Source organism: Pelobates fuscus, chromosome 9 (genome assembly GCF_036172605.1).
Source record: "Pelobates fuscus isolate aPelFus1 chromosome 9, aPelFus1.pri, whole genome shotgun sequence".
NCBI lineage: Eukaryota > Metazoa > Chordata > Amphibia > Anura > Pelobatidae > Pelobates > Pelobates fuscus.
Genome location: NC_086325.1, coordinates 136339307 through 136483212, shown reverse-complemented (window position 1 = coordinate 136483212; position 143906 = coordinate 136339307). Strand labels below are relative to the sequence as shown.

The window sequence follows — 143906 nt, the reverse complement described above, 5'->3', positions numbered from 1 at the left end:
ACCTCCTCTATTCAGAGTCGTACAGAAAGACTGAACAACTATTCGTTCTACCTTCTGGAGGTAGAAAGGGGAAGCAGCATCTATATCCACGTTGAAATGTTGGATTTCACTAATAATCAAGAAGGCTTATATTTCAAATGGTCGTTCTCCTCCAATGAAGATAAGAACACATTCTACCAGAGCATTGCCTACTTCATGGGCTAACTGGGCAGAGGTTCCATACGATGATATTTGCAAGGCAGCCACCTGGTCTTCCCCGACGACGTTCATAAAGCACTACAAACTGGACGTGGCCCCTTCTTCCACAGCCTTTGGGAATGACTGTGTCATTATCCCACTGGTATTAAAATTACTTGGCTGCTTACATGTCTGTATAGTGTTTTAATCTCGGTTTTTTTATTCCCACCCTGAATTTCTGTAAGCTTGGGTATTACCCATGAGTGATGCTGCCTTCATTAGCCAGGAATAGAGAACATTTATGACAAACTTACCGTAATTTTCTTTTCCTGGTTATTTCTCATGACAGCATCAGGGTTCCTGCCAACTCTTTTTTCAGCTTTATAATGGGACTAAGGTGTAGGGGGAGGAGGGACTCTTTATACCTATCAGTCTAATTAATATAATGATTCCTGTCCTGTGAAAACTAAGGGAGGAGCTAGCCGTGAGTGATGCTGCCATGAGAAATGGCCAGGAAAAGAAAATTACGGTAAGTTTGTCATAAATTTTCTCTGTTAAGCTGATTGTATAGCAATGTGCTATATAACCGTTCGGTCATGGCGAAAAAAAATCAGTCCGTGTTCTATTTCATTGTGTCCACTTTTATAATAACAGTCACAGCATTTTTGTAATGTCACAGGTAAATACCCCACAAGTCTCAGCCTTTTCCAGTGTAGTCCTGACAACTCAAATCTTGTTTTATTTCTTCTGTTTTAGTTCCTACAATTACAGCTTTCGCCTCTAGTGGCCTCCCTAACCACTAGACAAACCTCAGTCTCTCTCATCTGCATAGCATGATAATCCAAATCTGTTATTAAAAGAAGCCATTCCTGAAAAAACAAACTTGCCTTTACATTGAGAAAAGTTGTGTTCTGAACCTGACAAGTCTTCTGCTCCTGGTTCTTACTAAAGAAAACCTGCTCTACTCTTACTTACCTTGAACCATCCTGACGTATTCCAACCCGATCTCCAATACGAACCTGGTTTATTTCTAAACTTTGTTTTTTTTTGTTTTTTGTGGGGCGGAGACCCCACAACGACAGCGCGGGAATTATGTCCCCCTCAAGGAGGGGTCCTTTCTAATTCGGGTCAGACCCCCCAAGAAAGGGCCCTATCAGTCTCCGCTTGAGCCCACTAAACTGTTGTCCCATGGTTCCCAAATTTTTTGAAATGTCGCTATTGTCCCTCTGACCCTCGCTGTCAAGTCGTCCATAATTCTACATTCTCTGATCCTAGATATTACCCCCGGGAATTCCGGGCCCTCTGGTGAGAGCCATGCGGTCGCTATTGCACGGCGTGTGCTCAGAGTTATCTTATGTACTAATTTCTATTCTCTCCTAGTCCATCCGTCCAGTGATCTAATTAACAGGTATATCCATGGGTCCATGCCCAGGGGCCTGTCAAACGTCTGTTTCAAGAGATCCTCCACGGACCTCAAGAAGCTACGTAACTTCGGGCAGTCCCACCACATGTGGATGTATGTTCCTCGGGCTCCACAACCGCCCCAAAAGTCATCAGTGTCCAATTTGTGCATTCTATATAGTTTTACTGGCGTGGTATACCACCTAAGCATAGTTTTCCATGCTTGCTCCTGGGGAGTGACACATATTGAAACTGTGGCATTCGCCTCCCATATCTCCTGCTAGTGACGTCGCGAACATAACATTTTCGGTTCGCGAACGGCGAACGCGAACTTCCTCAAACGTTCGCAAACAGGTGAACCGGGCAAACCACCATTGACTTCAATGGGCAGGCAAATTTTAAAACCCACAGGGACTCTTTCTGGCCACAATAGTGATGGAAAAGTTGTTTCAAGGGGACTAACACTTGGACTGTGGCATGCCGGAGGGGGATCCATGGCAAAACTCCCATGGAAAATTACACAGTTGATGCAGAGTCTGGTTTTAATCCATAAAGGGCATAAATCACCTAACATTCCTAAATCACAATGGATATGGATTGACACCTGACATAGGACATATTGACACCTTGACATATGGATTGACACCTGTCCTCAGAGACCCTGATACACACTGACACAGAGCAGAATAGGGACTGTTCCCCCTACATAGGGTCACTTGGCAGATATGGATTGACACCTGTCCTCAGGGACCCTGATACACACTGACACAGAGCAGAATAGGGACTGTTCCCCCTACATAGGGTCACTTGGCAGATATGGATTGACACCTGTCCTCAGGGACCCTGATACACACTGACACAGAGCAGAATAGGGACTGGTACCCCTACATAGGGTCACTTGGCAGATATGTATTGACACCTGTCCTCAGGGACCCTGATACACACTGACACAGAGCAGAATAGGGACTGGTACCCCTACATAGGGTCACTTGGCAGATATGTATTGACACCTGTCCTCAGGGACCCTGATACACACTGACACAGAGCAGAATAGGGACTGTTCCTCCTACATAGGGTCACTTGGCAGATATGGATTGACACCTGTCCTCAGGGACCCTGATACACACTGACACAGAGCAGAATAGGGACTGTTCCTCCTACATAGGGTCACTTGGCAGATATGGATTGACACCTGTCCTCAGGGACCCTGATACACACTGACACAGAGCAGAATAGGGACTGTTCCCCCTACATAGGGTCACTTGGCAGATATGGATTGACACCTGTCCTCAGGGACCCTGATACACACTGACACAGAGCAGAATAGGGACTGTTCCTCCTACATAGGGTCACTTGGCAGATATGGATTGACACCTGTCCTCTGGGACCCTGATACACACTGACACAGAGCAGAATAGGGACTGTTCCTCCTACATAGGGTAACTTGGCAGATATGGATTGACACCTGTCCTCAGAGACCCTGATACACACTGACAGAGAGCAGAATAGGGACTGTTCCCCCTGCATAGGGTCACTTGGCAGATATGGATTGACACCTGTCCTCAGGGACCCTGATACACACAGACACGGAGCAAAATAGGGACTGTTCCTCCTACACCATTTTTAGCCCAAGGCAGCTCATCTCATCAGGCCTTTTTTAGTCGAATGTATCGCCCACTGTCAGTCCCTTCGGGATCCATCCCTCATTCATCTTAATAAAGGTGAGGTAATCTAGACTTTTTTGACCTAGGCGACTTCTCTTCTCAGTGACAATACCTCCTGCTGCACTGAAGGTCCTTTCTGACAGGACACTTGAAGTGGGGCAGGCCAGAAGTTCTATCGCAAATTGGGATAGCTCAGGCCACAGGTCAAGCCTGCACACCCAGTAGTCAAGGGGTTCATCGCTCCTCAGAGTGTCGATATCTGCAGTTAAGGCGAGGTAGTCTGCAACCTGTCGGTCGAGTCGTTCTCTGAGGGTGGATCCCGAAGGGCTGTGGCGATGCGTAGGACTTAAAAAGCTCCGCATGTCCTCCATCCATCCATAAAGCGTCCTGTCCTTGCCGGCGTGGTCGTGGGAGGAGGAGGATTACTTTCACCTCTTCCCCTGTTAGATTCCCTTATATGCTGTGTAAAGCATACTTTTTAATTTATTTTGCAAATGCTGCATCCTTTCCGACTTGTTGTAATTTGGTAACATTTCAGCCACTTTCTGCTTATACCGGGGGTCTAGTTGCATGGACACCCAGTACAGGTCGTTCTCCTTTAGCCTTTTTATACGAGGGTCCCTCAACAGGCACGACAGCATGAAAGACCCCATTTGCACAAGGTTGGATGCCGAGCTACTCATTTCCCGTTCCTCCTCCTCAGTGATCTCAACGAAGGTATGTTCTTCCCCCCAGCCACGTACAACACCACGGGTACCAGATAGGTGACAACGAGCACCCTGGGATGCCTGTTGTGGTTGGTCTTCCTCCTCCTCATCAAAGCCACATTCCTCCTCTGACTCCTCTTCCTCACAATCCTCTTCCAGCGTTGCCGCAGGTCCAGCAAGCGATGCTGATAAGGCTGTTTCTGGTGGTGATGGTGACCACAACTCTTCCTCTTCACGCTCATCTATGGCCTGATCCAGCACTCTTCGCAGGACACGCTCCAGGAAGAAAACAAATGGTATGATGTCGCTAATGGTGCCTTCGGTGCGACTGACTAGGTTTGTCACCTCCTCAAAAGGACGCATGAGTTTACAGGCATTGCGCATGAGCGTCCAGTAACGTGGCAAAAAAATTCCCAGCTCCCCAGAGGCTGTCCTAGCACCCCGGTCATACAAATATTCATTAACTGCTTTTTCTTGTTGGAGCAGGCGGTCGAACATTAGGAGTGTTGAATTCCAACGTGTCAGGCTGTCGCAAATAAAGCGCCTCACTGGCATGTTGTTTCGCCGCTGGATATCTGCAAAGTGCGCCATGGCCGTGTAGGAACGCCTGAAATGGCCACACACTTTCCTGGCCTGCTTCAGGACGTCCTGTAAGCCTGTGTACTTATGCACAAAGCATTGTACGATCAGATTACACACGTGCCATGCACGGCACATGTGTCAACTTGCCCAACTTCAATGCCGCCAACAAATTTGTTCCGGTGTCACAAACCACTTTGCCGATATCCAGTTGCTGCGGAGTCAGCCACTTTTCCACCTGTGCGTTCAGGGTGGACAGGAGTGCTTGTCCGGTGTGACTCTCTGCTTTCAAGCAAGTCAAACCTAAGACGGCGTGACACTGCTGTATCCGGGATGTGGAATAGTACCTGGGGAGCTGGGGGGGGTGCCGTTGATGTGGAGCAAGATGCAGCAGCAGAAGAGGACTCAGCCGAGGAGGTTATGGAAGAGGATGGAGTAGGAGGAGTAGAGGAGGTGGCAGCAGGCCTGCCTGCAAGTCGTGGCGATGTCAGCAACTCCTCTGCAGAGCCACGCATTCCATGCTTGGCAGCCGTCAGCAGGTTTACCCAATGCGCAGTGTAGGTGATATACCTGCCCTGGCCATGCTTTGCAGACCAGGTATCAGTGGTCAGATGGACCCTTGCCCCAACACTGTGTGCCAGACATGCCATTACTTCCTTTTGCACAATCGAGTACAGGTTGGGGATTGCCTTTTGTGCAAAGAAATTTTGTCTGGGTACCTTCCACTGCGGTATCCCAATAGCCACAAATTTTTTGAATGCCTCAGACTCCACCAGCTTGTATGGTAAAAGCTGGCGGGCTAATAGTTCAGACAAGCCAGCTGTCAGACGCTGGGCAAGGGGGTGACTTTCTGACATTGGCTTCTTATGCTCAAACATGTCCTTGACAGACACCTGACTGTGGGCAGATGAGCGGGAACTGCTCAAGGCGAGAGACGGAGTGGCGGATGGGTGAGAGGGGGCAAGGAGTACAGCAGTGGTTGACGTGGCTGAAGATGCTGGACCAGGAGGAGGATGGCGGCTTTGAGTTTGTGTGCTGCTTGTACTCATGTGTTGATCCCATAGGCGTTTGTGATGTGCGATCATGTGCCTACGCAAAGCAGTTGTACCTAGGTGGGTGTTGGACTTCCCTTGACCCAGTTTCTTTTGGCACAGGTTGCAAATGGCATCGCTGTTGTCAGAGGCAGACACACAAAAAAAATGCCACACTGCTGAGCTCTGCAATGACGGCATTCTGGTGGTGGACACAGCATGCGTTGATTGGCGTGCTGTCGGGCTGACCCTGGGTGCCGATGCATGCTGTCTGACTGTGCCACTAGCTCCTTGCGACGACCTCCCCCTGCTTCCAACTCGTCTCCTCCTCCTCCTCTCTGTCTCCCCATCTGAACTTTTGCCCTGTTCTTCTTCTTGCCGAGTGGGCACCCACGTGACATCCATGGACACATCGTTATCATCAACCGCTTCACTTGTATCTGACAACTCAGCAAAGGAAGCAGCAGCGGGTACAACATCATCATCATCACACCGTACGTCCATGTGTGTAATGCTGCCTGCCTGAGACATATCCCTGTTATCTACATCCTCTGGCAATAATTTTTCACTGCTAATTAATCTATTACAGTGAAAAAAACATTTTTGTTTTTAAATGCAAGCTATTGTGACACTAGATATGAGTGGTGGCACTGGGCAAGTGGGCACAGTATCCACTGTGAGCCTGACACAGAAGCTGGCAGGCAGGCAACTGCAATTAGATAAAAAAAAAAAAAAAAAAGCAGACTAATGTTCTAGCCCTAAAAAGGGCTTTTTGGGGTGCTGTCCTTACAGCAGAGATCAGATGAGTCCTTCAGGACTGTAGTGGACACTGAATACACTAGCCTAGCTATACATTTCCATATCAAATGAGCAGCAGCTACACTTTCCCTCCTCTATCTAAGAATGCAGCTTCAGAATGAATCTAAAATGGATGCTGTACAGGAAGTGGGAGGGTCTGCTGCTGATTGGCTGGAATGTGTCTGCTGACTGTGAGGTACAGGGTCAAAGTTTAGTCAATGAAGACGAATAGGGGGCGGATCGAACCGCGCATGTGTTCGCCTGCCGTGGCGAACGCGAACACGCTATGTTCGCCGGGAACTATTCGCCAGCGAACAGTTCGGTGCATCACTATCTCCTGCCACTCAACTCCCTCCAAGACCTTCCCGAGGTCCGTCTCCCATTGATCTGTATATGTCAGTCTTCCCCATTCTCTATTTTCTGCACTAAGGTGAGCATATAAAAGCGTAATTATACCCTTGGGGGCTGCCCCATCCATGCAAAGCCTCTCTTAGAAGGTTAGCCTTCCCAAGGCTGCTGTTTTAATGTGTGGTCTTCTAGCGAAATCGCGAATCTGAACATATCTAAAAAAGTCCACAGGGGAAAGTGGTTGCCTTGTTGAAGTTCTGCAAATTGGACGACCTCTCCATTTTGATATAGCTGGTGGAGCCGTTGTAGTCCGGTTCTTTCTATATTACGAAATTCTCTGGGGGCCATGCCAGGCAGAAACTCTCTGTTTCTAAGGATTGGAGTCAAAGGGGAGGGGGACGATGTCAGCCCATATTTGGTATTACATGTGTCCCATATTCGGATCGAGTTGAGTCTGGCTGGACAAGTTATCCGTATTGCAGGTCTATGTTCCTTGGGAACCCACATCGTAAACTGGGGGACATCAACCCCCACCAGGGCCGGCGCGTCCATAAGGTGGCACAGGCGGCCGCCTTAGGGCGCACCGGCTCTGGGGGCGCAAGATTCCAGTGACCGGCAGGAGGGAAGCTCTCCCTCCTGCCAGGTCACCTCCTGGACCCCCGGCGGGCGGCAGTGTTCTAATGAGAGGCGGCGAGGGTGCTCTAACCTGTCTGCTCTGCTCCCTCGCGCCCGTTTGCTGATTCTGCGGGAGCCGGAATATGACATCATATTCCGGCTCCCGCGGCATCAGCAGACAGCCCGCGCCGCCTCTCATTAGAACACTGCCGCACGCCGCCCAGCAGCCCCACTGGACCCCAGGGACGGATCCACGCCAGCTCTCCAGGTAGGGAGGCTGGGTGGATATTATTAATAATTTGTTTGTGTCTGAAAGTGTATGTGTGAGTGTGTGTGTATGTGTTTGTCTGTGAGTGTGTGTCTGTGTATGTGTTTGTCTGTGAGTGTGTGTGTCTGTGTTTGTCTGTGAGTGTGTGTGTCTGTGTATGTGTGTGTATGTGTTTGTCTGTGAGTGTCTGTGTTTGTCTGTGAGTGTGTGTGTCTGTGTATGTGTTTGTCTGTGAGTGTGTGTGTGTGTCTGTGAGTGTCTGTGTTTGTCTGTGAGTGTGTGTGTCTGTGTTTGTCTGTGAGTGTGTGTGTCTGTGTATGTGTTTGTCTGTGAGTGTGTGTTTGTCTGTGAGTGTGTGTCTGTAAGTGTGTGTGTCTGTGTTTGTCTGTGAGTGTGTGTGTCTGTGTATGTGTGTGTATGTGTTTGTCTGTGAGTGTCTGTGTTTGTCTGTGAGTGTGTGTGTCTGTGTATGTGTTTGTCTGTGAGTGTGTGTGTGTGTCTGTGAGTGTCTGTGTTTGTCTGTGAGTGTGTTTGTCTGTGAGTGTGTGTGTCTGTGTATGTGTTTGTCTGTGAGTGTGTGTTTGTCTGTGAGTGTGTGTCTGTAAGTGTGTGTATGTTTATGCATTTGTGAGTGTGTGTGTCTGTGAATGATTGTATGAATGTGTGTGTCTGTCAGTGTATGAGTGTGTTTTGTCAGTGTGAGTGTGTCTATCAGTGTGTTTTTGTGAGTGTCTGTCAAATCAGTGAGAGTATGTTTGTGATTGAGTGTGTGTCTGTCAATAAATGAGTGTGTGTCAGATCAGTGAGTCTGTGTCTGTCAGTGATGTCTGTGTGTTTGTCATTGAGTGCGTGTGGCTGTTAGTGTGTATACACCACTGAGTGTAGCGTGGCGGAGCGGAGCGCAGTACAGGAGCTTCTGTTTCCTGTACCCGGCCAGACTGACAGGAAGTGCTCACTGAGAGAGCACTTCCTGTCAGTCCAGCCAGGTACAGAAAACTGAAGCTCCTGTAGAGGATCTGCTCCGCAACGCTACAAAACAGGTAGGAGGTACACCAGGAAGGGGAGTGTGACCGCTAAGAGGATGGGGGGTGCACCAAGGGTCAGAGAGGGGAGGGGAGAGAAACACCAAGGGACAGGGAAAAGAGGGGGGGGGGGAGAGGAACACTAAGGGACAGGGAAGAGAGGGGCTGGTTAGGAGGCACATAGGTGAAGATGTTAATTTTAGAGGGGGCGGAAAAATGCATCTTCGCCTATGTACCCAAAAATCCTTGCACCGGCCCTGACCCCCACCATCATAGACTCAATTTCCACCCACCTTCTCTCTTCTGGCGGGGAGTGCCACATGGCCACCTGCGTCAATTGTGCCGCGAGATAGTAGAAATATAGATTCGGGAGGCCCAACCCCCCTCTGCCTTTACGTCTATACAGTATCTGTTTGGAGATTCTATGCATCTTATTTTGCCAAATAAAATCCCTTATCGATCTTTGCAGAGGAATAAATTGAGTTTTTGTGACGCGGACGGGTAATGCCTGAAATAAGAATAGTATGCGTGGAAGGATGTTCATCTTCACAGAATTGATCCGACCTATCCAAGAGATAGGTTTATCCGTCCACTTGTCTAGGTCTCCTATCAACGCTCTAAGCATGGGGACGTAATTAGCAAGGTATATACGTCCGGGATCAGCCGTCAGATGAATCCCTAAGTACTTTAGGGAGTATGTTTCCATTTGGATTTGGTAGATCTCCCGAATCCAAGCTTTATCAGCCTCCGTGAGACAGACCGGAAGAGCACTGGACTTCTGGATGTTTGCCTTGTATCCTGATACCGTACCGTATTCTGTCATGACCTCCTGTAGTGCCGACATCGATTCCATCGGGTTCGTAACGGTCAGGAGGACATCGTCTGCGTAAGCCGATACTGTTAATTCTTTGTCACCCACCCTAACACCTCCAATGTTCGGATGCCAACGTATCGCTTGTAGCTAAGGCTCCAAAGCCAATACGAAGAGGAGGAGCTAAATAGGGCACCCCTGTCTGGTTCCATTGTATAGCTGAAAAGGGTTCAGTGGGGCTCCCGATATCTGCACCTGTGCCCGCAGATTATGGAACATCGCTCTCGTTATCGTTAAATATCCTTCCGGGAAGCCCATACTCCTCAGTACCGGGAAGAGAAATTGCCACCGGACCCTGTCGAAGGCCTTTTCAGCATCTATGGACACCACTAGTGTGGGTGTCCCAGTAGCCACTTGTTTCCAAATCAAATCTATATTCCTCCTGGTATTTCCAAACAATTGCCTGCCTTGGATAAAACCGACCTGATCTGGTCGGCCATCTTGGATCTTTTGTCTCTGCAGCGGTGTTCGGTCGTCGAGAGCCTGGAACTGAAAACGGCTACTCAATGATCCGAAAACCGCTGGACTTCCAGAGCGTTCGGGAGTCCCGCGTTCGGCACATTCTGTTCCCCCTAGCTGTTTGGTACTTTTAAACCGAACTCAATGTTTTAATGTGTTTTGTGCGGCGTTCGGTCAATTCAGCTGGGATCGGAGCGGTATTCCCACAAAGTATGCGCTTCGACCCCAGCTATCTACCGAACGTTCGGTCATCTTAAAATACCGAATATTGTGGAAAATATGTATTTTAAAGTAAATTGTCAGTTCTGCTGCACGAGGGGATAATCCACTTAATCGTCCATTTTAGTGGGAGTATCCCTCTCGTGCAGCAATGCCTGCTGGGAAAAGAGTAATGCATGTTGGGAGAAATCCCCTGGATTATCTGTAAGGAAACCCCTTGCATGGGGAACTGCTTAAATATGCCAGCCTGTGAATAAACTGAGTTAGTTGACTCCCAAACTGTGTTTCGGCCGGTTATTGGGAGGATGGGGAATATTGCCGTGCTTTCTGTTCTGACTGTGGATTTCCTGAGGATACCAACGGATATCGTGGACTAATGTACTGCATTCCGTTACAGTAGTGTTGACATTGCAATGCATGAGTGTGTTTGCATGTAGTGTTGAAGTTTGAATTCAGGGGTGTATTTTTTATTTGTATTTTTATATTTGTATGTAGTTTTGGCATTTGAATGCTGAAACGCCCTCTGTGATGCCGGGAGCCGGAATATGACATCATTCCAGCCCCAGAAACTAGAGTGCTCACTGGAGGAGCAGCTGCCCCACACTGGACCCCAGGGAGGTAGGGAGGCTGAATGTCTGAGTCTGTGTGTCAGTGAGTGATTGACTGTGTTTGACTGTCAGTGAGTGTCTGCCTCTGTGTGTGTGTGTGTGTGTGTGTCTGTCAGTGAGGGAGTGTAAGTATGTCAGTGTGTGTGTGTGTGTGTCTGTCTGTCTGTGAAAGTGTGAGTGTTTGACTGTGTGTGTGTGTCTGGCAGGGTGTGTCTGCCGGTCTGTCTGTCTGTCAATGAGTGAGTGTATGTCAGTAAGTGCCTGTCAGTGTCTGTGTGTCTGTCAGTGAGTTTGTGTGTGTCTGCCAGTGAATACGTGACATGAGGGGCCGGCAAAATGGATCTTTGCCTAGGGCGGCAGAAATCCTTGCACCGGCCCTGGACCCACGGTGCTGGTGGTGCGGCCCACACACTAAAGAGAACACAGAGCTGTCAATGTGTCCCTGTGTATGTTAGTATGTCTGTCTGTGTGTGTGTGTGTGTGTCAGTATATGTCTGTCAGTGTGTCTGACAATCAGGGCCGGTACAAGGATTGCTGCCGCCCTAGGCAAAGATCAATTTTGCTGCCCCTCATGTCACTCACACACACACACACACACAAACTCACTGACAGACACACACTCAATCAGTGACAGGCATTCACTGACATACATACATACACTCACTCACCGACAGACACACACACACAGGCAGACACTGCCAGACACACACACACACACACTGACAGACATGTACTGACTCACTGACTGACAGACATACACACACATACATACACTCACTGACATACATACACTAACACACTCATTGACAGACACACACTGACATACATACACTCACTGACAGACACACACACACAAGCAGACACACACTGACATACATACATACACACACAATGACAGTCAAACAGACATACAGACACTGACGCATACATACACTCACTGACAATAAAACACTCACACACTCATTGACAGACAGACAGACAGACACACACAGGCAAACACTGAGATACATACACTCACTCACAGACACACACTGACAGTCAAACATGGTCAATCACTCACTGACACACAGACTCAGACATCCAACCTCCCTACCTCCCTGGGGTCCATTGTGGGGCTAGCTCCTCACTCCTCCAGTGCGCAGTTTAGTATGCCGGGGCTGAAATTACATCATATTTTGGCTCCCGGCATCACAGAGGGCGCGCAAGGGAGGAGTGGGGAGCTGCAAGAAGAGCCTCCCTTGCCACCGCCTGCCTTCTCTCCCCTGGCATTTATCGGCAGAGCAGGCACCTGTCATCTGGGTAAGCAGGTGCCTGTTCTGCCATACTGAAGGACAAGCTTTAGGGGTGCCCTGTGGTGGCCAAATGGCCACCTCCTGGGCCCCTGTGACAGGGCTACCCTCGGCGCCCCCATTTTCGGGTGCATGGAGGAATCGCACCCAGGACATATCCCAGTGGGAGCCCCCCAGCAGGCCGGCGCCCTAGGTGAATGCCTAGTTTGCCTAATGTTTGCGCCAGCTCTGCTTGGGTCGCCCCATTTACCTCGGGTTAAAGATACCCCGTAAATAATTAGTAAGCATGCAACCAGGGCCGCCATCAGGGGGTGACAACCACCCGGGCCCCACGTGGAGCGGCAGAACTTCTGCCGGTGCATCGGCATACATGCACTGGGGCGCATCAGGTGGCCCAAGCATTTAGGGCCACCCTATGGGTCCAATTATATTCAGGGGCCCAGTCAGCGCTGTAATAGCGCGACCGGGCCCCTTTAAAAAAACTGCAGCCGTAACGCAATTCCTGCTGGGAGGAAGTGACGGCCGGTCACTTCCTCCCAGCTTACTCCGTGCGGTAAGGAGGAGAGACAGTCTGAAGGCAGAGAGGTGAGGCAGCCAACGCCCATCATCCCCAGCCACTCTCCTGCAATGCAAAGGTAAGGAAGCGGAGGGTGGCTGAAAAATTATGTATGTATGTATGTATGTATTCCTGTATGTATGCCAGTATGTGTATGCATGTATGCCTGTATGTATGTGTGTGTGTGTGTCAGTATGTGTGTATGTATGTATGCCAGTATGTGTCTGTCAGTATGTGTATATCAATATGTATGTATGTCTGTCAGTATGTGTGTCTGCATGTATACGTGTGTGTGTGTCAGTATGTGTGTATGTGAATATGTATGCCAGTATGTGTATGTATGAATTTATGTATGCCTGTATGTATGTATGCCAGTATGTGTATATATGTATGTGTGTGTCTTTGTATGTATGTATGTCTGCATTTATGTATGTATGCCAGTATGTCTGTCAGTATGTTTCTGTCAGTATGGATGTATATATCAGTGTGTATGTATGTATGTCTGCATGTATACGTGTGTGTGTGTGTTTCAGTATGTGTGTATGTAAGTATGTATGTATGTGTGTATATCTCAGTATTTGTATCTGTTAGTATGTGTGTGTCTGTTTGTGTCTGTGTGTGTATTCCTGTGGGCGGGCTTGGAGGCGGGAACCCGGGGGCCCAGACCTTGAACTGTGTTAGGGGCCCCAAAATTTCTGATGGCGGCCCTACATGCAACAATATTTCTACCAATATCACCAAGCCAATTTCCTATACCAAAAGTACAATTTAAACCTCATAATAACCCTAGGTATTTATTGTCTCATTCTATTCCGAACTTCACTTAGAACTTGAAAGTCATATTGTTGGTTTTGTCCCGTTCTTGTAAGTACAACATTAATCTCCTACTACCTTACATACTCCTACTTGGGCTGCCTATAGATAGTCAACAGTTATTTTATTTTGTTAAACAACCTGTCCTATTTGTTCATACTCCACAGGAGAAATCATTGGTATAGCTCCTCCGTTTGTTAATGATTTCTTACTTTTTTTTAATTAGACACTGATTTGACTGCGTGTTTACCCAAACAAAGATAAGGGAGGCACACATATCTAGGGTTTGTCATACCACACTCCAATCACAAGACATACTGTTAGTGAAACAAGACTTGCACACTGAGAAAAGACACATTTTAGACAGAAATTTCGTTTTAAAAGAGTTAGCAAAAAAGGAAACTTTGTGTGCGTAGGGAAAAAAAATGGTAAAGACTCTAAAAAAAAAGTCATAGAAGTTGCAAACAAAATGGTGGTCAGTTATTAATTCATGAACCACTCTCTCCTAGTAAACAGACCTCTATTTTCCTCACAGTCTTTCCTTTGATAGAAAAGGTTTTGTGTATTAGAAAAAAGTTTTCCCTAAAGTCTAGTTTACTGAAACATTATCAAAAGATCCTTGAGGCAAACATCCTGGCCTTCCTCGTTTAATATCCTATATAGTGAATAACAGCTCCAGTTAGTATGAATAGAAATTTCCTTCTGTATGAAGAATGCCTCACCTGGGACTTTACATAGGACACAATTATTATGTTATAGATCGCACAATTCAGATGTTTTTTTTAAATTAGTTCAGAGATTTTTATTCTTGTAATAAAGTTAAAAAGCACTTTATTTCTTAGAAGATGCAAGCTGATATAAAAGTAGGTAGAATGTTGATGTTTCATTATTGTGTGTCACTCATCATAGATGCATAGCATATCTTATTGCATATCACACCACACCATTTATAAATCTTGTTACATTCAAGAGTAGCTGTACTAGGAGGAAGAGGGGGAGTAAGCATGTGTTTGGTTAATTCTGTAAGGAGAGCACTACAACCTTGAAAACAGACGATAAGAGACATAAACTGGAATGTTTGCAATTATCTTCATTTCCCTCCTTTGATACCTATTAAGGTATCAGATAGTAGCATATCATGACCGGTGTATAGTCGCCATATGGGCAGTCGGAACCTAGGACAAAACCCCCACATACCTAACCCAATAATACGCTGACACTAGGGTATATGGGTAAAATTGTCCACAGCTTTTATTAACCATTATAACAATAAATATAATAAGTTTAACATTAGTAATAACAATCATAACAATATAATAATAATTTAACATAAATATGGGTCATTGCCCCCATACTCCGCCCTCGCATCCGCATCCTTCTTTTAATATAACGGGCAATGACCCCCAACATACTAACACATATATATATATAATAAACAATACACAAGATCCAGCGCACTCTCCTATCTACTAAACAGCAACTTCAATGTTGACAGATTTATTAGTTTTTAAAAGGTTTTGTTTAAAAACACCTTATCTAGGCAAAAAATAATGGGGATTTAGTTACATAATATGATCATACATTGCATAAGCCTGCCACAATATATATCTTTAACAATTTGCAACCTTACTCCAACATAACAATTTAAGTGCCAACCATAAATAACCACGGCAGGGGTATACCCGGATACCCCTACCTCACCAGGTTCTGAGCCACCTCCAGGACTCGAAACCTACCAACCACCAGTGACCACAATTTCCATGTTCGTGACGTTCCTCATGGGAGCCTATTTCCTCTTCCTCGGCTCCCTATCCCGCCGCTGTGACAACTAGATACCATTATTTATTTTTAAAAAAACAGGGAGGTTGGGTGGGACAAACTCGGCCAGGTAAGAAATTAAATGTGCTCTATCTAAAATGGCTGCCTACTAAAGTAGACCTACCCCTTTCTCCCACAGTCCCCCAGTCCTAGCCGGCTCCTCCCAACCCACCTCCTCACCCCTGTCAAGGCCCTTCTCCGCTAAGCTGTGCTTTGGCTCCTTGGGGCTACATTCTATGAAATAGTACTATACAGCACGTGAATAGATAGGTAAGGTTAAAGTCATTAGGATAATATAATTTTTTATATGAATGGGGTAGATGATATTGCATCTTATTATGGCAATACAACACACCATGACAATATAATTAAGAGAGCACAATCAGCGCACAGCCAAACACACAAAACTTATGCAGCACTAATTTTAGTTCCCGCTGCCACACAACACTCAATTCAATCATGGAAATTCACAACACACCTGTTTAATTGTTTTGGGTCATAACAACATCAAATTTATCAATCATAATAAAAAGCACAATAGAATATTCCATTCTCAAATGACTCATACTTGTATAAACTGGACAGAAGACTAAAGAAGTAGTAGTTACACTGCATGGATGTCAAGTAGATGTGGGTGAAGAAACCCCAAAGCCTTAACATAGCAATTCAAAACGATTACTTAAAGGACCACTCTAGGCACCCAGACCACTTCAGCTTAATGAAGTGGTCTGGGTGCCAGGTCCTTCTAGGGTTAACCCATTTTTTCATAAACATAGCAGTTTCAGAGAAACTGCTATGTTTGTGAATGGGTTAAGCCTTCCCCCTAATCCTCTAGTGGCTGTCTCATTGACAGCCGCTAGAGGCGCTTGCGTGATTCTCACTGTGAAAATCACAGTGAGAGCACGCAAGCGTCCATAGGAAAGCATTATGAATGCTTTCCTATGTGACCGGCTGAATGCGCGCGCAGCTCTTGCCGCGCGTGCGCATTCAGCCGACGGGGAGGAGAAGAGGAGGATCGGAGGAGGAGAGCTCTCCGCCCACCGCTGGAAAAAGGTAAGTTTTAACCCCTTACCCCTTTCCAGAGCCGGGCGGGAGGGGGTCCCTGAGGGTGGGGGCACCCTCAGGGCACTCTAGTGCCAGGAAAACGAGTATGTTTTCCTGGCACTAGAGTGGTCCTTTAACAATTTCAGCTAGAGCACATTAAATGCTAAAATTATTCATTAGCACTCTTACTTAATCCAGGGTAACATTGAAACCATCTTAACATTACAATAAAATCACAATGGAATTTTTTCTCTATTTTACAGTCACAAATAGGATAACTACAATCAACTTGTAACTATAAAATGCTTAATTATTTTTCTTTATTACATTTAGTTGCTTTATGCATTATTAATCAGTCACTAGCATGTTCTCAGAACAACGCAACCCCTAGCCACACCTCCCCCAAATTTAAATATCTCTCTTTGTCTATTTCAAATGCTTCAAGGCATGCACTCTGGGTTCAACCTAATTTTATAATCCAACACAATATAACATAACTATATTACTTAAAGGGACACTCCAGGCACCCAGACCACTTCTGCTCATTGGAGTGGTCTGAGTGCCAACTCCCACTACTCTTAACCCTGCAAGTGTAAGTATTGCAGTTTTTTTTATAAGACAACCAAAGGTAATAAACTTGGGGTATTTTGACTCTTTTCATGCAACCAATTTACTACCAATCAATGCCAAATTTAAAAAATATATAATATTTTTTACACATAGCAATTTAAGAATACATGTACTGAGAACATTAAGGGTAACTGCCAAAGAACATCCCAATATGTGTTCATCAACATCTCCTGAGTACAGTGATACCACCCATGTATAGGTGTGTCGAGTTCTTTGGGGGCTAAAAGATCTTATTTGGAGGGTGCGCATTCCCGTTTTCCAACTTTCACAGCTGGTCATCATGCACTCATGTCCTATCTGGGACATTTATGAAGTCGGTCAGTTTTAATTTACCCCCATCAAACCATATATTTTTGAAAAGTAGACACCCTAGGGTATTTCAAATGGTGGTATTTTAACACTTTCCATGCACTAATTCTAACACCAGTCTTTGTCAAATGTTTGGGTAGTCATTTTTTTGTGTTATTTTTCTCTCACGTTGTACTTTAGGCATGGATTCTCAATTCCTGTTATGTGTTATTGACAAAGAACACCCTAATATGTGTTCAGCAACATCTCCTGAGTACAACTGTACCAATGTGCAGGTTTTATGGGGTTTTGCAAACTTACAGGGGTCAAATGTAGGGCTTTTCCATGTTTGCACATTGAAATTTGCCTATGTTGCCTTTGAGACCGTATGGCAGCACAGGATAGAAAATTAACCCCATCATGGCATACCATTTGTAAAAGTAGACAACCCACGGTATTCAAAATGGGGTATGCCCAGTCTTGTTTAGTAGCCACTTAGTCACAAACTCTGGCCCAAATGAGCATTTATATTAGTTTTTGTTGTTTTTTTTACACATAAACTGGCATTTCACCAATGATATTATCAGTATAATACATTTTACTGCTCTAAAACACTCATATTTGTATAGAGTAATGTCTCACGAGTACAACAGTACCCCTCAAGTACATGTTTTATGGTGATTTGGAAAGTTACAGGGTCAAACATATGATTTGACAATTTCTGTTTTTGTAAATTGCTATTTGCCAGATTGGCTATGTTGCCTTTGAGATAGTATGGCAGCCCAGGAATGTGATTTAACCCCATCATGGCATACCATTTTCAAATGTGGACAACCCAGGGTATTCAAAATGGGGTATTACAGTCTTTTTAGTAGCCACTTAGTCACAAACACTGGCCAAAGTTAGCATTTTTATTTGTTTTTTGCATTTTTTTTTTTAACCAAAAACTGCACTTTTACTGGTGATATCATCGTTGTGATAAGATTTACTTTTTAAAACACTCATATTTGTGACCAGCGAACTCTCTCTCAATTTTTTTTTAAACAAAAACTGCACTTTTACTGGTGATATCATCGTTGTGATAAGATTTACTTTTTAAAACACTCATATTTGTGACCAGCGAACTCTCTCTCAAAGTTACAAGGTTAAATATAGGGATTGCCAATTAAATTCTCTGGACTGTCTGCCTGGGTTGTCAGGCAGGTCCCTCAAATTATAATTAATAAAATCAAATAATTATGTAGCTAATTATGTAGCTAATAGTTAAATATATGGAGAGCAAAAAAAATGGGTTGCAAGAGTATGCTGAGAACGGGCAGCAACTGAAATAGCCTGCCCTTCTGTGGGTCTCCGCTCAGATCTCAAGCTGTTTTTTGCTCATCTTGTGCCATTACAGAGAGAACATCTCTGAAACATATCAGACTGGTCCCACCCATACGGGCAGTCCAGATCCAAAATGCCAGCAAGTTCTCTCTGCACGTGAGATACAGCAACCTCAGACGATCGTTTCAGCCTTGTTAGTCATCATCAGTGAGGCATAGCTGATATCTCCCTAGGCACCGTGAGCAAGGGGTCCACGTCTGGATTATCCCTTTAAACTTGTGGAGAGCAAAAAAAATGGGTCGCAAGAGTATGCTGAGAACGGGCAGCAGCTGAAATAGCCTGCCCTTCGGTGGGTCCCCGCTCAGATCTCAAGCTGTTTTTTGCTCATCTTGTGCCATTACAGAGAGAACATCTCTGAAACATATCAGACTGGTCCCACCCATATGGGCAGTCCAGATCCGAAATGCCAGCAAGTTCTCTCTGCACGAGAGATAGCTTGTGCATCACCACCACCCATGGATGCTCTCCGTAAACGAGCAGGGGATATGCCACTTATGGGAGCCGATGAAACGGGCTACTGGGCCTAACACATGTGTTCATAACTATTTTTATTTTTTTTAATTTTTATTTTAAATCTTTATTTTCGGTTTTGGTGCAATAATTTTACAGACAGTCGTGCACGCAGGTGCACTAGTGAGGTCGAAGTTCTGTGTCGTTTGTGGTTTGCACCTTTTGGGTCGAGCTATAAAATTTTAGTATAACAGTAACATGTTAAAACATAACTTAGTTATCCATACTTAGGTGTTATATTGTTTTGTGCTTCTTTGTGTTTAAGATGGGGCATGGTGTAGTGTAGCAGGTCCCGTCAAGTATGAGTCTGGTGGTGGTGGTTCTCTATGTGGGGTTTCAGTTTTTACTCGAGTTGTGGGGGTGCGGGTCTGTGTCAGTTCCATGTGTCATGGCTAGGCTCCCTGTGTTGTGCCGGATGTTGTTGTCTGGCTGCGTTAGTGGAGGTGAGCTGTTAGTTGTTGGTGGCTTGTTGGGGTGGCGCTGCGGGGGGGGGGGGGGGGTAGATTTTTAGTCGCCCTGTGTTTGGTTGTGTATTGTGTTGTCTCTCCTTGTTTAGGAGCTTATGTATCCTCTGTTAGGGTCAGTGCGTCGGTGGTCGGTGGTAGTGTTTAGGTATTTATACCGTTGGATAGCAAGTCAGGAAAATAAAATAAAACATAGGTAAAGTCTCGATAAAAACTTGAAATATATTGTGTATAGCAGTCTCTTTGACCCAGCCTGCGGTATCTGTGCACATCAGTCACGGTACAGGGTATTGTGATCTGCTGGGTCCTGGTTCCAGCTGGGCGGCATTCCCGGGGTCTTGTGCCAGGTTGTGTAGTCTCAGGGTGGTTAGGAGGGTAGGTGCGTCCTCCACGGAGGTCAGGACATGGGTGGTGCCATCTCGAGTTACCTCCAGTGTCCCGTTAGCTCCCCACTTGTATGCGATTCCTACTGCTCGGAGTTTTGTAGTGAGTGGTCCATAGGATTTAAAGCCACACTAGGGTGGCTTTTGATAAGTCCTGAAAGAACGTTAGGGATGAGTTCTCGAACAGCAGTGGTGTCTTGCCTTTCAGCCCGGCCATTATATGTAGTTTGTCTTGCACTGTGGTCTCTGGCTGCTAGGGACTTTAGGTGGGAGGGGTAGGCAGGCAGTACACCCCATCTATGGTCATTTTCTTGACCGCTGTGTGTGGGAGGATTGTAGCTAGGAGGCGTCTGGTGTATTGCGGTAGCTCTTCAGCCGTTATTTCCGCGGTGATGCCTCTGATTTTAAGGTGAGAACGGCGTTGTCGATCTTCCATACTGGATACTTTGAATGACAGGTATGTTTGTTGTTGATGGATTTGTGTTTATGTGAGCGTGTACTGTCACCACTTCTGCCTGCGTGGCTCTCACCCTTTCAGTGACCGTGCGCAGTTCGGTCTTGAGGAGGGCTGTGTCAGCCGCTAGGAGTTTGTGGATGTCTGCTAATAGGAGCTTTAAGTCGCGTTTGGTGGTTGGTGCAGAGTCATCTGGGGACTCCATTAGCGGTTGCAGCGGTGCTTGTGAGTGCCCTGGTAAATCAGGCCTGGGTTGAGGTGGATTGGGTTCCCTTTCAGGCTGTGTTGCCCATGTGGGTCCCTGTAAATCTGGGCCTTGTTGTGCCTGGGCGTGTGTCATATCCAGCTGCGGTAGTTGGTGCTGCCCTGGGGATGCAGTCCCTTGCTGGTTTGTTTTGGGTGCTTGAAGGAGCCCAGGTGATTATGGCCATTGTTGGGGTGAGGTAGATGTCAGGGTTACCTCAGGCATAAATGTGGGTGTGGGTTTAGGCTGGGCGGGCTTTTGAAGTAAAGTCCCAATATCCCTGCCCCCGGCCGTACCTTGTGTCTTTTGTGACCGGCGTCCCATAGCTGGTATGTGAGCCTGAGCGTTGAATGGATCCGGGGAGTAGGTGGTGTCTGTGTGTTCTGCCGGGTATCTGCTCAGCAGGTCCTCGAGGCCCTGGATCGTTGGGGTATAGTAGGCCCCGATCTTGCGTCTCTGTTTCTGCAGCCTTTGTGGCTGAAAAAAAGGCATCTGGAGATGCAGTTTGTTGTGCTGACTCCGATCGTGTATGTGGCGATGTTGGATGGGTCATGTAAAGGCTGATATTTGTGGATTTTATCTGCAGAGTTTGGGAGCTGATTAAGATGGCGTCTGTTCGTGTCGGCTTGCTGGGCCCGCCCCCAACTATTTTTATTTTTTATTTTAAATTCACGCAATATGCGCGACATTTGTTTTTAATCTTAAGTTATTCTACGGTACAGCACCATAGTGTTTCCAGTACCAGAGGTGATAATCTCACCCTCCCATACAGCCCAACTTCTTTTTGGTTAATGTGCGCTCTGCACGTACAGTGCAAACTGCTACACATGCTCAGCTGGATACTTAGCATAGCATACCGCTGTTTAGGAATATCCATGCCTGAGAGTACTGCTTTCTCTTGTGGGCCCACGTAACCCAATGTGCTTACCTTGGTTTCCTCCTGTCACGTTTCTCATGATTATGTTATAAAACCTGTGCATATTTTTATTATTTCCTACACACACACACACACACACTTTTATTTCCTATATATGTATAATATATTGTAATTAAAGCATTTTATAATATATTATACATAAATAATGCATATATATGATTTCATTATAAGTGTATTTTGAGATATATGTGTATATAGCGCAAAGTACACTTATAATGAAATCCTATATATGCATTATATATGTATAATATATAATAAAATGCTTTAATTATTTTATAATATATTATACACTTATAATATATGTATAATATATATATATATATATATATATTTAATTTTTTAGCAGCCATGGGGACTGCCTGACAGGTTAGACAGCCCCCCTGCTGGCAGCAACTATAGACTCCTATTGCGGCCATGTGATAATGGTGATGTCAGGCTGGTTGGCCTGAGCTGCTGCAGGGATCTCCTGCAGTCCCCCCCAACCATGATCGCCGCAGTTCGCTGGTCCAGGTAAGTCCTGGGGATCCTATTTGCCGCGGGCGTACCGCAATTCCTTTTAATCGATTAAATCAAAACCAATAATACAGGAATAATTATATATAACTTATTCAGAGAAAACATACAGTAATAACATTCTGAAAACTGATTAAAGGAACACCATAGCATATACCATATGAATACAAACCCGCATTACTAACACTAGAGTTCTCCTTGTTACTTAGGTTCAGGGTCCCCCCTTATAACTAAATAAAAATAGGAAATAAAGGTTTTACTTAACTTTTTGCCCCGCCCCCTCAGACTGAGCACATTAATCTATGCATGGCCCCGCCCCCTCAGACTGAACACAGTGATCTGTGCATGGCCCTGCCCCCTCAGACTGAGCACAGTGATCTGTGCATGGCCCCGCCCCCTCAGACTGAGCACAGTGATCTGTGCATGGCCCCGCCCCCTCATACTGAACAAAGTGATCTGTGCATGGCCCCGCCCCCTCATCTGTTCTTTAGCAGGTCTTAAAATTAAGTAAATACAACCTCAGATGAACAACAACACATGACATATTACACCATTTCATGATTTATTTTACAAAAAAAAAGCCAAAATGGAGAAGCCATGTGTGAAAAACTAAGTACACCTTATGATTCAGTATCTTGTAGAACTACCTTTAGCAGCAATAGTATTTGTTTTCTGTATGACTTTATCAGTCTCTCACATCATTGTGGAGGAATTGTGGCCCACTCTTCTTTACAACCTTGCTTGAGTTCATTGAGGTATGCTGGCATTTGTTTATGCATAGCTCTCTTAAGGTACCACCACATTACTTCAATCGGGTTTAGGTCAGGACTCTCACTGGGCTATTGCAACACCTTGATTTTTTTCTTTTTCAGCCATTCTGTTGCAGAATGGTGTGCTTGTGATCATTGTCCTGTTGCATGACCCAGTTTTGGCCAAGCTTGAGCTGTCAAACAGATGGCCTCACATTTGACTCTAGAATACTTTGGTATACAGAGTTCATGGTCGACTCAATGACTGCAAGGTTCCCAGGTCCTGTGGCTGCAAAACAAGCCCAAGTCATCACCCATCCAACACCATGCTTGAAAGTTGGTATGAGGGGTTTGTCCTGATATGCTGTGTTTTGTTTTCAGCAAACGTGGTACTGTGCATTATGGCGAAACATCTCCACTTTGGTCTTGTCTTTACCAGAAGTCTTATGGTTTGTTCAGATGCAACTTTGCAAAACTAAGCTGTACTACCATGTTCTTTTTAGAGAGAAGATGCTTTCTCCTGGCAACCCTTCCAAACAAACCATACTTGCTCTGTCATTTTCTATTTGTACTGTCATGAATATTAACATTTAGCATGCTAACTGAGGCCTGTAGAGTCTGAGATGTAATTCTTGGATCTGAATTTACTGGGAAGTCCACTCCTGGGAAGATTGGAAACTGTCTTGAATGTTTTTCACTTTTAAATAATCTTGATCATTGTAGAATCATGGCCTTTAAATTGTTTGTAAATTGCCTTATAACCCTTCCCAGTTAGATGGGCAGCAACAATTGCTGGTGTCTTACCTCCTTGGCATTGTGTTAACACACCTGAATGTTTCAGACCAGCAAACTGCGAAAACTTCAGCTCTTATAGGAAAGGTTGTACTTGCTGCTGATCAGTTGCATAATTTTTCCTATGACTGTAGTTAGGATTGGTTGATATGTTGTAGCCACTTCCCTTGTTTGATAACTGCTCATCAAAGGAAGTGTATATTTATTTATTTTTTATTATCTATTTAATGCATTACAAATTACAGTGAATAAAAATGTACCTTTTTATACTAATAATGATGGTACGTAATGACAGATCTGAGGGGCATCACTCCTAATTTTCACACAGGGTTTATGTAGGCCTATGGTCAGCCCTGCCTATGCTGAGGAAGTGATTGTTATTGCGAGACCCATAGACATTTAGCCCACTCCCTTCGGGTCCCCGGAATGAGGCACATAACTTAGCTTGACTGGAACTTTGAACACGTTATCTGACAGACATACTGTATAAGGCATTCCAGTCATCTTCTCAAATCCATTTTCCAGATTATTTAGAGTTACCATTAATCCAATTACATATAAAACAATTACACCATTTAAAAACCATAAACAGAAAATAACGACAATTGTAATAGTTATATCAGAATGACTATAAAGCCTTGGTAGGTAACAGACATATTTGTTTTATTCAACAATTCTTTTAACAATCCCTCATATCAAGTCAGAATCCATCCAAAAGAACATAGCATATCCACATTAAAACCACACATTAGAGTTGCTGAAACTTCTGAAACATCATCTTAATGGTTAGTTGTTTAGAGTGTGGGTAGGTTCCGGTAGGTCTGGACCCAGAATCTGACATAAGGTGAACGAAGACTCTGTTTCATAGACTGGTAGCTGATGGAACTATTGATTTCTAGATACTGGCCATAATAAGTATTGTAAGGCAGCCAAGGGGTAGGGACCTTGGATTTCCCAGTGTTGGGATCTCTGTGAAATAAATAAAAATAAATGAATTCATTAATTATACTTCATATGAAAAGGATGGCATTTGTGACACTGAACTGGAAGGTGAATCTTTTGAGTCACACTTTTGTTTATATACCTACTCTCGGCTGTTAGATAAAATAATTCCCACTAGAATCTCTGCCAGCCACTTCCTGTGGTTTACGCTGACATATGTTCCTGTGAATTATGGCTTGCTAACAGCTTTGGGTGTGATGTAATAACACCCAACACGGCCACGAATACTTCCTCCGATGAGGAGCCCTTTCTAGATACCCTCAACCTCACCATACATCCTCAGATGAAGACTATTACATGCCGGCTACCAAGCGGGACATTAAGTCACTACTAAAGGACATCAGATCCCTGTTCCAAGCAGACCTGGCAATAATCCGGGAAAATGTGTGCTCCCTCACGGGCAGGATAAATCTCTCCGGGTCCAAGAAGGTATGGCAGCAAAAAGACAAAAGCTGATGCAACATGTTAAGCTCCAGGGGGTGCCAGAAGAGGTGGTCACGGCCGAGTTACCCCAATATCTGTGTGCTGCTTGTTTCACCACCTGCTCCCACCCAAAATAGTGAAGGCCATCATATTAAATTACTGCTACCCCATACCCAAACCACCAAAACGGCCAGGAGCCCTCCACAAGGACCTCATAGAGCAGTTTTTGTCCTCTCTGGATAAAATGGCAGTGCTAGCATCAGTTCCTGGCTCTTCCTCATGCGAATTCGAATCGCACACGCTTACTTTCTACTTAGCCTACGCCCTGTTATTAGCATCCTACGGGAGAATGGAATCCCTTATAGATGGAGTAATCCACGCTCACTTCAAGTCATCAAAGATGGCACTTGGCACTGTTTTACTGACGCTGCTTAATCACAAGCCTTTCTGCAAGCGATGTGCCTCTTCCTGACTGATCAACCAAGACGGCCTCCATATCATTTAAAACATATCATTTATAACAAAAGTTGATGTCACGCATATATCTAATTATGCAAATTAGCATTGCCAGTATTTTTTCTAAGAATGGTGGCAAAACTAGCTGTAGTGGTTATGGTGATTGGAGTGTTCCTTTAACTCACTTGGAAACTTGGGCTTTTGAAAACAGAAACTCACAGGTTTACAGCTGTGAATAGAATACACCAATCCCCTGCTTACAGGCGGAGTACAGAAAACAATAATGATTTGTCCTTACCCAGTTGCTGCAAAGTTTGTCCAATAACCAATCATGGCAGAGGCAACGTCTCTGTCCTTAGGTCTGTAAGCCAGTTCATTATTGAAGGGTTTTCCAAATACATATTGCAGGTCATCAGCATGATCAGCTCCTACCCAGCTTGGGTATATGGGCATACGGGATGGATGAGAGAAGAGGTAACTGTATGTCTTTGCAGTCCTAGGATTAAGAATTAAGATTTGGGGTTATGCACACATGGGATCTGGTAAAAAAAAAAAAAAAAAAGGCCAAACTATTCCAAAACCATGTATGTAAGCGTTGAATATTAATATCTCAACAATGTCTTAAAGGGATTATACGTCAACTTCACTCAGGGTTGTCTATCTTGAAATCCTTCGTTGTGGATAATACGGATTCACTTTAAACATCTCATCTTGGAAATGCCGAGGTAAAATTATCACTACTATATATGGTAACATTATAATGAAGCTGCTTTCATATGACATCAGAATCATATGACATTAAACTGAAAAAAATATAACGAGAACACCATTGAAAACAATGTGAGCACTATCATACCTCTTTCAACTGGTATTCGAAGGGTTAAAGACAGCCATGTTTCATTGCTAAACAAATGTCAGCCATATTATTTTTTTTATAGATAATGGAACTTTAAATTTGTAAATAAAGGCCCATCATTTTTTTTTAATAACACCTACTCTTTTAGGTTTAAAAAACAAAAAACAAAAAAACAACTTACCTAGCATTCTGGTAATGAAGTCCCAATGCTTCTTGTGTTGGTACAAGGAAAATGTAATCAGTTTCAATTTCAATAACGGTCTTCTTCATCTGCTCCTGACTTGGACTTGATCCCCAGTTTGTGGTGTAAAGGTCGTATGCAATGGTGAATCCCCCTGTGCCTTTAGGAAGGGTCAGTCCCTCCACTAGTTTCTCTATGTTCGCTCTATAAGACAGAACATTATTATCAGATCGGTGCATGACATGGATATTTACCAGTTGACTTAATCAATTCACCCTCAGATTTCAGTAATACACCAATTACATAATCCATTGGTTAGTGGTCCATTCAAAACCTGAGATCCATTCTCTAATTTTATATCCACTGAAAAGCATTACCAGTTGAAATAATTCATCAGATTCTCAATCATTACCAGTTGACATAATTCATCAGATCCCCAGTCATTACCAGTTGACATCATTCATTCATACATTACTACTTGTATCTCTCATCTAATGCTCAATGCATGAAAAAGAGACATACGCAGAAATTTTCTGGAGTGGTTCATTTATAACTGGCAAATCAACGCCTGCAAACATGTGGGCATCCATGTTGTTTACTCCTGCTAGAAAATCCACATCGGCAGCATTGGAGAACAGATTCCTGGGATCATCAGGGAGGAAGTCCCCATCGATGACAGGGGAGAAAACCAGATAATAAACCACAGGGTCTGTCAGGAAAAAAAGAATGTTGCTCACTTCCTAACAGAAAAGTTACAAACATTCAATTTTATTTTGCTTCTGATCCTCTTAATACCCAACCTGCCCTAGTTTACCTCTCTCTCCCCCTTATTTGTCACTTTATTTGCCATCCTTCTCTCCTTGTGCCATTTTGTTTTTAGTTCCTCCATTTTTTGTGTTTCAAGCCTCCTCCCTACTTTTCTTATTCTCCTTTGTCTTTGCAATTTTTTACATTTATTTCACTCCTCTTTGCAGGGTTTCAGTCCATTCCCCATTGTGTTTCATTGCCTACTATTGTAATTCTCTCCTAAATGGCTTTCCCAAAAACCGTACTGCCCCGCTCCAGTCTGTAATGAATGTTGCTGCCAGACTGAATTACCTCTCCAGTCACTCCTCTTACACCTCACTCCATTGGCTTCCTGTATCCTATAGTAGTCAATTCAAAATACTAATCCTTACCTATAAAGCTCTAAACAACTCTAACCCCTGTTATATCTTTTCTGATTCATAGGAATGCCCCTTCTTGATCTCTTTGATCTGTCCATTGATCGCACACATACTGCTTTTTCTCACGGGCGGCTCCTTTCCTTTGGAATAGCCCATTTGACTCTCTCTAGCCTTCAATCCTTTAGGAAGTCCCTCAAAACCCATTTCTTCAGGAAAGCTTATGGCCTCCTAGAGTTACCTCTACCTCACATACCTGTCCTTGCTCTCTCTTAAAGGGCAGTACTCTAGTCTCTCCTCCAGTTCTGCTTCACTCCCACCTTGTTTGCTTGCTGTACCCTGTCCTATTGTGTTTTATAACCCACCTCCTCTAGACAGTAAGCTCGTTTGATCAAAGTCCTCATCAACCTACTGATCCTGTAAGGTTTTTGTCATTGTCTCATACATTTTCAACTCTTATAATATTGTAAAGTGCTGTGGAATATGTTGACGCTATATAAATGTAAAAAATAATAATAATTGCCCATAATCACAGTCTGACTTGTTTTGGTTTCTTGTGTTTCACTGTCCTGTCTTGATTTTTGTGTCCCTTACTGTTTGTGTTCTTTTCTAAATGTAGTAACAGCAAAGCTGTCAACAGGTACAGTGACTTTGTAAGCTCAAACCGCAGAACACCCAAATAAGAAGGGTAAAGGTTTAAAGAATTTAGAGACTGTTCTGGTCAAATGCACCCAGGTAGCAGTGTGCTTTAGAATTTCATTCTGCTCTCAGAATCCCATATAGTCACAGTTTTCCTAACGTGGCACTCACATTCTAGACCCGTCAGCTGCAGACCATATGCTGCGGTAAGGGCACTGGGGTCAGTAGTTTTCAAGCAACTGGCAAGAGCTGCTGAATCATGAACAGGACATCCAACTTTAGCTCCAAGCTGAAAAAAAACAAAGAAAACTCTATAAAATGGAGCAATGGACAGATCAAGAAAGCCTCTGCTTCCTGGGGAAAAAAATCCTACCAAGAGATTGAAAGACTGTGGTCAGAAAAGAAAAGAAGCATCTGTCATGGTTGTTCATTAAAGGACCACTCTAGTGCCAGGAAAGCATACTCATTTTCCTGGCACTAGAGTGCCCTGAGGGTGCCCCCACCCTCAGGGACCCCCTCCCGCCCGGCTCTGGAAAGGGGAAAAGGGTTAAAACTTACCTTTTTCCAGCGCTGGGCGGGGAGCTCTCCTCCTCCTCTCCGCCTCCGATCCTCCCCGTCGGCTGAATGCGCACGCGCGGCAAGAGCTGCGCGCGCATTCAGCCGGTCGCATAGGAAAGCATTCATAATGCTTTCCTATGGACGCTTGCGTGCTCTCACTGTGATTTTCACAGTGAGAATCACGCAAGCGCCTCTAGCGGCTGTCAGTGAGACAGCCACTAGAGGAAATAGGGGAAGGCTTAACTAATTGATAAACATAGCAGTTTCTCTGAAACTGCTATGTTTATAAAAAAATTAGTTAACCCTAGCTGGACCTGGCACCCATACCACTTCATTAAGCTGAAGTGGTCTGGGTGCCTAGAGTGGTCCTTTAAAGTTAAACATTCTTTCACGTGACTTTTAAAGGGATACTCTAAGCACCATAACAACTACATATAGTTTGTAGTGGTTATGGTATTAAAAGGGTACAGGCTCTGTTCCCTGGTTCTGCACAGTTTGAGGGTATCGTAGGTGCCTGCAGCTCTAGTGTATTAAACGTCCACATTAACCATGTCAATTTCATACAATTTTGGAAAGCTTGGAAATTTGTTTAAGACCAAACTGCAACTCAACTGAACTTGTACGTATTTACGGACTAACAGAACCGCACAATGGCAAATGTGTTTCTGGGGCACCAAAAAAGAGGGGATTGATGGCTAGGGTGCAGTCACTAAATGTTGATTTTATTTACAGATCAAGCGAGAAGTGATCAATATATATTCAATAAATATATAATACAAAAATATATAATGTGTTTTTCCCTCTACTTGTTCCTTTTTCTCACTTGACCTGTGAACCAAATGGGGAAATGATCCTATCATTGTAGTACTAAATATACAGATAATATTACACAATTGGACAATTCTTCTTCTCTTGATTTGGTTCCCAAATTAAAATTTGGCTGAGCCGAACATCCAGAGAATATTCGGGTGCCAAGAAAAAATGTCCACTTTTAGAAAAAAAAATTATTCAGCAGAATCAGACTTTCTCAGAATTTTAGAAAGCATTGACTGCAGTGTCAATCTTCACTATATAGTACTTGAAACAAATGCAACTTATATTTTAATATTGACAAGCATTGCTAGTTCAAAAAATCCAGCTATACACTGTTCAAAAATATATATTTTTTTTGCCTATGAACAGATATATTTTATCTTGTATGCTTTCACCCTTTGCAAAGCTATTGAGGAGGGTAGACATTATTAGTTATTATGTGAGATCCATCATATTTCGATCCTCGAAATAAGGTTCAGAATAAACATCATAGAAGGGCAACTATCAATATTACAATACAATGTAAGGGTGACACCAAAAAGTGAATAAGAGAGTTTAAAAATCCCAGCTCATGATGGAATTCGATTCTGACTCACATTTCACAGACTCGCAGCTTGCCCTCATAGAGACCTATATACCTTTAGAGGGAATTGACTCCAGTTTGCTCGCCTGCCAAGTGACTCATGAGGTGCACCCAGAAAATATGCCTGATACCATCCAGTATGCCCGCCCGACTAGACGACCTTATACAAAGGCAACAATCTCAAAAGACATGTGGACCCTCTAATATGGAAAACTGGAGACATACTCCAAATTAACATGGGTACCATACTTACGTACCCGACTATTTGTAAATTCTTCTTTGGTTACTGTCTTTTCTCTTTCTCTTTTCTGACACCATCGTTCCTAAGACACTGTTAGGCTCAGTACTGTTTACATGTTACTAACCCAATGCATAATATATTACTGTATGGCCCAAATAGCTATTCCTGCTAAAGATCGGCTTCAAAATTCATGGGAGTATAAGGGAGGATAGATAGGTGGGAGCAACATTATGTAGAGATTTGAAAGCAAGAACCAGAATTTTAAATTGAGCTCTATATTTTATAGGAATGTAGGGACTGACAGAAGGGTGAGGCATGGGAGGTGCGGGCGGACAGGAAGATGAGCTTCGCCACCGCATTTGATGTAGAATTATTAAAAATCTTTATTGAACTTGTATTGAATTATTGCACTAACTCCATTTTAACTTCATACTGTGACAAATCCTCCATTTTGTCCTCATAACCTGACTTCTTCATTTTCAAACTACATTACATGACAGAATTTCCCAGCACATCTAACACAATGGACAAAGACTGTATTTTCTATAAAGACATGACTAACTCAGGAACTACTGAATTTCCCCTAACTCGCAACATAGTATAAATTGAAGGCCATGAGAACACTGTAGTAATGAAATGTTCTATTCATAAGAGACCTTGCACCTGACCACAGACCTGACATCACTGACCGTGTAAAATGACGCTCAAGCCCCCCTTTCCACCGAGTAAACCTCATGCTAAGGGAAATGGCGCTTGAGCCCCTTGTCCCCACCCGTGTCCAAACAATACCACCTCTCGGTGGGTGGACACATAGCTAACCACTTAGTTTTTGAGCCAATTAATTATATTGATAGGTGGACACTAATCCAGACACTTAACAATTAATCCAATTAATAATGTGTATTTACTGATATCCTGATAATCAATGATGACGCAAAATGCCTCTTAAAAGGGCCTGCGCGCCCGCTTTTCTTCACTTGCCAATAAATTTTCTCGAAGTTATTTTAACCTGAACTCCGTGTGTCAGACTGAATTACTTCAGCGTATATACGCAATTCAATTTTCTTAATTTGGACAGGAACAGATAGACATTTAAACATTTTGGTTTACTGCTAAAAAGTACCATAACAACTTCATTATAGACTGTAATGGCGCAAGTTGGGAGCACGTAAGACCACTCAGAAGCAGATTACAGTGTGTGACAGCAGGGGATAAGAAAATCTTAATTAAACAGAACTTGCAATAAAGAAAGCCTAAATAGGGCTCTCTTTACAGGAAGTGTTTATGGAAGGATGTGCAAGTCACATGCAGGAAGGTGTGACTAGGGTTCATAAACAGGGATTTAACTCATAAAGGGATTTAACTCCTAAATGGAAGAGGATTGAGCAGTGAGGCTGCAGGGGCATGTTCTATACATCAAAAATGCTTTATTAAGCTAAAGTTGTTCGGGTGACTATAGTGTCCCTTTAAGGGGTTAAATAACGAATTTAAGGGGGGCGGAGCCTGAACTAGGAGCTGAGCGGACGTGTGCTGCATGAGCTCCCAACCGACGGACCGTTTTTTTGGGGAAACAACCCAGATAAAGCACAGCGATCGATGCCACACTGGGCTACATCACCTGGACACACGGCGACAAAACGGTAGTTACCCTCCCCAAGGACCTACGGTACCGTAAACCGCGGCAGCAAGTTGAGGCCTGCAGACGGCTGGGAGGGGGAAGTGCGGCCGACTTCCACGCCGACTGGTACGTCCAGCAGACCCACTTTACTCCTACTCCCCCCCCCGGACCGGTGGGGGTCATCCCGGTCCCCGCTGGCCGGCACCCCGGAGTCTCTCTGGACACAGAGTTACTGCACGCGGAGGAGCCGCACCTAAGATGGCGGCCAAGCGGCAAACCTCAGCTATGGACACAAGCAATAAGCCAGGCACAGGGCACCTGGAGGTTTTCGATCAGCAGTGCAAAAGCTTCTGGACGATACTCTGCAGCCAGGGCCTGACCCGCAGACGAGCAGTGAAAATGGTGGAACCCTGGATCCGTCCGGTAACCCGGCGCCACTACTATGGGCCCCTACCGCGAATCCCCAAAACGGCCACCCAGCAAGGCAGGCGACAGCGACCGACAAAGATGGCAGGGGAGTCGCATGGCACTACTGCCGACACTCGCTCCCACGATCACGGGAGCTGGAACGTCAGGCTGGCCCAACCAACGAGTACCTCCCATGCCGCCAGAAACTGGGACCAGCGTGGTGCACCCCCACACTCTACAGCCCCAGCGACATATAGGGGCCCAACCTGGAGGTCCAGCCTCGGGTCTAGCTGCAGAGCTGAATTCCGACCGAGGGACACCCTTACAGAAACGCAACTGGAAGCCCTCCAGGAGAGCTGGGAGAAGCGTAGACCCAACAAACCAGGACGGAAGGCTTGCCACACCACAGCACGCGACAGGCAGACAAGGCCACGACTGCACCAACGGCTCACTACTCCCCGGCGGAGAGGGGAAGCGAACACTTCACCAGGCACTCAGAACCGCAAGGTAGTGCGCAAAGCACTCATTGGACACTGGCAACCAAGCTACGACGGCCTCACACAGAGGGGCATCGGCTGAGTAGCCCACTGGGACTTTATATACCCTGGCAGGAATTACGGCACCTGAAACCTGACAAAACCCTACTCACCTCTATTTTTAATTTGTCACAATGGACGCAATCCAGCCCTTTCTGCAACCTTCCAGGCCTGTTACCAGCAAGAACCTCACATCTGACCGATATGCATATGTTATTTCACCTGCTCTTCACATGCCAATAATGATCTATTTAACCAAGTCTTTAATTTTTTTTTTCCTTTCCTTTTTTTTTCATTTTATTTTCTGTCTGCAACGATATGCTTTTAACTATGCATTGTACTTCTAGAACTCTCGCTAATAGCTAGGTCTAACAGAACAGCCTGCAACTCTAGATTAACTTACTTCCTATTAATGTATACTCAATTTACCTAGCGGCATATGTCTAAACTATCGTGAAACTGCACAGAACCATCAACTTGTTTTATCATATTAATTTCCCCCCTGAGGTTCATCACTATACCTAATAAATAACTTATACTTATCCGCTTAGTTCAAGCTACGGTTTAGCCTGAATCCATCATACCATAACCTTATTGATATAACTAAGAAGCTTGATATTACTTACGTTGACTTACCTATTGATTGTTACACTGCACTATATGGTATAGCTTGTTGTTACTAATTAGACTTGCATGTTTACTTGTCAAAAAATGAGACAGATATGAGTATAGTGACCAACTACTTGATTAACCTCTTGTCTTATGCACTAACTCCTTTATTTTTGTTCACATTCTGTACCGCATAACTCAATGTCTCAATAAAATAAAGATTTACAAAAAAAAAATAACGAATTTTAAAAAAAAATCCCAGCTCATAGAAATTTGCAGGGTATCTGATTTCATGTTTGGGAATGCAGACGCCCTAAATAACAGCAGGATACAAAAATATATACTTGTTTATGGGCATAGTTAGGCAACTGTGATTCGAAGAGCTTTCCTGGTATACCCTCCATATGTGCAGAATAAGAATTAGGTATCTTGTAACAGCTAGAATCGATATAACCCCACAAAAAACACTTTAGTGGAACAGAGAGAAGAAAGCACAGTTGGACATATTTCGATTGGTTACTTGGTATCTACAGAAGATTGGCCACCAAAGCTTGGAATAAATGCTTTGATCAAGTGCCTGGTTAAAATTGATTATTACCTCTTTAGCATTCTTTAGGGGTTCTTGTTGAATTGCCCAAGGGCAAAGTCCAACTCCACTCTGGCTGATTGCTCGCTTGATCAGTCCAACATTGTAAGGGGTCAGAGTCTGCATCAACAAAAAAACAAAACAAAGAAAACCATGATGAGCTCAAGGATCAAGTATCAGAACTGTAGAAAATCTAAATCTAGGTCCACCCTTACATCTCATACATGATGTCCCAATTGTACAGTGTGGCAAAACATACTGGCACTTTAATGGCAAAGTTGTCAAATTAAGCTAAAATTTAAACAACATCTTTGGGTCCACCTCACACTGGAAACACTTTATCTGGATTGCATGATCATACACTCATGTTATGCTGCACAAACTCTTCATTGTCCAGAATAGTTTTACTGAGGATACTCATTATGAGAGGTGTGGAATGGTAGTGCCCACCTAGAAAAATAGCAGCCCAAAATATGGATACCACTCCACAATTTATGAAAGTTCTGGGTACACACAGGCAACCACGTAGAATAACTAAAGCAAAGAATAGCCCTGTTCTGATATGTAAATTCTGTCCTGAATCCAGCCCTGTTGACAACTCGGTTATGTACCTGTAGAGACACACTGGCACCTCCAGCTGACTCTCCGAATATGGTAATATTGCTGGAGTCGCCTCCAAAGGCAGCAATATTTCTTTTTACCCAAGCAATAGCCATATGTTGATCCCACAGTCCGTAGTTACCTGTGTACAAGAAGCAAACATTTAATTAGGGATGTAAAAACAACACTGACTTCTCAAATCTTTTACAGCGGACCTGTGTGCCATTATTCTGGCCACTAATGAAATGGTTTAGTACCCATTTAGATGACATAAACGGAATTCTAAGTGTTAATGCAAAGCTCAGCACCATCTTTGATTAATCTATGAACAGACTAAGATGCTCCCCAAAAAGATGTCAGTACAGAACCTGATGGAATTGGGTCTTACCAGGCATATTAGAATCTCCAGTGCTGAGAAAACCTAAAGGTCCGACACGGTAGTTAAGGGTTACCACAATTACATTGCCACGAAGAGCAATTTCCTCTCCATCGTACAGATAATTGCCCAAGACGTTGGCCCCTTGAGCTCCACCAAGAAGGAAGGCTCCACCGTAGATCCAGACCATAACTGGCAGATTTGAAGAGACTGAGAAAAAGAGAAGTTCATTACAAATAATAATAGGAAATGCTGAATTTTCTACTGTAAAAAAAAATTACCAGTCCAACCCAATCTGATATTGCAGAAGGTAATATGGTAAGGTATGTCTTTTTGCTGATGATACTAAGATATGTAACAGGGTTGATGTTCCAGGAGGGATAAGCCAAATGGCAAATGATTTAGGTAAACTAGAAAAATGGTCAGAGTTGTGGCAACTGACATTTAATGTGGATAAGTGCAAGATAACGCATCTTGGACGTAAAAACCCAAGGGCAGAGTACAGAATATTTGATAGAGTCCTAACCTCAACATCTGAGGAAAGGGATTTAGGGGTGATTATTTGTGATGACTTAAAGGTAGGCAGACAATGTAATACAGCAGCAGGAAATGCTAGCAGAATGCTTGGTTGTATAGGGAGAGGTATTAGCAGTAGAAAGAGGGAAGTGCTCATGCCATTGTACAGAACACTGGTGAGACCTCACTTGGAGTATTGTACGCAGTACTGGAGACCGTATCTTCAGAAGGATATTGATACTTTAGAGAGAGTTCAAAGAAGGGCTACTAAACTGGTTCATGGATTGCAGGATAAAACTTACCAGGAAAGGTTAAAGGATCTTAACATGTATAGCTTGGAGGAAAGACGAGACAGGGGGGATATGATAGAAACATTTAAATACATAAAGGGAATCAACACAGTAAAGGAGGAGAATATATTTAAAAGAAGAAAAACTACCACAACAAGAGGACATAGTCTTAAATTAGAGGGGCAAAGGTTTAAAAATAATACCAGGAAGTATTACTTTACTGAGAGGGTAGTGGATGCATGGAATAGCCTTCCATCTGAAGTGGTAGGTTCAGTGGAAGGTTAACACAGTGAAGGAGTTTAACCCCTTAAGGACACATGACATGTGTGACATGTCATGATTCCCTTTTATTCCAGAGGTTTGGTCCTTAAGGGGTTAAGCATGCGTGGGATAGGCATAAGGCTATCCTAACTATAAGATAAGGCCAGGGACTAATCAAAGTATTTAGAAAACTGGGCAGACTAGATGGGCCGAATGGTTCTTATCTGCCGTCACATTCTATGTTTCTATGTTTCTATGTTTCTATGTTTCTATCTGCAATTTAATGATAAGAGGCTGAATGTGTGCTTTGCCCAACACTCTTGTTATTACAGTCCTATCAAGTGTTGGGCAACAGAGAGAACAATAAGCTGGGACTATGGAAGTGCTGGATGGTTAACCAGCACAGTAAATCCAGTGTAGGGATCTATTACGGTAACTTGAAGGCCCTAAATTTGCATGGCACATAAATAAATTTCTCCAAACGTAATCAAACTAGTTCTATACGCAATTTCGGTTCAACAATTTTTTTTCCCATTTAATTTGCAATTATTTGGTCAATTTCCAGCTCAGTGAATAACTTTGGTAGACTTTTTCTTCCATATATATATTTTGGGGATAGTTCAGAGTAATATTCTTTTCAGTATTTAGAAGTTACTTGGTTTAATGAATTATTCCATTGTTGCATCAGTATAATGAATATGAAAATATGTAGAGAATTTGAGTAGATGAGCAATTCTAGTTTGAAATATTCTCACATGTAGTACGCCGTTTCTGTGTCCAGTATTAGCAACTGACCTTCTGAGCGGGACTGGGGAACCCAAATGTTCAAATACAGGCAGTCCAGTTCTCCACGAATGCCATTCTGGGCTAAGTCGGATTGCAAACATCTTTCCTTGAAGTCTTTGGCCTTTAGGGTACCTAAAGAGATAGAACATGAACCCGTTGTTGAATTAAGGAAGCTTACTGTATATTGGAAAAGGGAAATTTGTCTTACCCCAAAAAAACACATTTTAAACGACTGTACATATTTAAAGCACCTCATGTTGTTACTTGTTTAATTTATGTGTGGTGGATTTTTCATTGAATTGTGCAGATCTCTAAAATTAGAATTTGGCAGAAAACAGATACAATAATTACATGTACAGATACAATGGGAGTTTAGGACTCTGCTCATGAAATTACAATCTATAATAGTGGCGATTCCAGAGAATATGGTTTTCTTCTTGCCTTTTCCTAAGGAGGAAGAAAGATTGAAGGTCTGGGTGAGGGTCCTCACATGGACCATCTGTACAATGAGTGAGTGGCATTGTCCATAAAAGGGCAGAATCATCTAGGAAAGGAAATTTACATCTGCTGTTGTGGAGGGCCATGGTGAGGTCTTCATGGGGAAACAAGCCATTTGCAATTTGGAGATAAGAAATATGTTCTAAAAGACTCCATACTGAAGTGAAAAACTTGGAACCTCTGGGTCGAACACATGAAATTCCTAAAGATGTTATAGCTTTTACAGAAAAAAATTACTACTAGTGAGGACTTATAAGAATACATGGAAAATGCATACATGTCCTGTTGCAAGAATGGGGGACAACAGTCCAGAAAGTAAGTAGTTACTATATCTCCCACAATGCTCCTACTACCATAAAACAGGCAAAGCATCAGGGGAAATTAAGTCCACAGCATCTGGAGTGCCATAGGTTGCCAACCACTGGTCTAGACCATCAAAAAGTAAAATCAAATATATTTTTTTAAGTAGTGGTAGCAGGTGATAAATTTGACTGACATAAAAAAAAAAAAGAACAGAGGGGGCAGCGGTGCCTGACCGCCATGGCGATGGGACTTAAAGCCTGAGAGCTCCGTGCCAGGGGTTGCTGATTAAGCCTTTCTTCTGAACCTTATTGCACACATCCTGTGACATATACTTACCTGAAGTGAAGCTGTACCTTTTCATGGAGCACTTCCAGCTACAGGTCCAGTCGTATGTGGCGGGTCCGGTTTGAAGCAGACCTATGGCCTATCAGCGGTCTATTCATAAACAGTGTGCCAGTTTATTCATAAACGCAGCCAGTCCCTCCACCTGCTATCTTTGCTTCCATGGGGGTTATCCCGGGACACATCTCTAGTGCTGGGGTGGTAATCAGCATCCACAGACAAGCTGAAGCCAGGCTCCCCATCCATTCCAAAATGGAGCACGACATGTGCTCGCCAGCTTCAAGAGACACGCAACCCTCCATCTTGTATGGCCTGAACAGGCTGTTTGAGGAATTTTGGTCCAGGCTCAGAGACCCCATGAAAGCAACAAGAGGTGAACCACTGATATCTGCATTGCCCCCGTTGTACCTGCGATACTCTTTACATAGCCATTAAGAGGCTCCCCACAAGGGCCATGTGTTTGATGCGGACTGGGGCAAAAACCATCTGGGAGGGTACGACGGATTCGGCTGCAGCAAATTCGAGGCCTACACCAACGCCAATCACAACTCAGGGGGCACAAGCCTCCTACATGCCAGGCACCTGATACATATGTGCAGAAGACATCGGTGCAGCAGCCTGCAGGAAACCTCTCACAACATACCCTACATGGGCCCTCCTTACTTGCCCGCAAGATAATCAAAACCCTATGGGCCGGTGTTTTACCCTCTCTGGATAGCACCATCAGGTTGGACTGCGAGGTAAACCCAGCACGCATAGGCTAAAAAGAGATCGCTGCTTACCTAGAGTCCTGTCTCCGCATTCTTCCTCCCCTACAAGGAACTTGCAAGAGATATCCCTCACCCACCCACAGCCTACGATGTCTTCAGTTTTGGCACTGCTCAATTTTATGCTTGTTTTACCCTCCATGCTGATCGCTAACATGCTATTTATCCCCTGTTGTTTATTGTACCAGCGACTGCTATTGTTATGATTTAAAAAAAAAAAGTGCAGTATTTCAGACATGTCTGTAATCCAATTTGTGTGTAAACTTATTTTTGTAATGTCTATCATTATATGTGTTATTCACATTGCACTTCAAAAATAAAGAATACATTTAAAAAAAAAAAAAAAAAAAGGAACAGAGGTGTAGACTGGTGGTTGTTTTAAGGGAATTAATATGCAAAACAGAGCCGAATCCTATAGTATGCTGTATAAAGGTAGGAACGAGCAAGAATTTACCTGACCAGCCAGGATGGGGTCCTGCTTTTTCAAGAACCTTTGGTGGAGCAGCAAAGGGAATTCCCTTGAAAACGTCAATGTAACTCGGGGATAGAATGCCGATTTTTTTGCTTGTGCCCTCCACAAATCCCCCTTCAGTGTGGACAACTCCCAGCTGTAAATACAAGAGTTCACCATTACAAGATATTCCCCGTGGATAGTGTAACATTAGCACAGTCATATATGAAGCAGGACACTGGGATTTCAGTGAATCAGTACATCTCTGATTTCCCTGACCAGTCACCATTACTGGAGTTGTACATCTTCTCGGCTCCAAAGAACAATACAATAAAAAATTAAAAATTAACCTTCTTATAAAGATCTATTTATTACAGCAGAGGTGAAACCATATCATCTTGGCCATTCTGTGGTTATCACATTTATCTTCCACAGTCACAGCAATTCAAGGCTACCATGGTAACACTTTTAAGAGGGCAAGGTAAGAGTTGAACCCTCCAGGGACTGAACCCTGGTGTCATTGTGATTGTGCTGTGAGCGAAGTTATATAAATTGGAAAATATAAAACACAAGCCGACTGTGCATAAGCTCTAAGAGCATATGCTTAAAAGAACATGCATCACTTGAGAATAAATTATTTAAAACAGCAAACATTTTTAAACAAATATACAAGCCGAAACAAAGAAAGAAAAACTTTAATAAGTATGTGATAAACATTTATAAACTTACTATAAACTTGGTCAGATTGTATTGTTAGAGATGCCAGTCAGCTAGGGACGTTTTTAAGCCTCCCCCTCCCTGTTACCCACTAATGACAAAAACAGGGCAGCAAGGGAGAGAAACTGGATACTGGACCCTGCTCTGCTTGATCACACTGACCAGACTCCCCTGTAAGGATATTGCAAGGTGAAAATATCTTCAACTTCACATGTGTAAATCTGTCAGGCATGCCTTTTACAGCATTCCTAAGGATAGGACACTGATTGGTTAGAGTGGGTGTGGAATAGCGTGTGAGAGTGTGTGTATATGTGTGTGTGTGTATATATATATATATATATATATATATATATATATATATATATATATATATATATATCCAAATAGTTTATGGTGGGGAAAAATTTGGATTGAAAACCCCTTCCACCTGAGGTCTGTGGATAGTTAATACAATGTTAAACAAAAATCTGCACACCAGTCAAGCCATAAGACTTGCTTTTCCCACAGAAATCACAAATCTGCAGTGATGTTACTACCGCAAAGGATTCTGGGCGGGCATATGCAAATTAGTTTAACAAAGAATCACATTTTTGCCTCATTCCATTTTAAACATGGATTCCATTTGAGTCTGTGTTTGCTGTATATAACAGCTTTGAAACACAAGTTAGGAAAAGATGCAAAGCCAGTAAACCACTCATGAACAGCTGTTTAATTGTTAATGTAACTCATCAGCATGAGGTTGGCTACTGGTTTGCTTATTGAGGCTTGGTAGTGCTTGGGAAGCAAAATCCAAATAGGTTATGGTGGGGAAAAATTGTGATTGGAAACCCCTTCCACCTGAAGTCTGTTTTGTTAAACTAATTTGCATATGCCCACCCAGAATCCTTTGCGGTAGTAACATCACTGCATATTTGTGATTACTGTGGGAAAAGCAAGTCTTATGGCTTGACTGGTGTGCAGATTTTTGTTTAACATTGCATTAACTATATATATATATATATATATATATATATATATATATATATAGTAAAAATATTTAAATTATGCCAATAACTACTACATAAGTTTGGTGAACAAAGTCTTTGGATAAAACTGATTCCAAACTTTGGACCACACGTATATAGACTATTGTAGAGCAAAATGCTAACATGGAGCAATCAGCAACAACATTCCACTGGTTTCCATGGAAATTGCTTCATGGTTAGAACTATGTAACCATAACTCCCTGCATAAAACCAGCCCGTGATGTCATGACAGTGATAAGATACCCACCACAGGCCCATTCGCTGAACTGGAAATCATTGGAAATTCATCTGAGTATTTCAAATGTTTTTGCCAAAATAACCGAACCTTAAAAACTTCTCAAACACAGTAATAACTCTCTATTTTGACCTAAGTTTTGAAAGACACTGGTGAATGCCTAGCGACTGCCAGTTTAATTTATAACTCTGCCAGGTAATAGCAACATATTAGCAACATAATAGTAGCTACATATTTCACCATGGTTTAAACCCCTAGTTTTGGTCTTACCGTTGCAGCGTGGGCTGCAGCCAGGAGACAGGAGAATGCAAAGGTGAGAGTCACCCAGCGAGCCATAACGTCGGTCCTAGGATCCTTTCACAAATTTGGATGTGGAGCTATGCACCTATATATATGTATTTTATTGTAAACACACCTGCAGCTAAATTCCCAGGGACGACCCCGACTCAATCTTGGGTGATATAGTTAGAGTGAGGCTTGAACACTGCCGAGATATATTAGGAAAAGGTTGTGAGACTCTGCAGCTGCACATACATGGTTTATCAGGGTCAAGGGCCACCTCAATCAGTTGCACACTTAAAAAAGAAAAGCACAAAAAAACGAAAACAAAATACAAAAACATACCTTACCATGCATACAAAATACAAAGAATTCAGATCAGACATATTTTAACATAGATTGGCACATGTGGACTACCTTTCCACTGTACAAAGTGAAGCCAGAAAAGAAACGTGAAGAAATGTCACTTGCAGAAAAAAAGAGCATTTAGAGGCGGGCACACGCACATAAGGATGCAGGGTGTGTCTTACGTCACATATGCAGATTTCTTTTAAATGCCCATTTGAACATGAATCAACATAAAATTATAATAATGAATAAATTCTACATAATGACAAAATGCTGCTTGTAGGTACTGGGAAAAAAAACAGAGATCAAGGGACATTGGTTCGAAATTGGACTGTTTTGTAGGACTTGTATGTACTGTTATATAGACCTCAAATTAAAGGGACGCTATAGCATTAGTATACACTGATCAGACACAACATTAAAACCACTGACTGTTGAAGTGAATAACGTTTTTACATGACAGCTGTCACACCTGTCAAGGGGTAGGATATATTAGGCAGCTAATACACAGTCGTTTCTTGAATTTCATGGGTTGGAAGCAGGACTTATGGGCAAGCGAAAAGATCTGAATGACTTTGACAAGGGCCAAATAATGATGCCTAGGTGACTTGGTCAGTGTATCCCCAAAATGGCAAGTCGTGTGCAATTGCCCAGACATCTTCCTTGCAAAGACTTCTCATTGAGCTGCATTGGGAAGTCAAATAAAGTAGGGCAGGGTTTGATGGGGAGGACTTGCTGTCAGGGTACCTGTAGTCTCTACCTCAGAGGAGGTGAGAGACTTAGACGTTTATCCTCCAAGAGGGGTTGTTTCTTCCGTTCCTCGCGGTTCTCTCGGCCATTTACAAGCCGACCGCGAGGGATCCACTTCCTTATATGACGCGACGCTCAGTAGTCGACGTCATGACGCCAACCCGGGTCGACCTGTCAGTCAAGTCCCGAGCACTAATCAGGACTCGTCGGGGGCGTGATTACCCTCTAGAATCAAGGTATAAAGTAAGGCTTTCGGCATCTGCTCATTGCCCTGTCGTGGTTCTAGCCTGTCTAGTCACTCAGTGCTCTTGTATTCTAGTTGTCTCTTTGGTTCTGACCCGGCTTGTTTGTACTACCCTGTTTATCTCTGTTACCCTTTGACTCGGCTTGTCTCTCGCTTACCTGTCCTCTCGTTCCCTCGACCTCGGCTTGTTCCTAGACCATTCTCTACTTACTCCTTACGTTAAGTCCGGCCATTCTAAGGTCCGGTATACGTACCTACCACCTGTTTGTACTCTGCGTGTTGGATCCCTGTCCCGATCCTGACATTACGACAGGGCCAATGGATCCTGCAGGTACAAACACTCAGGTTGGTCCTTCTGACTCTAGGTTCGACGCCATGGATCACAGAATGGACCAGATGGCTCTAGCACTACAGGCGTTACTATCTCGTTCTGGTAATCAACCAGAGGAGATGCGTAATACTTCTATCTCTCCTGTGAGTTCAGGTCTAGAGGTAGCCACTGTAGGTGCTTCTTCCCGTATCACTCCACCTGTACGTTATGGTGGTTCTCCAGAGAAGTGTCGTGGTTTCTTAAACCAAATAGGTATCCATTTCGAATTACAACCCCGCTCCTATCCTACAGATAGGGCGAAGGTTGGATTTATTATCACATTACTTGTTGAGAAAGCTTTGAGATGGGCCAATCCATTGTGGGAAAATGATAATCCGTTAGTATATAATTATAATGCCTTTGTAGCTGCTTTCAGAAGAACTTTTGACCCTCCAGGTAGAAAGGTCAATGCAGCTAGATTACTGTTGCGCCTTAGACAAGAAAACCGAACACTTGTGGATTATGCACTAGAGTTCAGGTCCTTGGCGGCAGAGGTTAAGTGGAATGAACAGGCTTATATAGATGTATTTTTTTTTTTTTATTAATTCTTTATTTTTGTAGTGCACGTAAAGGAAACAAAAAAGCTTGAGGTGCCCCAAAAGCAATCCTCAGAAAATTCCCACGCTTAACATGCGGGGTATACGATTAACTGGCACATTTTTATATTTTATCAGGCTTAATGAAGTAGCTTTAAAACATCAGTTGAAATGTAAGTATATTATGTAAACAGGATTGGTTCATGCGTGAATTAGGTTAGTGGCAACATAGATAGTACAGGTAGTGTAGTAAAACGCTAGTGATAACATTTAGCATATATATATGTAGCTGCGTGATATTAAACAGGTCGCTTATATAGTATAACCAGCTAGGACAGAGTCGCTTATAAGTATACTAGTTGCGCTTATGGTTATAAATACGTGTCCTGGTGGCCTGGTATGCACCGGGGTGCCGCTTCCTCGGGTCGCTTTTGTACATCGGGGCGTTTGGCAGACATTGATGAGTTTTCGCCCGTCTTTCGTTTTGGATGTTGGGCTGGGGCGATGTTCTGCGGTGTGCCGTACCTGTCATCGGATGTAAAGCGCCCCCTCTCCTCCTGTATGGCAGGCATATGGAGGCGTTCTGCTTGCTTTGTGGCGGTGAACTCCGAAGAAGGCGTTTTGTGGCTTTCCGTCTGCGGGGGTGTTGGGCTATTGCCGCTCTTCTAGTGGGTCTCTGCCCACTAGCTGTTGCCGTTGTAGCTGTTACCCCCTTTGGCGCTGTCTCGCCGGGTCGGGGCTTCTGCCGCCCCAGTTTAAGTTGTCGCCAAGTTTATAGATGTATTTTTAAACGGGTTATCAGACATAATCCTTGACGAGGTTGCTACTAGAGAGCTTCCTGAAAATTTGAAGGATTTAATTTCTTTTATTTCTCGCATTGACGAACGTTTAAGAGAGAGGCAGAACACTCGAGAGAGAAACCGTAGACCTTCCTTTAAACTAGCTCCTTCATTTCAAAGTTCTGAATCCACAACCTCACTTTTTCCAGAACCTATGCAGATAGGCAATACTCGCCTCTCAGAGGAGGAGAGACAGTACAGGAGAAGGGAGGGGTTGTGTATGTACTGTGGAGTCAGAGGTCATTTACGCCTAAATTGTCCTAATCGCTCGGGAAACGCTCGCACCTAAGTTTCTCTAGAGGACAGGCCTTGGGTGTTTCTATTTTGTCCTCTAATCTTAATTATAAAGATCACAGGCTTCTGCTACCCGTTTCTTTAACGTGGGAGAAGGGAGTACTAGAAACTATGGCATTGATAGATTCCGGAGCTGCTGAGAGCTTTATCGACCAAGTTTTTGTTACCAAACACGCTATCCCATCCCAGTTAAGGGAGACACCCTTGGCCGTTGAGGCCATAGATGGTAGACCTTTAGTTGAGCCTGTTATTTTCCGTGAAACCATACCCGTTAAATTAACTGTTGGTATCTTACACGAGGAAGACATATCTTTATTGCTTATTTCTTCTCCTTCTGTTCCCATAGTCCTGGGGTACCCTTGGTTAAAAAAACATAACCCTATTATTGATTGGGAATTAGGGGAGATAATCTCATGGGGTCAGGGTTGTCAGGACAGGTGCTTACGGACAGTGTCACCGCTTTGCGCAGTTAACACACCGATTAATTCTACCTACTCTACAGAGGTACAAATACCGCCCCTGTACCTGGATTTAAAGGCAGTATTTGACAAAAAGAATGCTGATACTTTACCTCCACACAGGTCTTTTGATTGTAAGATTAATCTACTACCTGGTACTATGCCCCCCAGGGGTAATGTATATCCTTTGTCCACTAAAGAGAACTTAGTCTTAGAGGAGTATATTCGTGAGAACCTTGAAAAAGGATTCATTAGGAGATCCTCCTCTCCTGCCGGGGCTGGGTTTTTTTTTGTTAAAAAGAAGGATGGTACACTAAGACCTTGCATTGATTATCGAGGTTTGAACAAAATAACCATTAGAAATGCCTACCCAATTCCTTTGATTACCGAGCTCTTTGATCGTCTAAAAGGCTCCAAGATTTTCACCAAGTTAGATCTCAGAGGGGCGTATAACTTGGTGAGAATTCAGCAGGGATACGAGTGGATGACGGCGTTCAATACCCGTTATGGGCACTATGAATACACAGTAATGCCTTTTGGCCTCTGTAATGCACCGGCAGTATTTCAGGACCTGATCAATGAAGTTCTTAGGGAATTTCAACATGACTGCGTTATTGTATATCTGGATGATATACTTATACACTCTAGAGAGATTGAGACTCACCACAGACAAGTCAGAAGGGTATTGCGCAAGCTTCTTCAACATGGCCTGTACTGCAAATTGGAGAAATGCAGCTTTGACCAATCCCAGATAAACTTTCTTGGTTATGTGATTTCTGGGGAAGGGTTTAAGATGGACCCGGATAAGCTCCAGTCCATTTTGGATTGGCCTTTACCCAGGGGCCTCAAGGCCATTCAGAGGTTTATTGGATTCTCCAACTATTATAGGCGCTTCATTAAGGGTTACTCTTCAATTATAGCTCCTATTACCAATATGACCAGACAGGGGGCTGACACTAAGAACTGGTCTACTGAAGCCCTTCTTGCCTTCAAAACACTCAAGGAACTGTTTGCTTCTGCACCAATTTTAGTTCACCCTGATACGACTCTGCCTTTCCTACTCGAGGTAGACGCCTCAGAGACAGGTATAGGTGCTATCCTGTCCCAAAGGTTAGGTGTGGATAAGCCCTTACATCCATGTGGTTTTTTTTCCAAGAAACTATCAGGCCCTGAGAGCAGATATGACATTGGTGACAGGGAACTACTAGCAGTTATCATGGCTTTAAAGGAGTGGAGACATTTATTGGAGGGCACCTTACATCCTGTTACTATTTTGACAGACCACAAGAACCTGTCCTATATTGGGGAGGCCAAGCGCTTGTCCTCCAGGCAAGCTCGTTGGTCTTTATTCCTCACGCATTTCAATTACGTGCTCACTTATAGACCTGGTTCTAAGAATTCTAAAGCCGATGCTTTGTCTCGACAATATGAACCTTCTGCGATATCTGAGCCGGTTTTGTCTTCTATAGTACCCAGGTGCAATATTATCGCCAACACGAGTCTTAAGATTCACTCTCCGTTGCTTGGTCAGATCATGAAGTTGCAGCATCTGGCGTGTTTTCACAACAGTAAGGCGGCTGGGCATCCGGGTATTCGCAAGACATGTTCCTTGATCTCTAAAGATTTCTGGTGGCCTTCTTTACGGAAGGATATTAGGGATTTCATCGGAGCATGTGAGGTCTGTATGAAGACTAAGCAACCTCATACGCTTCCATGTGGGTTGTTACATCCCTTGAACATTCCAGAGAGACCATGGTCCTGTTTGGCTATGGACTTCATTGTAGATTTGCCTGTTTCTAAAAAACAGACTGTGATCCTCACGGTGGTTGATAGGTTTACTAAGATGACTCATTTCGTGCCCTTAACTAAACTCCCGACTTCTCCTGAATTGGCGGAGATATTCGCGAGAGAGATTTTTCGCTTACATGGGATACCTTCCGAAATTGTTTCCGATAGAGGTTCCCAATTTGTTTCACGTTTTTGGAGATCCTTCTGTTCTCAACTAGGCATCAAATTGAATTTTTCTTCTGCCTATCACCCTCAGTCTAACGGAGCTGCTGAACGTACCAATCAAAAGATTGAACAATATTTGCGTTGTTTTGTTTCTGAACACCAGGACGATTGGGTCGGTTTGATTCCTTGGGCGGAGTTTGCAGACAATAATCTCGTTTGTGATTCTACTCGTTCCAGTCCCTTCTTCATGAATTATGGCTTTCATCCTTCCATTCTTCCCTCGGTTTCTCCTTCCCAAGGGGTACCGTCGGTTGATGTTCATGTTGCCAATTTGAGGAAGTTGTGGGATCAGACTCGACAAATTCTCCTACATAATTCCATGTTGTTCAAGAAACACGCTGATAAGCACAGAAGGGCGGCTCCGGTTTTTGTTCCAGGTGATAGGGTATGGTTGAGTACTAGAAACATTCGTTTGAAGGTTCCTTCTATGAAATTCGCTCCTCGTTACATTGGCCCTTACAGGGTTCTGACTCAAATTAACCCAGTTGCGTATCGCCTAGCTCTTCCAGCTGCCTTACGCATTCCTAACTCCTTTCATGTTTCTTTACTGAAACCGCTAGTCAGTAACAGATTTTCCTCCACTATATCCTCTCCTCGCTCTGTTCAGGTTGAGGGTCAGGAGGAGTATGAAATCAACTCCATCATCGATTCTCGAATCTCCCGGGGGAAGTTACAATATCTTATTGACTGGAAGGGATATGTGTCAGGATCGGGACAGGGATCCAACACGCAGAGTACAAAGAGTAGCAGATACGTATACCGGACCTTAGAATGGCCGGACTTAACATAATACTACGTATAGAATGGTCAGGGACAAGCCGAGGTCGAGGGAACGACAAGACAGGTAAGCGAGAGACAAGCCGGGTCAAGGATAACAGAGAAGACAGGTAAGTAATAACAAAGCCGGGTCAGAACCAAAAGACAAGAGAATACAAGAGCACTGTGTGACTAGGCTGGCTAGAACCACGACAGGGCAATGAGCAAATGCTGAGAGCTCCCTTAAATACCCTGGTTCTAGAGACTAATCACGCCTCCGCCGAGACCTGATTCGTGTCCGGGATTTGACTGACAGGTCGGGCTAGAATAGCGTCATGACGTCGACTATTGAGCGTCACGTTACAAAAAGGCATAGTTCTCTCGCGGCCGGCGTTTACATGCGCGAGGGGACCGCGAGGAACGGGAGAATCATGCCGTCTGGATGGAAAAACGTCTAAGTCTCTACCCGTCTCAGGGGTAGAGACTACAGGTACCCTGACAGTACCCCCCCTCTCAGAAACGCCCACCGGGCGGAAGGAACCGGGACAAGATGGAAAGCGGGAATGAAAAGCCCTGCGAAGACGAGGAGCATGGACATCCTCCTGTGGTACCCAGGTCCTCTCTTCTGGACCATATCCCTTCCAGTCAACCAGGTATTGGATTCTCCCCCGGGAGATTCAAGAATCGATGATGGAGTTGATTTCGTACTCCTCCTGACCCTCAACCTGAACCGAGTGAGGAGAGGAGACCTTGGAGGAGAATCTGTTACAGATCAGGGGTTTTAGCAAGGAAACATGAAAGGAATTAGGAATACGTAAGGCAGAGGGGAGCGCTAGGCGATACGCAACAGGATTAATTCGATTCAGGATCCTATAGGGTCCAATGTAGCGAGGAGCGAATTTCATAGACGGTACTTTCAAACGAATGTTTCTAGTACTCAACCATACCCTATCACCAGGGACAAAACTAGGAGCCGGCCTTCTGCGTTTGTCAGCGTGTTTTTTATACAGTATAGAATTATGTAGGAGAATTTGTCGAGTCTGATCCCACAACTTCTTCAGATTGGCAACATGAGTATCAACCGACGGTACCCCCTGGGAATAAGGAACCGAGGGAAGAATGGAAGGATGAAAACCATAATTCATGAAAAAGGGGCTAGAGCGAGTTGAATCGCAAACAAGATTATTGTGTGCGAACTCTGCCCAAGGAATCAGACCGACCCAATCGTCCTGGTGTTCAGAAACAAAACAACGCAGATATTGTTCAATCTTTTGATTGGTACGTTCAGCGGCTCCGTTAGACTGAGGGTGATAAGCAGAAGAAAAAATCAATTTAATGCCTAGTTGAGAACAGAATGATCTCCAGAAACGTGAAACAAACTGGGAACCTCTATCAGAAGTAATCTCGGAAGGTATCCCATGTAAGCGAAAGATCTCTTTAGCAAAAATCTCCGCTAATTCAGGTGAAGTCGGAAGTTTAGGTAAAGGCACGAAATGAGCCATCTTGGTAAACCTATCCACCACTGTGAGAATAACAGTGTGCTTTTTCGAAACAGGCAAATCCACAATAAAATCCATCGCCAAACAGGACCAAGGTTTTTCTGGAACTTCCAGGGGATGTAAGAGACCACAAGGAAGCGAATGAGGTAGTTTAGTCTTAGTACAGACCTCACAGGCTCCGATAAAATCCTTAATATCCCTCCGTAAAGAAGGCCACCAGAAATCCTTAGAGATCAAGGAATATGTTTTGCGAACGCCCGGATGACCAGCCACCTTACTCTCGTGAAGACACTGTAAGAGCTCCAGTTGGAGTTCAGGAGGAACGAAGTGTCTAGACGCAGGAGTCAGTCTAGGTGCCAGATGCTGCAAGCTCCTGATCTGATCAAGAAGCGGAGAATGGATTTTGAGAGTTGTGTTAGCGATGATATTACACTTAGGTACTATAGAGGATAAAACCGGCTCAGATATGGCAGAAGGTTCATGTTGGCGAGACAAGGCATCAGCTTTAGAATTCTTAGAACCAGGCCTATATGTGAGTATGTAATTGAAGTGAGTGAGGAATATAGACGAACGGGCCTGTCTCGATGATAATCGTTTAGCCTCCCCAATATAGGATAAGTTTTTATGATCCGTCAAAATGGTAACAGGATGCAAAGTCCCCTCCAATAGATGTCTCCACTCCTTTAAAGCCATGATAACCGCTAGGAGTTCCCTGTCACCAATGTCATATCTGCTCTCAGTACCCGATAATTTTTTGGAAAAATACCCACATGGATGTAATGGTTTATCCACACCCAACCTTTGGGACAGGATGGCACCTATACCCGTCTCAGAAGCGTCAATTTCGAGTAGGAAAGGCAGAGTAGTATCAGGGTGAACTAAAATTGGTGCGGAAGCAAACAGCTCCTTGAGAGTCTTAAAAGCCAGAAGTGCTTCAGTAGACCAATTCTTAGTGTCAGCCCCTTGTCTGGTCATATTGGTGATAGGAGCAATAATAGAGGAGTAACCCTTAATGAAACGTCTGTAATAATTAGATAAACCAATAAATCTCTGAATGGCCTTGAGACCCTTAGGTAAAGGCCAATCTAAAATGGATTGGAGTTTCTCCGGATCCATTTCAAACCCCTCTCCAGAAATCACGTAACCAAGAAAGGTTGTCTGGGATTGGTCAAAGCTACATTTCTCTAATTTGCAGTACAAGCCATGTTGAAGAAGTTTGTGCAAAACCCTTCTGACCTGTCCGTGGTGAGTCTCAATATCCCTGGAATGTATAAGTATATCATCGAGGTATACAATAACACAGTCATGTTGAAACTCCCTAAGAACGTCATTAATTAGATCCTGAAATACCGCCGGGGCATTACAGAGACCAAAAGGCATTACAGTATACTTATAGTGCCCATAACGAGTATTGAACGCAGTCTTCCACTCGTGTCCCTGCTGAATTCTCACCAAGTTATAAGCACCTCTGAGGTCTAACTTAGTGAAAATCTTGGAACCCTTTAATCGATCAAAAAGCTCGGTGATCAAGGGGATCGGATAGGCATTTCTAATGGTTATCTTGTTCAAACCTCGGTAGTCAATGCAAGGTCTTAAAGAACCATCCTTCTTTTTAACAAAAAAAAATCCAGCCCCAGCAGGGGAGGAGGATCTCCTAATGAACCCTTTGTCTAGATTTTCACGAATATACTCCTCTAAGACTAAGTTCTCATTCATAGACAAAGGGTATTCATGGCCCCTGGGAGGCATAGTACCTGGAAGTAAATTAATTTTGCAATCAAAAGGCCTGTGTGGGGGTAAAGTATCAGCCTTTCCTTTGTCAAATACCGCCTTTAACCCCTTAAGGACACATGACGTGTGTGACACGTCATGATTCCCTTTTATTCCAGAAGTTTGGTCCTTAAGGGGTTAAATCTAGATACAAGGACGGTATCTGTACTTTAGTAGAGTCGGTAGAGTTATTAAGTGTGTTAACAATACAAAGGGGTGACACTCTCTTTAAACATCTCTCTTGACAACCCTGACCCCACGAGACTATTTCCCCTGATTTCCAATCTATAATGGGGTTATGTCTCTTCAGCCAGGAGTATCCCAGGACTATGGGAACAGAAGGAGATGAAATGAGTAGTAGAGATATCTCCTCCTTGTGTAGAATACCAGTAGTTAAGTTAAGAGGTGTGGTCTCCCGGAAAATCACAGGCTCAACTAAAGGTCTACCATCTATGGCCTCAACAGCCAAAGGTGTCTTCCTTAACTGGGATGGGATAGCGTGTTTGGTGAGAAAAACTTGGTCGATAAAGCTCTCAGCAGCTCCGGAGTCTATCAATGCCACAGTCTCTAAAGTTCCCTTCTCCCAAGTTAAAGCGACGGGTAATAGAAGCCTGTGTTCTTTGTAGTTATGAGTAGAGGACAAAATAGAAACACCCAAGGCCTGTCCTCTAGAGAAACTTAGGTGCGAGCGTTTCCCGGGCGATTGGGACAATTCAAACGTAAGTGACCTCTGACTCCACAATACATACACAGTCCCTCCCTTCTCCTGTACTGTCTCTCCTCTTCTGAGAGGCGAGTAAGGCCTATCTGCATAGGTTCTGGAAACTGTGGAGTTTTGGTTTCAGGACTTTGAAATGAAGGAGCTAGTCTAAAGGAAGGTCTACCGGTTCTATCTCGAGTGTTCTGCCTCTCTCTTAGACGTTCGTCAATGCGAGAGATAAAGGAAATTAAGTCCTCCAAATTCTCGGGAAGCTCTCTCGTCGCTACCTCGTCAAGTATTACATCGGATAATCCGTTTAAAAATACGTCTATATAAGCCTGTTCATTCCACTTAACAAGTGTTCGGTTCTCTTGTCTAAGGCGCAACAGTAATCTAGCTGCATTGACCTTTCTGCCAGGGGGGTCAAAAGTTCTTCTAAAAGCAGCTACAAAGGCATTATAGTTATAGACTAATGGATTATCATTCTCCCACAACGGATTAGCCCATCTCAGAGCCTTCTCAATGAGTAAGGTGATAATAAATCCCACCTTTGCCCTATCAGTAGGGTAGGAACGGGGTTGTAGCTCGAAATGGATACTGATCTGGTTCAAAAAGCCACGACACCTTTCAGGAGAACCAGCATAACGTACAGGTGGGGTAACTCGGGAAGAAGCACCTACAGTGGCTACCTCTAGCCCTGAACTCACAGGAGGAATAGAAGTATTACGCATCTCCTCAGGTGGATTATTAGGACGTGATAGTAACGCCTGTAGTGCTAGTGCCATCTGATCCATTCTATGATCCATGGCGTCAAACCTAGGATCAGGAGAACCAAGCTGACAGTTTGTACCTGCAGGATCCATTGGCCCTGTCGTAATGTCAGGATCGGGACAGGGATCCAACACGCAGAGTACAAAGAGTAGCAGACTTAACGTAATACTACGTATAGAATGGTCAGGGACAAGCCGAGGTCGAGGGAACGAGAAGACAGGTAAGCGAGAGACAAGCCGGGTCAAGGATAACAGAGAAGACAGGTAAGTAATAACAAAGCCGGGTCAGAACCAAAAGACAAGAGAATACAAGAGCACTGTGTGACTAGGCTGGCTAGAACCACGACAGGGCAATGAGCAAATGCTGAGAGCTCCCTTAAATACCCTGGTTCTAGAGACTAATCACGCCTCCGCCGAGACCTGATTCGTGTCCGGGATTTGACTGACAGGTCTGGCTAGAATAGCGTCATGACGTCGACTATTGAGTGTCACGTTACAAAAAGGCATAGTTCTCTCGCGGCCGGCGTTTACATGCGCGAGGGGACCGCGAGGAACGGGAGAATCATGCCGTCTGGATGGAAAAACGTCTAAGTCTCTACCCGTCTCAGGGGTAGAGACTACAGGTACCCTGACAATATGGTCCTGAGGAGAGGACTTGGGTACCTCAGGAGGATGTACATGCTCCTCGCCTCCGCAGGGCTTTTCACTCCCGTTTTCCATCTCGTCCCGGTTCCTTCCGCCCGGTGGGCGTTTCTGAGAGGGGGGGGTACTGTCAGGGTACCTGTAGTATCTACCTCAGAGGAGGTGAGACTTAGACGTTTATCCTCCCAGAGGGGTTGTTTCTTCCGTTCCTCGCGGTTCTCTCGGCCATTTACAAGCCGACCGCGAGGGATCCACTTCCTTATATGACGCGACGCTCAGTAGTCGACGTCATGACGCCAACCTGGGTCGACCTGTCAGTCAAGTCCCGAGCACTAATCAGGACTCGTCGGGGGCGTGATTACCCTCTAGAATCAAGGTATAAAGTAAGGCTTTCGGCATCTGCTCATTGCCCTGTCGTGGTTCTAGCCTGTCTAGTCACTCAGTGCTCTTGTATTCTAGTTGTCTCTTTGGTTCTGACCCGGCTTGTTTGTACTACCCTGTTTATCTCTGTTACCCTTTGACTCGGCTTGTCTCTCGCTTACCTGTCCTCTCGTTCCCTCGACCTCGGCTTGTTCCTAGACCATTCTCTACTTACTCCTTACGTTAAGTCCGGCCATTCTAAGGTCCGGTATACGTACCTACCACCTGTTTGTACTCTGCGTGTTGGATCCCTGTCCCGATCCTGACACTTGCAAAGGCAGCAGACAAGAGATCAGCCACTTTTGCAAGCTGTTCTAGATACACACCCATTGAGAAAATACATGTATAATTAAATGCATGCAGGGTTGATGTAACATGGAAACCATGTTAAAGGATAGGATTGTTGAACATCTAAAATCACATGGATTTCAAGATCAGAGACAACATGGGTTTACTTCAGGGAGATCATGCCAAACTAATCTTATTGATTTTTTTGATTGGGTAACTAAAATAATAGATCAGGGTGGTGCAGTAGACATTGCTTACCTAGATTTCAGTAAGGCTTTTGACACTGTTCCAAATAGAAGGCTTATCAATAAACTGCAATCTTTAAGTTTGGATTCCAATATTGGTGAATGGGTAAGGCAGTGGCTGGGTGACAGGCAACAGAGGGTTATAGTCAATGGACTCAGGCACTCAGGCCTGTGGCAGTCAGGGGGGCCGGATGCATGGACAGGGCCTGGGATCTCCCATCTGGCCCAGCATTAGTTCTTGTGCTTTATTCCAGCGATAGTTGTGGGCCCCTGCCTGTGGAGGCCTTGCAGCTATCACAGTATCACCTCCCAACTCTTATCTCCGTAGTGTGAGACCTGGCAGCATGCGTGTTCCCCCTCTCAGGGCTCTTCACTCTCCCTCGGTGCAGTGCAGGCACTCTGTGTGGAGTGAGAGGAGGGGAAAAGATGTGACATTACATCCTCTGCTCTAATTTCACACATGCACAATGGCCTTAACACATCTACCAGAGAAGCAACATCTGGGAGGCAGAGAGCTGATTGAATGCATCCAGGAGGATAGAGACACAAAAGGTGGGTTGGGGTGACATGGGACATAGATATGTGGGTTTGTGGGTTTAAATAGGGTGAGGTGGGAGAGAGAAATGTGGGTATGTTTTTTTAGCATCGCCCCATATGTCCCTACCGGGTGTTAAAATCAGGAATTAGCTAAAAAGTAATTGCTTGTTAGATGAAAATTTAAACTACTGTCTCTCTCCTGTAATTAGTTTATTTAAAAATAGAAGCTATGCTCCCCTCTGTTTCCTTTCCCCCAATTCCCCAAGGAGTTAAAGGTACCATAACAACTAAATCTCAGTGGCATTCTTACCTCAAGGGGTTAAACCCTTTCCAAACGGTTTAACCCCAAAGTTACCTCCTGGGGAGTTGTCCACTACTATCCCCTCGGTGGCATCTGGCTTCTGAATTTTCAGAATCAGGAAGTGCAGAGTGCCGCCGGGCAGGGGTGCTATTGATTGGCTAAAATGGGATACATTTAGATATATATAAAAAAAAAACATCAGAAGTAAAAGGACAGACAAAATTAGGTGGATTAGGTGGTGGGAATTGGTAAGGGTGACTCTCCCAAGGGGCTCCCACCAGGGGAAATTGAGCTCTGTGTAGTCTGGCCCTTCTCCCAGGATTGCCAAAACTGGGAAAAAAGATTTAATGATATGTCTTATTTAGGATGTTACTTTGTCTATTAGGTATGTATCTTTGATTGTAACTACCACCATGTCTACAGAGGTTGTCCACTCCCATGCTGGGCATGGGATCGTCTATCTGCTAGAGTTAGCTTGTTGAATAATTTCTGATTGTGCAATGGGATCTCCTCTATTAATTTGGAAAGCAGAAAAGACTAGGGCTCCAATGTTATTGGTCTCTGAAGGACCCTAGAAATTAGATATTTCCACCACATATGGAGGTATGACCCCTTCGCTCCACAACTCCTCCAACATAAATCATTGGAAGACCTGACCATGCGGAACAACTTGACCGATGTGGTGTACCACCTAAACATAGTCTTATAGAGTAACACATATATAGACATTGAGGGCAGCCTCTGGACTTCCTCCCTTGCCGCAAAGTCTGAAAAGATTTTCTAAGGGCTTGACTTACAAGGCAACCAATCCGAGCACGTAAATCCTCACATACCCCATCTTTAACCCTACTGAGACTTTAACCCCTCCCTCGTCGGCAGGGATAAATGAGGGATAGGTTAAAAATGCAATATTTTGGGGGCGGAGTTAGCAAGGGGTCTGATAGGATGCACCTGCATTGAGCTCCGATCCGTGGACTACATTAAGAGCCTCTGGCAGTGAAAAAATGGGGTTCATACCTGCCCCAAATGCATCTGCATATACCAGCAGATATGGGGCAGCGCTCCAAAAAGCTCCGGGCTGCACAAGCAGGAGGTTCCCGAGATAGTGGGGAATACATGGCCTGCGGCCTACAGCGAGCTGAACCTAAGATGGCGGCCGCACCAGCTGAGGAGTCCTCATCCTCGGATAAGAGGGAAATTGAAGCTCTGGATGATTTCCCCACAGTGACCCTCTACAACCCCTCCTCAGACGAGGAGGATGATATTCCTTCCACTAAAGGAGATATAAAATCACTCCTGAAAGAGATAAAGCAAGTACTAGCTACAGAGGTGGGAAAAGTGAACGGAGAAGTGCACACCCTAGGAAGCAGAGTGAAGGAGGTGGAAGGAGAAGTGGCAGAGTTCCAGCATTCAAGACCGACACCCCAGACAGCCTCACCAGTCTCAGGGAAACCTGTGAGCCTATGCAGGCCAGGATGGCATCCCTAGAAGACAGCAGCTGCCGCAAACATATCAAGATTTGAGGAATTCCTAAAACCATAACCGTGGCTGAACTGCCCGCCTATATAGGCCGTTTGTTTCTAGACCTGCTGAAATGGAAGTCCATCTCTGCCACACCAGTGGATGAGATTTTCCAGGTCTCTTACCCTGCTTGAGCGCAGAATAAGGGCTTTAAACTAGCCATCATGAAAGCCACCAGAAGCATACCCACCTATCAATTCAAAGGCCACACTCTGACCTTCTATCACGACCTATCCTGAGCCACCCTAAGATGGAGAACTTTGTTGAGTCACGTCACTCGAATACTCCGGGACAAGGGCAACCCTAGATCCCTAATACTAGAACGCAACAGAGTGGTCCTGAATATGGTTCATGCCACAGGAACAGCAGTGTTGCTCGGAGAGCTGGTGCTTACACTGCAACCTATCAGCGATCAGAGCCAGAAAAAGAGTCTGCGACCCACACCACCGTGCACATAAAGGGACATACTAAAGACACAATTGGCTGTCCACTAATGGCCCCATGAGCCTTGCATTAGCACTATGCATACGCCACAGTTATTCAACCCCCAATCCCTAGCTAAGATATTAACTTCGTTTCAGATGTTACTTCATGTTATTACTATGCTTTCACTAATTAGCCTGGTTAATAACTCACATTGTAGCGAGGCAGACAGTACCAGTGTTAGCGTGGACTAGGGTCCCTAGTTCCAGATTGCACCAGTATTTTTAAGTAGACAACCAAGCTTTTCTAGCATCCCTTAACTCTAATATAGTGCATTTGCACTCGTCCACCATATGGCTGAAACCTTCTGAATGTTCCATTTGGGAATCTTGATCCAGTGGGTGCGGTGTAATATACCTATGTGTACCTGTATAAGCATATGTAGCGCGTAGACACTGTAACACACTGATTTGATGGCAGTCGGATACCCAAGTTCCTTTCATGTTATCTAAAAACAATGCAGTTACTGTTGCATTGCTCTTTGTCAATACATCTGTAGCGCGTAGACACTGTAACACACTGATTTGATGGCAGTCGGATACCCAAGTTCCTTTCATGTTATCTAAAAACAATGCAGTTACTGTCAATACATCTGCATAATATAAATAAAGAATTTAAAAAACAAACAAAAACAAAACGCAATCTTTTTTTACCCGCATTTCGTTTCTAATAAAAATATGCAAACAGAATTCAGATAAACCAAACCACATTATGAAATTCAGTTTCAAATTTAAAAATTATTCGGACATACCAAATTTGGGACTTTAACACTTTATGACATGCTGTATAAGGCATTCCAGTCATCTTTTCAAATCTTCCAGGTTAATAAGAGTTACCATTTACACCATATGAAAGCCATAAATAGAAAATAACGACAATTGTAATAGATATATCAGAATGACTATAAAGCCTTGGTAGGTAACAGACATATTTGTTTTATTCAGCAAATCTTTTAACAATCCCTCATATCGAGTCAGAATCCATCCAAAAGAACATAGCATATCCACATTAAAACCACACATTAGAGTTGCTGAAACTTCTGAAACATCATCTTAATGGTTAGTTGTTTAGAGTGTGGGTAGGTTCCGGTAGGTCTGGACCCAGAATCTGACATAAGGTGAACGAAGACTCTGTTTCATAGACTGGTAGCTGATGGAATTATTGATTTCTAGATACTGGCCATAATAAGTATTGTAAGGCAGCCAAGGGGTAGGGACCTTGGATTTCCCAGTGTTGGGATCTCTGTGAAATAAATAAAAATAAATGAATTCATTAATTGTACTTCATATAAAAAGGATGGCATTTGTGACACTGAAGCTGCAAGGTGAATCCTTTGAGTCACACTTTTGTTTAAATACCTGCTTAGAAAATGAATAGACTACTAAAAGTGGGGGTGGCAGGGCACTAGAGGCACCATAAACACTACAACATGCTGTAGTGGTTATGGTGATTGGAGTGTTCCTTTAACTCACTTGTAAACGTAGGCTTTTGAAAACAGAAAGATAACTAACCCAGCCCCTGCTTAGTTCATGAAGTATAAGAACAATGATGATTTGTCCTTACCCAGTTGCTGCAAAGTTTGTCCAATAAGCAATCATGGCAGTTGCAACATCTCTGTCTTGGGGTCTGTAAGCCAGTTGGTTAAGGAAGGGTTTCCCAAACATATATTGCAGGTCATCAGCATGGTCAGCTCCTACCCAGCTTGGGTATATGGGCATACGGGTTGCATGAGAGAAGAGGTAACTGTATGTCTTTGCAGTCCTAGGATTAAGAATGAAGATTTCGGGTTATGCACACATGAGATCTGGTTCAAAACGGCCATTCACACAATTCTCAGTGTTCTGTGTCTCTGGAAAACACTGGCCACCAAAATCTTCCAGGCCATGAAGGTTCTACCTGGAATGTTTGCTTAACATTGATTACCCTTTGTATAAATATACTAACCTTCTCTCTGGATAGAGATATAGTGTTACAATGAATAATACATTCAAAGCTAGTTATATGCATTTGGGTCAAACTGTAAGGACTGTGTGTTTTACCACCACCACTATGTGTTTTACCACCACCATCCCATGTGTTTCATCTCGAAATCCTTCCGTCCGTGTGAGCTAAAATTGTCACCGCTATAAATGGTAATATTATAATGATGTTGCTTTAATATGACATTAGCGTCATAAAACAGTGAAAAATATTTATTAGAACCACATTGAAAACAACATGAGCACTACCATAGCTCTCTCAACTAGTATTCGAAGGGTTAAATATAGCTGTTTCATTGCTAAACAAATGTCATCTATTTTATTTTTTGTAGTGTAATTTTACATTTGTAATTTTTTTTTATAATACCTTCTCTTTTAGTTATTTTTTTTAAACTTACTTAGCATTCTGGTAATGAAGTGCCAATGCTTCTTGTGTTGGTACCAGGAAAATATAATCTGTTTCAATGTCAACAACAGTCTTCTTCATCTGCTCCTGAGTTGGACTTGGTCCCCAGTTTGTGGTGTAAAGGTCATATGCAATGGTGAATCCCTCTGTGCCTTTGGGAAAAGTCAGTCCCTTCACTAGTTTCTCTATGTTAGCTCTATAAGAAATAACATTATCAGATTGGTGCATGACACAGACATTTATCATGTGACATCATCAATTCACCCTCAGAATCAGTGATACACCAATTACATGATCCATTGGTTAGTGGTCCATTCAAAACTTGCGATCCATTCTCTAATTTTATATCCACTGACAACCATTACCAGTTAATATTCATCTGATCCCCAATCATTACCAGTTGACATCAGATCCCCAATCATTACCAGTTGACATCAGATCCCCAATCATTACCAGTTGACATCATTCATTCATACATTACTGCTTTCTATCATTTAATGGTCAAGGCATGAAAAGGAGACATACGCAGAAATTTTCTGGAGTGGTTCATTTATAACTGGCATATCAACGCCTGCAAACAAGTGGCCATCCATGTTGTTTACTCCTGCTAGATAATCCACATCGGCAGCATTAGAGAACAGATTCATGGGATCATCAGGGAGGAAGTCCCCATCGATGACAGGGGAGTAAGCCAGGTAATGAACCAAGGGGTCTACCAGGAAAAAAGAAAAGTTAGAGTTATACCTATCTCCCATTTTGTCACTTCCTTTGCACTCTTTCTCTCCTTGTGCCATTTTGTTTACAGTTCCTCAATTTTTTTGTTTCAATCATCCTCCCTGCTTTTTTATTCCTTTTTGTCTTTGCCATTTTTGACATTTACTCACTCCTCTATGCATGATTTCAGTACATTTCCCATTGTATTTCATTGCCCTCCACAGTCTGACCTGTTTTTTTTTGTGTTTTATTGTTGTGTCTTTATTTTTGTGCCCCTTACAGTCTGTTTTTTTTCTAAATGTAGTAACATCATAGTCAAGCTGTCAACAGCTACAGTGACTTGTATTGCTCAAACCTCAGGACACCCAAGTAAGATGGTAAAGGTTTGAATGCATCCTAGGTAGCAGTGTGCTTTAGCTAACCAACAAGAAGTTCCACAATCCCATATGGTCAACTTTTTCCTAACGTGGCACTCACCTTGTAGACCAACCAGCTCCAGAGTATATGCAACGGTAATGGCACTGGGGTCAGTAGCTTTCAAACAGCTGGCAAGAACTGCTGTGTCGTGAACAGGACATCCAACTTTAGCTCCAAGCTGAAAAAACAAAGACAACTCTATAAAATGGAGCAATGGACAGATCTAAAAAGCTTCCAGGAAAAAATAAAATCTACCGAGAGATTGAAAGACTAGGGTCAGAAAAGGAGTACCGAAGGCTGCCTACTGCTGCTCTAGTGTATTACATTTCAACATTAACCATGTCATTTTCATACAAATTTGAAAAGCATTAGACTTCAAAATTTGTTTCAGACCGAACTGCTGAACTTGGCTGAACTTGGGCCAATCGGGAAATTCCCGCACTATAGCCAAAATATATGCAGTTACGGACTAACAGAACCGCACAATGCCAAATATGTTTTTGGGGCACCAAAAAAAGAGGGGATTGATGGCTGTGGGACAGTCACTAAATGTTGATTTTTTTATTCTTTATTTTTTTTATGTGCAGGGTTAAGTACAGACGTAAACAGTGACTTGTTCAATACTATATATCATATTAAACATTTGGCACAGGTAGTCAAGAGGTTTTTTGATAACAATATAGGAACATAATTAAAACATGATATGGCATAATAGTGATGTACAAGGTTTAAACAGTCGAGTGTCTTTCTAGGCTGGTTTGTCTAGGTTCTAGGCGTTTTAACTGTACTAAGATGCAAGGAGCTGTGTAGTAAAAAAATCATGCTTAGGCTAAAGAACTGGCTTTGACATTGACATTTAAATGGTTAGTAATATGCCTTAACAATGTATGAGAAGTTGAGCAGGTAAAAGATACACACGCTTAAACAAAAATGATTTAAAACTAAGATGATGCACTAGCTTAGTGAGGGGTGTTTAAATCTGGAGTACCAGATTATTATGAGTCACGGCATCGTTGATCAGGATGGGCTTCACAGCAGTTAACCCCCTGGTGGTGAGGGCAGCAGGGATACGTGGCAGAGTGGTTGCGACTGGGTAAGGGGCTGTTATTGCTCTTCTGGTAGATGTAGTCCCCGGGTCAGTCCGTGCCCATGCCATCTCTTGTGGCTCGGTTGTTCAGTCCTGGGTTGAGGCTAAGAAGGGCTGGAGCAGTATGCCTCAGTGTCGTACAGCCGCCGCTCCATTCTGTGTGCCGGCGCTTGGCGTTTGGGGGAGTGAGTGAGGCTTCTTGCCGCCGCATGCTATGGGGCACTCTCATCTGATTGCCGCTGCAATTGGTTGCCACCGGCCTCTTCGGTGTGCGCTGCTCAGTCGCTGCACAGAGCCTGTAAGCCGCTTGCTGCTCTGATATGTGAGGCAGCGTTGTTTGTATGAGGCATCGTGACAAGGGCTGCCGCCATCTTAGGCGTGTGGGATGTTGTTGCATTCTCCCACCTGCGTCCATCCAGCCGGGACTGTGTGTATAATAACAGGCTTGTGATGGTGCTCTGATGGACCGTGATGACCTCCAATGGTCCAAAGGGGGGGGGGGGGTCTGCGCCTGCAGGACTTCGGGACTTGATGACCGGCCGTGTCCTCCGCCCCGCATAAACTGCTAGGCCACAAGTTGGACCTGCCTCGGCTAGTGCGTATGGAGAGTCCATAGTGCCCCAGTCTGGTTCAACCGGGGGTTCCGTGAAGTGGGTACATGTGTAGCCCGGTTAGTATGGCTGAATTGCGACCATGATGGCTTAAAATCTGCCATTTGGCAGGAGCTCTGGTTTCTTGCGACTTCTCCGCATGGCGGTCAGGCTCCGCCCCTAAATGTTGATTTTATTCACAGATCAAGCAAGAAGTGAGCAAGATATATTTAATAAATATATAATATAAAAATATATCATTTTTTACTCCTCCTTCTGTTTTTCTCTCTACTGGTTATTTTTTTCTCACTTGACCTGTGAACCAAATGTGAAAATGCTCCTATCATTGTAGTGCAAAATATACCGATAATATTACACAATTGGCCCATTTCCCTGCCTTTTTGGGTTCTTCTCTTGATTTGATTCCCAAATTGAAATTTGGCTGAGCCAAACATCCAGACGAAATGCAGGTGCCCCGAAAATGTTCTACCTTTATAAAAAATTATTTGGCAGAACCAAATGTTCTCACAATTTTAGAAAGCATTGACTGGCTGCAGTATCAATCTTCACTACACAGTACTTAAAAAATGCAGCTGATGCTTAATGATAAAATTAGAATAGTACCTCTATGGACTGTTTAAAAATGACGTCTATAAACAGATATATTTTCTTTTGTATGCTTTCACCCTTTGGAGAGCTGTTGGGGAGGGTAAAAGTGATTAATTATTATGTGAGATCCATAATATTTCAATGCTAAAAAATGTTTCTGAGATGGAAGCAGCAGGATTTGGCGATCAACTGAACACAAGGAGTGACGAGTCAAATAGAACACCTAGGCAGTGAGTCTGTAAGGCCTGTATGGTAGTACCATTGACTTGGAGGGAGGGAGACATGGGAGTAGCAGAACATGAGGGAGAAAAGACCAGGATTTCTGTTTTGGACAGGTTAAGTTTAAGAAAGTGAACAGCCATCCAGTTGGAGATTGCAGAGAGGCAGTCAGAGACACGAATCAAGAGGGGCGGCGAGAGATCAGGAGAGGACAAATAGGTTTGCATGTCATCCACATAAAAATGACATTGGAAGCAAAAGAAGCTGATGAGTTTACCAAGGGAGGCAGTAAAGATCAGAGGGGAGAAAGCACAGTAGGCCATACTTCAATTGGTTACTTGGCATCTACAAAGGATTGGCCACCAAGGTTGAAATAAATGCTCTGATTAAGTGCCTGGTTAAAAAGGGATCATTACCTCTTTAGCATACTTCAGGGGATTTTGTTGAATTGCCCAAGGGCAAAGTCCAACACCACTCTGGCTAATTGCTCGCTTGATCAGTCCAACATTGTAAGGGGTCAGAGTCTGCAAAGAAAAGGAAAAAAACAAACAAACAAACAAACAAAAACACGATGAGCTCAAGAATCAAATATCAAGAACACATATGTTTAAAATGTAAATTTAGATCTACCGAAACATCTCTACGTGTCATACATGATATCTCAATTGTACAGAATCTGCAAGCACTTTATATACAGACATATAAGAATGAGTTTTTCAAATTGATCAAAGAGTGCATGTTTACAAGAAACTCTGAAACATCATTGGCCAGTTGCCACATAAAAATAACACCAAACAGCACCACTTTATCTGGATTGGATGATCATACGCTCATGTGATGTTACACGTACCCTTCATTGTCCAGAATAGTTTTACTGAGGATACTCATTATGAGAGGTGTAGAAAGGTAGTGACCACCTAGAAAAATAGCAGCCCAAAAAATGGATACTACTCCACAATTAACAAAGGTTCTTGGTATGTCCATAGGTACAAACAGACAAACAGACAACCACGTAGAATAACTAAAGCAAATAATAGCCCTGTTCTGATCTATATATTCTGTACTGAACACTGGTGAAACCTCACTTGGAGTATTGCACGCAGTACTGGAGACCGTATCCCCAGAAGGATATTGATACTTTGGAGAGAGTTCAGAGAAGGGCTACTAAACTGGTTCATGGATTGCAGGATAAAACTTACCAGGAAAGGTTAAAGGATCTTAACATGTATAGCATGGAGGAAAGACGAGACAGGGAGGATACGATAGAAACACTTAAATACATAAAGGGAATCAACACAGTAAAGGAGGAGACCATATTTAAAAGAAGAAAAACTACCACAACACGAGGACATAGTCTTAAATTAGAGGGGCAAAAGTTTAGAAATAATTTCAGGAAGTATTACTTTACTAAGAGGATAGTGGACACATGGAAAAGCCTTCCAGCTGAAGTGGTAGAGGTTAACACAGTGAGAGATATAAGCATGCTCGGGATAGGCATAAGGCTATCCTAGACTTAAGATAAGGCCAGGGACTAATTAAAAGTATTTAGAAAATTAGGCAGACTAGATAGGCCAAATGGTACTTATCTGTCATCTCATTCTATGTTTCTATGTTTACTGAATCCAGCCCTGTTGCCAACTGGGTTCTGTACCTGAAGAGACACACTGGCACCTCCAGCTGATTCTCCGAATATGGTAATATTGCTGGAGTCACCTCCAAAGGCAGCAATATTCCTTTTTACCCAAGCAATAGCCATATGTTGATCCCACAGTGCATAGTTACCTGTGTTCAAGAAGGAAAAAAATAATTAGGGATGTTGAAACAACACTGACATTTGAAATGTTTTAAAGTTTTGCTGTGTGCCATTATTCTGGCCATCAATGAAATGGTTTCATCTTGTTTGGGATAATATAAAAGGAGTTCTAAGTGTTAACGCAAAGCTCAGCGCCATCTTTGATTAATCTATGAACAGATTAAGATGCTCCCCAGAAAGATGTCGGTACAGAACCTGATGGAATTGGGTCTTACCAGGCATATTTGAATCTCCAGTGCTGAGAAAACCTAAAGGTCCGACACGGTAGTTAAAGGTTACAACAATGACGTTGCCACGAAGAGCAACTTCCTCTCCATCATACAGATAATTGTCCAAGAAGTTGGCCCCTTGACCTCCACCAAGAAGGAAGCCTCCACCGTAGATCCAGACCATTACTGGTAGTTTTGAAGAGACTGAGAAAAAGAGAAGTTAATTACAAATAATAATAGGAAAGGCTGAATTCACTACTGTAAAGAAACTGACCAGTCCAACCCACACTGCAATTCAATCATAAGAGGTTAAATGTGATGCTTTGCCCAACATTCTAATTTTACAGTCCAACCAAGTGTTAGGCATTAGGCAACAAAGAGAACAAAAAGCTGGACCGATGGAAATGATGGGTGGCTAACCAGCACAATAAATCCAATGTTGTGATCTATGAACTTGAAGGTCCTAAAATTTGCATGGCACACACAGATTTTCTAAATATGATAGAACTAGTTCTGTACGCCTTTTCTTTTCGATAATTTTGCTCTACAATTTGCAATTATTTGGTCAATTTCCAGCTTAATGACTAACTTCAAAAGACTTTTCTTCCAAAAATATATGTCGGGATAGGTATGAGTAATATTCTATTCAGTATTAAGAAGTTACTTGGTTTAATACATTTTTCCATAGTTGCATCAGTATAATGAATGTGAAAACATGTAGAGAATTTGAGTAGATGAGCAATTCTATTTTTAAATATTCTCACATTTTAGTACATAATTTATGTGTCATCATAGCAACTGACCTGCTGAGCGGGACTGGGGAACCCAAATGTTCAAATACAGGCAGTCCAGTTCTCCACGAACGCCAGTTTGGGTTAAGTCAGATTGCAAACATCTTGGCTTGTAGTCAGTGGTCTTTAAGGTACCTAAAGAGGTAGAACATGAACCAGTTGTTGAATTAAGAAAGCTTACTGTGATATATAAAAGATACATTTATCTTACAAAAAAATATTTGAAATGATTATATATACACTGAAAAAAATTATAAACGTAACACTTTTGTTTTTGCCCCCATTTTTCATGAGCTGAACTCAAAGATCTAAGACACAAAAGGCCTATTACTCTCAAATATTGTTCACAAATCTGTCTAAATATGTGTTAGTGAGCACTTCTCCTTTGCCGAGATAATCCATCCACCCCATCTCAGCATATCAAGATGCTGATTAGACAGCCTTAGTCTGGCCACAATAAAAGGCTACTCTAAAATGTGCAGTTGCATCACACAGCACAATGCCACAGATGTCGCAAGTTTTGAGGGAGTATGCAAATGTCCACCAGAGCTGTTGCCCATGAATTGAATGTTAATTTCTCTACCATAAGCCATCTCCAAAGGCATTTCAGAGACTTTGGCAGTACATCCAACTGACCTCACAACCGCAGACCACGTGTAACCACACAAGCCCAGGACCTCTACATCCAGCATCTTCACCTCCAATATCGTCTGAGGCCAGCCACCCGGACAGCTGCTGCAACAATCGATTTGCATAACTAAAGAATTTCTGCACAAACTGTCAGAAACCATCTCAGGGAAGCTCATCTGCATGCTCGTCGTCCTCATCAGGGTCTCGACCTGACTGCAGTTCGTCGTAGTAACCGACTTGAGTGGGCAAGTGCTCACATTCAATGGTGTCTGACACTTTGGGGAGGTGTTCTCTTCACGGATCAATCACGGGTTTCACTGTACAGGACAGATGGCAGACAGCGTGTATGGTGTCGTGTGGGTGAGCGGTTTGCTGATGTCAACATTGTGGATCGTGTGGCCCCTGTTGGGGGTGGGACTATAGTATGGGCAGGCGTATGTTATGGACAACGAACACAGGTGCATTTTATTGATGGCATTTTGAATGCACAGAGATACCATGAAGAGATCCTGAGGCCCATTGTTGTGCCATTTATCCACGACCATCACCTCATGTTGCAGCATGATAATGCACGGCCCCATGTTGCAAGGATCTGTAAACAATTCCTGGAAGCTGAAAACATCCCAGTTCTTGCATGGCCAGCATACTCACCGGACATATCACCCATTGAGCATGTTTGGGATGCTCTGGATCGGCATATATGACAGCGTGTTCCAAGTCCTGCCAATGTCCAGCAACTTCGCACAACCATTGAAGAGGAGTGGACCAACATTCCACAGGTCACAATCAACAACCTGATCAACTCTATGCGAAGGAGATGTGTTGCACTACGTGAGGCAAATGGTGGTCACACCAGATACTGACTGGTTTTCGGACCCCCCGGAGCACCCCAATACAGTAAAACTGCACATTTTAGAGTGGTCTGTTATTGTAGCCAGCCTAAGGCACACCTTTGCAATATTGTTACTTGTTTCATTTCTGTGTGCGGGAGTTTTGCAACAAATTCTGCAGATCTCTACAATCAGAACCTGGCAGAAAACAAACACATTTATTATACCGGATTTACTCGAATCTAATGTGCACCTCAATTTTTGAAAAATGTTTTTGCTGGCGAATGTAATGAGCATTTATACGCAAGATGCTACTATACAACATTGTGCTACAATGAAAATGTCTATTGCCATATACCATAGTAACATTGATTGACTCAATTCTTACTTAAGCCCTGTTTCAGGAATGAAATTTGCCTGTGTGAATGCGCCGGAATGAAATTCGCCTTTGTGAATTCGCCTGTATGAATTTGTCTGTGTGAAATCACATGTGTGAATTCACCTGTTTGAATTCACCAGTTTTAATTTGCTTGTGTGAATTCGCCTGTGTGAATTTTGAATTTTGAAACTAATGTAATGTGCCATCAAATCTAATGCGCATTCAAATTTTGGAAACTTAATTTTCAAAAAAAGGTGCGCATTAGATTCGAGTAAATACAGTATATACAGATACAATGACAGTTGAGGACTCTGCTCATGAGCTTACAATCTATTATAGTGGTGATATCAGAACATATGCTTCTCTTCTTGCCTAGATTTCTCTCTTTTCCAAAGGAGGAAACAAGGTTGAAGGTCTGGGTCCTCACATGGGCCATCTGTACAATGAGTGAGTGACATTGTCTATAAAAGGGCAGAATCATCTAGGAAAGGAATCTGGCATCTGCTGTTTTGGGAGACCCTTGACCGGTGTATAGTCGCCATAAGGGCAGTCGGAACCATGGACAAAACCCCCCACATACCTATCCCAATAATACGCTGACACTAGGGTATATGGGAAAAATTGTCCACAGCTTTATTAAACAAATATAATAATATAACGATAATAATGCTTAATAATAACAATCATAATAATGATAGCAATAAATTAACATATAAATTAACATATAAACATGGGTCATTGCCCCACCTTCCGCCCCTCGCATCCGTATCCTTCTTTTTAATAAAGGGCAATGACCCCAACATACTTAACACATATATATATAACAATTTTCAACCTACTCCAACCTGAACCAATTAAGTGCCAACCATAAGAAACCACAGCAAGAGTATACCTGGATACCCCTACCCCACCAGGTTCTGAGCCACCTCCATGACTTGAAACCTACCAACCACCAGTGACCACAATACTCCATTTTCCTCACGTTCCTCATAGGGAGCCTATGTCCTCTCTCTCAGCTCCCTATCCCGCCACAAGCTCAGACCCCTTAAGCTGTCTGAGCTTCGCCACCCCGGAGAAAAAGTGCCCTCTGCATCCCCTCCTGCAAACCCAAGTTCAGCAGGTCCCAACCCACAGCCGAAAGATGAACGCCATCCGGGTGGTAGTACCCTGGCAACCCACCTTCCAATTCCCCATGTCTCACCACTACTCCCCCTAATTTCCTTATGAAGCTCGCCATTAAGCTGTTAACCTTACCCCTGCATCTGTCAATGGTCACTGGGTCCCGCGCGTGCCGCCATCGCCGCCTAGGGACCATTTCTGACCAGACCAGCATCACCCCAGGAAGCCGATCGACCAGCTTATTGAGGTCTTGCTTCATCCATTTGACTAACCTCCGCTGCGGTATGAGACCCAGGTTGTTGCCGCCTGCATGAAGGACCAGCATATCCGGCCTCCCCCCACTTGCGACCAACCTAAATATCGCCCTGCAGACGTCCCCCCAGAAACATCCCCTATACCCCCACCAGTGCACCGCCAGTTGGTCCTTCGGAAAGCCCAGCTGCTGGCCTTGAGCTCGAGCTGCAGCCCTCCTTCCGGCCCAGAAAACGAAGGAATGTCCCACTATCCATGCGACCCGGCCTGGGGAAGAAGGAAAAACAGGATGAAAACACCCATTCCCCACCGAAGTCCCCCCATGGCCAGCCCTATTGATCCAATAAGCCCAATCGTACATACGTGCGGAACCGAACGGACTCCCATCTCCCAATCCTTTTAACCAACTTGTCCCCCAAGCCCAGGCGTGCGGCCTCCGTGGCCGCCCTTATACGGAAAGAATGCGTCCCGTAAATACCCGCACTCAGCCCCAACCGACCTAGGCCTGATCGGAAAACCTTGAAAAATTGGAAGCGAGAAAGCGAAGAGCCGTCCGCATGAACCAATAAAGACCCACCAATCGCCGGCCTCTGACCCAAGTACTGTGTCACCGCAGCCACGGGGCACAATACAGAGTCCGGCAGGGCACCTAGTGTCACATCCCGGCCTTTTCCCCCCACATCCGTCTTGGACCTGGCCAGGTGCACCACCAGCTTCCCCCCAAGTATGCGAACCCTGGATATCTGCAGCCCTCCTGCGGCTAACTGCGTAGCGCTCACCAACTCCCCAATTCTAAATGCCCCAAAGAATGCCAGGAGAAACGCTGCCCATAATACACAAATGGTCAAGGACACTCAGGGTCGGTTTATCACGATCACGGGTCAAGCAGGCACAAATAAATACGCTATCTCATCCATCTACGCCCCGAACACTCCAGACAAACAGTTCTGGGAATTACTGCAGACACACCTAGCCTTATTCCCATCCCATTATAAGATATTAGGAGGCGGCTTTAATGCCACCATGTCCCCCATGATTGACAGGTATCGCCCACGCACCAGCCAGCACCACCTGCCACCCACAACCAAAGCAGACAAACTACTCATGACAATCGCAATAGAACTCGCACTGCTAGATGCCTAGAGGATACACAATCCCACAACCCGGGACTACACGTTCTATTCCCACCCCACAACTCATACTCCCGGATAGATCTCTTCCTCATCACCCCCTCACTCCTGCCCATGGTAAAATCGATGACAATGGGCTCCATTTTGTTGTAAGACCACGCGGAGATCAGGATAGTATTATCGATCCCTAACATAGCCTGCACTTGGTCATGGTGCCTCAACTCCACACTGTTCCACAATCCACTCTTGAAAGTAACCATATATAAAGAAATAAACAAATACTTTACCCCCAATAAAACCACAGTCTCCTCTGACAGCATGTTATGGGCTGCACATAAAACCGTCCTGCGGGGGAACTTATTAGCATAGCATCCAATCATAAGAAAACTCAGTTGGCAGACAGGGATGCCCCCTTTCCCCAATCCTGTTTGCGCTATCTTCAGAACCCCTTCTACAAGACCTCAGACAAGATCCACGAATCAAGGGAATACAAATTAGAAAGGAAGAATATAAAGTAGTGGGCTATGCCGACGACCTACTTCTCACTCTTACAGACCCAACACAATCACTACCTCCATTGCTCCAAGTGCTCACCCTATACTCAGTAGTCTCAGGCTACAGGCTAAACTTAGACAAGACAGAAGCACTGCCGGTGCAGACACCGACAACCCTCTAAGCACACTATCCATTCCATTTTAACTCCTCCCACATTCACTACCTAGGAATAAACCTACCGGCAGATATAACCCAAACCTACTCCCTGAACTACACCCAACTGGTACAATATGCAAAGACAGACATGAAATCACGGGAAGGTCTTTCCATATCATGGCTGGGTAGGCTAGTCTTGATAAAAATGAACATACTTACCAGGTTCCTCTACCTATTTCAGACGCTGCCTATCCCTCTATCCACAAAATATTTCAAAAGTCTACAAACCCACATAGACCAATTCATATGGGCACCTAAAAGAGCCAGGATAGGAAGGGGCGTGATTTATCTCCCTACAAGGGCAGGAGGCCTGGGCTTACCACACATGCAACAATATTTTCACGCGGCACACTAGCCCAAATACAAAACTCACATGCCCCAGCAGGACTCAAGAGATGGGTAGATTTGAAACACGACTTGTTCGTTAGGGACTTCCCCTCCCTGTATATCTGGCTGCCAAAACAAGCTAGGCCTAAACTCCCACAGACAACCCCGGCCCTCACAACTTCCATTGCAATCTGGAACAAACTCGCACTCAAAACGAACCCACCCCCCCTAACCCCGAACACTTGCACCTGCATGACTTCACACATTACGAAGACAATGACCAAACCAGAATGTATCAGTTTTACAGATACCACCTGTTACGACACTCACCGCCAGGGGAATGAAGCCGCCGTTTAGTCGATAATCCCCTTTCTCCAGAAATGCAATTTCAGTCCAACCGATCATAAAACTCCCGAACGGAGCATACGAATGCGGTAACTCCCGATCAGCAATCCATCCGAAATCCTTCCACAGCTAGAAATAAACGAAAACGCTGTCCCAATAGTAAATCCCTCCACAAACGAGACAAAGCTCCGTCTTGAAGGTCAAGCAGTAATGTGTTTAATGGGGGCTACCTGCCCGGTATTTATGCAGGTCTCCACAAGGTAGACACTCCCCTAGGGGACCTTGTGGAAGACTGTAAAATATATTATACAGTAGCCAATCGCAGTGGCTATAACATAAGCCCTTCCCATTTTACCCATAAGTCATTCTTTCCTATCCCGGAGATAATTAGGGAGAAACCTAATTAACTCCGAGGATAGGGACCATCGCCATTTTAAAATCAAATACGAAAAATGCAATAAAATACATAAAATCAGAAGTACCGAATGTATAGTGTTCGTGCAACGTATCCCCAGATAGCCTGGATCTGAGGGCATATTCCTACCGAATAGCGCTCAGGTCCGATGTACACAGTCCAATCGCCATGGAGTCAAAGTCTCTCATAAGTCCTTCGGTATACGAATGACTCCATGGGACGGCTATCTGGGTAAGTCCATACGAATGAGAGAAACTCCCGAACTGACCGGTGTTCGTACGCCTCCAAGAGAATAGAAGGGGGCGGCCGTCTCCAGCGGTGTTCGGTAGATAAAGAGTCCGTTTTTAGATCCATAGGTTTTGCACCGAACACCGCTGATTCGCCTCGTGTCCAAAATGGCCGCCGCCTCGTGTTCGGCATACGAACGACGACCACCCGTACGAATGGAATGGAGAGGTGTTTGCGGTTAACCACAACGTTCTAATTGTGGTCAAGGTGTTAATGAGCCGCACACTCCTCTCCTGGGTGGCCGATGGTTCGGTAGTTTCAATTGGTACTTAGGGAAACGTACGAACAAGAGCATACGGACAGGAAATCCACGAATCCAAGGCAAACAGACGAACCAGCAATACAGGTCTATGCAGCAGGGTTCGTCACACCACCAACTAATCCCATTTCCAGAATTGTTATGCAGTACACTATTCAACACCCACGACTACTTTCGATACCTACAAATTAGAAACTTCCTAGACAATACCACCTACAAACAAGCAGGACAAATAACACCCACGGCTGATCCACCTGATCATACTCTATCTTATGTCTCGACTTGGGAGAGGGACCTGGGTCCACCCGACGACCCTACAGTGTGTCGGGACATTTGGAAACCACGGCAACAGTTACTATCTGCGTCATCAATAAAGAACATGCTTATAAAACACTCATGAGATGGTACCTCACACCTCTCCGATTGAAGTAAATGGGAATGTCCACGGGTGATCACTGTTGGAAGGGATGTGGCCAAAAAGGCACATACTACCATTTATGGTGGGAATGCCAACGAATAACATCAATCTGGACGGAAATCAGTAACATAGCTTCCAAAATGTTACACACAAGCGTACGAAAAGACCCCTGGACATGGTTGCTGTCCAAACCCCTAAAAGACACACCCCGCGCACATAACAAGCTTATAGCAAAATTGGTGTTAGCCACCATAAGAGCAATAGCATCTCACTGGGGAGCGGCAACAGTCCCTACTATAGGAGACATTAAACGGAAAATAGAGGAAACCAGGAAAATGGATACCCTTTCTGCTATAATACACAATATGACTAAATACTGCAATAAAATATGGAACCCATGGCTATTCGAATTCCCAATCTCCACTTAGAGCCCGGGCACCGGAAAAGGTAGCGACGACAACACCACACGGAAACCTACCCATTCGCAATTTGACAACACACTCTCAGGTCACAACCTCAATACAGATAACTCTCCCATACACCCCCTCTGCCTCATCACCAGTAGACCCCCACCAAGACCTTCCCTGCCCAGGGATGAAGGAACACTGCCCAACCAAACTATAGGACAGACATGGGCATCTGGGACTATAGTGACAACGAGTCACAAAGCTCTACAGAGCACTCCCGGACAGAACCTCATCTAACACATTACCAGGACAGCAGAGGAATACACTGCCCACCATACCACCAGCCATGCACTTGCACACACCCCCAGAATGAAGAACTATGCACAAGATGACATAGAAGACCGGTTACCATGCTCCAACACCGCACACCAAGCAAAGACCTCTTGTACCAGGCGAATGGAAACGGCCACATCCATAAGGGGACGCTACGCTACCAAAACGGTCACCATTGATAGTTATACTCGGTGTGCACTATCCAAATTCAGAAAAACCAACCAGCACTGCCCTGTATCAGGGCAGCTCGCATTAATCCAACCCCACAATTCACACTACTGCATCAAATGCTATAAATGGTTACCTTGATGTGAATATCCTCTGTTTAATTATCCCACTTTATATGATCATTTGTTACCATTTTTCTTGTTATGGTGCACACACAGCAAATGTATGTACTCACCTCAAAAACAAAGAATTTAAAGAAAAAAAAAAAGAGCTGGACTAAGTCTATAGCAGGGGTAGGCAACCTTCTGCACTCAAGATGTTGTGGACTACATCTCGCTCAATGCTCCTACAGTCATAATGCAGGCAAAGCATTAAGGTAAATGCAGTCCACAATATCTGGAGTGCCAAAACTTGCATAACCACTGGTCTAGACCATCCTAAAGTAAACACAGGTTCTTTAGTAGGTATGGAATATGTGGATTTTTGTAGTCCGCTCTTTTACCTAGTTAATTAGGGTTGACCAAAGTGATGGCAACTATCTACCAAACATAGAACCTCTAGATCCTATATATTACTTATTAGCCTAGGCATGTGTATGAAAGCCTAGTTCATTAGCTGGCATAGTAAAGGTTCATCAGGTATAGACTTAAGGTGAAGAAAAAAAATAAAGATACTTAATAGAATAAGTGAGTTGTCATAAACCCAAATATAGTAGTGTTTTAAGCAGCCTTACTATTAGTAGGTGTTAAATTTGGCTGACAAAAAGAAGAAACAGAGATGTAGAATGGTGGTTGTTATGAGGAAAGTTGTGGTGTATTACCATATCTACCACAGAAGTAATATTCAAAACAGAGCCAAATCTTTTAATTTTCTGTATACAGGTAGAAACTAGCAATAATTTACCTGACCAGCCAGGATGGGGTCCTGCTTTTTCAAGAACATTTGGTGGAGCAGCAAAGGGAATCCCCTTGAAAATATCAATGTAATCTGGGGAAATAATGCCGATTTTTTTGCTTGTTCCCTCCACAAATCCCCCTTCAGTGTGGACAACTCCCAGCTGTAAATACAAGAGTTTACTATTACAAGATATTCCCATGCATAGTGTAACATTAGAACAGGTATATAGAAAGCAGGGCACGGTGATCTGTACATCTCTGATTTCTCTGACCAGTCGCCATTACTTGAGTTGGACATCTTCGAGGCTCCAGAGACGAATAGAAAAAAAAAAATCTAACCTTATAGAGATATATTTATTACAACAGAAGTGAAGCCAGATCATCTATCCATTCTGTGGTTATCACTTTTATCTTACACGGTCACAGCAATTTTAGTCTACCATGGTAACACTTTCAAGCGGTAGGAGCTGAGTCCTGAACTCTGGTGTCATTGTGATTGTGCTGTGAGTGATCAAAGATCTCCCTTACTGGCTCACTCATACTTCGGGAGGGAGTTAGGACCCAGGAGGCTATGTGTTCATCCCAGGAGGAGGGCAATGCTCCGACACGATATGCTCTGCTCATGGGAGAAGTAAAGGCAACCTGCAACCGGAGGACATATAGCTTTAATTTATTTATAACATTTACACTGCATCTCCTCTCACACACACACACACACACACACACACACACAGACTGCACCCCCACATGCTGTACCCCCACACACACACTGCATCCCACACACACTGCACCCCTTTAACACACACACTGCACCCCTCACAGAAAAACAATGCACATTTCACTGCAGTCTGTGTATGTGTGTGTGTATGTGTATGTGTGTTCAGCAGTCTGTGTGTTTGTTTTCTGCAGTCTATGTGTGTGTACTCAGCGGATTGTGTGTGTATTCAATGGTCTGTCCGCGTGAGTATTCAGCAGTCTGTATTTACTCAGCCATCTGTCTGTGTGTGTGTGTGTGTACTCAGCAGTTTGTGTGTGTACTCAACGGTTTGTGTGTGTGTGTATTCAGCAATCTGTGTGTGTGTACTCAGTGGTTTGTACGTGTGTATTCAACGTTTTGTGTGCGAGTATTCAGCAGTCTGTATTTACTCAGCCGTCTTCAGCAGTTTGTGTGTATGTATTGTATGTATGTATTGCATTTGTTGGAGGTACCAATAAATATAATCACCATTTTATCAATTTTATCAAGTGGTTGTATAGGCAGGGCCTGAGTGCACTGTTTTGCCCGAAGACCTACAATGCTGTTAATACGGCCCTGTTGTAAGGCATGCCCAATGCACATTTCCAGCATTTCTAAGGATAGGACACTGATTGGTTAGATCAGTGTCCTCCTGGGGTGGGCGTGGAGAGCATAAGAAGAAAAAGCAGGTAAATATTAAAAAACAAATCACATTTACCTGTTTTTAATAGCTGGCAGAGTGAGGCAACAGTCTAATTTAAAGCTATCCTTTAATACCGATTATAGGGACATACTGGATTTCACCCGAAGTCTCTCGGTTTGGAAACTCAAACTAATCACCAGTTTTTCATCTAGATTTGGGAGGGAAGATTAAGCCATATGCAATGCCCACACTGCACTATAAATAGTTCTCCTTCCTTTGGGCAACTTCTCACATTTAAACATTCTGGTTAAAGAGACACTATAGTCACCCAGACCACTTCAGCTCAATGAAGTGGTCTGGGTGCCAGGTCCCTCAGGTTTTAACCCTTCAGATGCAAACATAGCAGCTTCAGAGAAACTGCTATGTTTACATTTGGGGTTAATCTAGCCTCTATGGCTGTCTTCCGGACAGCCACTAGAGGCGCATCTGTGACGCTGGATGCGAATTTCGCATCCATCACGAAGAGCGTCCATAGGAAAGCATTGAGAAATTCTGCTCCACTGACGTCGGACAGGGGAGCTGACGTCGGACGGGGAGGAGAGGTCACCAGCGCAGAGGGAGCCCGGCGCTGGAATAAGGTAAGCTGCTGAATGGGGTTTTAACCCCTTCAGCGCCATGGGAGGGGGACCCTGAGGGCACTATAGTGTCAGGAAAACCGCTTTGTTTTCCTGACACTATAGTGATCCTTTAACTTCTCACTAAAGGGTGAATTGCTGAGAATTTAGTGTAAATTGAGTTTAAGCTTCAGTTTTGTTTGTCTAAAACTGCCAAACTGGATACATTTTTTAAATCAACTATGTTTTTACTTCACTGTTTTTTTTTTTTAATGTATTCTTTTTATTGTTGAGTTCAGAAATCTAGGGTACAGAAAGGAAAAAAGGGGGAAAGGGTTGAACATCAGTCATTTGCTTCAGTAACATTAATGTGGACTACATCACTTTTGAGGTTTGTTTGTATTGCCTTCGAGATACATATTAGGCTCACCCCATGTGTTTAAGTTGAGGTTTATTCTTGAGTGGAGGCATCACTCAGTTCGTTTCCAGAGTCATCCTGTTCTCTACCAGTCATCTGCAGTTGGTATGTCTTCGTGTACTAACGCTTGTGGATTCTATTGGTCTTATTGCGTCTTTTAGGTGTTTGTCGATTTGGGATGTCGTGAGGTCCTAATATGGTCAGCTGTGGGTTGTCATTCCGTGGTCCCTGTCAATACTAATTGTGTGTCGGAGTTTGCTAGCATTTTCTGCGCCTCTGCTGGGCAGGTGTCAGCTGTATTTGTAGGGGCCAATATCTTTGGTCTCATGAGCTTATTGCTGATTAAGTGTTACTTATGTCTTGCGTCACTTCGCTAATATTGCTTGCAGCGGGCGGCTGCCGGTATGTCTGGGGTGTCAGTAGAGTGTAATGCGTGTGGATGCCTGGTTTGGTTCTTCAGTGGTTCCCCCAGTGAGTGTTCTGTGTCTGAGATTAGTATTATCGTCCTTGTAACGGTTCTAGTTTATTGCGCATAAGGGGTGAATGTTGTCAGAGATGGGTGCCTACCCTAGGTCATTCAGTTTGGCTTCATGTCGTATGTCGGTGTGCGATGGGTCGTCTAACCAAGCGTCCAGCTATCTCGTCAGTTTGTCTTCCGGGGTATAGGGATTGTCTCGGCATGAGTTTGTCCCTACCTTCCTAGGCGTCTGGGTCGCTAGTGTTGTGAGTTCCATTAGTTTATGCAAAAGAAGTCTAATTTCAGTGGGCGTCGAGTTAGGAGTGTGTACTTCACTGTTTTTGTCCTAAAATTTGACATTCACTTAGAATTTCTGACAATCCACAAGTTGAGGAAGTCTAAAGTGAATAGTGAGACTATGTAGTTGCCACTGCCTCTTGCCCAAGATCACCACATTCCCAATAGGAGATTGTTTGTATGTGTATATTATATATATAAATAGAAAATATTTAAATTATGCCAATAACTACTACATAAGTTTGGTGAACAAATTCCTTGGATAAAACGGATTCCAAAATTTGGACCACAAGTATAAAGACTATTGTAGAGCAAAATGCTAACATGGAGCAATCAGCAATTCTCGCTGGTTTCCATGGAGATTACTCCATCCCTAGAACTTTGTGACCATAACTCCCTGCATAAAACCAGCCCATGGTGTCACGGCAGTGATAAGACACCCACAAACCTATTCGCTGCACTAGAAATCATCAGAAATTCATCAGAGCATTTCAAATGTTTTTGCAAAAATAACTAAAATTCCCAAACTCAGCAATATCTCTCGGCTCAGTTATTTTGACCTAACTTCCTAAAAATTCACTGGTGAATATCTAACAACTTCCAGTTTACTGTACAACGATGCCAGGAAATAGCAAATCTAGAATCTAATGGTTTAAACCCATTTGAACATGAAGATTTGGTCTTACCGTTGCAGTGTGTGCTGTAGCCAAGAGACAGGAGAACGCAAAGGTGAGAGTCACCCAGCGAGTCATAATGTCCTTCGTTCCTAGAGTCTTTTCCCAAATTTGGATTCGGAGATATGTACCTATATATATGTATCCTATCGTAAACACACCTGCAGCTAAATTCCCATGGATGACTCCCACTCAGTCATGGGTTAGATTAATGGCAATATACTAAGAGCGAGGCTTGGGCACTGCCAGGATATCTTGGCAGGAGGTTATGAGACTCTCTACAGCTGCCTGTACATGGTTTATCAAGTTCAAGGGCCACCTCGATCAGTTGCACGCTTAAAAAACAAAAGAAAAAAAACAAAACTTGCATAGGCAATAGTAAGAATTCAGATCAGGTACATTGTAACATAAAAGGCCTCATGAAGTTTAGCCTTCCACTGTACAAAGTAAAACAAGCAAGAAAAGACGTGAAAAATGTAACTTACAGAAAGAAGAGCAATTAAAGACAGGGACATGCACATAAAGATGCAGGATGCATCATACATCACATATTCAGATTCTCTTTAAATGCCCATTCGAACATGAATGAATGTGAAATTATAATAATCCATAAATTCTACATAATGATAGAATGCTGCTTGGGAGGTTTGGCCTGTGAGTCCGATGTTGCACTACACTCTCATACGTTACTGAAAACATTGCAGACCTTGCTTAACACTTTGGGGGAGGGTGACAGTCAAGGGGCTAACGTAGGCCGGGTTTGGGCAACCAGGGTGGGGGTCACCTCAGATGCGGGATCGGGAGCAGATTACGCTGCAGGGAGTGGGCCAGGAAGGCACTGTCGACGCATGTTGAGGGCGAGAGGTTGGAATTGGCTGGGGGCATCCTGGACACGGCAAGGCAGCATGAGAAGGTTTCTTTTGCAGTGCCATTGGAGGTGCATTTAAAACAGAAACTGAAGGAGAAATAGGGTGAGTATTGAGAAATATTCTCACTTCTTCCTTTGGAGGACTTTATTGACCTCAAGGAGGAGGACAAGTAGGATGAGAAGAAGGAAAAAGAGGAGAAGCGAAAGAGGTATTGTAAGATACCTAAATCTTTCGGCAATTGGCTGCGGGTATTTTGCGTGATCCCCAGTGTGCTTGGGGAAAAGTTGACGGGGCTGTGTTACATAGCTGAAAAGAGACTTGCGTCGATCAAGTTCAGCCTTCATCACATTTGTTTTTTGCGGTTGATCCAAAAGAAGGCAAAAAAACCAGTCTGAAGCACTTCCAATTTTGCAACAAGCTAGGAAAAAAAATCCTTCTTGACCCCAGAATGGCAGTCAGATTTATCCTTGGATCAAGCAGTTATTACCCTACATTGAAAGATTATATCCTTGAATATTCTGTTTTTGCAAGTATGCATCTAGTAGCTGTTTGAACAGCTGTACGACGTGTTACGATTCAGGGAACCCAACACGCTAACACACACACACAGAAAAGGTGCAGTACCGGACCTTAGAGTGGCCGGGCTAAGCACACAAAGAATAGTCAGGAGACAAGCCGAGTAAGGGGAACCAGACGACAGGATAACGAGAAACAAGCCGAGGTCAAAGGGTAGGAGAAAGTCACAAAGTCAGATTAACAAGCCAGAGAGTACATAACCAGAAAACACAAGTTCAGCAGCAATACTAGCAAGCAAAGACCACAACAGGGCAGGGAGGAACAGGAAAGGTAAGTATTTATACCAAAAGGTCAATTCTGATTGGATAATTTCCAATCAGAATTAACAATCACACGTGGGAGATATCTAAACCTCCCACTGTGATTGAGGCACTGTGCCTTTAACGCCGGATCAGGTGACTGACCCCGGCGTGTGATATATTGGGCGGTCTCCCAGCGTGCAGCGTCATGCATGCTGCCGCTGGGGGACGTGGAGGAAGTCGCGGGCGGCATCCGAGGCCGGAAGGATGCCGCTCGCCGAAGCCACGAGGAGGAGGGGACCGCGGAGGGGGCCGCAGCCGCCCGCGGGAACCCGACAGTATGGACTCTGATAAAACCACTTCTTCAGGCAGAGAATTCCAGTCCTTATTGTTTTTACAGTAAAAAAAACTTTCCTTTGCCTTAGAAGATATCTTCTTTCTTCCAGTCTAAACGCATGACCTCGTGTCCTATGTAAAGTCCGGTTTGTGAATAGATTTCCACACAATGGTTTGTATTGGCCCCGAATATATTTGTATAATGTTATCATATCCCCTCTCAGGCGACGTTTTTCTAAACTAAATAGGTTTAAAATTGTTAACCTTTCTTCATAGCTGATGTGTTCCATTCCTTTTATTAATTTTGTAGCCTGGCACTTTTTCTAGTGCCATAATATCCTTCTTTAGAACAGGTGCCCAAAATTGCACAGCATATTTAATATGTGGTCTTACCAGTGATTTATAAAAAGGCACAATTATATTCTCGTCTCGAGAATGAATGCCCTTTTTCATGCATGACAATACCTTACTGGCCTTGGCCACTGCTGATTGACATTGCACATTGTTGCATATTGTTTGTTGTCTAAAACAATTCCCAAGTCCTTTCCGTGTGTTGTCATCCCTAATTCGCTTCCATTAGGGGTATACGTTGCTTGAGTATTCTTTACGCAGAAGTGCATAACTTTGCATTTTTCAACATTACATTTCATCTGCCATTTGAGTAACCAGTCCCCCAGTCTATCTAAATCCCTCTGCAGCAAAGTAATATCTTGCTCACATTGTATTATTTTACAGAGTTTTGTGTCATCTGCAAACACTGAAACATGACTTTCAATGATTTCTTCAAGATCATTTATAAACATGTTAAATAGAAAGGGTCCCAGAGAAGACCCCTGAGGGACACCACTTGCCACCTCTGTCCAGCTTGAAAAATTACCATTAATGACAACTCTTTGTACTCTGTTTTTAAGCCAATGTTCTACCCAAGAACAAGCATTTTCATCTAGACTGATTTCCTTGAGTTTGAACAATAATCTATTGTGTGGAACTGTATCAAATGCCTTGGCAAAATCCAAATAGATCACATCCACTGCAACACCATGATCTATACTTATACTTACTTCTTCGTGGAACGCAATCAAGTTAGTCTGACATGACCTGTGCTTCATAAAACCATGCTGATTTTTGCTGATAACCACGTTCTTCTCAAGGAATTCTTGAATATTATACCTTAATAACCTTTCAAATATTTTCCCAGCCACAGAAGTTAAGCTCACAGGTCTATGATTTCCATGCAAGGATTTTGAACCCTTTTTGAATATAGGAACCACATCTGCCTTCCTCCAATCCTCTGGAACACTTCCTGAAAGAAAAGAATCTTGAAAGATTAAAAACAGAGGTTCACTTATTTCTACACTAGGTTCCTTAAGTATTCGTGGATGGATACCGTCAGGCCCTGGAGCTTTGTTTATATTAACTTTCTTTAGTTGCTGCAGCACCTAGTCTTGAGTTAACCAATTACAATTATTCTGCAAGTTTTTAGTAGCAATCATTTGCACATCTACTGCCATGGGTTCTTCCTTAATATATACGGAGGAGAAATAGTTATTTAAAATTCCTGCCTTTTCCTTGTCTTCATTAGCTAACACCCCTGTTTCAGTTTTTAGTGGACCTATACTTTTATGTTTTTTTTTTTTTTTAGAATTTATGTACTTAAAAAATGCTTTGGGATTGTTTTTTCTCTCTTTAGCTATCATTTTTTCATTTTGAAATTTAGCAAATCTAATCGCCTATTTGCATGCATTATTGGCTTCCTTATATCTTTTATAAGATGCATCTGATTTGTCCGATTTAAATGCTACGGCTCACGGCGAATCCGAGTATGAGGTGGGACCAGATGGACCTGCCTCTGTGGATGAAGCTGATGATGGCGCAGAAGGCGCCACCCTTTCAGCAAGTGGCTGGTGCAAGGGTGCAGTCCGCATCATTGTCCGCCTTTCAAAAGGGCTTATGCTGGCTCTTCAATGAAGGTTAGTGCAGGTGGGGGTCGGCATGTTGTTTCAAGCATGAGTGCTCAGGTTGTGGGGGTGCCCATGGCCTTAACAGGTGTTTTAATTGAGGGAAGGCTTCCTCTACTGGGGTGCACCCACTGCCGCAGGGCTGAACCCCAATGAGCTTAGACACGATGATGCCATGGCTAAAGCGCTACGGTAAAAGGGATGATGTGAAGCTGTTGCGGTGGGTTTTGAGTCGGCTTTCTTCATTCCCTTCCAGGACAGTAGTGGTTCGCGAGGTTGTGACGAAATCAACTTCGCCCCTGGTTTTTGGAGAGAATTAATGGCCAGCCTTTTACCCTGTGACTACGGCCCCTTTAATTTACTTTGGCTGAGAGACTCTAATTGTGCCTATTGGGACTTTAAACATTGTTTTTTTTCATTCCCGAACAGTCGAAGTGGCCGCCATTCGAAATTCGAACACGTGGTGGTGGCCATCTTGTTCGCATGGGCTAAAACCAAATAGACTTCAGGGGGACTTAGCCGCGAATGCCCTCGAACTATTTACGGCATATGTTATATTTTGGGGATATGTTATGTTTTGGGGTACTCTTGGGACTTTAAAAATATGTCTTTTTTCTGCCAGTGGATAATTAAGTTAATGCCTTAACTACCTTAATTATATCACAGGCAGAGGGGAGGGATTGTTTACTGTATGTGGGAGTGTCGTACTGTTAATTACTGTTTTGATTGGTTTGTACATCTTGTAATTTGGTGCTCCATCAGGTCCAGGGGTGTTCCCCTGGCCTGAAAAATTGTATAAAAATCCAGCCTGTGCCATTAAACTGTCAGACCTTCTTACCCTCAACTCGCAGCCTCGTCTCGTGTTGTAGGGAAGTGCTATAATCACATTGGGGATTGCTATACTCTGTATACTCCCCTGGGTTCTAATCACTAGTTCTTCTAAGAGTTGTTCCTGCTTCGCTCTCTAAAGGAAGAGAGGTTCACCCACTGGAGCCTGGAGCCTTGTCGTAGGTCCAGGGTGGGTAGAAGACGGCCAGACCCTAACCAAGCTCTGGCAGTTTGTGGGGTATGCAGTGCTTATGGTGTCTGGTGCGGTACTGATGGTCCTTGGTAAGCACTAGGAGCATCTATTGACAGAGGGTCCGTCACAGGGGTTTTCGTAATTAGCGATTGGTATCAGAATTTCGGGAGGTGGTGCGGGACAAGCTGGGCAAGGAGGTGCAGTTGGGCAGGATGGTGTCAGGATTACAGAATGATCCAGCACGTAGAATTGTGTAACACAGAGGACTGATAGGTAACGTATACCGGACCTTAGAATGGCCGGACTAACGTACCAAGGAATAGTCAGGAATAGCCGAGGTCAAGGGATACAGAAAGAGACACAACGATAAGGAAAAGCCAGGAGTCAGGGATGCCAGAAAACAGGGAAGTCAAAAACAATGCCAAAGTCAAATAACCAGAATAACCAAAATCAATAACGCGCTCTCGGACAAACACAAGGGAAACCACGACAGGGCACTGAGCAGGATGAGAACTGGGCCTAAATACCCCTCCTCTAGATCTGATAGGCTGTAACGGGCCTTTAACCCCAAATGAAGTTATTCATCCGCTTATAAAAATTTGGTTAATGGCATTTACTGTCCAAACATGAAAAGTTGTGCCGAGCAGTCCCAAATCCACAGAAGGGTTAATGCTGAGCAGCAATTATGCAAATTTTATGCAAAACCTAGAATCAATTATGGAGGAGACCTGATACTCTTCCTGTCCAGAAACAACTAAGGGAGGAGGAGGGACACTTGAAACAGTATATTTATTGCAAACAAGTGGTTTGAGCAAGGACACATGAAACGTATTAGGAATTTTCAAGGAGGCCAGAAGGGCCAGAGAGTACGCAACAGGATTGATCCTACGAAGGACACGAAAAGGTCCAAGGAACCTAGGAGCAAATTTCATGCTAGGGACTTTGAGCCTGATGTTACGAGAAGATAACCAAACCCTCTCACCCACTTGGTAAACAGGGTTGGCACCTCAACGTGTATCAGCATAATACTTGAAATGGTCAGCAGCAGTACCCAGAGCTGATTGAACTTTAACCCAGGTATCACGGATGGAAGCCAGACGGTCATCCAAAGCAGGAATAGACGTATCAGAAAAAACAGCGGGTAGGACAGTAGGATGCCGGCCATTATTAACAAAAAATTGACTATGCCCAGAGGAATCATGGTCAGCATTGTTCCTAGCAAACTCGGCCCATGGTAATAATTCGGACCAATTGTCTTGAGTGCTATTAACAAAACAACGCAAGTATAACTCCAAAGACTGGTTAGCCCTCTCAGCTGTACCGTTAGTCTGGGGGTGGTAAGAGGATGAAAAAGACAATTCAATCCCCAATTGCTTATTAAAAGCCCTCCAAAACCGGGATACAAACTGAGAACCTCTATCAGATGCAATATTGTGAGGAATGCCATGCAGACGGACAGGGAAGGGCTGGCAGCCTTAGGCCTGGGGGGCAAAACCAGTCAAGTGGCCCATTGCACCACCAAATCAGTTCACCATCCATGCCCACCTTTTCCTGGTTTTATAACATATATTGATGTTATGCTAATCAGTAGCTCTTTGCCATACCCGCTCCTTCACGGCTCTGACTTTCAATGTTGTCAGAGCGCAGGTTGAGAATATCTGAGCCTGTGCTCTGACTGACTAACTGAGCGCCGGAACCACGAGGGAGAGGATATGTTCTGACTGCACCTACTGCTGGTGCACACCAGTGGACCACCAGCGAATCGTTTAAATTGAATATGCTGGTGTACCCAACTTGTGAGCTGTGTTGGCCGCCGGGCGCCTCTGTTGTCATGGCACCCTGCGTGACTGCACAGCGTGCACACCCCAACGGCTGGCCCTGCTGACACACACTGATGTTACTACTTAGAAATCCCTCAATATTAATACAGACATCAGTATAAACAACAATAAACAGTGGAAACAGAGCTGATCCCCCCAAATTTATAAAGATTTGCTTAGTGGATTTGTTAAAAGATTAAATCATGCCTCCTCCTCTCTCTCTCCCATGCGCTGCTCTGTAGGGTGGGAGGAAGTGAAGAGTAATCACACTCTCCCAGCACAGCGCCACCGGTGGCTGCATGGGGAACAGCTGTTTAATGTAATGCTTGCAGGACGGCCAGCTGCCGCAGAACCTCTTTGTTCCCGTCTCTGCAAAGGGCTCCAGGCACTGCTTGTTGTGAGTGTGAGCCACTGTAAATTAGGGGCAGAGGGCACTTGCACTGCGGTAAAGATGGGTCTGGGCAGGCGGAGAGTGCAGTGCAATCAGTGCACTCCCCTCCTGTGGGTCACCAGTAGTCTGGTGCACCTGCCCAGGATCAGAGCCGGTGCAAGGATTTTTGCTGCCGTAGACAAAATAAAAATTTGCCGCCCCCCCATGTGACATCACAATGCCCCACCTATATGATCTGCCGTATGAACTAACGCCAGTGCTGCACACAGTGTGTGTTTACATTAAAAAGCCTGCAGGGACCGGCTATAGACACCAGAACCACTTCATTAAGCTATAGTGTCCCTTTAATGTGAGGTAAATTATAGATTAGTGACACTAATAATATACTAGATTGCCTACTTACAACCAGATGAGGATGATGATGGGCTGCAGTTTGGCTCCACTGGTCTGGTGTAGAACAGGATCTCTGGAGGCTGTTTGCAACTGTGGTCACAAAATTTAATGTTCTGGGAGAATTGGAAGTAGCTCCATTTGGGGGGGGGGCCCTTACACAGGGTTGCATTGTGTGTGTGTGTGTGTGTGTGTGTAATGGATGCATTGTGTGTTTCTCTGTGTGTAAGGGAAGCATGTTGTGTTTCTGTGTGTGTAGGGATGCATTGTGTGTTTCTGTGTATGTATAGGGATGCATTGTGTGTGTGTGTATTGTGAAAGAGCTCCCTGTCTTGCCCCCTGTCCTATAGAGCTGTCCCTTCTGTCCCTTAGAGCTCTCCCCTGCCCCTTAGTGGTCTCTCCTCTACCCCACCCACCCTGTGCTCTCCTCACCCCCCCCCCGTGTTCTTCTTACCCCCCTCCTCCCTGTGTTCTTCTTACTTCCCCACCTCTTCTTCTTATCCCCTTTCTTCTTCTTACTCCCCCCTTCTTATTGCTCCCCCTTCTTCTTACTCCCCCTTCTTATTGCTCCTCCCCTTCTTCTTACTCCCCCCTTTCTTCTTCTTCTTACTCCCCCCTTTCTTCTTCTTCTTACTCCCCCCTTTCTTCTTCTTCTTACTCCCCCCTTTCTTCTTCTTCTTACTCCCCCCTTTCTTCTTCTTCTTACTCCCCCCTTTCTTCTTCTTCGTACTCCCCCCTTTCTTCTTCTTCGTACTCCCCCCTCCCACTCTTCTTACTCCCCCCTCTTCTTACTCCCCTCCCTCTTCTTACTCCCCCCTCCCTCTTCTTACTCCTCCCTCCCCCCTCCCCTCCCCTTCCCTGTAGCGTGGCCGAGCTGCTCTCCGGGTCCGCGGTGCCCGGCCGGAGTGATAGGAAGGTGCACACTCAGTGTGCACTTCCTGTCAGTCCGGCCGCTTACAGGAAACAGAAACTCCTGTTCCGCGCGGAGTTTCTGTTTCCTGTAACCGGCCGGACTGACAGGAAGTGCACACTGAGTGTGCACCTTCCTATCACTCCGGCCCGGCACCGCGGACCGGAGAGCAGCTCGGCCACGCTACAGGGAAGGGGAGGGAAGAAGCAGCTGCAGCCGCCTGAGGCTCTTTACAGAGCGCTCAGGCGGCTGCAGCATTTAAAGGGCCGGCAATTGCCTCCCTGCCCCCCGGCCCAGCCCGCCCCTGCAGACGGACAATCTCACGTATAAAGATCAGTACCAGGTCTTGAGATGACGGTAATTTCTTGAGAGGGATGAAGTGAGCCATTTTAGAAAAACGGTCCACAACCATGAGAATGGTGGTATAACTATTAGAACTAGGAAGTTCAACAATGAAGTCCATGGACAAGTGGGACCTCAGGAATAGGAAGAGGTTGTAACAAGCCACAAGGGAGTTTATGAGGCACTTTGGAAACTGCACTGTAACGGAGCTCCGTGTACCCCGACCGAGTACCCTCCGTTGATGGATGCTCCTAGCGCTCTCAGAGGACTCCAAGCACTGCAGACGACACCACAACCACCGCAGGCTCCACAACCGCCGTAGCTTAACTGGAGCCGCGCCGTCTTCCTTCCACCCTGGAATGAACCTTCAGCATTCAGGACCGTGTGGGGAAGATCTCTCCTCCTGGAGAGCGTATCCGGAACAAGCTCTTAAAAGAGCTAAGTGATTAAGAGCTCAGGGGAATATGCAGAGCATAGCAATCCCCAGTGTGATATAGCAGTTCCCTCCAATAACGAGACAAGGCTACGTATTGAGGGTCAGAAGAGGTCTCTGGACTGGAACACCCAGCCTGCTTTTTATTAGGATAAGGTACACACAGGACACTCCCAGGGGGAGGATGAAATTAACCAATAACAGCATAGTACAGCCCACAGGTTCCCTCCCCTCAGATAAACAGTTAAACCAATTATTACATACAATAAAAATACAGTTTTCACATACACACTGTAACTTTAAAACAATACATTCAATTTCAATAAAATTGCATATTCAGACTCAGCATACATCAAACATAAACACTTCCAAAAATCAGCCAAATCCCTCCAGTGGATCAAAAGTTAGCTGGAAGTCCTTTATGACCGACCGCAAGCACAATTTCCTGCCCAAAACAGTTCCATAGATTTGGGCTGTGCGGCCGGTCAATTTCATGCCGAAAAACGACTAAGTCCCATTTCGAATGGGACTTAGTCTCTGGAGCTGCAAGTTCCGTATGGGAGAAGGTAAGGGTCAGCGGTGTTCGGCAAAATGTGTAGCCGATTTTAGTTCCACAGAATCTTTAGCATACACCGCTGACCGCATTCGAATGACTAAAATGGCCGCCACCACGTGTTCGGCTGCCGAATGGCGGCCACCCAGCGCTCTGCAATTAACCTGCAGTAACCTCACAGCCTGGGAGGTAAATTGCCTGCACACTTTAACTTCTGGGTGGTCCGCCTGTGTGGTACTTGGTTCAGTAAGCCCTATGTACTGAACCAAGTGGGAGAGAGCCAGGGGCAAGTTATTTTACAGGTCTGGGGACATAGTCTTAAAGGGGTATTGTTCAGCAAAGTCACAATATGTCCCCAGACGGTTCTTAAAGGGCCATACACACCCAATAAAAGTTAATACATTATCAAGGGCACAATCTTCCAGGGGCCATAGTCATGAGGAAGGAGGCTGGCAAATAGGCTTCTCCACAATCCAAGGAAGCAGGGCGATTTTCCATTTAAAGGGCCAGTTACAAATAGCGATTTGTAACACATCTCCCCTTTGGGGGGAAGACTAACCAGGCACCTGACCTTCTGTCGGTCAGTGCCTCCGTTAGTCGATCCACCAACCCACAATAACCAAATGCCAGAGTAGCCCACCCACAACAAACAGGTACAAGGGTGACCCACCCACAAGACACAATTACTGCACCTGGGTATTTTGCTGTGGTGATGTGGTAACATGCTGTGGGGACTTGCGGGAGGGCAGAGGCCAGCGGCACTCTGCCCAGCTGCCAGTTCTTCCGCTGGGGTAGCCTGCAGGACATCAGGCTCTGGATCAGGGACAAAGGTAGGGCAGAGGCCGACTGCACTCTGCCCAGATGCCAGCTCTTCTGCTGGGGTAGCCTGCAGGACATCAGGCTCTGGACCAGGGACAAAGGTAGGGCAGAGGCCGACTGCACTCTGCCCAGATGCCAGCTCTTCCACTGGGGTAGCCTGCAGGACATCAGGCTCTGGATCAGGGACAAAGGTAGGGCAGAGGCCGACTGCACTCTGCCCAGCTGCCAGCTCGTCTGCTGGGGTACTGAGACCATAGTCCGGCTCAGTAGCCAAGGGAACATGGGCGCCAGTAGGGGTTAACATCGCCTCTGTTAACCCTGGTGCCACGCTAGGAGTTAGCGGGGGAGGGGAATTTGTACTTACCCCCTCCTCCTGTTGTCCCGGTGAGAGCAGTTGGGGATCTGGACAGGTTGTCCAGCATCCCTGTAGGTCAGGCACAGAGACCACGGTCCCATCTGCGCCGTCTGGGGGATTGGTGTCTCCCCTTGTTAGGGTAAGCTGCCGCTGGGGAGAGGGGGTGCTGTGCTCCTTTCCCGGAAACACAGGCTGCCGCTGGAGAGGGAGACCGCCTGTCTCCACTCCCGTAACATTGTCCTGTTGCTGTAGAGAGGGACCAACTGTCTCTGCTCTCTGTAGGACACACTGCTGCTGGGGGGGAAGGTCGGCACCTTCAGCCCCCTGGGGTACACACTGCCGCTGGAGAGGGAGACCGCCTGTCTCCACTCCCTTACCATTGTCCTGTTGCTGTAGAGAGGGACCAACTGTCTCTGCTCTCTGTAGGACACACTGCTGCTGGGGGGGGGGAAGGACGGCACCTTCGGCCCCCTGGGGTACACACTGCCGCTGGAGAGGGAGACCGCCTGTCTCCACTCCCTTACCATTGTCCTGTTGCTGTAGAGAGGGACCAACTGTCTCTGCTCTCTGTAGGACACACTGCTGCTGGGGGGGAAGGACGGCACCTTCGGCTCCCTGACACTCACTCTGGGGTTGGGGATCTTCCCAGTAAACCTCTACGATATCCTTCCAGCTGAAGGGCTCTAGACCTGGTTCTGCTTGTCGGGTAGGTTGGGGCTGCACGGAGCTGAGCAGGTGTAGGTAGTCTTGCTCCAGCTCCCACTCCCTTGTTACCAGGTGGGTCATGTCTTCTCTCACCTCGCGTTCGTCAGCCCAGACATACATGCCCATCCGGTAATCATAGATGTCCCAAAACCTAAACTCCTCTGTGCTGCCGAAATCAAGCTCCTCCGCCATGGCATCCTGAAGTAGGCCAGGACCATCGTAATCATCCCCCTCCGGTAAGTCGTGCTCGGCTGTCCAGGGGGTAAGTCGGATGGTATGCCACCAGAGGGCCTGGTATGCGTTGTCTAGCCCGATCTCTCGCCATACCAGGGTCTCCAGTCTTGCCACCCACTCATCTAGGGGTTGCTCTCCCAATAGACCCATTCGCATTGCCACACGCTTCTGTAGCCGCTGCTCATCATTGGGGAGCCTCTCACCTCGCCGCCACTGGGCATCTTCCAGGGCATCATACCAGAGTTCCCTTCTGGCTGCATCCCTGTAATCTGCGGCCTCCTTCTCCTCCTCATCATGGAACGCTGTCCGCAAACCAGCTGATTCCATCCTGTTGTAGCCAGGGGCGCTGCCCAATGGCTAGCGTTGCCCTCAACTGTAACTCCAAACGTTACCCGTGTCTCTGAGCTGCTTCTCCTCGCACTAGGACGCCATCCCACCGCTGCCACCAATGTAACAGAGCTCCGTGTACCCCGACCGAGTACCCTCCGTTGATGGATGCTCCTAGCGCTCTGAGGACTCCAAGCACTGCAGACGACACCACAACCACCGCAGGCTCCACAACCGCCGTAGCTTAACTGGAGCCGCGCCGTCTTCCTTCCACCCTGGAATGAACCTTCAGCATTCAGGACCGTGTGGGGAAGATCTCTCCTCCTGGAGAGCGTATCCGGAACAAGCTCTTAAAAGAGCTAAGTGATTAAGAGCTCAGGGGAATATGCAGAGCATAGCAATCCCCAGTGTGATATAGCAGTTCCCTCCAATAACGAGACAAGGCTACGTATTGAGGGTCAGAAGAGGTCTCTGGACTGGAACACCCAGCCTGCTTTTTATTAGGATAAGGTACACACAGGACACTCCCAGGGGGAGGATGAAATTTACCAATAACAGCATAGTACAGCCCACAGGTTCCCTCCCCTCAGATAAACAGTTAAACCAATTATTACATACAATAAAAATACAGTTTTCACATACACACTGTAACTTTAAAACAATACATTCAATTTCAATAAAAGTTGCATATTCAGACTCAGCATCCATCAACGGAGGGTACTCGGTCGGAGTACACGGAGCTCCGTTACACGCACAAACAGAACAAGCCTGCACATATTCCTTAACATCCTTCCTGAGGGAAACCCACCATAATGACCTCATGATAGCAGAAGTGGATTTGTTAATACCTGGGTGACCAGCAGACACATTGTCGTGAAACACCTTCATGATATTAACCCTTTCCCCTAATGGAACGAACAGTTTGTCCTGAGGTTTACCGCAGGGCGCCTGAGATTCCATGATGGAGCCAAGCAGTGGAGAGGACATTGAAAGGACAGTGGACGCAATGATACATTCCGGGGGAATGATATGGGACGTTTCTTGCTCTAGTATAGCCTCAGAATCAAACTGCCTGGACAAGGCATCGGCCTTGACATTTTTAGAAACAGGTCTGTAGGTGATAAGAAAATTAAAGTGAGAAAGAAATAGAGACCATCTAGCTTGTCTAGAAGATAATCGCTTAGCATCTCCTATGTAAGCCAGGTTTTTGTGATCAGTAATGATCAAAAGGGGGTCCTTGGAACCCTCTAGAAGATGTTGCCACTCCTTGAGAGCTAGAATAATGGCCAACAATTCTCTATTGCCAATATCGTAATTGCGCTCAGCAGGAGACAACTTTCTAGAAAAGTAACTACAAGGATGTAATAGAGTTTCCTGGCTCTCCCTCTGGGAGAGAACGGCCCCTACCCCTGTCTCTGAAGCATCAACCTCCAGTATGAAAGGCTTACTGGTGTCAGGATGTTTCCAGGGCCGGCCTTAGGCCTTTGGGCGCCCTGTGCAAAAAATCTGCACAGCGCCCCCCTTCCCGACTGCCCCTCCCCCACTCCTTCCCCCTTCCCACACACCCTGTCACACACACGCACAGGTAGACAGCCATACACACACACAAACACACGCAGGCAGTCACACACAGACAACCACACACAAACACACAGACATAGAATGTGACGGCAGATAAGAACCATTCGGCCCATCTAGTCTGCCCAGACAGTCACACATAGGCAGTCTCACACACACACAGGCAGACAGCCACACACACAGGCAGGCAGCCACAAATACAGGCAGGCAGTCACACACAGCCACACAGTCAGACAGCCACACACACAGAGGCAGACAGCCACCCACACACAGGCAGTCACACACACAGACAGTCACACTGTCACACACACACACAGGCAGTCACACACACAGTCACACACACAGACAGTCACACACACACACACAAACATACAGACAGCCACACACACACAGGCAGACAGTCAAACACACAGACAGTCACACACACACACACACACAGACAGTCACACACACAGGCAGACAGCCACACACACAGGCAGACAGCCACACACAGTCACACACACACAGTCAGATAGTCACACACACACACACACACAGTCTCACACACACAGGCAGACAGTCTCACACACACACACACACAGGCAGGCAGACAGTCACACACACACACACACACACACACACACAGGCAGACAATCATACACACAGACAGACAAACACACAGACAGTCACACACCCACACACAAAAAAAAGGCAGTCACACACACAGGCAGACAGTCAAACACACAGACAGTCACACACACAGGCAGACAATCACACATAGTTACCTCTGTTCCTTGTGGAGCCAGACAAGCAGTGCAGCTCCTGGATTCTGGTTGTTGGGGGAAACAGGGACTCCTTCATGCTTCGCCTGCAGCAGTTACACAGCATTTTAGCCCCGCCCCACCACACGGTAAGCCCCGCCTCGCCACACGGTAAGCCCCGCCGCAATTCTTTTTTTTATCCCCGGCCAGCCATGTGTGAGCTGTGTCGGCCGCAGGGCGCCCCCTGCTCCATGGCGCCCTGTGCGGCCGCACACCTCGCACACCCCTAAGGCCGGCCCTGGATGTACCAATATGTCGGCAGAGGCAAACCGCTGTTTGAGAGTTTTTAAAGGCTTCAATTGCCTCCTTAGACCATATTGTACTACTAGCCCCCTTGCGTGTCATATTGGTGATGGGGGCTATTACTGAAGAAAATCCCTTTATAAATCTTCTGTAATAATTGGCGAAACCAATTATTACAGAACGTGTGTAGTGCAGTGTTTCAGATAGTGTCTGGTGGGGGTATGCCTGATTTTCTTGTTTTACATGCGAGAGGTAATGACTTGGGCCTTGTTCCGCAACAGCAGCTCAAGACGGCTTAAGGGATCAAGGTCTGAGCTTGTGGCGGGATAGTGAGCTGAAGGCTAGGAAAATAGTAGGTTTTGAACTTCTTGTTGGCTCTGAACCTGGTGGGTGTAGGGGTATCCGCGTTTACCCCTACCATGGCGTTCATATGAACGGAACCCGTTCGTCTCCCGAACGGGGACCACCCGGTGCCCCATTAGAATGTTCACACCAATTAGTTTGAACGTTCGCTCCTGCAACATAAGTGCGAAACCGCAAGGGACGTAATTAATGAGTGCTCCCCTGGGTGGCCGCCATTTCGTATAAACGAACGCCAACCAGGGGAAGCCTTCGTATCCCCAAAGGAGAAACTTCCCTTGCATGGTTTGCACACAGGAACCTCACGAACGAAGCCTGGTCAGAGAAATGTACCTTTGTGAGGGTTCCTGAGGTTGGTGGGGGCCCCTTTGTGGGCACTGGCTTTTTTGGCGGGCTATTCTGTGCCTGGGAGACAAAGGGGTAGGTTCAATTCCCACGCCTTGGCTCCCAGGCACAGTGTCTCTTGGGATGAAGACCATAAAACATGTACGGAAAACAGCTAGTTCTGATTCTTGGAGTTTCCTTGTTAAAAACACGGCAACGGGGGGGCGGAGCCTGACAGCCAAGCAGAGCGGTCGCACTTCAGATGAGTGTGGCGAAACCGACCTCGCCACGTGTCCTTGGAGGGGCTGATTGCCCGCCTCTTGCCTTTGGACTATGGACCAGACTTTATGGGAATGTGATACCCCAGATAGCCATACCATGGAGCCTATTCATATAATGAAAGACTATGGGAAAGACTTTAGCTCCATGGCAATTGTACTGTGTGAGTAGGATCTGCGCGCTATTCGGTAGTTTTGTGCGTGCAGATCCCAGCTATCTGGGGATAGGTGAAATGTCTGTGTGTTATGTGTAAATGTGACTTTATGTATTTTAAAGTGTTTTATGTCGTTTTGCAACCATGTGGTTAATGGAGTCTGCCTTTAGTCCTGGGTAATTGGATTACTTCTCCAATTAACTCCAGGGCAGAAGGGAGGAAACCAGGGTGCATTGTGGGGATGTTCTTCTGCCAGCCAGAAAGGAACAAAAGATACTTTTAGTAACTTTTGAACCACTGGTCGGATTCATGCCATTTTTTAATATGTTGTTCCCCTGAATGGATTGATTGTGGATATGTATTTTTATGTGAATGTGATGTATGGTTTTAAAGTTATGAAAGTTGTGTAAAAGTATATTTTACACTGTATGCATAATGGGATTATGTGTCACACTAAGGGGAGGGGATGTGTGGGAGGTAACATCTATGTCATTGGTTCTTTTATGCCTCCCCCTGGGTGTGGCCTGTATGTGTGAGTTGGAAATAAAAGCCAGGCTGGATGAGCCAGTCCAGAGTTCCTGTTTTACCCTCAAAGTGATGTGTCGTCTCATTATTGGGGGGGGGGAAGGATTTATTGCATGCTGTTCCAGTTGACTGCTAGGAGTACAAGCCTATTCGTATGGTTCCTATTCAATGGTCTACAGCATTCATATGCTAGAGAGGATTCCTATGTTTCTCGGATTCGGTGATTGTGGTGTCTGCCAGAGTGCTTGGAGTCCTCAGGAAGCACTAGGAGCATCCATTAACGGAGGTACCAAGTCGGGGTGCCAGGTGATCCGTTACATTGGTGGCAAGCGGTGGGATGGCGTCCTAGTGCGAGGTAAAGCAGCTCGGAGACACAGTACGTTTGGATTTACAAATTGAGGGCGACGCTAGTGTGCCTACAGCGTCCCTGTCTACACAAAGATTTGGGAAAATGGGGTTCGTAGACCCCTGGGCAACACACACACCTGAGGAAGAGAGTGAATTAGAATGGAGAGATAATGCCCGGAAAGAATTATGGTACGATGCCCTGGAGGAAGTCCAGTATCAACGGCAGCAGCGCCTTCCTGGTGTCGCATACCAGTTGGAGGAACAAATGGCCTGGCGGATGCCACTTCTGGGAGATCAACCTGGAGGGCAGCGGGTAAGACAACTCGAGTACCTTGTGGAAAGGGAACTGAGCCTGGACGCCTCATACCGGGCACTGTGGTGGTGCACTGTCCAGCCAGAGACGTGGAGGGCAGAGGGCATCCAGCCAGAGGGGGAGAACTACACAAGCCCTGGCCTGTTGTGGAAAGCCTTAGTGGAGGATGTCGACTTCGGCAGTCCAGCAGAGTCACGGTACTGGGCTATCTTTCATTACCGAGGTGAGATGTTACAGGGCCCGAGATCTATTGGACTGGGAGAAGACCTCCGCCGTTTCGCTGCCATGGAACGAGAGCTGGAGATGGACTATGTAGAACTATTAAATTCCTGCCAGCCGCAGAGCAGGGATGCAGACCGGGAAAACTGGGTGGCAGACCCAGACCTGCTAGCCTATAGCTGGGAAAACGCGGCAGAGGTACCCCCTGCTTCACTACCAGTTGCAGAAGTAGGGGACCTCATAGACTGGTCCTGGAGAGACCCACAGATGGCAGGTGGAGATGGGATCGAGGTCTCTCTACCGGCCCTACAGGGATGCTGGGCAGTCGGCCCAGATCCCCAGCGGCAGGTTACAGTTCAGAGAGAGGAGCTTGTTACACCCTCTCTCCAGCGGCAGCCTAACCCACCAAGGGGAGACCGTAAGCCCCACACCAGCGCAGATGGGACCGTGGTCTCTGCGCCCAAGTTACAGGGAGCTGAAGGAGCCGTCCTCCCTCCCCAGCGGCAGTGTGATTTGTTGGGAATTGGGAGCCCGGTCTCCATTCCCCAGCGGCAGAGTATCCAGCAGGGAATAGAGAGCCCAGCCCCCTTTCCCCCACAGCAGGACTCTGTGCTGGGAGGAGAGACAGTCGGTCTCCCTCCGCAAAGACGGGAAGTATGCATGGGAGAGGAGATTGTTACCACCTCTCCCCAGCGGCGGATCATTAATGTACAGGGAATAGAGAGCCCAGTCTCCATTCCCCAGCGGCAGAGTGTTCTAATGGGAGAGGAGCTGGTTACCACCTCTCCCCAGCAGCAGCTTAATGTACCAGGGGGAGACTGTAAGCCCCACACCTGTGCAGATGGGACCGTGGTCTCTGCACTTCCAGCACAGGGGGTAGGGACGGTCGGTCCTGCCCCCCACAACAGGGCTGTTTAGCCAAAGGGGAGACAGTCTGTCTCCAGCAGCAGAGCTGTGTAACTAAAGGGGAGACAGTCTGTCTCCAGCAGCAGAGTTGTGTAACTCAAGGGGAGACAGTCGGTCTCCAGCAGCAGAGCGGTGTAACTCAAGGGGAGACAGTCGGTCTCCAGCAGCAGAGCGGTGTATTTAAAGGGGAGACAGTCTGTCTCCAGCAGCAGAGCTGTGTAACTAAAGGGGAGACAGTCGGTCTCCAGCAGCAGAGCTGTGTAACTCAAGGGGAGACAGTCGGTCTCCAGCAGCAGAGCGGTGTAACTCAAGGGGAGACAGTCGGTCTCCAGCAGCAGAGCGGTGTATTTAAAGGGGAGACAGTCTGTCTCCAGCAGCAGAGCTGTGTAACTAAAGGGGAGACAGTCGGTCTCCAGCAGCAGAGCTGTGTAACTCAAGGGGAGACAGTCGGTCTCCAGCAGCAGAGCGGTGTAACTCAAGGGGAGACAGTCGGTCTCCAGCAGCAGAGCGGTGTATTTAAAGGGGAGACAGTCGGTCTCCAGCAACCAGGCTCCAACCAGACTACTCCCGTGGTAGTGCTGGCAACAGGACAGAGTACCGCTGGTCTCTGCCCCCTCAGCAACCTACCAAGGCAGCCTACCAGTCCCCCACACAGCCGTGGTGAGGCACCTGAACCTGGACAAGATTCTCCCTCACCCAGGTGTAGTAACTGTTTATTGTGGGTGGGCTGCTCTGCTGTTTCTGTCTTGTGGGTGGGCTGCTGGACTAACAAGGGCACTGACCGGCAGGAGGTCAAGTACCCTGTTAGTCTGGGGGGTAAAGGGGAGAAGTGTGGCGAAACCGACCTCGCCACGTGTCCTTGGAGGGGGCTGATTGCCCGCCTCTTGCCTTTGGACTATGGACCAGACTTTATGGGAATGTGATACCCCAGATAGCCATACCATGGAGCCTATTCATTATAATGAAAGACTATGGGAAAGACTTTAGCTCCATGGCAATTGTACTGTGTGAGTAGGATCTGCGCGCTATTCGGTAGTTTTGTGCGTGCAGATCCCAGCTATCTGGGGATAGGTGAAATGTCTGTGTGTTATGTGTAAATGTGACTTTATGTATTTTAACCCCTTAAGGACCAAACTGCTGGAATAAAAGGGAATCATGACATGTCACACATGTCATGTGTCCTTAAGGGGTTAAAATGTTTTATGTCGTTTTGAAACCATGTGGTTAATGGAGTCTGCCTTTAGTCCTGGGTAATTGGATTACTTCTCCAATTAACTCCAGGGCAGAAGGGAGGAAACCAGGGTGCATTGTGGGGATGTTTTTCTGCCAGCCAGAAAGGAACAAAAGATACTTTTAGTAACTTTTGAACCCCTGGTCGGATTCATGCCATTTTTTAATATGTTGTTCCCCTGAATGGATTGATTGTGGATATGTATTTTTATGTGAATGTGATGTATGGTTTTAAAGTTATGAAAGTTGTGTAAAAGTATATTTTACACTGTATGCATAATGGGATTATGTGTCACACTAAGGGGAGGGGATGTGTGGGAGGTAACATCTATGTCATTGGTTCTTTTATGCCTCCCCCTGGGTGTGGCCTGTGTGAGTTGGAAATAAAAGCCAGGCTGGATGAGCCAGTCCAGAGTTCCTGTTTTACCCTCAAAGTGATGTGTCGTCTCATTATTGGGGGGGGGAAGGATTTATTGCATGCTGTTCCAGTTGACTGCTAGGAGTACAAGCCTATTCGTATGGTTCCTATTCAATGGTCTACAGCATTCATATGCTAGAGAGGATTCCTATGTTTCTCCGATTCGGTGATTGTGGTGTCTGCCAGAGTGCTTGGAGTCCTCAGGAAGCACTAGGAGCATCCATTAACGGAGGTACCAAGTCGGGGTGCCAGGTGATCCGTTACAATGAGCTCCGGGCTAAACAGCCCAAAATCAGCCACAATCACTGCAAAAAACTGAATGTTGCCTGCTTTTAAGCCCCAGAGACAGGGGTCTTCAATGGAGAAGATGCAAAACCTAGTCAAAGACCAAAATGGGCGACCGCATCCAGAGCATCACCTGAGGCCTACTTGCGGCCTACTCAGGAGGCACGGGGGAGGCAGCCGATCCCTCAGCCGACTGCAGCCTGCTTTGCTGAAGGTTTCCCCAGAACACCCTTCCCCCAGAGCACAGGCACCAACCTCAGAACACTAGGACCGCCGAACCACTGACTCACAACATGGCGGAAGCCACGTAGGCCCCAGCACCCAAGCCCTGTCTGCCCCCATTGTCGGAGCGGCTAGACCGCCTATTCACCGACTTTTGAGCCAAGATCTCCAAACACAGGGGCACTTTGGAAGCAATCCCACAGACATCAGTACCAGGGGACTGCACACAGAAGCCTGCAGCACCGTTACGGGCCCAGAGAGTGACCTGGATAGCAGGGAGAGTGAGGCAGAAAACCCGACGTAAGCTCCAGCACCCCAATCTTGTGAGTCGCCCAAAGCCTCAACAAAGAAGCACCCCAGGGCTATCCCGTCACCACCCCTATCTCATACTTATAGCCCCATCTAGGAGACAGCACCATGTTGGAGGGCCCCGCACTCTCAGGCAAGTCTCACCCCGGAACAGCTCCCTTCCAGGCCCACGGAGTTATGCGGGACTCCCCAACACTCACCACCCTAAAGCACCGGGAAAACCGAGCGACAGAAATGGGACGGCTCAAAGCCCAACAATCAGGGACACTCGTTCTCCTTACTCCTTATAACGCCGGCTCCAGCACCAGCATGAACATGGAAACACAAGAGGACGGCCCACTAAACAAACTCGCAAACCTACGGGGACTCATGCCTCTCAGTATCGCCGGCCTGCCATCAACAGGCATCAGCTAGGTACCTCCATGAAGGCCCTCTAAAACAAGGCCCCCTAATGGCGTTTACCGGGACTGATGTGCTGCACCATTCTGGGCAATAGCATAAAACAGCCTGGAGTCTCCATCTAACTGATTTGATGCCGAAATGCAACCCAAAGGCTATTCTGCTTTATCTCACAGTATTCATGCCTATCTTATTATGTTTTTAAGTTAATATTGTAATAGACAAATGTCGGTAACATGTCTTCCTTCATCCTGGCTACCATACCTTGATTATGTTTGCATCTCTCAATATGCTCCGTGGTAGACCGACACTAACCTATGCTCTCAAAGTTCGCCCGCAAGTCTAATCTCTCATATCCCAGACTGCAATGTTGTGTTTGATACATACACCATGTTCCAAATTATTATGCGAATTCTATTAAAGTGTCACAAAGATTAAATATTTTGTTTTTCAGTTTAACTCATGGATGACATTGTGTCTCAGAGCTCTTTTGATCACTGAAAACAATCTCAGACACCTGTGATAATTAGATTGCCAGGTGAGCCCAATTTAAGGAAAAACTACTAAAGGAGGGTGTTCCACATTTTAAGCAGAGCACCATTTTCATGCAATATGGGGAAGAAAAAGGATCTCTCTGCTGCTGAAAAGAGTGAAATAGTTCAATGCCTTGGACAAGGTATGAAAACATTAGATATTTCACGAAAACCTAAGCATGTTCATCACACTATTAAGAGATTTGTGGCTGATTCAGAGTACAGACGGGTTCGTGCAGAGAAAGGTACATTGAGGAAGATTTCTGCTAGATACATGCATCGGATCAAGAGAGCAGCTGCTAAAATACCATTACAAAGCAGCAAACAGATATTTGAAGCTGCTGGTGCCTCTGGAGTCCAACAGACATCAAGGTGTAGAGTCCTCCAGAGTCTTGCAACTGTGCATAAACCTTCTATTCGGCCACCACTAACCAATGCTCACAAGCAGAAACGGCTGCATTGGGCAGAAAAATACAAGAAGACTAATTTTCAAACAGCCCTGTTCACTTATGAGTGCTGTGCAACCCTGGATGGTCCAGATGGATGGAGTAGTGGATGGTTGGTGGACGGCCACCCTGTTCCAACAAGGCTGCAACGTCAGCAAGGCGGTGGTGGAGTCATGTTTTGGGCTGGAATCATGGGAAGAGAGCTGGTCGGCCCCTTTAGGGTCCCCGAAGGTGTAAAGATGACCTCTGCAAAGTATGTGGAGTTTCTGACTGACCACTTTCTTCCCTGGTACAGAAGGAAGAACTATGCTTTCCGTAATAAAATCATCTTCATGCATGACAATGCACCATCTCATGCTGCAAAGAATACCTCTGCATCAATGGATGCTATGGGGATAAAAAGAGAGAAAGTCATGGTGTGGCCTCCATCCTCCCCTGACCGCAATCCTATTGAGAACCTTTGGAGCATCCTCAAGCAAAAGATCTATGAGGGTGGGAGGCAGTTTACATCCAAACAGCAGCTCTGGGAGGCTAGACTTACGTCTTGCAAACAAATTCAAGCAGAAACTGTCCAAAAACTCACAAGTTCAATGAATGCAAGACTTGTGAAGCTGCTATCAAATAAGGGGTCCTTATGTTAAAATGTAACGTGACCTGATAAAATGTTTAAAAAGTTAAAATGTTGTTATAAGTTTGATTGAAATAGCTTTTGATTTCAGTAAATATGCTGCAAACACAACCAATGACAATTTTCAGTTTTTTACAACCTGTAAAGTGTTTTGAAACTTACTGTGCGTAATATTTTGGAACAGTGCATTGTAAGTTTTTTATGTTTAAAAAAAATTCTGTTATCATTAGGAGGTTTGTTCAATAAAATTTGAATTGTACTCTTAATAGTTGATAACATGAGAATTATGCTGACTGTTATTTACATCAATTATTTAGGTAAATGAGAAAAATATAACTTGCATAATAATTTGGAACAGGGTGTAATGTGTAAAGTATACAAATAATATATATATAGTGAATACTATTCTATCAACCTACTTTGTTACCCTTACCCTTATCTTTTGTCTCACTATACCCTACTCCATCTAGCATGTAAGCTCATTGAGCAGGGCCCTCAATCCCTCTGTTCCTGTGCGTCCAACTTGTCTGGTTACAATTACGTGTCTGTTGGTCTGCTCATTGTACAGCGGAATTTGTTGGCGCTATTATATAAATAATAATCATAATAAGATAAGATATTTATAGAAAGCATTTTCTCTCCTTTAAAAGCATTTTAAATTATGTGTGGGGTACTTAAAGAGAAACCCCTAAATTACAGTAGAAACAACAAATACCACAAATACAAGGTTTAGTTTTGGTTTAGAAAGAATTTATAGCTACAAAAGCAGAGATGTGTTTTGTTGCTCCCCATTGTGTGTATTCTATAGCCCCATTTATTTCACCCCCCTTTGACCTGGTGCAATAATTTTTTGGGGGCCCCCTATTGCAAGGATTGGAGAAAACGGTAGATCCCCATCTGTTGCACAACTCCTGCTATGTCAGCTGAAAATCTACCATTTGGCCACCATTTCAGGGTTGTATTTAGCTCTGAGCAGTGTTTGTATGTTTGAATGTATGCATGTTTTTGTATAGAGTATATGTGTGTGAATGTAGGTGCGTATTTGAGTGTAGTGTTGTCCTATGTGTTGTATGTACTGTTGCCATTTCAGAACAGTGGTTTACTTGTGTGCAGTGTTTGCCTTGTGGTGTGTCTCTATGCAGTGTTGATGTTTGAATTTGTGTGTAGCATTGGAGTTTGAATGCTGAGATGTATGCACGTATGCACATATACACTGCCACATACACACACATCCGAATACACAGATGTACACACCCACATGCAGATACACTGACTCACAGATACTCACACTGACACACATACAGATACACATGTACAGAAAAGCAGACACACAGACATACTAACACACATACAAATAAACAGACATACAATCTAACACATACAGGTACACAGTTACACAGATACACACTGACATACATAAGATTCACTGTCACACAATGACACATGCAAGTACACAAACACACAGATACACACAATGACACTCATACAAATCTGACACACATATAGATACACAGGGGCACACATTGACAGATACGCATACAGACACACAGATAGATACACTGACACTCATACACATAGATACACAGACAGACAGATACACTGACATACGTACAGACACAGATAGATACACTGACACACATACAAACAGATTCACATACAGACACACAGATAGATACACAGACACACACAGAAAGATACACAGACTCACATATAGATGAACCAACACACAGACAGACACAGACACACATACAAGCACAGATAGACAGATAGCCCAGTCCGCCAGTTGAGGTTGTTGGGAGTCAGAGGTTCCCCAACTCCGCTCCCCTCCTCTCTGCCTTCCTCTCTTGCGGCTCGGTGTTACCTGGGAGGAAGTGACCTTCTGTTAAAGCGCCTGAAAATACTTTTGCCATTGTGTGACCATAAGTGCATGGACCACCCAATGGGCCCCACTAAGTGTGTAGGCACAGGTGCAGCAGCATCAGCTGCAACAGTGATAATTCCGCCACTGCTTTTAACCTACCTCTGTATCTCTTAATGACTCCCTCTTTTGTGGCTCTCACCCTGTCTGTATTGACTCCCTGTCAGTCCATGAGGCCACGTTGCAAACATTTAACTCTGTGCACAGACCTTGGGAGCATGATCTATATACTAAAACTGCATTATTAAAGTTGTTTTTGGTGCTTAGAGTGTCTCTTGAAGATTTTCGGGGTATGTATAGCATTCTTACTAAAATTTATAAAAATAATTGCATATGCTAGAAGGTACATACATTAACACAATAATCTCCAAGTCTCTAAATAAAACAGCTGATGGAATAGTGGTGTGTTAGAGAGATCGGATAAGAAAAAAAAAGCAGATAATGGCATCGAACCATCCAAAACTAGTATGACCTCCTTATTTTGGCTCAGGATTTAATTTATTTGTAATTATATAGAGATAAGCTATCCAAGGCCGCAGGATGAACAAAGATTTTGTGCACAGGTTGGATAGCATTCATTGCACACCTGTTCCTTTCCCCTTTGGCCATTTGCCAAAGGTTAACATATGTTGAAAGTTCAGCAACAGACACGACTCTAAGACTGTTTCTCTTTAACAGCAAGTGTACCCAATCCATGCATCCTTGGCAGAGTGATCACAGCTTGGGTTGCTGTAAATTAAAAAGTTTAAAGCCACAGCAGTGCTTCAACTTCAGGTGGGTTTAAAGAGACACGATTCACTAAACAATTCCTGTCCCTAGTTAGTTTTGCACATATCACCCCCCCATGTGTGCAGTATTGTCATATTCACCGATGGTACTCATCTGTCCCGGGTCATACGCAGATCGGTCCACAATGTTTATAATACCTGTGACTTCTGCACCCTGGTCAACATCCTCTGATCCTCAATTCTCGGATGGGTAACTCGCAGTGGTTGTTCCAGCATTCCAAAATGGTGGCCACCACATAAGGAGACTGGTCTGCAGTTCAGAGGGTGGAGGAGGCATGACTGGGACGGAGCCAGGACAATGATGTATCCAAGATGGCGCAGAGATGGCGCAGAGCCCCACAGTCAGTCATATTACATATAGTTACATAGTTAGATAGCTGAAAAGAGACTTGCGTCCATCAAGTTCAGCCTTCCTCACACCTGTTTTTTGCTGTTGATCCAAAAGGCAAAAAAAAAAAAAAAAACCTAGTTTGAAGCACAATTTTGCAACAAGCTAGGACAAAAAATTCCTTCTTGACCCCAGAATGGCAGTCAGATTTATCCTTGAATCAAGCAGTTATTACCCTACATTGAAAGATTATATCCTTGAATATTCTGTCTTTGCAAGTATGCATCTAGTAGCTGTTTGAACATCTGTATGGACTCTGATAAAACCACTTCTTCAGGCAGAGAATTCCACATCCTGATTGTTCTTACAGTAAAAAAACCTTTCCTTTGCCTTAGACGAAATCTTCTTTCTTCCAGTCTAAACGCATGGCCTCGTGTCCTATGTAAAGTCCGGTTTGTGAATAGATTTCCACACAATGGTTTGTATTGGCCCCGAATATATTTGTATAATGTTATCATATCCCCTCTCAGGCGACGTTTTTCTAAACTAAATAGGTTTAAATTTGTTAACCTTTCTTCATAGCTGATATGTTCCATTCCTTTTATTAATTTTGTAGCCCGCCTCTGCACTTTTTCTAGTGCCATGATATCCTTCTTTAGAACAGGTGCCCAAAATTGCACAGCATATTCAATATGTGGTCTTACCAGTGATTTATAGAGAGGCAAAATGATATTCTCGTCCCGAGAATGAATGCCCTTTTTCATGCATGACAATACCTTACTGGCCTTGGCCACTGCTGATTGACATTGCACATTGTTGCATAGTTTGTTGTCTATAACAATTCCCAAGTCCTTTTCGTGTGTTATTATCCCTAATTCACTTCCATTAAGGGTATACGTTGCTTGTGTATTCTTTACGCCGAAGTGCATAACTTTGCATTTTTCAACATTAAATTTCATCTGCCATTTGAGTGCCCAGTCCTCCAGTCTATCTAAATCCTTCTGCAGCAAAGTAATATCTTGCTCACATTGTATTATTTTACAAAGTTTTGTGTCATCTGCAAACACTGAAACATGACTTTCAATGCTGTCTTCAAGATCATTTATAAAAATGTTAAATAGAAGGGGTCCCAGAACAGACCCCTGAGGGACACCACTTGCCACCTCTGTCCAGCTTGAAAATTTACCATTAACGACAACTCTTTGTATTCTGTTTTTAAGCCAATGTTCTACCCAAGAACAAGCATTTTCATCGAGACCGATTTCCTTGAGTTTGAACACTAATCTTTTGTGTGGAACTGTATCAAATGCCTTGGCAAAATCCAAATAGATCACATCCACTGCAACACCCTGATCTATACTTCTACTTACTTCTTCGTAGAACGCAATCAAGTCATATTGACCTCAGGTAACTCCTCCGTGTGAGATCGGGTTACATGATTGAGCCACTAGTTTATAAGCAGAGCACACCTTTCAGTCAGTGCTTGGTTGTTTTGTTGCCTGTCTCAGAACTCCTAGCGTTTGCCTCCCTTTGTTTCCTGATTTTCTGACTTTGACTGCTCTCTTCTGCTGATTGCCACCTGCCCTGACCTCTGGACCATCTGACTTTGATTTCTGCATGACTTTTCTTCATATACCTTTGCTTTGGATTGTCTTTTACTTTATTGAAGCTCCCATACCATCATCGACCGGACCGAATCCTGTTCTCACCCTCAGGATCTCTGTGGATCGTGCTTGTAAGGGAGAGATGTTACTGCACCTGAGTTCCAGGACTGAACACGACCCCAGTGGGTTGTTACTAGTATACTCCGATCAGCCACAATATTAAAACCACACTTTACTCCAATAAAGAATAGAGCCTATGAGTGCCCAGATATTTATTTTTCATTCGAGAACATTTAACCCCTTAAGGAAACATGACATGTGTGACATGTCATGATTCCCTTTTCTTCCAGAAGTTTGGTCCTTAAGGGGTTAAAGGCATTAGTAGTTTCCCTTATCTGAGTGACACCATAGTGTTGATCCCATTAGCTGATTGGTGAGTGCTGGTCCTGCTTTGAATTTCTATGACAATATCAAATCCAAAACACGTGAAGTGAATAACATTGATTTTATCATTACAACAGTGTAGGTTTGTCCATAGGGGCACTTGGGGCAGTGCCCCACACGTTTTTATGTGGGGAAAACATTTATTTATAGTAGTTTAGAAACACTAAGATTATTTTTCTGGAGGGGATGGTGGTAAGCCAAAAAATATGGGAAACAATTAGTGTGTCTTTAATTCTGTGATAGGTTTCGGTTCTGCAGGACTCCCTCATCCCCCTCACTGGTAGCTGTTTGGAGAAAATTACCTGAGAGCATCTAGGCATGACATAGAAATGAGTCTGGTTTGAAATCTGTCCTGTTTCAGCAGGTTTTGCACCAGCCTAGTGTACTTTAAGAAGGAATTTCAGGAATTTCTAATGAGTTGCTATTTGGGCAGCAGAGCCAGCTGCTCATGAGTGGAGGCATGCTATTGTCCTCTCTATTCAGGGGCCATCATTGGCTCATAGCACCAGGGGGTGGGGTTATAGTGCCCACAGGAGACCGAAGCAAGAAGCCATATTGGAAGCAACACAGCGAGAGCAAAGCAGCTGCTCCTGGCCTCTGCCAAAATGTGTATACTATTATCTTTTTCTCTCCCTCAAAACCCTATAGACTGCCTGAGGTCTGCTTTAACAAGGGAATGTACTGAAATTTATAATTTATATATATATATATATATATATATATATATATATATATTTGTGTTAAGGGCTCATGATAGTACAGAAGATACAAACACTGATAAGTGTAGGATGGTATTAAAAGAGCAAGTCGGTTGTGGTGTGCCGGAACCGACGATGAGGTAGGCCTGTAAATAAAGAGGGCCCACCAAGAAGAAATGTAAAGAGAAAAGGAGTTAATAATGAGGAGTGGGTGGGAGGGTGATGCAGCGCTGACCTCGAACGATATGGAGCCAGGTAAGGGGTGTCCCTTAAGTAGGGAAGAGGTGTGTCATACGCCCCTCCCACAATTACAGGCCAAAAGGCCTTAATACTTGTGTTAAGGGCTCATGATAGTACAGAAGATACAAACACTGATAAGTGTAGGATGGTATTAAAAGAGCAAGTCGGTTGTGGTGTGCCGGAACCGACGATGAGGTAGGCCTGTAAATAAAGAGGGCAAAAGTAGAAAATCAAATTTATTACATACCAGCAATATACATACTTTAACCAGACATGTCTTGAAAGGCATTTCTTACTTCTTGTACCGGGTTAGGTATGTATCTAGAGTAAGCCGATGATTTCCAGCGCCCTAGTGACTTGATAACATGAACTGGAATGTTTGCACTGGATGCTGTGGAGGCCGCTCCTATGCGGAAGGAGTGGCTCGAATAGTTAGCTGATTTGAGGCCCAGCTGTGTTCTGTGATAGACCTGACGTGTGTCATAAAGGTGGTGGTAGTGAGTACCAAACCTTGTAGACTGAAAGTGGTTGAGATGGTGGTTCGTTGTTATGCTGGGTATATGAGTCCAGTAGTTTGACGGGGCTCCACCTGTTGTGAGTAGGATAGTACTTAACCTCTACTGAAAGTGCATGTTGACTGGTTTTGGAGTGAGGCAGAGTCAAGATATAATAGTCCATGTGTTTTGTTAAGTGTGAATGAAGTAGGATGTGAGTGGACTGTGTTGTGCTGATGGCGGTAAATTCTCTTGGTCTCAAGAAACCATAAACAAGGCTACGTATATGGCGGTTTTAACGATGAGGTTTGTGTTGTTGGCAAAGGGTTTAAATCTAGTGAATTGTAGAAGTCTTTAAAAATATGGAAATCTATGGGTAGCCTCTGGGCCGTACGTGGGGGTTCGGATCTCTGAATACCCCTAAGGATGTTCTTAATTGGTAGGAGGACACTTGATTTGTCTGGTTGTAAAGTTAGCATGTGATGTTGGATGCCTGTCAGATATGGTTTGATTGTGTTGTATGATAGTTTGAGTTTGAGGTGGCAAAAAGAAGCAAAGCCCAACCAGGATGTCACGATGAAAGGTTGTAAGATGTTGTGTTCAGAAAGGAATCTTTAAATCAAATGAAAGCTCTATCGTAAGTTTCCTGGGTATTAGTAGACAGTGCTAATTGGGACAATGTTCTGCTATGTTGCATAATAGCATCTAGTCCATTACTAGATGGTGGAATAGTGGGGTGTTCGTGGCTGTGAGTGCGGCTGACGGGAGTATTTGACGAAAAGCCTGGAAATTAAAGCGAGAAAAATTGTCAGCAGCAGTGTTACATACACCTGGAACATGAATACAAAACAAGAGAAAATTATGACATGCAGCCAGCCAAGTGAGTTTCCTCAAGAATCTCATAATAGTCAGTGATTTGGATCAGCCTTGTTTATAATGTGACAAGTTACTTGGTTGTCTGAGTAGCAACGTACAGACGAACCTGCCCATAAATGCACCCATGCCACGGCAACCGTCACGATGGGATATATCTCAAACAGAGCTGAGGTAGTGGAAAAACCCTCCAGGTCCTGAACTTCTGAAGGCCAGCTGCCCCAAAGCCATTCGCTCCTAGAAAAATTGCTGTAAAACCTGTGGTAGACGCCGCGTCTGACCAAATGGTAGGTGAGGAGTCAGACAATTTTGGAAGGAACATGCTTTTACCATTCACGGTGGTTAAAAATTTTCTTCACATAATTACACCTGCCGTGGCTTGGGTATCCAGGGGTGACCTGTGTCCATCATGTCTAAAAGTGGGAAACATGTAAAGGAGTTGTGAAATGAAAGCCCGGCCTTGAGGTATGATGCGAATGGCAAAATTCAGTGACCCAAGCAGAGACTAATTCTTGCGGTTGCAAGTACCGAGTTGTATGTAGAGATTATGTTGATCAGAATGTTTTCTACCTTGGGCGTGGCAGGCTAGCTTGCATGGTGGCTGAGTCTAGTATGATACCCAGGAATGTGATGAAGGTATCTGGTCCTTCAGTCTTGGTGGAGGAGACTGGGACACCCACCTGTTCGAATAGACTGATGGTTTCTTTTAGGCTACTGGGAGGGGAAATATTCTCCTCGACCAGTAAGAAATCATCCAGATAATGTATAACTGTAGGGCATCTGGCTATATTTAATAAACCAGCATAGGGTTTCAGCGAATACGTCGAGAATGGCCGGACTACTTTGGAACCTAAATGTTAAACGTGAGCAAAATAGTAGTTCCCTGCCCACTTGATACCATGCAGGTGACACAGTGTAGGGTGGATAGGCAGTAACTTGAAAGCATTGTGATATCAGTCTTACTGAGCCATGCTCCGGCCCCTGCCTGCATGATAGCCGTAATGGCGTGATCTATGGTGGAATATTGCAGTGAAAATTCCTCAGATGGTATGAGGGAGTTCAGACTAGGAGTGGCAGAGGTGTGAGGTGTTGATATAAGTCTCTGTTTGTTAGAAGATTTCCCCGTGACAATACCGATGGGGTTTGTCCGCCATGTGGTGAACGGAGGGGACTGGAAGGGCCCCCATAGGAATTCCTCTGCCACTTCCTGGCTATGAGTGTCTCCACCGCTGTAGGGTTTGTTGTGCGGATTGTAAATTAGGACATTCCAGGATTCCGGAAGGCATGTGTATGAGGCCTGTGTGAATCCTTCTGATAGACCCGAGATAATGAATTCCACCAAATGTCTAGATGGATGATGTGGCAGTAATGTCGTAAGTACAGAAATGTTTATTGATGTTAAGTATAGTTTTGGGATACATTTTATTTGGACACAGATTTAGCATGTGCCCTGAAACAGATGGCTGGAGAAAGTGATTGCAACTCAACCAGTGCTGGAGGGGTCGCAGCGGCCGACCCAGCCATGGTAAGGGGTGTAGTGACCGATTCCCCAGGGGTGATACTGGCAGGCTAACTAGGCCTGAAAGGCGAAAAATTAATCTTGTTTTGTGACAGGTGAGGCCCTGCTAGTTGCCAAGTGGCTATGAGAGGCTCTGTCTATGAGTTGGCGCGAGGGGTTATTGAGGCCACCCGTCGTAGTGGCAGGAATCGTAGGCCTCTCGGTGATAGTAAAAGAAAACAGGGGGAGGGAGTGACAGGTGAGGCCCTCTCTATAATATTGCGAGGCGGCTAACTCACGTGTGGCCCGATGGCGTTTGCCTCCGAAACGTTGAGGCGGGGTGTTGGCCTCGCGGACCACTAAACGATAGGCAGAAATGCCAAGAAGGGAGGTACCTATTTGGGCCTATACCCCTAACTTGCCAGTACTCTATGGCCTAGAAGAATGAAACGTATGTGAACTACAACGTGAGCAGGCTTACGTACCTGGTAGTATGTATGAAGTTTTGTGATTCGACAGGTATGAAAACCTGGATAAACCTAAAAAGGGATAGAGTGAGAATGGATCCTGTGAGACATGTGTAATCTGTATAGGCTGGGATTAGGGCTTCTAGCAGTATGTGTGGGAGGTGTAAAATCTATGATTATGATAGTGACATGACTGCCCATGCTTGGTGACAAGCGTTACGCTGAGTCCGATACCTGGCAGCAGGGGATTGGCCGTGTAATGTGTATATATGGAAGGTGATCAGATGATATGCATGTCACTAAACTGATCTGGGAATGCAAGGGACTTTTTAATGTGAAGTGACAATATGCAGAATCATAAATGTTGCTGTAAAGTGACGTATGAATGTATGAACCAGAACGTGTGATTCAAAAACCGAAAGTCTTGTGAGACGTATATGCCGTGTTCTTGAATACTCGTGTGACGTCGTCTGAGTGTGTCAAGAAAAGGCCTGAGTTTGTAAATGACATGTGAAATGACAATCTATGCAGAAAATGTTGTAACGTGACGTATGAGTGATTGAACCAATGCGTGTGATTCAACCCGAAACCCTCTGTGGAAGGTAGGACCGTGTTCTTATATACTCGTGGTATATCGTATGAGCATGATAAGAAATGGCCTGAATAGTTAGTGCCATGTAATCGTAATGTACATGGTTGTAATAACATCATATCTCCATTATACTCTTGAAAATAGGACCGTGTCCTTGAACTCGTGGTATGTCATACGAGCATGACAGAAAAAGGAGCCGTAATGTAGGCTAACCATAACAGTAATATACATGTAATATCTGCATTGTAAAATAAAATAACTATTATTATTAAAACCATATATATATATAATAAGCAAACTGAAACAAAATAGACAACCTAAGATCGTGTAAAATAAGTATTTGAAAGTTTAACCGATTACTGTGCAGGAAACGTATGATTGGTTGGATCAGTACGTGTGATTCAACCCGAGTATGCATGAAAAGGAATGAAATCCTTGTGTCATGGTTAACAACAAAGAAATGAGGCCTGTAACGTAGGCTGATTTAATTGTAATGAAATGGATAATTATAAAAAAAAACTCCAGTAAGCGTGGGAGTCCAATGTCTATACAGAAATGTTAGCTGGTTTCATACCCTTGATGTAATAAGTGATACCTTAAAAATAGCATGAAAATGGTCTGTCTATTTAACCAATCAACTTTTTAACCAAATGTAAATACATGAAATGATGAATGTAACTCACAAAAAAGATCTATGCGAATACATAGCAGAATAAACGAATCTTAGTATGAAGGGAAACAGAAGTTAGCATGAATAGCTTAACCGTATGCATTTTAATGCGAACAGCAATCGTGCATAGAATATACTATGAATAAGTGCCGACCAGAAAACACAAACCGAAATGACAATCGTTTAAATGAAGCAAGGTTGGTTTTTACATGAAATGCAATAATGTCTGAGAAGCCTGTAGTACACTGAATGACCAGTAGGGGTCAGTGTGTAGGCGAAAATGCAGTGGTTCGATGGTTTGTACATGAAATGCAATAATGTCTGAGAAGCCTGTAGTACACTGAATGACCGGTAGGGGTCAGTGTGTAGGCGAAAATGCAGTGGTTCGATGGTTTGTACATGAAATGCAATAATGTCTGAGAAGCCTGTAGTACACCGAATGACCGGTAGGGGTCAGTGTGTAGGCGAAAATGCAGTGGTTCGATGGTTTGTACATGAAATGCGATAATGTCTAAGAAGCCTGTAGTACACCGAATGACCGGTAGGGGTCAGTGTGTAGGCGAAAATGCAGTGGTTCGTTGGTTTGTACATGAAATGCGATAATGTCTAAGAAGCCTGTAGTACACCCAAAGACCGGTAGGGGGTTTAAACGAATGATATGTATGAACATGCAATGGTTTTAGAACAGACTTAGACAAAATGCAGCCGTAAAGTGAGGACCTGACCCGTGCATGGTGCCGTGGGACTGATGCCTGGCATAACGGGTAGGTTGACTTACAGTTTGTGAGTCACTTGGACACCATCCACGGCGATGGATTGAAGAAAGAAGGTGGTAGGCCGGAAAAGCCTGTGGCTGAATTCCTGACACAGCTCTGCTTAAAAAACCTCATGGAGTAATCAGGTAAAATGGCATCTGGATGACCCGGAAGTGGAAATGATGCAGCGCTGACCTCGAACGATATGGAGCCAGGTAAGGGGTGTCCCTTAAGTAGGGAAGAGGTGTGTCATACGCCCCTCCCACAATTACAGGCCAAAAGGCCTTAATACATATATATATATATATATATAGGGCCAATGAAATACAGGAGTGACAAGGGGAGAGGAACATTTCTGATACAGAGCACTGTGCTGCCTGTCACTAACAGTTTTAATGACGCCTACTGCACCATCTCTTTAAAGTCTGCGGCTTTTGACACTGTTGATCATCAACAGCTTCTTCTCATCCTCCGCAATATCGGTCTACAAGATATTGCTCTCTCCTGGTGCTCCTCCTACCTCTCCCAACGCTCTTTCAGTGTTTCTTTCTCTGGCTCTGCTTCTTCTCCCCAACTCCTCTCTGTTGGTGTCCCCCAAGGTTCAGTCCTTGGTCCCCTACTGTTCTCCATCTATACTGCCTCGCCTCCCTTGGTAAACTCATTAGCTCCTTTGGCTTCCAATATCATTTTTCTATGCAGATGACACGCAAATATACCTGTCCTCTCCTGATCTCTCCCCATCCCTCTTGACTAGTGTCTCTGACTGCCTCTCTGCTATTTCTAACTGGATGGCTGCCCACTTCCTTAAACTAAACTTGACCAAAACTGAAATATTGGTCTTTCCTCCCTCAAATGTTGTTACTCCTGTGTCTGTCTCCCTCCAAGTCAATGGTGCTAGCATCAGCTCCACCACGCAGGCTCGCTGCCTAGGTGTTCTCTTTGACTCCGACCTCTCCTTCAAGCCTCATGTTCAATCTATCGCTAAATCCTATCATTTCCATCTCAAAAACATTGCGCGCATCCGCCCCTACTTAACGCCAGATGCGACTATGGTGTTGGTCCATTCTACTGTCCTTTCTCGCCTTGACTACTGTAATCCGATTCTCAGTGGTCTTACGTGCTCCCAACTTGGCCGTTACAGTCCATAATGAATGCAGCAGCAAGGCTCATCTTCCTGTCCGCCCGCACCTTCCATGCCTCACCCTTCTGTCAGTCCCTACATTGGCTTCCTATAAAATATAGAGTTCAATTTAAAATTCTGTTTCTTGCTTTCAAATCTCTACATAATGCTGCTCCCACCTATCTGTCCTCCCTTATACACAAGTTTGTCCCGACTAGGTTCTTACAATCTGCTGAAGACTTACGTCTATCTTCTGTCCGTACTCCCACCTCTGATGCTCGCCTTCAAGATTTCACAAGGGCTGCACCGTTCCTGTGGAACTCGCTTCCCTCCTCCGTTAGATGCTCGCCCAGTCTCCACTCCTTCAAAAAATCGTTAAAAACCCACTTCTTCATAAAAGCGTATCAATTAAACTGTTAATAGCTCCTGACTGATTCCTCTTCTGAAACTGTCACTAGTCTAATCCTATCCTTACCTTTTGTGTCATTTTACCCCACGCCCTCTAGCATGTAAGCTCATTGAGCAGGGCCCTCAACCCCTCTGTTCCTGTGTGTCAAACTCGTCTGGTTACAACTCCATGTCTGTTCGTCCACCCATTGTAAAGCGCTGCGGAATTTGATGGCGCTCTATAAAAATAATAATAATAATAATAATAATAATAAAAGTGCACAGTCACTCTACAGCTGAGACCTGAGACACAACAAAAGTTGTGAAACTAAAGGACTGTGACTCTAAGGGCTAATCTGATTTTGATTTCAAACTGTTTTAAATTGTAACGATTGTTGTTTTTGTTAACCATGTCAGCTACTTCTCGGCTCCATGTTACCTCTATAGATTAATTATATTGTCAGCGGCAAAGGTAATAAGGAGTTAATCAGTATCCTGCTGCTTTAACCTTGTGTACACTGTGTGCTGAGAGCTAATAGTGAGTCAGGAGCAGCTGGCGTGGTTTGAGTCTATCAGTATTTTGATGCTTTAACCATGTGCACTCTGTTTGCTAAGAGCTAATGGAGTAGCTGATGTATCATAACACCAGTTTTCCTACTGACAATTGCACTGTAACACTTGATGCACTTTGCTCAAGCATACTTGTTCAGGGTAGACTGAGATTATATAGGGGAGAGGCATCCACCTCTCACATACTATTGGTTGAAAAGTGATTAGTCCCTTTAAACAATTTCAGGTGTTCTGTACCTTTAAGTGGGCGGCTTTCGGGCGCACACAAGACTAAAGTAGGTGGAGTTCACACGTGGGTTCAGCTGGATCTTCCCCCGGGTCGACGCGTGGTGTAGAGAGCCACAACACTGTGTCCATGTGCTACAGAGATGCCAGCTGCCTGTCCCTGCAGCTGAGCACACTGGAGTCCTCGGCGTGCACCGAGATGGAACCGCCACAGCTGCAGACGGAGACACGGCGAGGGACCTCCAGGTAAATGTGTGGTTGTGACACCTATAAATACACAGGCCCCCTTCCTCTGGGCCGATACTTTCTGTTCTGCCCACCCACCTCTCCTTTATTAAGCCATTCAATTTTAGTGGGCCCTCTTTTTACAGGCCTACCTGAACATTGGTTTTGGCACACCACAACCGACTTACACCACTTATAGTATAACTCAGCTTGTTGTACATGACCACAAATAGAAAAAGCACTGTGCTTTTATTGTGGTAATGGAGGGTACTTTATCACCTATTGGTCTACATGTCCACCACTGCCTCAAGCTATTCGTCTGGGGTCTGTGTTTGTCTTCCCTGTCATCTCTTCAAGTAAATCTATAAGGCATCATGGATGTTTTCACATCTGTTTGTATTCGGCTTCACAGATAAGTCCAGCTTCTTCAGTCCTACATCCTGTTCTGCTAATGAAGCCTTGCCTTCTGACTGTACGTGTGCCTCCAATGCTCACTGTAGTACGTAAGCAGGATCTGAGGTGTTTGAGAACACACTGAAAACCATCCATTCTACCACTGTTGTCACCCTTAAGGCACAAAAGACCAAGGCTATTTTTTTACTTCTAGTATAGTGACCAGTTATCCTAGTATTATATGACACTTAGCGCCTTATAGCTAAGATACTTAACTTTCTGAAGCTACCAGAATTGACCTCACACGATTAAAGTCTTAATCTGTAGCCAATCAGAGATAAAGTCATAAATACTTAATTTACTAGGATATTCAGAGGTGTGCCATTTCGGCTAGATTTACACCCAGTTTGGGCTTTGACCACCAATTTTGGTTATCTATGCAACACTACTATTTACTCTTTGATTATTGTAATTATTTTGAGGATCTCAATTCTATTATTCCAGAACATACTCCCTACATCTGGGTATTTTATCCAGATGGTCAGAGTATTCTTTGTAGTCTATTACTTCGGGGATAGCAGTTGGTACTTCTTGCATCAAGATTCTAGATTTTGGATTTTCCCTTGCCCAAGCTTCTGGACCTGTCCCCCTGCACAGCCCCTGTACACACGTTCATTCTCCAGGCGATTTATTTAACTAGTCACCGTGGGCTGTGATCTATGCTCTCTGGACTCCACCCCAGTTAAGCCCTGGCAGTCTATCAGTGTGTGTCTGTGTATCTGTGAGTGTTTGGCTGTCGGTGAGTCTTTGCCAGTGTATGTACTGTCCTGGGAAAAAGAAAGTACACCCCCTTTGAATTATATGGTTTTACATATCAGGACATAATAACGATCATATGTTTCTTAGCAGGTCTTAAAATTAGGTAAAGCCAACCTCAGATAAACAACACATGACATATTACAGTGTGTCATGATTTATTTAACAAAAATAAAGCCAAAATGGAGAAGCCATGTGAGAACGTAAGGTGGGCCCTTCTCTGATTCTTGCATTGGGGCCCTGTGATTCCTAATTACGTTCCTGGTGTGATGGTTCCCCATCTATGTCCACCCAAGCCGATCACCACCTGATGACTCGGACCTTTGATGTACTGTCTGCCTAATCAATTTCTCCAGTAAAGAAGGATCACTTCTTTGGCCGTATTAAGAATGCATATGGTAAGGGATTTCTTGTGTCGAAAGATCGGAACCGTAGTGTGGATGTGAAGAAATGGTGCAATGCACAACGGCGGGGGATTGTCTGAAAATGAAGTACGATATAGATTGCTATGCAGAATGGTTTTATTGCTGGGTATGCCCATTAATTATGCAAGAATGTGCTGTGAGAGGAGTGGCGCCACCAGCACATGCCATCCAATTTGGGGTTTATAGCCTGTAGGAGTTTTGGGGTTTTATACCAGAGGGATAACACTTTATATGCCTTTTCCTGTGTCTTACTCGCTAGTGCACAGTGGTGTACAAGGTTGTAAATCTTACTTCGCTGGTTTGGTGTGAAGGGATCCTCTAAAGCAGTTTCCCATGTGTTCATGTGTTATATTGTAGTGCAGAGTATAGAAAGGAAACAGTGTGTGGCATTGGGTAAGGTTCATCATATAAGACCTAAAAAAAGGCGTGAAAAAGGCGACTCAGAGCCGTGAGGTCAGAGGCCCGAACATGGGACTCGGGGACGGTGTCCTGCCCCCTGGTGATGCCATGGACAGCCGGGGGGCGGGAGCAGGCGGCCGCATGGCCAGGATATCGCCAGTGTGGCTCCCCAGTCAGGGGAAGCCAGGTTTGGCAGCGGCGGGCAGTGGGAGCCCAGGACTGCTGATCACGGGGCCGTCTGCCGGGAGGGCGGCCCCTGGTGGTGGGAGACGGCACAGTGAGCATGCTGTTGCCAGGAGGACCAGGAGTAGTGTCGCTGGAGGAGCATCCCACAAGCAGGCAAGTGACCTTGGTGGGTGTGGGGCAGCTGGTCCTCCCCATGGGGGGGTTTGATGCAGCTCAAGGGGACCACGGGGCCTTCTGGGACCGTCACAGGGCCCAGGGACTAGTTCTGCCTGGGGTTGCGGCAGTGGGCTCCTCCGCTAGGAGTGTCACTGGGACTGGGCTGGGGCCCTTTTGTAGTCGGGCAAGGAACCTAGCTAGTGGCCTAGGGGGCAGTCGGGAGGATGGCCTTAGGAGTTTTGATGGTTCGGCATGGCATGGATGTCGTTAGACAACATCGCGGCCTAATGGCACCTGGCAAGGTCTGCGTACGGAGGGGGTGGTGCCAGTGAGGGGGGGCGCAGGAGCAGAGTCACCTCTTGCATTATCTGGGCCCCCTCAGGGAGGGCTGAGTCGCAGTAGGCCACGCCGCACAGGAGTAGGTGCGCAGGGCAGGGCGGGAAGACACTGCCCTGGGGCCTTTGCATGCAGTCGGTACAGGTCCAGTCGACGGGCATGATGGGTTCCTGGCGAGGCAGGTGCGCCGGGCTAGTCGCACTTTGGTTGGCGGTGGAGAACGAGTAGTGGACAGCGCAGGAGATGCCGGTCTCGGGGAAGGCGGGCTCACCCAGGGAGGTGCAGTCCCCCCAGCAGATCCAGGAGTGGGAGGTGTTTCATAAAGTTTGGTGTTTCATAAAATTGGTGCATATAGAAATATCTCTCTGTTAGGTGATAAGAAGCCGGCGATTGCCTGGGTTATTGGTTACTCGTTTGTAGTTTGGGCCCAGAAGAGGGCACAGGAACGCACGTATGACGAAAATCTGGGGTTGAAGAGCACTTCAGTTAAAATATTTTGGAAAGGCATCCGTGATGCTAAGTGGTCACAGTTATTGGAAATATTGCAACAATGTTTATTAATTTTTCCCTATCCAGATTTAATAATAATGCATTTAGGAGGTAACGACATTGGGGCTATACAATCTGTGAATTTGTTGCAAGAGATTAAGAAAGATTTGTTTTTTTGTATCACAATTTTTTACGGAATTCTGTTTTTATTTGGTGAGAAATTATACCAAGACATTGCTGGCTAAAAGTAAGCTATTTCAAACCATTGGAAAGGGTGCAGAGAAAATTAAACAGAGCGCTAGAAAGGTTTTTGCCAACTTTGGGGATGTGTTCGTACAGGCACATAGATATTGAGGGCAGTTGCACAGATTTCTATAGGAGCGATGCAATTCATTTGTCCGATATAGGATTGGGTATATTTAATTTGGGTATTCAGTCTATGATGGAGATTTGGGGGCCACCAAGTTTGGCTGCCCAGAAGCACGGTGGCGTTGGCATATAACTCTTTTTTTTGTATATATTTATGGCTTCTGGCTTTAAGGGGCAGAGCCTGGAAATGGTTAATGGTTTATTTAGCTTCGTTTAAAAGTTATGGTAAATTATTTATTATTATTATGGATGTTGAAATTGGATTTCTGAAATCCGTAATAAAGGTTACGGCCATTCTCCAAATGTTTCAATTTATCAAAAAATAAACATATTAAAGGAAGAAGTTGTTTTGTGTTTTATCATACGATGTATCATTAAGAATGCAACATTCAAACCCATGTTCAATGGAGACAGTCTCTACGGCCTCTTACGACGCAATTATGAGACAAGGCATCAACTTAAAGTGTATAACATTATGGACAACAGCTGTGTCTTACTATTGTCACATGCACAACAGCTTTCACTTTCACCCTGGGGCTTTCACCAACACCTGATACAAGCATTGCACAACAGCAACATTCTTCCCCAACACCAGTTTGGGACCCACCGTTTCAATCTGTGAGTACCAGAGACACAAACCTGAGACCTAGTAGACCGAAATCCTTACACCTATTATAAGCCCAACTTTCCTTCTATTAAGGTTTCCTTTTGCATATTTTTTTCTGTTTTCTAATGTTTTTTTCTTTCTAAAGTTTAGTCTTTTAGCCAGCACAGTTTCTTATCTGGGCTTATATTGCCCAGCTCTCCTATCGGAGATCTCTCACCCCTGTATAGCATCGGTAAAACCAATTATTGGCCTCATAGGTGCGACACTTTGATATGTTTTTTGGACTTTGTGTTCCTCTTGTTTGGCTTTTTTTGCAGCCTAACAATCTATAAGTAATACTGATTCCACTTAACAGTTTAGGGTAGTATCTGCCCCATTTTATAATCATTCCATATACACAGCCATACAGGCTGACATTGAGGTCAAGCTGACCTTTTCTGAGAGCATTGGGAAATGGAGACTAACAGACCGCCTCGTCACCTAGGACTGGTATATGTCTCCCAAAATGCCACATCTCTCATAAGAGCGCTATATCACTATTGTTAAGTCTGTGCCTGTCCAGCAGCCCAGAAGCACTTGTAGGTTGGTCTGAATACGCTGGGGCACAACCTGCCTGACCGGGAGTGACTCTCAAATTCCCTAGAACTCCTGACCGGATCGTGTAGGTACTGCGGTCCAATAAATGTTATCACGGGTGCTCTCTGTCCCACAAACACCAATCAGGATGTTTTTTGAAGGGATGATAGAAGTCGTGGCGAGGTTGAATGACACAAAAGACTTGAGGGGGCTCTATGTACCAACCGATAGCACAATCATTTTAGGTGACTGTGATTTCTACCCAGCACTGTGGAACTCTTCGTCGCCGCCCTCTATAAACTTCACCTTCTATATAATTTGAGCTAGTCACCTCCAAACTGATTGCTCCTTGGACAAACTGGGTGTTCAGAAGAGACCTTCACAGGGATGGCATTATTGTGGGGATGTGGGTACGGAACTTCGAAATTTTATGTTTTTGTTAACCTATGCCAATGTGTCTGTTAAATGAGTTACAGACACCAAGGCGCCTGGGATGTCGCAATTGTTTGTTCTCCCTTTGTCCCTGGGGATCTCACGTTGAGGCCCCATGTATAAAAGTGTGACCAGTGTGACAATAAACCAGTTCCTTTAATTTGACATGCAATGTTAATGAGATTTCTTTTTTTTTTTTAAGGCTAGACCTTAGGGTGTGTGTGGGGTGTGTGTATGTATATATATATATATATATATATATATATATATATATGAGCTATTTTGTGCTGTGGGGGAAGGAGGGCAAATTAATAACTACTTAGGTTTTTTTTTCTATTAAAAATAAAAATGATGTCCCCCCTCCCTGCTTACCTTTGCCTGGGAGGGGGGGAGGGTAGTGACAGTGTACTCTAGCAGCCTCAGGAGCTGCTAGAGTTCAATCTCGCAAGATTCGGAGTGTTGCCGCGGTAACCGCAGCAATGCTCCAAGCTTGCGAGAGGAGAACCTGGCGGAGCTGCAGGTTAGAGGTCCTCTCTCCCTCCATGCAGGCTGTCAGCAAAGTGCTAGCGAGCCGGAGAGGGAGGAGGCAGGCACAGTTCTCGAGGCTCCCCTGTTTGGGAACCTATGCTCTAACCTGATGTAACATGACCTAACATTGATAATACCTTATTGATAAGAATGTTTTTTCTATAATAATGCAGCCTTTTGATAGTTTTCAGGCATGTTACACTGTCAGGGTTAAATTACTTCCCTTAACAAAAAAGCCTCTTTCCACATGATGGGTACAGCAGAATGTATGATTCAATAACATAATTTGTATTGTGAATTGATGTTTCCAAATGTTGCCATATGTGTTGCTTACATGTGGTTTGTGAAATAAATAAAAACATAATTCATAACTGTATACTACCATATAGGCCAATAACACATGAATCATTTATATACGTATAAACATAAAAAATATATTTTTAAATAAATATAAAAAAAAATTTTTTTTACAAAGTGACCTTTTGGAGGGGCGCAGCCAACTAGCCAACGGAGCGGTCGCATGCACCCTGAGCTCCGATACTGAAAAATCCTTAAACCCCAATTTACCCTAGTCGGAACAACGGGTCTGCACTCTGAAAACATCAACTGGAGCAGGAGAACATGGGCAAACACTCCCACAAATCTCGGGGCTTGGGCGGGATATTAGCTTTTTACTCACCCAGACACCCAGGCCTAAAATGGCGGATTGAATGGCAGAGACACCAAGCGGATCCACATTGGCCTTCGAGGAGGAAGATCCAGAACCGGAGGAGACTCAGTCACACACTCGAAGTGGCACAGTGCCCCCCCAGCGGAAACCCGACCCGCAACTGGCCACAATAACAGATATAACTGCGATGGTGGCAGAGCTTAAGGCCTACATAGCCTCTGAAATGGCGGTCCTGAAAACAGACCTAAGCACTCTAGCAGGCAGGATACAATCCACGGAGGAAAATGTCCGCGGCCTCGGAGTTAAACAGGACATCACTACAGCCCAGCTGCAGGGGGTAACCGTCACGTGTGCAGAGCTGACGGCAAAAGTGGGACAGACGGAAGATGCAGCAAGACAGCGCAACCTCAAAATTAGAGGGATCCCAAACGCCATCGATGCTGGAGAGCTCCCACAGTACATGAGGAGATTACTCTCCACTACTCTGACACCCAAACAGGCTAAAGGTATGCAACTAGATGGGATATACCGCCTCCCACGGAGCCTCACAAACAAACCCTCGGGATCAAGGGATGTCATTATATGCTTTCGGTCACGAACTGACAAGGACACATTTATGGCACAAATTAAAGGCCCATCACCATTCATCTTTCAACAGCACTCACTGTGCTTCTATCAAGACCTCAGCAGATCCACACTGCAGTGGCGTGCCACATTGAACGAGGTGACCTTACAACTGCGAACAGCAGATATTCTGTACCGGTGGGGGACACCACGGGCACTTGTGGTAGAGAGGAATGGCAAAAGGCACAGACTCACCTCAGTGTCCGACGCCAATGACTTTCTGCACTCCCTGGGACTGACTACTACCACCACCGCCAGACCGAATGAATCAACACACGAGTGGGATGTCAACAATGTAGCGGTCTTTACGCCCGCCAGCTCATTGGCCCCAGGATGAGGCGCCTAACTGAAGGACTTTCCTTTTGCTGACCTACAGTCCACAGTTATACCTGCATTATGTAACGTTGTACCTATGTATTTTGTTTTATTGATGCTTTTTTTTTATGTTCCGACCTACTCTCCTTTAGATAAGTCCTCCGGGACTCTCAGACCTATATGGGTCGTTCATACCCCTGCGCAATGCGATAATACTAGCAATCGCTCCTCAAACGCAACTCTCTCTCCCCCCCCCCCTTAAGCTCCGGGGATATGGAGTTTACTTAATTCTCCCTTGGGCTCAACTGCACTTCTGCTGAAAATAAGCACAACGCAGCCCATTACTGCTGGCAGATCACCGCTATATACTATAACCACCCACAATAGGGATCCTAGAAACCAATCCTCACTGTCACCCACCTGCCACTAAGCATACTCTCCCATGCCTTGGTATGGCTCATTTGCCGAGCTACAATTTGGCAGCTACACTGACTACTAATTCCCTTGAGACAAAACATCTTGCGGCTGGTTCTCGGTGGCAAACGTACGTTTAAGGTCGAATAACTGTATTTGTGGGAGGAGTTAACGTTCCTATATAAACGCTACTCCCCCCTTCCTACCTTGCCGTAACGCACGCTGTTCACCCCACCCACCTCACCCTCTTATACAATCCATTCTGGGGGCCCTCTTTTACAGGCCTACCCCTACGTCGGTCCCGGCACACAACACCGACCTAATTCCTAACACAAGGTATTCCACGTTTACGATATTAACCAACCACAGATATGTATATATCGCGATAACCCCTAGCCTGTTTCTCATGTCCTAGCTTGCCTTCCTTAAATGAAGGGTAGTACTGGAATGTAATTGCTTTATTATCACAACACTCCTTAGCACTACTGCGTAATGTACAGTTTTCACCAATGTCTCGTGTTATAAACATAAAAGGTGCTCTACCGCTGACATATGTTGACAATCCAGATATTAACTTCATTATATTTTTATTTTCGCACTGTCATGATATGCTTGTTACCCATCCTAGAACTACAAAAATAAAGAATTAAAATAAAAAGTGACCTTTTAACACTGTAACATGGCTGTGTAATACTAACGCTAATGTATAATGTAGCCTTTGCGGACGTCCTGGAGTAGTGGGAGTTTGAACACAGGGTTTAAATTTGTGTATTTGTATTTGCTTTTGTATTGCACAGCCATGTTACAGTGCTGCAGCCCACCCCATGTGTTCCCTATTAAGGGGTTAATAAGTGTTTATGGGTACAGGAAAATACCCCTTGCTGATTCATTGGAGATATTATCTTTTAGATGAAGGTGAATTTTTCCTGTAGGACTCACCTAAGAGGTTTGCTTTGACGTGGGAGTGACAAAAAAGCACCAACTATTTAGGGTGAGGGGTAATTTTTTATTAATTTATACAAATAGGAAATAAAGGATGAGCAAGGGTGGGTTCCTAAACATAAAAGGAACACTCCTAGCACCATAACCACTACAGTGCATTGTAGTGATTATGGTGCCAAAAGAGCTCTGGCACCCTTCTAGGGTAAGTAGGCAAACTGTTTGAGAATGGCGTTCGCCAGTAAGCTGCAGCACTGAGTTAAGCCCAGTAGTGCAGGCTGAAAGCACACAGAGTTGACGCTAAGCTGCAGTGCAAGGCTTAGCTCAAGGGAACAAACACTGTACCGATACTTCCAGAGTGGAGAGAAGAGGTGATCAGCATCCGGTGGACCCCATGTAAGTTGTCCAACTATTCTCAAATGGGTTGACTACTTGCACTAGAAGGAATCCAGGGCAATCTTGGCACCAGCAGGCTACAGTGCTTGTAATGTACCTTTCAGGTCAAAATATGAACATTGTAAAAATAGATTATTTTTTTCCCAACACAGTTATTTCGGCCTTCATTTTCGTTTATCTTTGCCTAACCAAAATCACATATCATCAATATATTGTGACATTTTTAGTAATACAACACTATTGTACATTTACATATTGCTACAGGATGGTGATTTAAGCCAATGACAATTTATCCTGCTGGTTCTACATATTATTATTTTACAAAATTATATTAAAATATTGCCTCCTTTTATTAAAGGGAACCTTTTATCACTTATCTGACCATCTGCTCCCACGTTGCATTATGCTTAGAGGTTGGTGTTACTCTTCTGAAACACACACCTCTTGTCTGGCCTTACTCCGCCAAGCCTCTTCATTGATTGATTCATATGACGCCTACATGCTTGTCTCATTGCCAGCATGTGAACAGAGTGATATCATGTCACTCTGTTCCTATACTCCCTAGCCAGCGCTAGCAGTGCTGTTAGGGGGTTTCCATAGCAACTGCAGCACATGCACTGCAGTTGCTGTGTGTGTAGAACAGAAGGACCGCCTGTGGATTGTCTCTTTTGCTCTCCCTTATCAATCGATTATTCAGCATAAACTCTATGCCGAAGAACTGAATGACAGGTGTTAGGAAAAAAAAAAATATATATATTTTCAAAACACCTAATGTAAATGTAAATATCCCTAATGCTCTATGACAGCCCCTCTGAGCGGTCATGCAGACGCACTCTTTTTTGAGTTGACTATATCCATTTTACCTTATGCATGCATGAGTAGTCCATGGCTGTGCCAACTGGTGCACATAGGCCAGCTCGCTCTGCTGGGCAGACTCATTAAATAGTGCAAGGTATCATTTTTATTTTCCTTTCTTTCACTTTTTTTTTTTTTAAATGCCTTACATATAAAATAAAAAAAAGGGTGTATCTCTTTAATGTACCAACATATACCCACCATTGAAAATGCCACTTTATCTGACCACATGGTACCCATCGAGCACTAAAACCAATTTCTGCATTCAAATAGAATGTGTTCTCACAAATACTACACCCAGAATGATTAATTTTATGAATACTTGCAATAAGCAATAAATAATTGGCAATAAGGTGGACTTCCTGCAGACTCACCATTGGTAATGGTTAAATAAACCAAACTTTTGGAAGCCCTGTATTTTGGAGTTTTAGGGTTATTGTTTTTCAATAACACTAGAAACAAGTCCTGGTCTATCTCCGATACAATCAACGAAGTAACAATCTCCAGGAGTCTGTAGTTTCTGCGATCAGTCACAAACACAAGTGAAAAGTTCCACAATTTGGCCCCTACAGTGATCAGGCTCACCAATATTAGCAACTTTATGAAGCACAGCTTCAGGATTGAGCTCACCAAGACTGAGAAGTTACTTAAACATAGTCTAGAAGCTCTGTTTCCATTTCATTTTCACTGCCTTCAGATGGATGGAATTCTTCTTCCTCTTCCTCGTCATCCTCTTCCTCTCCAGATTCATAAGTCAGCTGCTCCTTGTTCTCAGTGGAGGTTGAAGGTCCAGAAAAAAGGGCTATGGAAAAAAACAAAAACAAAGAGCATCCAAAATTACTGTCATGAAAGGGTATATACAGACTTGGCAATAAAACCTTTAAAGTGTTTTCTTTTGTTGTTTATAACACTTCCAATTTTGCAACAAACTAAAAAAAAAATTATCTTCTTGGCCCCAGAATGGCAGTCAGGTCTCTCTTTGGATCAAGAGGCTGTTACCCCACATCTTAAAAATCATATCCCTGTATGTTGTGTTTTTGCAAATATTCATCCAGTTGCTGTTTAAACATCTGTACAGACTCTGATAAAACCACCTGTTCAGGCAGAGAATTCCTCATACTTATTGTTCTTACGGTAATAAAATCTTGATTCTAGTGTTATCATGTTTTGCTCTCAGTTTACTGTTTTGGTTATCGCCCTGAAATATTGTTTATAGTTTTATATATTTAAGAGTTTTAACTATTTTGTTCTACAGATTAGGGGTTTGAGACATGGAGAGACAGAGTAAAAAAAAATGTGCTTAGGAGAGATAAATTTAGAAAATGTGGCTCTAGGAATGCTATGGGAGGAAGGGGTAGGGGGGGGCAGGCTCAAGGAGAATAGGGCACTGGAGGGGTTCCTTGATGAAATATGCAATGTTGCATTGTGCAGGATCCATCTTCTGCATATTAACTATAGTACAGTGGGAGTATTGATAGAGAATGAATGGGGAAGGTAAAGGAAATGGTGGATATCAAGTATCTGGGGCAGCAGATGATGCAAAACATGAGTGGAGGACAGAAGAAAGCTTCCTGTCTTTGTTGCTGAAATTGGCACAGAAGGTGGTTTGTGTGGGTATTGCTCCAGGAAATTGGGTTTTAGTAAGCAACATTTAGCATTTTGTCTTTGAACGAGAACATGTCTTATATAAAGTGCAAAAAGGAAGAGACCCTAACACGTAAACATATAAAAACTAGACATGATACACTGGCATTCAGAGTTTTGAGACACACACACACACACACACAGAAATGTCTCTGCTAATAGTGCTTTTTTAACTTTCTAAATAGTGATTTTCACCTGGTCTCTTGGAGCGTATGATCTGTTTGATCATGAGTGACATAGCGTCTCGGAGTTGATCGCTGGTCTTTGGAAGGCACCAACCATCTCGTTCTGTACACTGTGACTCCTTGCCATCATTTTTATGGATGACCGCCTGCAAGCTGTAGAAGTGTGACAGAGAAATGTGGCAATCAACTGAAATACCAATTTCTTAACACAACAAAGTACCACCATTTATTTTCCTACTTTTAGACACAGGGTTATGATCTCTTCCAATAATTATAAGGATATTTTGGAGCTCCACAAAAAAATAAAATAAAAAAAAAAAAGACACTCCATTACAAAAATAGAAAATAAAAAAAAGAGTTCTGTATTTTTTTTGTCATAAAAAAAAAAAAAAAGCAAATCATATATGGAATTCCACATAGCAAATCAATGATAGACCAAATACAGAGATAAATTAGTCGTGGTAGGCATATGATCACAGAGACATGCAGTAGTAAAGTGTTGCTACCACATTAATATATTGAGTCATGTATTTATTAGGAAGCCATAGAATTTGGAAAGTTATCAGCTCGAGTCTGACATGACTGTTATGTCCTAAACTTGCAGGCTTATATTGTCGCCAGTGGAACTTTTCAAGGGTGCAAGCTGTCCAGGGCTGCCAAATCTTGTGGAACTTTATTGTAACCCCTGACTCTTGCTGTTAAGTTATCCATGAGGCAGGTGTCTTTCATTTGAATTATGACTGCTGCTACAGTGGGGACTCTTGGTTTCAACTATGCCTGTGCTACCGTTCTCCTCGCTGCTAGCGTAATCTTATGTACTAAATTTTGTTGGTGTCTGGTCCACCCTTCTGTCGATCTGTTCAGAAGGTATACCCAGGGGTCAAGGTCTGGCTCTCTTTGGAAAATCTGGGTTATTAGACCCTTAATGGTGCTCCAGAACATTTGGATATGGGGGCATTCCCACCACATGTGTATATATGTGTCCCTATAGCCGCACCCTCTTCAGCATGTGTCTGATGGTGATCTTTGCATTTTTTGCAGTTTTACAGGAGTCGTGTACCAGCGGAACATCGAGACTGTTTCTGTAAGGACACACAAATGAATGTGGCATTGTTGGCTTCCCAGATCTCCTGCCATTCTATACCTTCTAGAGCCTCCCCCAGTTCCGTATAAGTTAGAGGGCCCTATTCTCTCGTTTCGATGCTCAGTTGGGTGTAGAATAAGGTAATTAAGCCTTTCGGCATAGATTCGCTCAGACATATGTTAAAGGTTTATGTACCGTATTTTTTATGGGAGTCTGTTTTGCATTCTCAGCGAATTCAGGATTGCAGGACAAGTGGTCCGTAGCATAATCCGATGGTCTTTGGGCACCCACATAAAGAATTGAGGGAGGTCTGCTCCCATGAGCAAGGACTCCAAATCTACCCACCGCCTGTCATCTATTGGGGTATGCCACATCGCTACCTGTGCCAATTGTGCAGCCAGATAATAAAAGTGAAGGTGCGGTTGACCAAGCCCTCCCCTCGATATCTGGCGATACAAGTCATTTATTGAGACCCTTTGGTGTTTATTCTGCCATGTAAAGGAACCTATTGTTTTTTGTAGCGGTGCCAGATCGGATTTGAAACTTGGATGGGAAGGGCCTGAAAGAGGAATAAAATACGTGGGAGTATGTTCATCTTAACGGAGTGGATTCGTTCCACCCACGAGATAGGTTTGTCCATTTATCTTATACAGGGTTTGATAAGCAGAGTGTAGTTTGACTCATATAATTTTAAGGAGTCTGCTGTGAGCTGGATCCCCAAATACTTAATGGATCTAGAGGCTAATTGAATATTGTGGGCGTTATGAATAGATGCCGTGTCCGCTGCAGACAGCCCTATCGGCAGTGCGCTGAATTTCTCCATGTTTGCTTTATATCCCGAAATTGTTCCATATCGAGTGAGCACGTCCCTCACCACCTCCATGGAATCGACTGGGTTTGTCAGAAGGACATCGTCCGCATATGCAGAGACCAGGAACTCCTCTCCTCTGACGCTAACCCCCTGTATTCGTTGATGTTTTTGGAAAGCCTGCAGGAGGGGCTCTAGGAAGATAGCAAATAGTAGGGGGGACAGAAGGCATCCCTGTTTTGACCCATTGCTAATGTCAGGATTATAGTTGACCCAGCACGCAGAACAGTAGCACACCTAGGACTAAGGATAACGTCTAACCGGACCTTAGAGTGGCCGGACTTAACGTACCAGAGAATAATCAAAATATTTGCCATGGTCAGCGACAAAGCACGTGACACAATGATGAGGAAAGCCAGAAGTCAAGGATACCAGAAATCAGGGAAGTCGAAACAAAGCCAAAGTCAAATACCAGAAAAAACACAATCAGGAACACACTCTCGGATACCCGGCTAGTGGAAACCACGAGAGGGCACCGACAAAAATGTAATTTCGGTTTAAGTAACCCTCTTTAGGCAGTAATTGGCTCTCTCTCTGACCTCTGACCCCAAAACATGTGTGCTTTGATGTGGGCAAAGGTAAGTTTACCATAAAAACCCGAACCGCAGCGGCCGGCGTTCCTAAGAAGTTGCACCTGCTGGGGACCGGAACAGAGGTTGATCAGGCACTGGCCTGCCGCGACCAAGGTAAGTATGAAATATCTCTGTCGGCGTGGCTGCTTAGTTTATGTGTGGCCAGGCCGGCAGAAGAGCCGGGAGCCGTGACAACTAAGCCCGAAGGGGCTCGGGAGGGCATCTGTGATAGTAACCTGGGCTGTGACGTTAGTATACATTGCTTTGATGTACGTTATGTATGAAGCTGGGAATCCCAGGTAGGTTAGAAGGTGAAAAAGATAGTGCCACTTGACCTTATCAAACGCCTTTTCGGTGTTTTGCTAGACTACTAGGGTGGGTGTGTTTGTGGACGTTTGTCTCCATATAATGTCTATGTTTGGTCGGGTATTCTCGAATAAAGGTCGATAAAGGGGATAAATCCAACCTGCGTGTATAAGTTTAACTAGGAGCGGATTTAGGCGGTCTGCCTAAATTTTAGCGCAAATTTTGGAGTCGTGGTTTATTAGGGAAATAGGCCTATAGTGCGTTGGGGATAGCGTGTTTTTACCTAGTTTTGGGAGTAAGACTACATTAGCCAGTGACATGTCTATCTGGCGTCCCTCCCTCCCTGAAGTCGATGAAGAGGAGTTCAAACCGTGTGATAAGTTCTTCTCAGAAGGTTTTATAATACCCACCGTCGAAGCAGTCTGGTCCCGGTACTTTGTTCCCTTTTAATTCCAAGATGGCTTTGTCGATTTCTTTGCCCGGTATTTTCTCGTTCAGTATATTACTGGCATCCAGGGTCCGTTTTGTGAGTCCCAGCGTACCGAGGACACAGCGAATAGCCTCATCTTCTAGAGGCTGAAGGTTCGCCCGACAGGGGAGTGGTTATATAGATTGGTAATATTCTGTAAACACTTAGTGTATGTCCGTCAGGGTGGTTTTCATGGTGCCATCTATGTGCTTGATGGCTGCTATGTGGGCTTGACTTTGTCATGGGCGAAGAGTTCTTGCCAGCATTGTATCCATTTTCCACATCCCTATGTATTTTTAAACAAATTGAGGTTTTTAGTTACCTCCAATGGCCATGAGAGGGTATGACTACATGCCACGTCAAGGCAGACCTCTTAGGTGGGTTCTAACTCTAACCATTCACCTTGCTTCCTTGAGCTTCTGGCAAAGATATCTCCAATGAGACAGAAAGTGATATTTTTTTAAATACATCCCTACATGCTTATTAACCCTTAATAGGGAACATATGGGATGGGCAGCAGCATCTATCTGTCCTCTCCTGATCTCACTCCGCCCATCTTGACTTGTGTCTCTGACTCCCTCTCTGCGATTTCCAACTGGATGGCTGCTCACTTCCTTAAACTCAACCTGTCTAAAACAGAACTTCTGATCTTTCCTTCCTCAAGTGTTGCTACCCCCCGTCTGTCTCCCTCCAAGTCAATGGCGCCACCATCACCTCTACCTCGCAGGTTCACTGTCTAGGTGTTCTATAATGAATGCGGCGGCGAGGCTTATTTTTCTGTCCGCACGCACCTCCAAAGCCTCCCCCCTCTGTCAGTCCCTACATTAGCTTCCAGTTAGATATAGGGCTCAATTGAAGATTCTGGTGCTTGCTTACAAGTCCCTACATAATGCTGTTCTAACCTACCTGTCCTCCCTAATACACAAATATGTCCCGTCGAGGCCCCTATGCTCTGCTGAAGACCTACGCCTATCCTCTGTCCATACTTCCACATCTGATGCTCGCCTCCAAGACTTCACCAGGGCTGCACATTTTCTGTTGGACTCCCTTCCCTTCTCCATTAGATGCTCACCCAGTCTCCACTCCTTCAAAAAAATCTTTTAAAACACACTTCTTCAGGAAAGCATATAATTTAAACTGTTAGCGGGTTTTCTTCCCCCCCCCCCCCACCCCCCGACTCCTCTCCTGCAACTGTCAGAAATAACCTACTAAGTTCTCAGTGATTACTTTTCTAGCAACCTATTTTATTACCCCTACTTATACCCTTTGTGTTACTATACCCCACTCCCTCTAGCATGTAAGCCCTCAACCCCTCCGTTCCTGTGCGTCCATTTGTCTGGTTACAATTACGTGTCTGTTTGTCTACCCATTGTACAGCGCTTCAGAATTTGCTGGCACGACATAAATAATAAAATAATAATATATAACAACAAGGTAATACAATATAATGAAATGGTAAAATAATGCACATCAGCCTGGGAGAAAACATGCCATTTTGAAAGCCATTAAATCCCACCAAAGAACTCCGTAGAATTTTAAAATTGTCAATGTTTGTAACGTTATTGCCAAGTTAGAATACATGACTCATTTGTAACAAAATAGTAGTTGCTATGTTAGAAAACGTAAAGATGTTGCAACTATATGTTAAAAAACATATCTGCTGATAAACGTCTAATAGAGAATGGCATATTCTGCATTGAGATAGCCTGGCCTAATATTTTCAATCCTCTTGTACATCTCACACCTAATCGCAGGGATTCTACTACCATGCATTGCCTGCAGACTTCGACGAGATAGCAGAGAAGCTTGTGATGTACCCTGTTCGGTTCACCGTTAGTAGTATTTCTTAAACAAAATATTTAATCCCTTGTTTGTGATGCCTTTTATGTACTTGAATATAACTCTGGTTTTCATGTCATGGACTACACTGTTACTTAATTATGCTATGATTTCTTTTTTATTTCAAAATGAGATGAGGGAGGAAAGGAACCAATGACAACAGATATCAAACAAAGATGGCGAAAAAGAAAATCACCCTTCTATACATTATATCTAATTTAGTGAGTGGCTATAGGATAAGCGATACAAATGTTTAGCACCATGACATATACCTGTTCTAAAGCCTGTCTTTTCAAATGTGCAGAGAAAAATTACCTTTCCACTTGTAAATCACAGAGCTGGTAAAACATCTGGCGGTATGGTGGCAAGGTTCCATCCAGAAAAATATAAACTGATTCCTGCAAACAATCAAAAGAATGGGTTCAAAACAGGCATTGTAGGCAGAGGGATCAGCACAAATGAATTTGGGATACAAACTGTAAGAACTGGAATTAAAATGCTATTTTAGGAACAGCACACAAAGTTCTATACAAAGGCACTACCCAAGAAAGGACTGAGTGGTACGGCATTCTGTGATGTACCAAGGGCATCAACAGGTGTCCAAACATGATCTTTGAAAATACACATTATATTCACCTCAACACAAGGCACGAAACAGTGACATAAAAAAACAATAATTCACACAGTGACTCTACAGAATTCACACACCTCTACATTCACCCTTACACAACAGAAAAAAAAAGGATTTACACCATATTTCAGAAGGTCACATATTGACATAGCAGATTTCACACATAGTAAAACTAGACAAAAACAACCCTGTACTTCACCACTGTGGCACTAGACAGGTTTACATTTCAGAATAAGCACCATGGGATGCGGGTTATGTGAAAAAATAGGTGGGTAGGGTGGTGGGGTCAGTCTTGGGCGTCAGTTCTGTCGGGTGGGTCCTCAGCGTCTAGGCGGGCAGTGAAGTCTACCTGTGTGGTGGATACGATCCAGTGTGTCCAAATCTCTATGTATTTTGCAGTGGTATTAGTCGCTCCCGAGTGTAATTCTTCTATTGCTCTGAGCTCCTCCATTTGGTTGAACCATGTCCTAAGGGGAGGGGGCCTATCCTGCCTCCAGTATTGTGGTATGGTTTGTTTGGCTACGTTGAGGATCCTAATGGTCATGGATCTTTTGTATCGGGACCTGGGTATGGTCGTGTGGTGTAGTAACATTGCCGCTGGGTCCAGTGGTGGGGGTGCGTCTGAGAACTTCTCCAAGATGGCGTGTATGTCCTTCCAGAATGGTTTAATACTACGGCATTCCCACCATATATGTAATGTGGTACCCGTTGTCTCCCCGCATCGCCAACATAAGTCGGAGTGTGATGGGTCTATTGCATGAAGTTTATGTGGGGTAATGAGGAGCATCCCCGGCCGAGGCCTCCCCCGGAGCACCACGGTAGGGTCGACACTGGACCAGCTATCTCTGTCTCTTCTACAACCTTCCACAGTTTGTGGACGTTGGTCTTAGTCCATTCCATGACTCTCTGTAAGTGACCTGCTGTATAGTATAGGTAGAAGTCAGGGATGGCCAACCCTCCCCTCTCCTTGGGTAGAGTAAGGGCCTGATACTTAATTCGTGGTCTTGTCCCGCTCCATATGTAATTACCTGTCATCGAGCGTAGAGCAGTAAAAAATCCTTTGGGGATTGTTATGGGGAGCGTCTGCAACAAGTAGAGTAGGCGTGGGAGGAGATTCATTTTAATTACCTGAATCCTTCCCAGCCACGAAATATGCGGGTGGGACCATTCAGCTAGTTCTCTCTTGAATGTATTTAGCATGGGGGTAAAGTTCTCCCTGTATAGGTCCTCTCTCTGTTTGGTTAGCCATGTACCCAGGTAGCGTATTTTGTGTTCCGCCCACTGGAATGGGAAGCTGGAGCGGAGAGGGGAGGCTCGTTTATTGGGTAAGTCAGCGTTCAGAATGTAGGATTTGGAGTAGTTTATTTTTAGGTTGGATAAGGTTCCGAACGTCTTAAAGGCTTGCAGTATATTGGGGAGGGAGATCTCTGGTCTAGTGACAAAAAAGAGGAGGTCGTCTGCATAGGCGGCCACTTTATGGTGTGCGTCCCCCATTTGTATTCCTGTGATGTCATGGTGTTGTCTGATGGCTGTCAAAAAGGGTTCAAGGGCAAGGACGAAGAGCAGCGGGGATAGTGGGCATCCCTGACGGGTGCTGTTGTAAATCGGGAACTTGTCCGTTAGCGCCCCATTCACTATTACGTGTGCCGTGGGTCTGTCGTACATGCCTGCGATCCAGCTTCGCATGTGGGGTCCCAGACCCACCTGAGCGAGGGTCTGGAATAGGTAATCCCATCCCACCCAGTCGAAGGCCTTCTCCGCGTCAGTGGACAGCAGTAGAAGGCCTCCGGTGCTTTTGCTTCTGTTGTGCATGAGGGCGAGGGTCCTGATGGTGTTGTCCCTCGCTTCACGGTTTGGTACGAACCCGACCTGGTCAGGGTGTATCAGTGTGGGGACGTGCGGCTGCAGGCGCATGGCTAACATCTTAGCCATCAATTTAATATCACAATTGATGAGGGAGATGGGCCTATAGTTCCCACATTGCTCTGCGTCCTTGCCCTCTTTCGGGATGATGGTTATGTGTGCCGTCAATGCTTGTTTGGGGAAGTGATGGCCCTCCCTTATCGCGTTAAACAAGGCCAGCATCGGTTGGTATAGTGTGTCCGCGAAATGTTTGTAATAGCAGAGAGGCAGGCCATCAGGGCCTGGCCTCTTGCCGGGTTTGGTGCATTTTATCGCCAGCGCCAGTTCCTCGGTTGAGAAGGGTTCGTCTAGTTGGTTCGTTATCCGTTGGTCTAGTGTAGGTATTTTGTGTGTTTGTAGGTATTGCTGGATGGAGTCTTTTAAGCGGGCAGTCGCCGCTCCCGGTTGCGGTCGGGGGAGTGAATAGAGTTCCGAATAGTAAGCTCTCACCGTTTGCAGGATTTCCGTCGGTAGACGGCGTACTGAGCCCTGTTTGTCTCTAATTTTGTTGATATACGTCAGCTGGCGCCGTTTCGCCAGCATTCTGGCTAAAAGTTTACCACTTTTATTCCCGTGTAGGGAGAAAAAGGCCTTGTGCCTGAGTACTTCCCTGTGGTGTTTGGACTGGAGCAGGGAGGTCAGTTCCCGTCGTAGTTGTATTAGTCGTGTTTGGTGGGCTGGGGACTGTGTCTGTTTGTGCAATGTGTCATGCTTGTGTATGTCCTCTATCAGTTCTACGAGTCGGGCTTCTCGCTGTTTTTTTGAGTTCCGCACCCTTCTGTATGAAGTGTCCCCGTATGACGCTTTTGTTTGCCTCCCACCTGATCGTCGGGGATGTGTCCTCGGGGGCGTTGTCCTGGAAGTAGTCAGTCAGGGCCCTACCGAAGTGTGCGGCCAGATCTTGGCGTGATAGTAAGTATTCGTTCAGCCTCCATTTGGCTACTGCAGGTATAAGGAGTGGGGACTGGAGGGTGAGGGTGACGGGGGCATGGTCCGACCAGGTCGCCACCCCCACCCTCGCGTCCCGTACCAAGGGGAGGTGATAGTGTGTGGTGAGAAAGTAGTCTATGCGGGTGTATGTCTGGTGGGGGTGAGAGTAGAATGTGTAGTCCCTTTCGTCCGGGTGGTGTGCTCTCCAGCAGTCAACAAGCCTAAGTTTAGTCAGTAGGGAGTTAATTGCTCTGAGGTGTTGTCTGGGGAGGTGGGAAGTACCCGTGGAGCAGTCCCAGACCGGATCCATAGCAACGTTTAAGTCGCCCCCTATTATGAGGACCCCTTCTGCGAATGTGTGTAGTTTCTGTAAGGTGTTTTTGAGGTAGCGGTGGTGTTTGTTGTTTGGTGCGTATAATGTGGCGAAGGTGTATAGATGGTCGGCCACTGTGCCTTTTACAAAAAGGTATCTACCTTCCCGGTCAGTCATGCTTGCTTTCTCTATAAACGGTACTTTTTTGTTGAACAGTATCGCCACACCCCTGGATTTCCCTTCATGGAAATCACTGTAAAACCCTGTTGGGAAGTGGTGATTGGTCAGTTTGGGCCTGTCCCCTTCCCTGAAGTGGGTCTCCTGTATCATGACTATTGATGCTTTCCGTGAATGGAAGTCCCTCAGTGCCCCTGATCTTTTCTCCGGTTTGTTAAGCCCTTTGGCGTTTATGGAGAGGATAGTGAGGTCGCTCGGTAATAGCGGCTTGTCGGTCATAGTAGGGTTTGTAGGTGTCGTTGCACCCGCTGGGTCCTAGTAGTGTTTGTCGGGAATCAGTCGGGTCGTCAGAAGGGGGGGTGGGTGGGTATAGGGTGGGAAGGGGTGGGGGTGTAGTAGGGGGGGGATAGGCGCGGGACAGGGGGGGTGGGAAGACAGGTAGGGAAACTATGTACAAGATTTATCCAGTCACTCGAAGGTGGCTGATAAGGAACGAGCATCGGAGGACAAGGTGTGGCGGGGTCCACCAGTGGTCTGCCAATTCCTGTCCGCCTATCTGTGGGCGCTCTGTCCTATGGGGAAAAGTGGAGGAAGCCGGGAGCTTCCGTACGGGTCCTACCCGGGGAGCCCGGGATCGCGTGGCTCCTAATGCCTTCGCTCCCGGGTCTCTCTCGAACCGGACCTTGTCGGGAGTCCTCGACTCCCCTGTGGCTTTAAGTGTGAGTGGTAGGTGAATGTTGCATCCTCGTCCTAAAATTGTAGCAGCCCTTGGCCTCTAGTGGGTAATGTTTTGCCCCACCGGGCATCGGAGAGTGGTGTGGTATGTCGCCCGGTAAACAAGTAACAAAATGACAGCATAATAAACAGGTATTATCAACCACAATTACAAAGTAAAACCCCCACGGTCCCCAGAATAAGTTCTGACCTTCCTACCCAGCCCTGAGGTATCGGGGACTCGTCCCCTCCTTTTTTCGGTGTGGGAGTTAGGGTGTTACTTGACCTTCTAGCGTGGGGAGAGAGGGCACCCGGTCAGTAGTGTTAACGGATGACGCAGGCAGACTCAGAGTTGAGGTATTGCGATCCCCAGCACGGTGTACCTGTCCCAAGGCAGGGGTGGGCCCTTATCCTATCCTCCCCCTCTAGAGTCAGTCCCAGGTCATCTCTCCCTACCCGGCACCTAGGGGAGGGTCGCACCCCAGGTGAGCCGCCCCGGCGTCGGTGCCCCCGCCGCTGTTCCCCCAACGGTTCCTCGCAGGGCGGTATACACCCCGGCGGCGCAGCCCAGCCAGGGGGCGCCCCCCCACCCTTCCATCAGGGGGCCCCCTCGGTGGTCTATCCTGGATTATATACCTGGTCAAGGGGATGCCTGTGTTGGGCCAGCATGGTCTTACAAGGATATGTGGTGCGTTGCCCCTCAGAATGTGGCCCCTACTGGCAGTTGCTTTTACCCCCCCCCCCCCCAAATGGAAAGTCCCGTATTCAATGCTTGGGCGGTCGGTCATAGTCCCTGAGCCCATGGGGCAGATCAAAATACTTGCGGTTGGGCTCTGTGTCAGCGAGGCCCCTCGGTTTAGGAGGTTGTCCCTGATTGGCGTATGGTCTGGGCTCTTGGTCTTCGCTGTCTGCGTGGCTGTGGTGCCGCTCCGGGGTTGAAGGAGTAGAATGACATCTGGTCCGGCCACGTTAGCTGAATGGGTGGTAGTTGAAGTTCCGTAATCAGGTCTGCGAGATCCTCTGGGTTCTTCACCATAAACGGGCCATTAGGAGTAGAGGCCTGTAGCCCCGAGGGGAAAGTCCAGCGGTAGCGTACTTTGTTGGATTGCAGGACTCGGGTCAGGGGTTTAAGCGCTCTCCTGTATGCCAGAGTGGCTGGAGATAGGTCTGGGTATAGTTGTAGAGGTGTGCCATTTAACTGGGCTCGGTCGGTATCTCGGGCCTGCCGCAGGATGTCTTCTTTTAGTTGATAGCTGGCCAGGCAGCAGATTGTGTCCCGAGGGGGGGGGACTCTGGGGGGGCCCCTAGGTCTCAGAGCCCTGTGTGCCCGTATAAATTCAATATGAGCGGTTTCAGGGCGCCCGAGGAGTCTGTTAAACAGCCCCGTGAGCGTTGCACGGATCGGGGTGTCTTGGTCTATGTCTTCCGGTATCCCCCTTACCCGGATATTTTGTCGGCGCCCCCTATTGTCCAAATCTTCAAGGTGGAGGGCCATTTGGCGTAATTGTGCCTCATGTACATGCAGGGTATTCGTGGTAGCATTCTGTGTGGCGGTCAGGTGGTCACTGTCTGCCTCTAGCTGGGAGACTTTTTGATGTAGGCCCTGGAGGTCTTCGCGGAGGGAGTGGAGTTCCGCAGTGATAGAATTCCGGAGCTCTGTGTTCGCCTCTTTGAGGTCTGCCTTGGTGGGAAGTGCCCTTATCAGGGTCACCCAGTCCGGTGTGTTCTCCGGGCGGGAGATGGAGTTAGGGGAATCCGCGCTGGGCTCTGCGCTCGGGGAGTGTGGGCGCGAGGCCCATGAGGCTCCGGAATCCGTTGAGGCCTGTGAAGCCACGTTGAGGCCTGTGAAGTCCTCAAGTATTTGTGTAGCAAGGAAGCCGGGGTGCCTTTGGATGCGTCGGCGGGCTTACCGGCGTGTGATGCGCGATGTTAGGGAGCGGATGGACGAGGATTCTTGATAAGCCTGCGGGGAGCTCTCAGGTTAAGCTGCGATGTCTCTCGGCCTCCAAGCCACGCCCCCCAAGGTCTCTAATTTTATCCAAATTTCTGTTTGAGGGATTTTTCACAAATGTTTCCATACACACACAGGTTAGACAAGCACCTCCACTGAATTTTGAACAAGTACTAAAGTTGCTGCAAATTGTACACAATATCAGCTTACTTATAACAGCCATTAAATAAAAAATAAAACAGAAAAAGTAGGGCACTCACCTTTAGTTTGTACTTGTTTGAAGGTGCTTTTTTACTTGAGGAAATGGTAGATGTACCAAGTCCTTGTGTCAGTTCCTGTATGCTGACCATCTGTGGTGCTGAAAAAGTGCAAAGGATCAGTAAAATAAAAGGCCAACCTTCTCTGAACTACTGGCAAAGTGTGTGCCCATGAAAGTCCCAGGTATGAGTTATTTCCAGACTTACCTGGTTTCTTAATGGTGATGGGCAGACTATAGTTGTAAGTGCTGCGTTTAGCTTTCACTGGCATGTCATTTGCAGCATACCCTATTGTACAAGAAAAACAAAAAGTACTTTATTTTACCAACACAAACTTAACACTGTACCGAATGCCAAATAAAACTGTTAATGATACAAATAATACATGTATACATAAAAAGATGTCTGAACAACCTTAATAAATGTGGGTGAAACCAGGGGCACAATAGTGATTGAATAACAGGATATAACATTTTTCATACTTTTGAAACTTTTTGTAAGGAGTATACGTTGTTAGTTGGGACACCTATTTAATATTAAACAAAATATAAAGTTCATAGATTTCAAGTTCCCTTGAGCAGGGCCCAATTCACCTTTTGTCTCTGTTAATTAATTACCTTTTGTTGTCAATTATTCCCATTCAATAATTGTAAAGTGTTGTGGAATATATTGGCACTATATAAAAACGGGAAAAAATTAACATTTGCTCCAACAGTGACCCTAAAATGTCAAAAAATTTGAAAAAAATAGAAAAAAAATACAGGGCTTTGATATACTAGACAGCTTAACACCCAAGTCCAGTGTTGCCCATTAAGGGTGCTACGTGCAATGGCCCTGATTTTCCAGGTCTAAAAACTACTTTCTTATTATTGGCATTTATATAAAGCATTTTAATATGGCAGAAGAGAATAGAGAAGAGAAACTATTACCATGTTCACAGGGTTTTTTGAAGACTAGTCTAATGAGCTAACAATCTAGAATAGTTGATAGATCAGAGAGCAACATGATGTCATATGGTTCACATTTCTATTCAATAAAAAAAAAAAAAAAGAAATCTGTAAACTTTGCATACTTTATAGCCTTTTAACAAAATGCAAAGATATGTTTCACACATTCTCAGTAGTCAAATTATTTGCTAAACTGGAAAAGGAGGCTAAACAGACTCGCAAAAACCAAACAGAGTTTTTGACTACTAAATATATCTTAAAGGACCACTTCAGCTCAATGAAGTGGTCTGGGTGCCAGGTCCATCAAGGATTAACCCTGCCTGCTGTAAACATAGCAGTTTCAGAGAAACTGCTTTGTTTACATTAGGGTTAATCCAGCCTCTAGTGGCTCTCATTGACAGCCGCTAGAGGCGCTTCCACGCTTCTCACTGTGGCCACTCCTCAGATGGCCACTGGAGGTGCTTCCTGGCCAAGTGCTGCACAGTAGGCAGCACTGCCATTCAGCGCCCCCATGTTCTGCATTAAGGCCGCTGAAGTTTCCTCATGGAGATGCATTAATTTAATGCATCTCTATGAGGAGGTGCTGATTGGCCAAAAGGGCCCATGGGAAAGCATTGGACTGGCTAAAATTCAGCAATTATGATGATGTCTCCAAGGGAGCGGAGACATCGCCGGCGAACCCGCACAGCGCTTGAAATAAGGTGAGTTTTTATTCCTTTTAGGGACCTGATCTTGAGAAAAGTCCGGTTGGACTGAAACGTCGATGTATGATTTGTGCTGAATAAAAGCATCTATGCTTTCTACAGACCCCATATATTATAATAAATAAATGGGAAAGAAAATTAAATTAAATTAAAAAATATATATAAACCGGTTTCAATTTGTTCTAACTCTATTTTGATATTAATATACATATATATTTAAATCAAAATACATTTAGAATGACGTTATAAATACATATATCCCCTTAAAGGGACTATCCAGTGCCAGGAAAAGATATCCGTTTTCCTGGCACTGAAGGACCCTGTAGTGCCCCTCTCCCTCCACCCCACAATCCCATGTTGCTGAAGGGGTTAAAACCCCTTCAGTGACTTACCTGAACTTAGCGCCATTGTCCCTCGGCGCTGGGCCAGGCTCTGCCCACGCTCCAAGGGCAAGGGCCGGGCGCGCATTAGACCTCCCCATAAGAAAGCATTAAAATATATATATATGTATATATATATAAAAATATATTTAAAACAACTTTGGCAAGCGCTTGTGACTAAGTGGCTACTACAAAAGACTGGACATGTCATGGTGGGGTTAATTTTCATTTCTGGGCTGCCATACCATTTCAAAGGCAACAAAGTCAATCTGGTAAATAGCAATTTACAAAAACAGAAATTGGCAAATCTTATGACCCTGTAATTTTCCAAATCACCATAAAACCTGTACTTGAGGGGGTACTGTTGCACTCGTGAGACATTACTCTACACAAATATGATAGTTTATAATAATATAATCAGTGAAATGGCAGTCTAGGTGCCATTTCACTGCAAAAAATAAAAAAATATATATTAATGCTAATTTTGGCCAGGGTTTGATTTTCATTCGTGAGCTGCCATATGGTCTGACAGCCAACAAAGGCCCAGCAAACCAATCTGCCAAATTTCAATGTGCAAACATGGAAAAGGGGAAAGCCCTACATTTAACCCCTGTACGTTTGCAAAAAAACATAAAACCTGTATATTGGGGGCACTGTTGTACTCAGGAGATGTTTCTGAACACATATTGGGGTGTTCTTTGTCAGTAGCACATAACAGGAACTGAGAATCCATGCCTAAAGTACAATGTGAGAGAAAAATAACAAAAAAATGGCTACCCAAAAGTTTGACGACTGGTAGAATTAGTGCATGGAAAGTGTTAAAATATCACCATTTGAAATACCCTAGGGTGTCTACTTCAAAAATATATGGTTTGATGGGGGTAAATTGCATTGGACGGCTTCAAAAATGTCCCAAATAGGACATGGGTGCATGATGACCAGCTGTGAAAATTGCAAGTTAGAAAACTGGAATGCGCACCCTCCAAATAAGGTATTTTAACCCCCAGAGAACCCGACACACCTATCCATGGGTGGTATCACTGTACTCAGAAGATGTTGCTGAACATTAAGGGTCCTGCCAAAGTACACCCCAAAGTTCTCAGTACATGTATTCTTAAATTGCTATGTGTGTCAAAAGAATAACCAATTTTTTATTTATTTTTTATTTGGCATAGATTGGTGGTAATATGGTTGCATGAAAAGAGTCAAAATATCTTACATTTAATACCTTAGCTTGTCTTCTTTTGAGAAAAAAAATATATATATATATATATATATATATATATATATATACACACACATGTGAAGGGTTATTCAGGGATTCCTGACAGATATCAGTGTTACAATATAATCGTTAATTTAAAATAAAAATTAAAAATGGTTTGGAAATAGCAAAATGCTACTTGTACTTCTTACCCTAGAACTTTCCAAAAAAAGCTAATTACATGTTAACATTGGATATTTCTAAACTCAGGACAAGATTTAGAAACTATTTAGCACGGGTGTTTTTTGGCGGTTGTAGATGCATGACCGATTTTGGGGGTCAAAGTTAGAAAAAGTGTGTGTTTTTTTTTTTTTTACACTTTTCCATCATATTTTATTTTTTGTTTATAATAAATGATATGATGAAAATAATGGTATATTCAGATAGATAATTTAATGGCGAGAAAAACTGTATATAATATGTGTGGGTACAGTAAATGAGTAAGAGGAAAATCGAAAAATGGTCTGGTCACTAAGGGGTTAAAGAATTAAATAAGAATGCATTTTAATTGCGGTATATGAAAATTCTTGAAGTCTCAGATCTAGTCACTATAAGAGTAGGAATGTGTTCATATGAAGATGTTATATTAGACCTTATGTTTTCAAATGTGATTGCCTGACTTGACTTAAGTGTGTGTCCATACAGAACCAGGATTGAATCAAATGAGTTTTAATTGTAAGTTGAAATCAAATTGTAAATCTTCCATGGAATCCAACTTCAAGCAGTTTTTGCTAATAGTTTATTTTATTCCTTACATAAGATCCAAGACAAAAATGTACTAGGTTATTGATCCAATGTTACATCATTCCAGTAACAACTGAACTTGGCTAATCTACTTCAAGAGGAACTGACCACCTGAGTAATAAAAAAAAACCTCTTTTTGGGGAAAAAAAAGAAAGAATTAGACACAACAAACCACTCCTCTGGTCTGCGTGTATCATGTATGCTGCTATCATGTAATCTTGTTTTCATTAGTCTCCATTTGGAAGAGCAATGTCTAGGCTTGCAAGGACAAATCAGTGAAAATCCCTGCAA

General features: G+C 44.7%; 3 protein-coding genes across 3 annotated transcripts in view; all 3 read right to left on the bottom strand.

Annotated features, from left to right (window-relative positions):
- Positions 1-24276: 24276 nt before the first annotated feature.
- Positions 24277-41850, bottom strand: LOC134573070 (bile salt-activated lipase-like). The gene is made up of 11 exons (XM_063432506.1): positions 41744-41850; positions 39500-39653; positions 37145-37267; positions 35295-35492; positions 34918-35048; positions 34319-34426; positions 28526-28643; positions 27075-27261; positions 26553-26756; positions 25814-26011; positions 24277-24603 (listed from the first exon to the last, which is right to left on the bottom strand). The coding sequence occupies exons 1-11, from the start codon at positions 41807-41809 to the stop codon at positions 24429-24431; spliced, it is 1662 nt and encodes a 553-aa protein (XP_063288576.1). The 5' UTR covers positions 41810-41850; the 3' UTR covers positions 24277-24428.
- A 16601-nt stretch (positions 41851-58451) lies between these two features.
- On the bottom strand, positions 58452-79194 carry CEL (carboxyl ester lipase). Its single transcript, XM_063432507.1, has 11 exons — positions 79129-79194; positions 75285-75438; positions 66383-66505; positions 65586-65783; positions 65209-65339; positions 63974-64081; positions 61113-61230; positions 60447-60633; positions 59914-60117; positions 59100-59297; positions 58452-58778 (listed from the first exon to the last, which is right to left on the bottom strand). Exons 1-11 carry the CDS (start codon positions 79192-79194, stop codon positions 58604-58606), a joined length of 1662 nt encoding a protein of 553 aa, XP_063288577.1. The 3' UTR covers positions 58452-58603.
- Positions 79195-126023: 46829 nt separating this feature from the next.
- The window catches only part of GTF3C5 (general transcription factor IIIC subunit 5), a 23672-nt gene continuing 5789 nt past the window's right edge, over positions 126024-143906 (bottom strand). The window contains exons 7-11 of the mRNA XM_063431320.1: positions 139784-139864; positions 139580-139677; positions 133017-133099; positions 127574-127716; positions 126024-126536 (exon numbers count right to left, since the gene is read on the bottom strand). Of these exons, the coding sequence (XP_063287390.1) occupies positions 126382-126536; positions 127574-127716; positions 133017-133099; positions 139580-139677; positions 139784-139864 (560 nt within the window). The 3' untranslated portion in view covers positions 126024-126381. The remainder of the gene's footprint in view (positions 126537-127573; positions 127717-133016; positions 133100-139579; positions 139678-139783; positions 139865-143906) is intronic.

Excerpts from the sequence above, each read along its gene's own strand:
- CEL (XM_063432507.1), bottom strand. The coding sequence starts at position 79,194 with ATGACTCGCTGGGTGACTCTCACCTTTGCGTTCTCCTGTCTCTTGGCT. Across the intron at positions 60,118-60,446 it reads CCACTCCAGAAAATTTCTGC|AGCTAACATAGAGAAACTAG; the intron begins GTATGTCTCCTT and ends TATTTCTTATAG. Across the intron at positions 59,298-59,913 it reads CTTCATTACCAGAATGCTAA|GACTGCAAAGACATACAGTT; the intron begins GTAAGTTTAAAA and ends TCTTAATCCTAG.
- LOC134573070 (XM_063432506.1), bottom strand. The coding sequence starts at position 41,809 with ATGGCTCGCTGGGTGACTCTCACCTTTGCATTCTCCTGTCTCCTGGCT. Across the intron at positions 28,644-34,318 it reads CCCTAAAGAATGCTAAAGAG|CTTGGAGCTAAAGTTGGATG; the intron begins GTAATAATCAAT and ends GTTTTTTTTCAG. Across the intron at positions 26,757-27,074 it reads CCACTCCAGAAAATTTCTGC|AGCGAACATAGAGAAACTAG; the intron begins GTATGTCTCTTT and ends TCTGTCTTATAG.